Source organism: Rhopalosiphum maidis, chromosome 4 (assembly GCF_003676215.2).
Source record: "Rhopalosiphum maidis isolate BTI-1 chromosome 4, ASM367621v3, whole genome shotgun sequence".
NCBI lineage: Eukaryota > Metazoa > Arthropoda > Insecta > Hemiptera > Aphididae > Rhopalosiphum > Rhopalosiphum maidis.
The window spans coordinates 45704616-45828832 of NC_040880.1; the positions used below are offsets into that span (position 1 = coordinate 45704616).

A 124217-nucleotide genomic window follows, 5' to 3' on the forward strand; every position below is an offset into this window, starting at 1 on the left:
TAAAAAATGTTTTCAAAAACATGAATACTTTTTGAAATAATGAGTGTTTTATAATAAAAGAATCATTCTGTATATTGTATTTCCAAATTAATATAATTTTATATATTTTGTTTTATTCGACAGACGATAAAACAAATCACTGTATGACAGTGTTCCAATTTATAATTTTAATTTTCATATAAAATATTATACAAACAAATTTATATTATAAAAATTATTATGTGTTATATTTCTTGTTTTTTAAGAATATAATTTATGAAAATGAAACTATAAAATTTTTATGTTTGTAAGAATGTTTGAGGGGCTTGGTGGGCTTTCGGGGGGGGGGGCTAAGTCCCCTCAAGCCCCTCCCCCCGATTTCCGCCAATGAACATAAATGTGTGTAGTCAAAAAGATAATCTATTGTAATTTTATATATAAAGTAATAGTTATACAGTGAGATTAAAAGGCAAATCATTTAGATTTATAAGCTTGAAGTCAGAAAAAAAATAGCATTGTCATTTGTCAATATTCATTAGAATAAATTATAGCAGCACCGTGATCTATTTTTAATATATAATAAATGATTTCATACTATTAACATAAATAAAGAATTGTTCTTTTTACTAATAGATATTATTATATTATTTGTATATTTTGTTCAATGAACAGCGCTTTTGATACGCAATTTAGAGTTGTTGTTTTAATATCAATATATAAAAAAAAAATTCGGTTTATTAATGAGGTATAAAAAAAATTGTTGAAATACAATAAATGAAAAAATATGATTACTAACTATTAAAGAAGTAGGGAAATATGAAATATTCTACAAACCTATTACTTATCTATGATAAAATATATCATTCAACAATCAGTAGACAATATCTTTGGTCCAGCTTTACAGATTGTGGTATCTCGCCGCTAAATTAATTAACAGGAGATAAAAGCTGTTGCTAAGAAAACTTCCTAACTAGTCATTTAACTAACCTATAGAATAAAGAATACATAAATAATTTAAATATAATTCACGCCTTGATTATTATAATTAATAATTGATTAATTATTATTAATGTTATTTATATACTTATAAATTTTATCGTCTGGTTTTTATACTGTCTGGCTGAATAATTTCAAGTGAACTATTTCATTTAATTATATGTTAATATCACAAATAAATGAGATATTTAGCCAATGTATTCAAATCAATAGTAAATAGTTTAAAATAATAATTAAAATAACTAATTCATTTGATTAATAAACGAAGTGCAATTAACACTAATAATTTACTGGAGTCTAACTTTCATAGTTTTGTTATTTTTTTCTAAAATTGTTTAATTGCTTTGTTCTACTTTATATAATATATTCGCATATATATTTGCATGGGTTGATGTTGTATATTCTACATTTGTTTGCACTGTTTGTAGTAAATTTTGGTTTAATTTTTTAAGAACTTCGAATTCATAGTAATATTATCGTAATATGTCTGCCTTTGTTAGTTTTTCTTTAACTTAAAAGATATTAAGAGCTTTATAAACTTATTAAAATAATAATTATTGTACCATATACATTAATATATTATAAATTCATATGAATATATTATGTTATGATAATAAATCAAGCAGCTCTGTTATAATAGTTGTACCTAGTTATATTGCTTAAATAGATATTTGAGAGTGAATTTCATTCTCAATACATAATAATTAATAAGTTTTTATCACCGCGCCCCCTTTTTAAATACAATTTAATATTATATAATAATAATATGTACTTATGCCATATATTCTTGTTAGTACAGTAAAAGCTTGAAGTTTTGATTACATTAAAAAACGAAATTGATACAATTTTCGATAATTGTGATAAATTATAATTATAAATACATTTATTTAAATTTAATTATTATACATGAGATATTTAATATATAATTATATAGTGCGCTTTTTACTTATTTTGCGAATTGTATATGTTGCGTTTGCACTGGTTGTGTGTTATTTATGCATAGAGAGAATGTTTTCTACTGTTATAAATTTATAATACTGGTTACCGTACAGTTCCTAAATTAAAAAAGAAAACATGAAAATAGGTACCTGAGAAAGATGTAGAAACTATACTTACTTCTAGTTTTAGTGAGTTTGGTTTTCTTGTATATATTTTCTATTTAAATTTGAATTTTAACCTTTTGCATTCTATGGTATTTAGGTTTGATATCACAAACGTTTAACTTAGGGAGAATATGTTATAAACAAAAAAAATGGTTCAGTTAAACTCTAAATGTAAGTTTATTTACTCACCTAGGAAAGCATTACAAACTTAATTTAAAAAGATGAACTTCAACTATATACCATTCTACTAAAGTCAACATGGTTACACCAAGGTTAGTTACAATGAAGGTGCAATAAAGAAATCGAATACAATATAAATTACAAACTTTACAATCAATATCATTAGATATTATAATAAATGCGTCTATTTATGTCTCAAATATCATTCCTGCGTTTGGACTTTAAAATCTTTACGGTCTCAGAAATATCAACATATACTATATAGGTACTTATAAACTCTTTCGCTATCGCTTTATAATTCAATTAAATCTATTAATCCTTGCTCCTGACAATATCACAGATTTTTTCAGAGTTCTTATAATATTTTGATTTATAAATTTGTGATTGGACTTAATCGTACTCCAAGAATTGAGAATAACGATGTAAAAAGTTATATATGCATATAGGAAATTTGTAAAAATTCTCACGATGTCGTTGTCTTGTCACGCCTTACGTTTTACACAATAATGAAAGATTTAATTACTAATAATAGTTGTTATGTCTATAATAATAATAATAATAATATATAATATTTATGGAATAAATAAATAAATATTTCATAAAACTACCAATATTATGTTTAACTATGGGACACAAAACGCGATTGAATAACACTTTTTCCGTGTCTGTTTTTACTCGCTAAATATAAATAACGTGTACATGATATCATAATATATACTCATTATTATACAATATCTTAGCTTGTATATATTATTATAATAATATGGAACATAATATAATATCATCATACCGCTGCAGCGTGTTAATTTTACGATTACACAGTACGAAACCTTTTTTGTTCACCAACGACGGAGGTGGATAGGATGGTGTTTAATAATATTATGCAGTACCTTTAAAGTTTAAAGTATTATATCGTATTGCAGTATCTGCGGTACGTTTTGTAAGCAATAGTATTTATTTTAAATTGTTCGCATGCATATAATATAGTCATCCTATATTATGCAAATCGGTGGTACTTGGAAGAAAATTACGAGAGAAATTAGTCGTGGCGAGCAATACCTAATTGCGTTTATCTATTTATTATTATGGTCATTCTTATTTTAATTACAGACTAACGTCGGAACTGTCCTCCCTTATTTTACATTTTATATCACTCTGTAATTGTAATACCTATTGCAATTATAATGATAATTAGCAGAACAACGATGATGTGTGTATATTAGCCATACAACGTTCAATTGCGCGACAGTACGTAAATTGTTTATTACTCTGCGTCCCCGACTCGTGTCCGTTTACACCTCGAGGCATGTCTGCCCGATTACAAACGCGTATTATAATAATATAATATATATACGTATAAATTATACACATACGTCATACAACATCGTTCTCTGGATTTCCATCGTAAAACGCCCCGTGGTTTTATTACTATAGGTATAATATTCATAATTCATACATAGGTATTAGGTAGAGGTACCTATAATATCTATGATGTGAATATGTGATGATGTATCATGTATATATTGTGTTTGATTGTATATTTTGCATTAGGAGAACTTTACACAATGTTATTATTATGCTATTTTAATGATTCGAAAAAAATATAACGTGATAGCTACAACTGCTGCAGTATAAATGTGAAGCGTTTTAATGATATTATTAATAATTTATTTTTACTATTTTTTTTTACCAAAGATTTCAAAAATATTGCGTTCATGTGTAAATTATAAATATACATATATATTATATTAAGTCCGGTCGTTTTTAATCTGTATCAAGTCGTTTACAGTATAATCTATTAATTATTACTACGGTCGAAAAGTATTTCTAAGGTCATTTAAATTACGTCGTGTTATTATTCTATCGTTGTATACATTATACGTATATCTATTTAAAAAACATAATAAATATTTTATTAGGTCATCTACCATCTTAATATGGTCAACTAAAAATAATTCTATCATTCATAACACGTTTTAAAAAATGATTTTAAGTATCTTAACGGAATTTAATAGTATTGTACAGTAATGTGTACTATTAGAAAAAAATCCTTAACATATTTTAACATTAATTTTTAATTTAAATTATGTAACAATCACAATTGCCCGTATTAATTGCAGCTAATAAAATAAAGTGGAATTAATTATGTTTAATTAAAATAATATTATCTTTGTGTAATTAATTTCATTATGGTAACGAGACATTTTAGTATTATTTAATTAAGAAGACCTTTCAAGATAAATAATATGTAATTTTTTAAAACTCTTTAAACCGTGCCATAAAGATATTTTATTACATTTTATGATTAGTTTTCATTCCATTATAATTACACATTATAGTTGAAACATTTGTACATAATAAATTTACCAAAGCGAATAATTTATAAACAATTTTAAAAAATGAAAAAAAATATTCCAAAGCCATATCGTTTGTAAGTAATTTTGTATTCTTCAGAGTACTACATTAATAAGTTATTAGCTATTATAGCCCAAATTTAATGTATTTCACTTAAACAATTATATCTTAATGTAATTACATCACGGGTTAATTACGATAATTATACATTCATTGTATATTATTATTATTTATTATACAAATGAGCGGTAATTAAAATATTGCAAATAATTGACGGTTGAGTTGATTTTTAAATAGTTAGCAATTGTTACCGAAGAAGCATGTCTTTTCTTCAATAGATATTATCTACACACATAATATAGTTTATGGTTATTATTAGAGATGGGTCAGGACATAAATTCGTTACAAATAAATATATAATGTGCACGGCCCTTTTGAATATATTTTTATTAAAAAATAAAATTAACGATATTAACTCTGATCGGTTTAATAATATAAAATAATATTTTTTAATACAATATGGTCATTGTAATTTTTATTATTCTCACATCTTATAAATAATAATTATATATTTTACATATTTGCGCACATATTTCTTTCAGTAAAAGCTTTAGAATCTGTATTGAAAGTTCAACATACTAAATATAAAAGTAATTCTTTTATAATAATAAATAATGTAATAAGTTATGTAGCAAGCTATAGGATATTATCTATTCGACTATTATATGTAAATAATGTGTCTGATCATTTAACAGATGTACCCATTGCATGAGTTTTAAAAAATTCTGAAAATGTTTCAACATGTGGCTGATATAATATTAATAATTAAATGTGTATATACATAAGTAATTACTGTGGGTGTATCATTTCAAATTTTTGATTGTTGGTGTCAAAATGTCTGTTAGCCATTTTAAAATCATTATATCTTTACTAGTCCACAATATATTAGTAATGGTACATATTTGTATTGCATACGTGTTATAAAATCGAAAACGTTCCTGCAAATTTTTAAGTATAATTTTTTTTTAGGTATTTTGATGGAAAATAATTATTTGTTGTGAATTTTATTATTATCACTATAATTATAAAATGATGAGGATTTTTAGTACATGCCATGTGATTGTAATTTAAGAAAACAACAATGTTCTGTGCACTTTTTACACTTTACAAAGAAAACATCTTATCAATTTTCTATTGGTGGTTGATCAATTGTCGGACTACAGTAAAAATACACCTATTTAAAATACTGTCTAAGTTTAAAACACATTCTAGTGTTTTAATTTTATTTTTAGTGGTCCAAATACGGTGTTTTACATACGATATTATCGATATGCACTGGTGCGACACCTGTATTAATATCAGCATCATCATCATTATGATTATTAACGGTACATTATGTCCACCGGCGCCGTAAATATTTATATAATAAAATATAGAAGAAACGTTACTCCGTTTTCGATGTCATTAATAGTTTCGAAATGGATTCCAATTTAATATCGAATAAACACATTCGCATGTTATATATCGATCCTCTCACCGCCACCCAGGCCTTGAGATGGTTCATAACAAATATAATAAATGTATAACTGGATCGCGAAATCTTGCAATCGTAGGCAGATTAACGATCGCCGCCGCTGGAATTGTGTTTAAAATAATATTATTATTCGGTCATCGATATTATATTATGGCTCGCGGTGTATCGGTGGACTTTTTATACTGTCGTTTGTACCTATATTATTATTGTATATTTTATATTCGTATACAATATTATTATTTATTTATTTTCCGACGGCGTTTCTATAGAAAATGGATTATGGGGGAACGTGTATGCAATAAAATATAAATAAACTTATATCATCGGTGCACACTATATTACGCGTACAATATTATTATACATATATAGGTACACCTGCAATGGATAGGTCGCACGAGATGCAACTCGATTAATCATTTCAAACGGTTTGCGATCGTCGCTGCTGTTGTAGTATGATCGTATGACGAAACGTTGCACCGCGTTTGGAAAAGTAGAACGGCCGTGTGAGATGATCGATATACATAATGCATACATCGTATTGGACACTATATAAATACACATAGAATAATGTAATATAAATAATATATACCGTCAAAGGTGAGAATTAACTATAAGTAGTTGAAAAGTTAGAGCTATATAAGTTAAAAATGTAATTTTCTTAAACTTTTTAACCTGTTACATAACTGGTTTGTTAATTTTATAATTAACTATTATTATCTAACTTAAATAGCTAAAGTATTTGTTGTAATAACTAATATATATTAAATTTTTATTATTTTAATCTATGCATAAGCCTTTTTAGCTAGCAAGGAATAAAAAAAAATATTACCTATAGGATGCATTTTTAACAAAATGTTTAGATATTATTTAATACGATTGAAAGTTGCACAAGGGGTTTGCAGATTGTTGAGTTAACGGTCGCGTGTTTAAATAGTTGGTAAGTGCATACTTCACCGTTTTAAAACATCTTGCTCACTCGTGCAAATCACATAATAACGTATAGCTATGGATTTTATCAAAATAATCTGTTAACAGTAAATTTCTCTAACTTATTAGTGTTTCTATTATGTATGTATTGTTAGGTAATAGCTATTAATACAGCACACAAATGAGAAGTTGAAGTTTAAATAAAACCACAAAAATTAGAATTATTAAAAACGAAAATATTATTTTGATGTAGTTTTTTGGTCCATAACTAAAAACATAATATTAAAGGCAACGAAGTTGAATTGTTATATTTGTATAGTTAAAGCAATAAAGACTAAAGGTATCTACGCATCAAACACCTATTTCCCATACAAATTATTCATATGTAATATTAATTTAAGAAATTTCACGTGTTAACTAAGAAATTGTTGATTAAACGTATTATTAAACAATTTTTCTTTATTGTGAACATGTATAATAATAGATACCTACTTGGATTATTTTTTTTTTTTACATATTTTGTAAGTTTCTTTTGCCTTGGGCTATTCTACTAGATTTCTCAACCTTCGTTGGATTATATATTGTATTGTTTGTTATATTATAATAAAAATTTAATTAACTGATATGATTCGCACAATCTTTTTATTTTGCTCATGGCACACGTATCGTATTATTCGTATTGTGTAGATACATAGGTATTTTCTTTTTTCTTTTTTTACTAAGAAAATATTTAAAAATATAATATACATATGATTACATTTGGGTAGTAACGCAAATATATACAATTCGATTGTTACGAAAGCCAATCTATGTATTGTAAAGATTACGTATATTTACTTTCATAAATTCGTTTTTGCGTTGTGTGTATAATATATATATATATATTATAATATAGCACGCGTGTAATAGTAATTGTTATTTTTCATATTTTGTGTGCACGCGATATTAAGACTTGTAATCTCAGCGGTATAAACTGCTAGTATAATATATATTATTTATGTACTCTTATATCATTATTGAATGTTCATTTAATATACATTATTATTATAATTTAATTGCAAGGAAGAAATTGAGTTATCACTCAACAATAATAGTTATTAATTTATTATTATTACTATTTGTTTAGTCCTAGAAACAAGGTCATTGATTTTTGTAATTACAAATAATTTAAATTACATTAAATATCTAGATTACATGTATATGTATATATGTGCAGTGGTGTAGACAGGAATTTTCATTAGGGGGATATATATATCCCAAAAAACTAGTTAATTTTTGTAAAAAAAAATTGATAACATAAGATTATCATTTTTTCTATTATCGTTATAATGTATAAAGTATATATATATATATATATATTAAAAAGGTCATGAGGGGGATCCATTCCCCATATCTCCCCCTTGTATACTCCCATGTATATATGTATGGTTATACATGGTTTACAATTATTTATTTAATTTTGAGGTATTTAAGATTTAGAAATAAGATCAGCTGTTGTGTGTTGTTCGGATTGAGTGTTTTTTTTATAGAATACTGTGAATTCCTGTTTTTTATTGTCTCTCATTTTCATATTACGTATGAGTTATATGATATTCGGCTATAAGTTTATAACATATTTCATGGTAAGAGAGTTACCACGATTGGTACCGATACGAAATCTTTCTTTTTCATAATGTGTTGGTAGGTTCGTCAGGTGTGACCGATTCTCATTCTGTTGATACTTTGATAGTAGTTTTTTGTTTTTAATTTGGCTTAACATAGAAGTTCCTTGAATCTATTGTTATTGTCGTTTATTGCTAGAGATAACTTTGATATTTGCTTTGACGTCAAGTATTATAGTGATAACGGTTAAAATAATAAATCATTGATTTTATTCTTAAATAAAAAAAATGAAGAAGTTATAATTTTATGTGTGCGTTATTACTTATTAAACAAGTAATAACAATATGTATTGCTTAAAATCAGCATAATTTGTTATTATTATCAATCATAATAATTAAGTAGGTAGGCATGTTGCACTCATTATGCTTTTGAGTAGAACTTAAATTAATAAGTAACCGTAATTGGGACATAGGACGTCACAAATTATGAGTATGTTATTTTATCTCATAGGTATCGTTGGAAAAATTAATTTTCTTAACATTTATATTTGTTAAAATATAATTGTTGCCATTAAGCATTTAAAAAAATCTATAGAAGTCAATATAATGAATGTTTAAGATAAAAATATGTTTATAGCCAACGAAATTTTTAAATTAATTAAAACACTTGTGATTTTTATGATAAGTATGGACCATAAAGTAGTACCAATTTATGATATGGACAGTGGACACTTATATTCTATCGTTGTTGGTCTGGATACAATTATAAAACACGAATGTATTGTGTTTAGAAATGAGTGAGTATATGATTGCTTAACTTTACAGTTTTATTTTGCTATTATATGGATATGTTGGAAAAAAATTTAGTGGTATCATCTTAAAAGTGTAATCTGTGTCCAATATTTATTAAATTATGATTAATACTGTATAGTAATTATATTTAGTTTGTATCGCCTCTTAAAGTATATACAAAAAAAAGTGTGTAATATTATTTAAGAACCAATAATAATATTTGTTCCACTTAACATTTAAATCAAACATTCAAACACTTTAAAAGCTTATACAATTATTTTCATTTTAGATATAATATTTATTAAGTAACGTGTAAGTAATAGACATTTCTTTTTAAAATAATAATTATTTAGTGTTTGAAAAAAAGTAATTACATAAAATTACGTTTATTAAGCAATATTGGGATTTTAATAAAATTGAAATTCTAAAAAAGTGTAATAAAAATGTAATAAGTACATAGAAGATCATCTTTTATTATTAAAGTGGTACGTATAATTGGTACTTTTGCGGTCTATGCAATTTATAATTTATAGACTATTTTACTAATGACTGGTAACGGTAATTATTCATTACATCGGAGAAAGCTTGGAGAGTAACTTAATTATTATTCAACTACACGACTCATTCATTATTAAGTTATAAAATATAGTGTTAGGCTTTAAACTAATTTAAGCAGTTTTACACTATGAACAGCAGTAGTTTCCTACACAGCATAGATGTCTCATCGTGAACTCATAAGTGTGAACTAAACGTGTGGTTACAACTCTTATTCATCGCGTAGGTTATCAACCTACCTTACATTTAGACCTACATTCATCACAGACGCATTATTATATACAGTTACAAAATAATTAATTTGTATTTTTTCCATCCTGTTTTAAGTATACCAATTTATCACAAAACACGTGTTAGATCAAATTCATTGATTAGAACTGACTACAGAGTGATAGACTACATTGACTGTAACATGATGTATAATAATTAATTAGTACATACCACGTATTAAAATAATATGCTTAAAGGTATTTAGAAATTAGTTTTTAAAACCAACAAAAATTAATTCTAAAACTAACAACATGAACTACCTACGTACACATTTTTTTGCTTTGCCATTTCCACGAACAAACTAGGTTTCTAATTAAAAAAAAGAGTTATTTATAATATAATTAATGAATAAAATTAAAAATTCAATATCACTATATTATTTACACGAAGCTTTTTAGCAATATTTATGCTTATTTCTTTATTTACTTGATTGTAGTTTTAAATTTAACTATTTGCAAATTAAAATTATACGATTGAGTCAATTCATTCAATTATGACTGATGGTTATTGTAAAACGATCACTTATAATGGATACATTTATGAAATGTAATATTTATTTGTTATATAGTTAAGTTGGATATTAAAATATGATTACGTAATAGATAAATGGACAATGGCATATTAAATTTATTTTCATTGTATAATCTCTATTAGTTTTTGTTGTTGTAATAGTATAAAATCTTAAAAAGTTGAGCTTAAATGTAATGTCAAGTAGGCGAATGTTTAAAGTAATAGTATTATTATATTATCATTATTTAATTATAGTGACAGTTTCACTTATGTAAATTTAAATAAAAGATACATTTTCAAACATTTTATATCGTATTATTCATATTATTGTATAGTACCTATATATGAATCTCGACGTGTGAAATTTCGCCCGCAGATCCGGGCCATTTGATCAGTAATCCAAAATACCTACGTAGTACATAATAATATGTCGTAACTATATTTGGAATATTATTATTGTTTATAGGTTCGATATAGAAAGTCCTGCTTAAAGGAAATATAATATTGTAATTGTGATAATGATAGACCATGAGTTTCAAATTCGATCATGTATTCATAACCTTAGTATCTTTAATACCATTGCGGTGATCCTTACGCCGCTTTGCGATTTTATAACACATTTATTTTTTGCAATAATATAATAACGTGCACGCGCACCTGTACATTATGCGTTATAGAAATACGATATACAAATTACTTTAATTGATGGAGATTGACTTGACGATAGTGTCCTCCGGGCATCCACTTTCTTTTCACTCACCGAAAGAATATTTGACTCAATTTGATGTGTGATCTAGGAAATACTATTTTCACGATCTTTTTAAATCTATATATCCAGAAATTAATTTTTTTAATTAGCTTTACTTAGTATACGTATATATTATATATATTATATTATAGTTATTCAAGTTATTGAATTAAATGACTGTTCATTGAAAATCTACAATTAACAAATTTTAATTGTTTTTTTATCAATTAGTCCTATTAATAATTATCGTGTTTGAAAATTAAAATACGTTTGAGGAATTAGTATTTTAATTCGGTAGTGTATACCTACTTATGTTTTATAAGTTTTTGTACTATGCAATATTATCTATGATTTAACATCCAAAGTATAAGTTATAATAACATAGGAAATAATTGTTTTATTTGGTTAGTTAACTAAATAGTTGATATGAACGACAAAGCGATTTTGGTGGATTAAAATAACTATTTATCAATAATTTTTTTAATCATATATTTTAAAAATAAATTTGATAAGTGATATATTGTGCAGGAGTAAAAAACAAATATAGTATTTCAATTATAATTGATTTCACGATTGTAATATCATGCGTGTATTACACTATTATATTTTATTATTTGTTTGAAATTAACTTTTTAGGGTTTTAGACATATTATGTTTGTAAACTTAACGGATTAATTACTTGCAAATATTCACCAAAAAATTACGAACTTCAATATCTAGTTAACTTTCTATAACATTTAGTCTATACTCTATAGATGATCCAATTAAACGATACTATACAGATCAGTAATTTTTTTCACACGTTAGTAAGTGAATGTCGTTATGCATAGAAAATTATTATTGTTTCTATTATGAATTACCGGTATAATAAGCCTTATTGGCTTGAAAGGTTTGTTGTAGTGGTCTGACGTTCGAAGGTTTTGCAAATCCCCATATTTGGATCTTTGTATCTGTGAGCAGACAGACTTGATTACGGACTTTTATATTAGCGTTTTATTAGTTAAGCTAATTTTTGATTTCAGTATAAGACAAAGTAGGTTAAGGCAAATGTGAAATTTTTTAAATTGTATTTCTGTACATTGAAACATTTTTTATCGAGTGTTAAACTAAAGGTATAGTAAGCAGTTTGTTGAAAATTTAATTGAAATAGTGAGTTGACGATTAGGGGTGAAAATTGTGGATATAAGCTGTCAGGTTAAGTTTGAAATTGTATCACGTTCTTGGAATATGAATTTGCTGTTAATAAATCATTTTATTGACAAACTCATATTTATCTATTTTCAGTTTGTGCAATATGTGAGTTGTAAGTTGTTATATTAACTGAGTTTCTATATAAATAATTTGAATGTATCGAAACGTATAAGGAGCCAGAAGATAACATCTATAGTAGTTTGGGTTTTCAAAAAATTGACATAAATTTTGGAAGTCTTTCTAGAGAAAATATTTAATAATATTGATATTGTCATCACGAAACTGAAATATAATACCAACGTTTTTATCATGAAAAAAGTGCCAATTCCTTCGTTCCCATAGAGGTGGTTAAAATATAATGTTAATGTTATTATATTGTTATATATTGTTAAATTTTGTAATATTACTGACAATATTTAAGCTCATAAGACTTTTATTATTTTTCATTAAAATCTCGTTTTATTGTTATATCGTTGTATATTCCAATATAAGTTCGAGACATGTCTTATAAATGTACAAATAAATGTATTACGGTGTTTTATAAATATCTATTAGTTATATATCATTGCCCAAAATGTACAACATTTTTTTTTATTATTGTTATGGACTTGGAGTGTTCTGTGTAACGTAGGTACACACATTATTGTACATACGTGAACTATTTAATAGAACGGCGTTTTGAGTATGCAATTTTAATGTTGTTTATTATTACGTTTTTATATAGTATAACTTGTAATATAGGTAATTATTAATAATAAAATATATTTTGTGGATAGAAATAGGTATAGGGAAATAATTATTATTACAGCAATAAAATTGTAAAAATAACCGTAGTTGTAATTAATTAATACTAAAAAAAACATGGTTATAGAATTTTAATTCATTAAATAATATGTATAGCCTTTAATAATAATTTTAAATATTTATATTATTTGAGATACTAGAAAAATAAAATATCCACGGTGAAATTTATATCTCAGCTTTGTGGTACATAATTTAAGGAAAATGGTGAGAATCTTCAGCTATGTTTCATTGGTTATTGATATTATTATACTATGATTTTATATAATTTAATAGATAGTAAAATATAACCCTATTAAAAGACGTGGAAATATTGCACTCTCATACACGCGAATGAACGAAATTTAATTTGTTGTGATCATATTTATTTATTTTGTTATTAAAATATTTTTTATTAAAAATTAATAGTCTCTCGTTTTACATACTACATATTATATTGTCTATTTAATTTTGTGTTGACTGTTGAGTATAAATGTAACAAAATAACTAATAGATTCAATTAGTCAGATCTTAAACGTGTAATTGATAGATATATGAATATGCATATAAGACTATTTATTGAAATTCTTAAAATTTACAATCTTTATATATAAAATGAAGGACGTATTTTCGTATACAAATACATTATAAATTTATAGAGCATAATAATAATTTTTAAAAACGAAAACATTATCCATATCTCTCTTCTAGCATAGCCATCGACTTTTGAGGAGATCCATCAATTTTAAAATTAAGTTTATGTTAATATTACTTTATTGTATTGTCTATTGATGGAAATAAATTTATTATATTATTATATGTTTATATTTATATTTGTGCTCTTTAAATACTTTATTCATTCCATGGTATCCATTTTAGTGTTACTAATACATAATATTTTTTTTAATAACATTATTTATCAAATTTAACTATCAAATTCATAAACGTGCTTGGCTAGATTTTAAAAGCTCACTGATTATTTTTTAGTTACCCATCGACACTGTTATCAATCTTACGACGAATTACATATATTTTATCAGGAGTAAAAAAATAATAGTATTGTAATCGCAGACTGTATGAAAAGTTGAAAAATAATGTCTACCCTGCATTATAATATCCTTGGAAATTGTTACTTACATTATTATTGCGTATTTGCGCTTATATTTATACTTATAGCATACGATTCAAGCATACGTAATATAAAATACCTTTATGTAAGCTATCTTACCTATAATTAATGTTTCTGCAGGTAATGAGCGTCGAGGAGCGTACGGTGTATATATTATATATTGATTGATGTGGTTCAGCAGTGGAAGTGACGGTATATAGGTGGATGGTCGTGTCTTTTACAGTTTTTATGTGGAGATCCAGATATGTTTTTATGGTACTTATGTGATTTGTAACATAAAAAGTGACGTTTGAGATTAGAGGGTTTTGATTGAAATGTTTTAATTTTTCAAAGCACTTGAGTTCGGATACCATCATACGGGGGAATAAATATTTATATTTATTTTTATCTCAAGTTTTTAAACAGCCATATTTTTTGTGTAGGTTATTTGAATTGTATTCGTTATTCGTAGGTTAAAATTAAAATTAATTAAACGGAAATTAATATAGGGTAAATTCATAAGCATAAATTAATTTGTCATAGGTAATGCAGAGCAGGATTAGCTATAATTAAATTATGTAACATATACTATGTAAAATCAAAGACCTAAAACGGATAAATCTTATTAAAAATATAGAGAGTTTTCTACCAATTTTCAAAACATTGTTGACTGTTGTCAATAGATTGAGCAAGATCCATATAATAGTTTCATAGGCTACTTTTGATTACTTATCTACTTATTAGTAATAAGTGATTACTTTTCACCATATAAACGTTGATCATACAGATACATAGTTGAATCACGAAAACTATCCTTTAAATTTAAATGTATAATGTATATTTCTGCTATTGGTTAGAGAAATTAAAAGAGTTACCTAATATATGATTGAATATAATTTCGACCTGAATGTTTTATGTTTGTTCAAAAATATACTCAATAATAACTGTGTTAAAAATCCGTTCGGTTGACATTTAATGGCGTTTAAAAAGTGGCAAAATCCACATGAATTCAATTTAACGCCGTGCAGGATAAGCTATGAATATAGTTATATAAAATAAAATCGCAACGGACGATTATTATATGTAGGTATAAGTATATACAAAGTGCTCTTGTATTATATTATTTTATTGACAAAAAAATGCCAAACCCAACCGATATAATAATATAATATAATAACGTTATACGCGATCGGTTTATCTGTGCGTGCTCGACGGCGGAGGTGTACACACCACCATGATAATATTTGACGCACAGTGAAAGTAAAACCGTATCCACTGGCGGCGCGCTTATAGTCAGCGGCCCGGGCGCGTGTGTGCGTGCGGTCCGCGCGTGAGGGCACCCGTCAGTCGCGCGCCGGACAATCGTCATACACAATATATATCCACATGCACGCAAAAACACACACACGCACGTACACATCGCAAGTACACACACATACACACACACATTCATATACCAATAACACTGCACGCTCGCGAACAAACGCACACCGGCCACTTATCATCGATCCGCCGCCGCGTGTTATCGTGCGCCGATAACGTATATAGTGCTATATAAGATAATTTAACTGCGAATAAAATATTATTATAAACTATTATACATAGGCAGAGTACTAACAATAAATAAAATAAAAATTCGGTTTTTGGAATTTTTTGAGTTTCGTTCGTTTTTCGGGATTGTTGTTCGATTCTCGCGTCGTCGTCGTTTTCCTCGGTCAGCGGGAATTTGAGTTTTTTTCCGCCTGTATTTGGTTTTAAAATAAAATAATTTTCTCGTATTCTTCGCCCGGGAAATAATCGGTTTGCTTTTTTTCGTGTGGTTTTTTTTAACATGTATGCGTCAGGCGACGCATCCGCCTAGGACCCTCGGTGATCGCCACCAACAGTCCTTGCAACTCCATCACTACCATCACAAACACTACCGACGACAACGATGAACGCGATGACAACGGCACTGCTGTTGACAGTCGCATGTTCGTTGCTGACTGTCGTTCCGGCCGCGTCTGGTTACAGGGCGGTTCGCACTTCCGGTCCGCTACCGGTGACCGTGCACGTCCGATCCGGTGGTGTAGTTGCCGGCAGTTCAACTACCAATAGAACTTCAGCCGGCGGAATCGTCTTTCCGGCGTCGGTGGCGTCGTTGCCGACGATGACAACCACAACGACCACCACGTCCACGTCCACCGCGGCTGTGGCGTCGGCTGCCAACGCTGCAGCGGCTGCTGCCGCCGGGTTTACATCGTTCTCAACCAGCAGTTCGGCTTCCAACTACACCGCCTCCCGGAATCAAACGAGATCCGAACGACTTAGAGCCAGGTGAGTCAGACATGCTATTGTAATTATAGAGTGATTACTATGCGACAGCCGTCTGCTAAGTGGTGGTTGGAGACTTTAACGCGCGCAAAACGCACCCTCTCAAAAGTATGTGTGATTAAAAAAAAAAAATGTTGGAAGAATATTTAGGATAAGTCTATAAGAGTCCTGAATTATTATATTATACGAAAATATTCCCGAGCATAGACTAAATGTCATTCTTCTTGTGTTCTATAATATTGTTGTGCACTGTGGACAATATATGTATATACCTACTCGTATATTGTTACACTGGCGCAGCGCATGTAATAGAGGTGTAAAAGTTACAATATTCGAATAATGTCTTTAACTTCCTGTTTGAATACGTAGATTCTCAGATTATAAATATATTATTGTTGAATTTAGATATATTTTTTAAATAAACCACATAAAAATTAAGGTTTCTTCGATGTTCTTGTATACTAGTTTCACAATTACCAAAGACATTTTATTATACTATGGAGTTCATAGAATGAAAAAAAAATTAAAATAAAATCATTGTAGGTTATATTTTTTATATATGTATTATTGACGTTATAGGTTTAAAGTAGGTTCGTTTAACATATTATATTCATAAATCATAATTTGATAATTAACTAATAACTAATAAATCGTTGATAAATACGAGTACATAGATATATTTAAATTTTGTTGGAAAGTATTTATTACTATATCCATTTTTATAAATAACAAATAATAGGGATTTAGTATACTATTTTTATTTATAAAAATTGAATATAATGTTGTTTTTGTTATTTTATTATATACAATACAAATAATATCTATACAACATTTTTTTAATATTTTTTATTATTATGTTAAAAGTTATATTTTTAAGTAATTATTATGATCATTAGTAACATAATAAATATTTTATTTTTTATTATCAAAACAAAATTCATACTTATAAATTATAATACGATATATTATAATTCGTACATTACTTTTCAAAAATAAATAAAAGTACATGATATTTTTTTGGATTTAAAATTGTATTCTGTTTCGGGTTTTTATGTCTGACGTAGTGAATTCATTATTAATATTGAATCAATAAAGTTGAGCTAACTAAGCCAATAAGCTTATTAAAAATAGAAGTTTTTGTTGATGTTTTACAACTTTATACTCAAAACTACAAGTCTTAGTTTAAATATTTACTGACTAAACGTATAATGATGAAACACCCTGTTTATATATATATATATATATATTACCTAAGTATATTCATTTTATTAATTATTTTTTTTAAATTTTTTTTTGTATGTCATTTGTGTTTTTATTTTAACACTAGTACACTACGTTATAATAAATATTAAAATATTATTTACATGTTCTGACGATATATATACAAACCAAAAAAAGAAATATTACATGAGTAAATATTAACATTAAATACATTACTCGTTTTTTCATCTATAAAAGAATATTACAGTGATTATTAGTGTGTATCTATTAATGGTAACAATATAATGTAGAATTTATATTGTCGGCCGGAGTGTAGTCGTACATAAAGCGTTAATATAACATAATACGTTCATGGATATAAGAACCGAAAATCGATCTAACCTTTTAAACATAATACATATTTGTCTATAATCACAATGGTGTAGTGGCGTAATCCCTTAATTCAACTGGTTTCCGAAAACAGATATTTATGTGGCACGCGGTAATTGTGTGTTACTATTAAGTGACGTACTAATATAATAGCCGATCCATTCTATAGAATATTTTAATGAATCGCGCAAAGCCATATGGTCGCAAGTTTCATCGTTTTGTTGGGTAACGAGCCAGCGGTCATTTTAGAACCTTCAAGCAAAAGACGTAGGACATTCGTCGTCGGCGCGTAACCCATGATCTTTTATTTATTTCACCAGAATTGCCTAGGGATTTGTTTTTTTAAACATCCGATTAGTCTAAAAACTATTTCACTGTAGATTTAATAATTGTCTGGACCCAATAATCTGTAATAATAGTTCAGTAAATATCTTTTAAAGACGATTTTTGTTTGTTTGTTATTTTAGCGCAATGTGTAAGTATCAATAGATTAGGTATTTGGAATTTTAAATTTTGGATTAGTATAATACAATCATATGACTAGAATATAAATCAGAGTAAAAATATTATTTGAATAAACTATTCGAATCCGTGTATTTACAATACAATATATATACGCACGTGAATTTAAGTATCATAATCACCTATATACCAACATAATATGTACATATAAATTGTTTAATTTGTTATGAAATTATGGTAACCGCATGGTTATGTAGAAGCTATCAACAATTTGTCAAACCCAACAAATACGTTTATGATTTCGAAAATCTGTTTCAAAAACACTTTTAAAAATTAAATATATTTAACCTTTCACTATTAGCTTGTTGATCATTGTTCCCTTCTAGTTTTAAATGCCACCTGTGTTAATTAAAGTACGCCCACCGGGCATGAATCATTTCCTTAATTATCTAACGTCAACTGAACTTTTAAATCAACAGTTTGGCTCTCTTTTGTTATTCACATGGATGTATGAAAAATCATTATTGGCTCTATAAGAAATCCATTTATAGAGTTGTTAGGTATATTAAGGTTTTGTTTGATGAATTGTAGATATTTTCACAAATGTTATTTTTTTTAAATGTAATTCATAATATCCCGAGAAAATGTTTTTAATTTTAGATTTTAATTATTTACTGTGACTTTTGCCCAGAGAAGAAATGTCCGCTGTATTATTCTATTATTTCTCTTTTACTATAGTAGCAAGTATACATACAATTATTTCCGTATATGGAATGTAAAAAACGAACACCATACTCTTTGATTCTAAGTGTGGTATAATACACGATATATAACCAGTTATAGGTAACCAATAATAGTAATTAATAAATAGACATTATTAAATTATTTTAATTATTTGAACTATTGAACATACTTACCTATTTATAATAATATAGGCTGGAATCATTATCAAACTAAATATATTGTATTACAAATTTTATGTGTGGCTAACACGTAATACAATAAAATATTAATTTTCTCAAGTTCTAAAAAATATGAAATATGCATATTTATTATAAATTATAACAAAAAAAAAATTGTAATGATACAAATTTAATAAATTACGTCTCGTTTTGATACCTCAGCTGCGGGGTCATTAGTCATTTTTCCAAAATTTTTTTTTTTTAAATGTATCTAACCTCTCTCTACGACCAGTTTAACCGGTTGCCGTGTATTATATGGTGAATGAGAAAATGGTAAAACAAGATGATACACATGTAATACGTACATTTTAATTTTATTTTTATTACATTAGCCCGATTGTTGGTGAAAGCCAAGTGATAAATTAGAAAATTGTATTAACCAAATGCCGATTTCTAGATTAACTGGGCCTCCTCAAATATTAATTTAGTAATAAATAAAAACAAATGGATATCTTGTATCCTACACAAATTTTTACATTTGCTGAATTATTTATTGAATCTAAATATTTCTTTCGACTCTCCTCTTTAAACGGAGTGTCGACTAACATTTATTTATTGGTTTTTATATAATGAATTAAAAACTGTGAAAATCGTACCATTTATTGTAACTATAGTGTATAGGTGTAAAATTTCGTAGCAAATTTAAAACTAGCAAATTTTACTTTCTATGTAGAGCGTTTACAAGAGTACCTATTATAGATTATAATTATTAAATCGGGCAAATTAATTACGGGTTAGGTTACGTTTTTCGACCGGAATCTCGTTGGAATTCCGACCATTTGTTGCGGCGCTCGGTGCGTGCGTGTTGTGCAAGAGCAGACTATAGGTACCCGTATTACTATTTAAGAGCGCGGTTCTAAAACAAAGTAGCGAGCCAGCGTAAAGTCCCGACAGCGATACATACTATACTGTTATGATATTATATATTGAATAAAAAATATTATGGGGAAACCGGAAAAATGTATGTGACTGTTTATAAACGGTTATGACATCGTGAAATTAATACGATATCATATTATTATGTATATCGCAGTTCATCATGATACAAATATAATAATAATACGATGTAGGTATACCGGTAGACGATGACGACGACTGGGTACATGATATTGACGATCGAACAGTGCGCGGTGGCGGGAATCGTAACATTCGTAACGCGACGGCGGCGGCGTCGGCATTGCTGTTGGCGTCTACCTGTCTGTCCAGTTTTTGCAAAACACATGCTCTTCGACGGTACATATAACGCGCTACGCGCACACCGTTGGCACGGGTTCAACCGGGTCATCGGAGAACCGTGTTTTACGTCGGGTCGTTATTAAAACATAATAAATCACAACGGCGGCTTGAATCCACGCGCGACAGAGACGAAGCCTGTATTATAATATTATATAATAGTATAAATATAAATTACATTGAATGCGCTCGCGGTGTGCCCCCCATATACTGGCTAAGTATATATAATGATATTATGGCGTACGAAATACGTAAAATACGTTCCATTCCGGCCCTTTCGCCTTGATCCATATTGCTACGCGTTGCGCACGCTAAGTCTTTAATCGCAACTTGGCTGTGTTTGTGTGTTATTTATAATAACATTATACAATGCAGGAGTATGAGTATTATTAGTACTGGGTTGTAATGACGATAATATAGAGTAATATAATATTTTGTATAAATAACGATAATATATGTACGATCATCGAATACTGGCGTGTGTACCGGGCAGCGCGCGTCTAGTTTTAATCGACTGTGATATTGTAATATTTCTCGGTGTAGTTGTTTGACAAGTCACCTCAGCGATCAAAAGAGAGACCCGATGGCGCGCTAGGGAAGAGTGCCGATTAATAGCGCACAGGCGATAATAGATATCATTATACATATACTGACTGGCTTACATAATGTAATATCATTCACACCGTAATGCTGTGCGTATACCTTTATCGTGTAATATATTTATATTTTATACATATTATATAGATTTAGGTTTCGAAGTGTGTGGCATACATATATTATATATATTTATTATCGAAGTGTGTAACGGACTGTTGAATGCATAACATGTATATAATATAATATCATTATAATATGAGTATTCATAATAATATGTATAATATTATTATAACATTGGTACGATTGATGTGTAGAATAGTGCGATCGGACTTTTTTTTTTTTATCTTGTAATGATTTATAATAATTTATTGACCGATTCAGCTGCAAAACGACTAGAAATCGTATGAGGTATTAAAACAATTTTGAATAGGAAATTATTGATGTCATTAAGTAAAAACATAATCCATTGAACTTCGTATATTATAGAAATATAATTAGTGTCTAAACGGTATACCTGTCGCTCTGATAGATTGACGAAAAAATTATTTGAAAAATATTACCTATAATATATTTAATGCTTATTGCTTAATATATTATGTACCTTATTATTATATTTTGGTTTAATTTTGCAACAGAAATAAGATACAGTGCAGATACATCCTATATATTATGATATTTTACATTGATATAATAATTACGTGTATATTTCCTAATTTCGCTGTTGTTTTAATTTTATTTTATGCGATAATGTCAATATATATTTTTAAAGTTACATTTTGTTTAGGTAAGAAAAATAATATGTATGATTGGACATTGCAATTTCTCGAGTGATTGAAAAGGTTATAGTTATATAATATAGCTATCAAAACTAGATTTAGGTTCAATTATCAAAACGTATTTATTTACATCAATGACCCAGATCTAATAACTATAACTACCTATAAAAAAAAATAGTTTACATTACAACTTCTTATAATCAATCATTGGGGAAGTAAAATTATTTGTCGAGGACGATAAAAAGAGGAGAACCTTGGATTTTCGATAAAAAAATAAAACAAAATTGCAACGACACTACAGGTAACTGTTATTAGTTCTTATAGAAAATATACACAGTATCGTGTATGCATCTAATGCAATAATTGATTGACAAAATTGATTTCCAATTAAATAATATTAATTTTAGTTGGTATATAGTTGACAGTTGTGTATGATTGTTGATTATTATCTTAAAAATAACATTTTAAATAGATAATAACCTTACATAATTTGGTACTTACAGTTTTGTAACTACACTTTTTTAAAATATTTTTATGAATTGAATATAAAAAAAAAAATCTTATATCTAAATTTAAAAGTATTTTATATTTAACGAATGAATAAAAAAAAAACCACAAGGGCTCAAAAGTATTTTTAAATTTCAAATCAATTGATATTGTAATTTTGTTTTACTCATATTGTGAACTTTTTTATTTGCTTTTATAGGTAAATGATTACGTACGATATTCTTCGAAACTGACGTGTTAACCACTAATCATAGATGAGTTATGGGGGCGTTGCCACTTTTTTCGTTATGACACTCCTAGCACTTGTATCCTGCGACCTATTTGTATTTTATCTGCAATTACGTTACTTATTCTGTCGGGTCGGTTATACTTGAATAATTTTAAATACGAACCAATCTATTGGAGTGAGAGAATGGGAAATAAAAATCAAACCATTATGCGTCAGACACCCATTAGGTAGGTAATATTGTCCTATGCAGTCTGCAGAAGTAGTAATCAGATCTCAATCGTGAGTTTTTAAAGTACAATTAATCAAACTGAAATTTTTTTTCAGTAGAAGGGGTGGATGGTTGCTTTGTGTGTACACAACTGAATGTCGTTACCCATTAATACCTAATGGTGTGCAATACTCGCAGTTTTAGAAATGATAGAAGTGTTAGAAGAAAATAATATATGGTATTATATTATCTTCCTGTTCCTCGTCTTAATGACCTCACACATTATAATGACCGATATATTGAATTTAGCATACATCATCATGCAATACACATAATACTGAGTTATTATTATTTACGACAAACAAACACAATAAACATTAAGCCTACACAATAACTGATAACAGTGAAATGGAAAGTACATTTATCTATATTAAAAAAAAAAAAAAATATATCAAATCAAGCGATAATTTTTATTCCACAAAGTTTCGTCACCGGTCCAAGTAAAAAATCAATCAATTTAACAAATGAATTAAAATTTTTATAGACAAAATTATTTCGTAGCGTTCATCTAAAGAGTAAGGCTTTAGAAGTTAGGCATAAAATGAAACCATGTTAAAATAAAAATATATTTTATATTATTATATAAATAACGACTAAACACATAAGACTAGATAATAATATGTTAATCATGATTATATCATTATAATTCTGTGTACCTTTGTGTCTTTTAGTTTTCAAATAATTTTTTTTTTACACCTACTATACGTTTGTAAATTAGTGATATTTTTATGTTTTTGTAACGACCAAGTATACATTAAATGTTAGTATATTTACTTTTTGATTAGATAATTTAACAATAAACTATCGTAAAGTTTATTACAGCAAATGGTCGCTTTCTATATAATAGTATCCTGTATCCAAATAAAGTATACGATATTATATTGTACTCGTAAAATGCACTATTATAATATTGCGGGGACAGTATAAATGAAAAAATAGAGAGTGTCAATGTACGTGACCAAAGTATGAAATGGTTATATTAGGACGGTCACTGAGAAAAAAAGTATATATATATATATATATACATTCATATGTCATGTTTTGCATAGAATAACAATGCGAGAAAAGATGCACACAAATACTAAGGACGGACGAGATGAGTAAATAGTAATAATAATAATAATAATAATAATAATAATAATAAAAAAAAAAACTCGTTTGAATAATATTACACGATAGGATATTGTATTCGAATATTATACCAAGGTCAACAAAACAGAAAGGTGACGTGCTAATATGGTCACTGCCGCGAAGACAAATCATATTATTCTAAACGTACGGCCGTTGATATTTACTAATGTGTTTAGGTACCTAGTTGTGATATTTACTTTTGGCTGAGTAAATTGTAAACTGTACATATATCGTAATGTGAAGTTTGAGCTAACGTCATACACGAAACACGACGACGAAAATTCGTCGTATAAATCACTGTGATACAGGCACATTAATATTATGATAATGTTATCGTCGTGACGCAATGAACCTTCTTTAAAACAGGGGGAATGAAAAAAATACGAAAACAATTATAACATTTCCACTGTCCATTGCTGTAATGCTTGCGCCCGCGAAACTGTAAATTATTATTAACCTCGTTCAGCGGTAATAATGAGATTATTACGACGGGATCAGTGGTTTCGCAATGATTTCGTGACGTGCTCGTTGTGTCCGACGGTAGAAATGTATTAATGATTTATATTATATTCGTTTTATGAATTATCGCTTGTGTTATACCTATTAAACAATGAAAATCAGCGAAAATAAAAATAATAATAACAAATCATGATATTATTGGTCTATATGGCTATGTATAAAGCTATGGTGGGTCGTACAATACCTATACTATTAGATATATCCAATATACAGTATATTTAAGTCCACCGATAATAACAATACAGTCTATAGCCAAACACTTTCTAGGATAACTGATAAATATCTTTCTGACACGACCGTTTGTAGGTGAGTAGGTGACCGACAATTATTGTTATTATAAACTGAAGTCAGCTATTTTTTTTTTTTTTAATGTTATAATGTGTCTATAACCTATTATATAGTTATAATAATTTATTACATTCTACAACCATTAGGTCCACAGGTCCTCGAAGGTTGGATATTTTATAAAGCAAATAATTTACGGAAGTAAACATTTTTGTGAAAAACAGCTAATTCATGATTGATAAAAAAAAATGCTAAAATTATTAAGATAAGAAAATAAATATATTTTTATGGCGTATGTTTGTTTGTATATTATACTGTTGAAACAATATTATAATAATTTAACAGCCTTTTAAAATAAAAATAAAATTAACAAGTAATAAAAATCTGCTATTTTGTTTTTTAATATTAATACTATGTTGAATAACGCTGGATACGTTATAAATTTTAAGAAACTTTTCGTAATTTACGATGGTAGTGATGATGATGATTTAATTTGTTTTTAATATTGAAAACCTTTTTTTAAATCATGGCAAAATGTGTGTGACGTAATATTTCATTTAAATTTTTTGCAAGGTAATACTATTTTAGATGGAAGTTTTTTAATCAGCTTTAAAATGTTGAAGCCTCAGCGTTCTTAAATTCTGTTTATTTTGAAGACAATATACAATATTAACGGGATTCCAAGTTTATCATTAATCGATTGATTAAATTAAAGTTTATACACTTATTTTTAATCGAACATTATTTTTGATTAGATATAAGTATATTTGTATGTGTTTTTTTGCTATTACCATTTACATTTTACATCATTAATATTTTGAATAATATATTTAAATATTGAAGGAATCTTTGTACAATACAGTATACACACGTCTTGTGCGTCATATAGCTTTAAGGATATTAGAACCATGTGGAAAAGTTGATACAGCATGTTTAGAATTTGCATCGAATTTTTTAAATAAGGAAAAAATATGTTTATTATATGGTGTCGTGGTTGAGTAATACACCGGTAAAATTGCAATATTTTTAATATTAAAATAATTATTCACTTTGTAATAACTAGTAAGCTTATAAAAGTTTTACATAGGTATTGCTTTATATCAGTGAGTGTCTTAATTTATTCATACAGTTCTCATACACATTTTAATGTCTACACAGGAGATAAATTTATTATAAATTAGTTGCTAATGAAATAAATTATAGATTATGCTCATATGTTTATTGTAATTTTCATATTTTTCAAATTTATTTAATATAGTGTATGCGCGAAGTATCTAATTATTCCACCATGTTTTCAACCAAGAGTTATGATAAAAACATAGTAATACGAACAAACGTGTAAAATATCATCACTGACATTGCAGCTTATCGCATAAACAAATCAATATGGGTCATACACGTATGATTAATTATACCAGTTGTATCTCATAATAGTTTTATTTTTTTTCTCCTCGATAATAGTATATTATAACGATTATGTAGTTAACAAATTGGTGGTTAAAATAAATTCTCACCTGGCAGATAGAAATTACGCAGTGTGAAAAATTAGTTTTCTCGTATTTTTAACACCTCGCACTAGTTGTGACCTCTCGGTGAAATGGGCGTATACACAGCCGCAATGTCACTGTTCGAGATTTCCTTACGGTTACGATAAGATAAAACGGTTTTAATTCAAAGGTGCCGCAATACGATGTAATAACAATAATAATAATTATTATTTTAATCGATGCGATACGACCTGCCGCCGGTGATACGCGGCGCGTGTATACTAGCTATACACTGTACACATGATTAATATATCAGTGGTGCTGTTGATAATAAATTAATAACAATAATAAAATCGGTAGTTGATAGCGTTTTAGACGCATTCAGCTGAATTAGCCGTTCGTAGCCGTTGGTAGTCGAACAAATACCATCCGTATCATATTAGCGTACCTATGTATATGGGCATAGTTGGATAACACCTATATAATACAGTGTGATTTACATTTTAAAGGTAATACGAAATGCATATTTAATATTTGTTTTTGACGGCGATTGAGTAATGCCACCACCAATCCCTTATGTTTGTCATTGCTTATTGCTTATCGACCACAAGTCACGACCTGTTATTTTTAGTCAGTTATTAACAAATCTTAGACATTGATATTGCTCACGCCGTATTTTATCACATTAAGGTACGGTTTCCTTGTAGTGTCCAGACGTGGCATCTAGCGTCAACTACCGGTCTAGACATAGTAAGCGTCTAGACGCGGTGTCATGAAAAACCGTGCTGTTCCACTCTTTGACGCTACAGAGAAACAGTACAAAGGTACTGTTTGTAAAGACGCCACTGATTTTCGTGTTTTCATTTTATTTTGCATGTAGTCGTAGATATCTTAAACTATGTACATATATATAAAAATATAATCAATGGTACTATGCATTTTATTACGATATTAAAATGTTTAGTCCTTTTAATATACGTATCCACACTAAAAATTTCATTTTTTTTTTGTTTTTAGCAGCAGGTCAAGATTCGGATTGACCGATTTTTTAAAGTCGCTTTGAATTTTTAACCTAGTCTCTACAATTGAAGTTAATATTTTAATTTGAATTGTATAAATTTTCATGCGATTTCACAAAGTTTTTCTATGCGCTCCATGTTATAATACATTTGTGTACAGCGTGCAAAAGTTAACGGGAGACGATAATATACAATTTATATAATATGTATATACTTATATATTTGTATGTATACTTACATGTCTGCAAATGTTGTGGCGTTAAGTTACGTAACGTGGTCTTAAAAATTTGTAACTATTTTTACTATAATATAATATAGCATATTATTATACACTAAACAACATTAAAAAGATCGACGCGGGTCGAGATAAAGTTATTACGATATGCACATAGGCTGGTACAGACAAGTAGGTATATTATAATATGTGTAGCGTTGCGTGTGCCGATTCCATCAGACACGTAAACTCATAATTTATGTACTCACAAGAAGGGATAGTTCATATAATATACCGAGTGATCCATTTAATGAAGTATATTCATTATTTCTAAAACTATTAACGTTTTTGAAAATATTTTTTTACATAATTTGAACTTTTAACTGGTTATAAAACAACATTTTTCGTAAAACACGTATTTTTTATTGTTACATTTTTTATTTTTTTTTAACTACATGCATTTTTGATTCCTCATTTATGTTGGCCTATTACCCTGTTCATCTAATTTCTACCTAACTAATTAGCTACTTGTTCAAAATTTGATTTTAATATATCGAAACACTCCGAATAACATTCTACCTTGGCGATGAAATTTAAAATATCTGTCGTCATTCAAGAGTTAAATAATAACGATAAAAAATAGTAAAAATATAATTTTTTTTTTAAAAAAATGGTGTTTTCTAACGATATAAAATTATATCAAACAACAATTTTTAATAACGTTAGTGTTTTCTAAATCAACGAGTGTTTTACGTTAAATGGATCACTCCGTATATATACGCGTATGTGTATGTATTTATTATACTTATATGATTTACGATCGATCGCGTTTCGCGAAATCCTGCACCTGCGTCGATTGAATTGGCGTGGCGCGTGTTCCCGGCGGGGTTGTTCCGCCTCTTTTGCGCCAGGTTTTATAGTCGTACACGATTGTCGTGCAACGCGGCGCGCGCGTGGTAACCGCTCGCGTTTTATTGTTACATATTATTATTATTTCGTTTTTAAAATACAATCGATCGGTTAATAACAATGATAATTATTATTATTATACTGTTATTATCTGTACCGCCGTCGCAACCGTGTCAAGCGTCAGCAACGACGATCAGAAACTCGTAATAATTATAACAATTATTAATAGTATGATATCGCATAACGACCGCCGGTGTTGCTGTAATATATCTGTACAATATCATAATATTATATTGGCTGCGGTGGTGTTCACTTTGCCGGGTCCTGCGTAGAAAGGTTCGCCGCGGCGACATGCTTGCACGCTGACGACGACGACGATGGCGATAACGCCAAGGACGAGCGTAAAAAAAAGAAGAAAAATGAAATCCACTTTTCGTCCTTGCGCCACCCGAACACCCAGCTCCGTGAATATCGCCCACCCATCTAAGTATACATGTACGATGTACGACTTGATCATGATTTAACCGGAGGCGCGTGTAGACGGTCATCAGGGTTTGCGATAATGTTATTATGACCACATACAGGACGATTGTCAAGCATATCTACCCTCATGTTTTTTTTTATTCACAAATTTATTAAAATTTAGATTTTTGACTATATTTTTAATTAATACTTAGATTTATTTTTACTTTTAAGTAGGAGTGTTCTATGGCGATTCGCCAGCTTTTATTTTTGAAATAAGAATTGCCCTTTTTCCATCGTTAAGCAGATATAACTTTTTGAAAATTTGTATTACTTAATGTTGTGCACCTTCGGATCATATATTTGAGTGATGAATAAGTTTGTATAATATATGGGTCACGATGATAATCTGGCTAGAAATTACAGGTAGTTATTGTTAATACTAATTTTTTAAAAATTTTTATAAATACCTATTGTCTGAATCTAATTAGTACTAGATTAAATAAATATTATATGTATTGTATACATTTTTGTTTAATAATATTTTTTTAGGACTAGGTATTTTCCTTAATATATACATTTCAATAACTTAGAGATTATTCGTTTGAATTTTAATTTAGCCAATTAAACAATTAAAATAATAATAATTTGTTTAATAATATATAATACCAATGGTTGGTTTTCATTCGAAAGAAGAAGTTTGTATCTATAATTATCACAATGACATTATAGGAACTACTTAAATGGTATATAAGTCTCTATGTTAGAGTAGTGAGCATGCAAGATGAATCACTCTGTATAAACTTATTTGTGTAAGTAGTATAATATACCTATCACTGGGCATATTATATTATTACGTTCCAATCGCTCCATTATGAAGCGGCATGCGTGCTAAAGATTAATCGACCAGTTCATAAGTGATTATAATCATATTATAAAAATATTTGTATCATTGCGTATGTGCGCACCACTGAAATGTCCAAGGGGTGAGCAGATTGCAATAGTAAGATTTTTATCATGATCGAGGGAACTGCTAGAACGAAGTTGTTGCATTTTCGTTTGGTATTCGCATGTGGAAACCCATGCCTAGATTTATGTATTTTAATAACAGATTATTGTTATCGTTACACTGTATCTGCACAGTGCAAGTGTGATAATGATATTAAAATGTGCATTTCAGTCGGTTCACTCGGTGCAAATTTGTCGCAAATGTATTATAATATTATACATATTATTCTATTTCTATATATTTTAATAGTAAATATTCAGCATATTTATTATGAATAACATAACTCCGAGAAAATTATTCAGTTTCATTGTATACCATTATAGTATTATATTGGTAAATTAAATATATTTATTTCGATATTATTTTTATTGGGCTAATTTTTTTGCAACAGGAAATTTATAAATATTAAACTTTTAAGGCTATTGTAAAAATATAAAATAAAAAGACAAACTAAAAATCAAAACCTTTAATAAAATATTAGTATAGGTTATCTACATATTTTATTTTTAAATGATATAGAATAAGTGGGGTTTATTATTTCGTTGTAATGTAAGAATTCTTTAGAAAAATAATTTAAATTAATATTATCAATTTATCATTTTTTAATATTTCCAATCATGATGTAACACACAACATAATTATTAATGGCTTTTATGAACTTTTACTTAAAATTTTAGAAGGTAAACAGCAACAGTGATCCTACATGTAAATTTACTTTTCAAATACTATTGCATTTCTCAAAAACTAGTTTTGTAGATTCATATCAATAATTCATTACTTTATAGTGGTGTTTACTAACGTTTGGATTTTAAATTAATAACTTTATTTGATTTACCCATACGACTATACTTTTTTACTTGTATAAAATATTTACTGTTTTTGTGTAAGCATTGTTTACAAAAAAAATTATTTAAAATAAATCACTTAAATAGGCATTAAACATAATAATACTATACACTTTTAAGTTATAGTGTTTATATTAAATATTTATTATTAGTTTTTTATAATCAGTTAGAATAATATTTTGATTTCCTCATTCTATTTGGATTTACCTATTCATTTCGTGTTTATCAGTAATCAGTCCAAGTATATTGAAAAATCTATAAATGTAAATGATTATATTAATATATTATAAGAACTATGTTTTGTGTGCCTATAGATTTCAATGTTACTTTTCGGCACTCGTCAAATAAACATAATATAATTATTGTGATTTGTGGATAATCGTTGTGGACGATCGGTTAATTTCTAACATGAATTACGAAATTTTGGCAACAGCATAATATGGTGGTAGCTTGCGGGCTGAATATTGTTCCATAGTAATTGCCATCATATTGCATTAGCGTATGGTTATCGAGTTTTTTATTTTAATAAAATGTTATCGATTTTCAAGGATAACACTATGGGAAATGTAGATCAATTTTTAAACGAAAAAAACGTTATCGGACAAAATGTACCGTACGGCATTGTTGCGAAGTTTTCAGGTCAATAAACCCATGCATTTTTTTTATCACCTAGATTATTATATGGACCATACAATCATTCAAAACGAGATAACTTGGCCTTGTGCTGGATTGACAGCTTGCAGCCTTACGATAATTATCGTGTCCGCACATTGTCGAAAGTGTATTAACATTTAACAAACACACACACACACACACACACACACGAACCTATGTGTGTACGGTGAAGATTATTTTATTCACATTATTAGACATTCATAATATGTATAAGCCGGGCGCGTACGGTGTGGGCTTATTTGCTTCTTCTTTGGGTCCACGCGTGGCTGAGGTGTGAAACTTCTACAACTCCTCTTCTCCGTCACAATGAAGTGCTGTCATCCGAATTTCTCGGACGTCATAAGCACACTGCCGAATTTAATAACAATATACGACGTGTCGACATTATGATATTTATTTGACGAGTTAAATAGCTTACACAGGTCTTTTCGTCTGTTAGAAGTGTATCGTATTTAATGTCGTGGTAATAGTGATTATAGGAAAGATGCACATTGCACATGTATATAAATATTATAGCTATACGCATATAATATGGGAGCGGAGTTATTCGTATTGTTATATTTTTGAATGAACCAAAAATATGTTGTCAATACATTTTTTACAAATACATTTTACATGATAGGTGAATTAGTTTTGTTTTTTAAGTAATATATTAATATGTTTAATATTAATACAAATATATTATGATACAGAATTATATTGTGCATAATTTATAATCGTGAGATATCATGTGAACCGATATGATAACTGTTATATTATTTTGTTTCTATTATGACAACGAGACGTTGTGAGATTTACCATTTATACGAACTTTTACTTATAAGTTATAACAATACATGATATTGACCTCTCTTCGTTCAGTCATCATCGTTAATGTCGTTTTGCGTTGTTGACAATCGCACGTGGAGGCGTTATACAGCGAATAATATTGTCAAATTTCCTGGTATACTATTGAATAATTTATGAGACCCGCCTACCAAAGTATTGCAACGCGACTTAAGGATAATTAAAACAACCCTGAGTTTCTTGTATTGAATTTTCATTCACACATTGTAATATTCCCATCCGGAGCATACCTTTTTATCTACAATTAATGCAAACAAAAAAAAAAGATGTTAGATCTGCGGGTCCATAATTTACTGATCTGCATACTCATTAAAGTAATATTTCATACTATTACAAACACTGAATGTTTGTAAATCTTATGTATCAAGCGTTGTCCATGCTACATAGTTACCTTTTTTTTTTTTTTTAGCTATAATACTACAATATATAGTGATGAACTTCGCGAAGACTTAAACGATCGTTATGTTATTATCAATAATTATTATGTTAAGTTATTCGATCACAAAAAATCCTTACGTTGAATGCTGTTCAAGAGTGTTTACATTTTATTCTTGTTATATTTTAAAACTTTTGTTATATTTACTGTTACTATTTGTTATAAATTATTATTTTTAAATATTTATATTATATTAGGGATTATCTATATCACAAGATCAGTGTACCTTCGCCGTTCCCTTTAAAACCCACCACTAGATCACTGCAAGATGATTGACGAGTATGATAAAAATAAAACTTGTTTTAACTCAGGGAAAAATGTTTGATTTGTAATTAAGTGGTGTTCAATAATAATATTGTAGGTCAGTAATTAAAAGTTCACTAAATTAATTGTACGACATTAATAGTATGACATATCGGTTATCTAAGGGTTAATGGGAATTTATTTATATCTGTGCGTTATTAGATTAGAAGTGATAAATAATTATATAGCAATTTATCTAATGTTACTTGTTAGATGGGATATACGACCGAGTACCTACATATTATTTTGAAACCGGTCCAGATCAATGATTATAACACCTTGTACCTTTTACTTTGCAAAGACAGTATTAGATCACAATATATTAATTGCAATAAAAATGCAGCATTAAAAATATTTAATTATATATTACGTACCTATATATACATATGGATTATTTTCTTGTTAAGTCGTATATATGAGTGCATTGCATTTAATATAGAGCTTTTAGAGGTCATCGTGGAACCATTCATTAGTAGTAATATTATGTATATATGTATATTGTTGTATTATAGTTTCATTACAAATATCTCAAGTCATGTTGAAGACAAAATTTGTTTTCATTTACAATTTCAAGTTCTTATGAAAGTACACTGGGTGGCCTTAATATGGATGCATAGTATGAATGTATATTATAGTAAACATTTTTGGACCATACAAAAGTACAAAACGTTGATTAAAATAAGGTATGACGAGAATACACTGTGGATGGTCACAACTCACAACTCTAAATTTAATTTTCTTATGAAATAGATCGTATAGCTCACAAATAAAATATTAAAGCGTTTATAGCATAATAATAATAATAATATATAACCTATATAAATGGAAATATACGTTAAAATGATTGAAGTCTAAATTAGAACTATTTGAGGTAATTTTCAAGGCTCTATTTCACGTAAACCTTAAAAGTATACATACTGGTATACTTATGGTAATTACTAACATTTTAATAAATACGTTAGATTGTTAATATAAAAATACAAAACATACCTATGTCGTAAGGCATAAAAAAAAATATGAAATATCATTCAAATGGAACGATACAGTAAAGTTTCATAACTATTACCTATTATTAATTGTACTACAATCCATTATGTAGATGACGTGAAACAACGAAAAAAATACTTCAATCCACTTATTAGTAACTATCACTTCCATAAGCTAGGTTTAAATTTCCTTAAGAATGTTTCTGTGCCAAATTATAATTTTTGTTGAGAATCGTAATTTGTACGAAATAAAAATACGTGTGGCTATTGTTTCGAAATTCTCCACGAGCTGTCCAAAAATATGAAAATATTAACACGATTTCGTGTGGTATATTGTTCGGTCGGAGGTCGAAACAAAATAAATTACAACGGAACGAGTATCGTTTGTGGACAGTTTATTAGTTAAAATATACAGGGCCCGAGAAAATACTAATACGATATTAATTACGCGCGGTCTGTAGTTTTTCTAGTAAATCGACTGGAATGGACACGAAACGAGAAAATACCGTTTTACTTGAGCGATTTTGCTCGCGATCCACAATCTATTTTATATATATATATATATATATATATTATAGTGCGTGTGACACAAAATAAAAAAGACGAATGTTGTCATTGATATACACACCTAGGGGGCTGACACATTTGAAATTAAATCTATGTGTAATTATAATGACACAATTGTATATAAGCTAGCTAGGCGTCTGTAAAAGGAAATTGACCATTGTCCAATACATAATTTATCTTCCACTTTCTATCTGCGCATTTCGGATCGAAGGGTTGCGTAATCGTGGGTCCTTTATTATACGCATACGCGTATAATACATGTATAATATACACATATAGGTATGCAACAGTCCGAGCGGTTGTGCACACACTCCACACTACTTTATACACACACACACACACACACACTCACATAAATAATATATAATATGCACACTAGCCGAGCACCCGTCCGCCCGCCCGCCAGAGTGCACCGACCGCGGCGCTAAAAGGACATTACATGTCCTTTGGTTTTTTTTTCTATTCCTAGGCGATCCCGCGTGTGTGGTGTATATACGCGCTTAAAATGTGCCGCGAATATGTAAATTAGTCGGCTGCGATCACGAATTTGAATTATCAGCGTTCAAGTGCACTAGAAAATTATATAAATCATTTCGACATTCGCGTATAATAATATGTAGGTACTATTACTATAATACTACTATTACTGCTATACGGTGTATATTATTATATATATATATATATATATACACCACGCTGCCGCAACGAATGATACTCAGCCCCACTCGTCCTCTCCTGCACGCGACGCGAGCGGAGCGGCACGTTTATATGTGCGATGTCTCTATTGCCGACACAGCGGACTTCTGAAGGAGCTTGTTTCGGCTTTTCCCACGACACGTATAATATGTAATATATATAGTATGTACTCATGCGGTGTACACGTACTATATTAAACTGCACTGAAACCATTTAAATTATACAACATAGTCTATAGGTACCCATATCGTACATTGAATGATTATAATATGTGTTTAGATATAATACATAAAGACTTTATAGGTATAGGTATGATTTATAATATGTACCTGTATATATTCCGTTGCAATTGTTTCGTCATTCATTTTAGCATAATTCTTTGACAGTATAAAAGTATAATAAAAATAATAGTCGCGAATTGTTTAATTCTGCTGTAATGTCTATACCTGTATACAATAATAAATTCACAATTTAAAGTAATTGCTAATATTGTGTTTCATACCGGCATATGTATATGGAATATGGATAATCGTATAACTGTGTTCTAAAATTATCAAAAAACTTAATATAATATAATACTTTTATATTATATAATAATTATTTACACTATATTAAAAAATTTAATTTACGTAGACCATTAGCTTTATATGTCTTGAAGCTATTAGCAGTGAAGGGAATAAAATCAGTGGTGTTTAAATAAAACACGATGATAATAAATTGCCTTAAATACATATTAAATAAGTACATTTTTAAAAACTAGCATTTTTCTAGTCGAAAAGTCGAAGGTCAATCATAGGTATCTCGTATAGTTAAATTATGCGTATAAATATAATATGATATTATGTAGTGTGTGTGTACTGTGTGATCGTATAGCTTAGGAAAAAACTGCATTGTATGACTTTTACTCGAGAAAATATCGATGGCCCCGCTAGTCGTTCGGTGAGGCCGAACTACTTTCCAACGGTATAATATAGAGCGATTTTTGCAATTTTATTATTTTATCGACGCCTCAATGACCGGAATCCGCTCGCGTTTCGTAATTCGAAAAATAGGCATATAATATGACATCTAGATAGGGTAAAAACAGGTAGGTACCTATTTGTATATATGAGACTAGCCGCGGGAACCCATCATCGCGGTCGCTTCGTCAAACGTTTGCTTAACTCGTGCGTGATCGGAATAAAGATGTGAGCATTTTGTTTTTTTTTTTTTTTTTTACTTTACATGTAATATTATTATTACGATTTTATAACCGTCGTGCTACAAACGTTTACGAGCCGTTACGTAAACATTTGAGTAAATGAAAAAACACAGTATATTATTTTAATAAGTCGTTAAAATAAATTCCATTCATTTTATTTAAAAAAAAAAAAAAACACTTTATAATTATGTATAATGTATACATTATGATGTACATCATAATATTCTCATGATTTGCATTGTGATTGTCATATTAAAAATAAAATTATAATAAAATAACACAGTAGACCTATATAGTCTCACACGAATTCGTTCCGGATAAGATACTAAGACACGTGCAATAATTACGCGTAAGTGGTGCAGCAGTGTGTAAGGAGTATATATACCAAGCGGGGTATTTTCGAATGGTCAGAGCGGATTTCGCGTGCGTTAAATTCAACCGGCACGACCCCGTCGTAATACTTATAACGTATTTAAATTTCTTCTTATGCAAATACGTTCAAGTCGATCGCTATATAATCGCTGTTGGGTAACTTTAGGCTAAAAAGCGATACGATTCGCGACGTATTAAAAATGGTCGCGATATTTCGCTGTAGCAATATGCTTATATACATATAGCGGCGTGGCATTTCGACCGAACGTGACCGCGTTAAGCGTTAATAATATAATATTGCGTGTGAGTGTGTGTGTGTTAGTAGTATCTGTAGAAATAATTTTCGCGTATAAACGTGTTGAAATAATGCATCAATCATAAAACGACGGCTGCTATTATTAATCCGTTTTTCACGACCGTCGTTTCCGTCGCGCGCGACGTTTTCCCAACCGGTTAGGCGCCTCAGGCCGCCGCGCGCCGCGGTGGTTCGTTGAACCACAAAGCACAACAATGATCGTTCGGACTAGTCGCAATGTTATACTATTTATCGTTTACACCGTTAAATATCGTATACATATATAATCACTGAGTGATTTGCTAAACATGGTCATCCCCTTTTTATTCTTCAATACAATGTTTGGAATTTTTAAATATACTTTCAGATCATATTTTCAAATTGTTGAGCAAACTTCTGTTTTTCAAACATAAAGACCCATTTTCTACTGTAAATTATTTAGTAGATAATTTTTCTGAAAATGTTGACGTATCAAATTCAAAATTCGAGTAATTTTTTGAGTTATTTTAAGTTGTGTACTAAGCATAATAAGTCTATGGCAACGGGCTTGAAAGATATGAGGGCTATAGTGAAATGATAATTTTAATAATTCATATTAATCTATCAATACTCATAATATATAAAAATGGTAATTTCAATCACAGAAAAACTACTCGTTCGAATTTTGAATCAAAATAAAAATAAAAAGTCCTTAAGTATATTTTAACATTTCAAAAATCAGCGTTTAATAATTTCATTATTAAATGGAAATTGGGAGTGAGCGCATGCTTAGGGGAAATCACCCCTAAATGTGCGCGCGTGTGTGTGTCGTGGTATCGTAAGCTGTGTTATAATCCTCGTGTGGTTGTATGTCATTTACATAGGTATTATATATGTGTATGTAAACGAAAACGGATAGTGACACACACACACACACACATAAATATAGCCATATAAGTAATATAATAATATATCATGGTATAGTCGTATATACTATGATATATTACTATGTAGGTATTTACGCGAATGCACCACGCGTGACCTTTGACGATAAGATAAAAAAAAATTGGGATAAAATAATATTACAAGTACGAATGGCGTTGAGTTGTCGTTTATATACCATCGAGTATGTGTGTTCGACATATTATTATAATAATATTATGCTAATCCGGGCAAAACGCTCGCCCTTTGCCTGCGACGTCTATCGATAGCTCCATTATAATATCAACAGACTTGGTACAGCAAGCACACATTCGGTCGGGTGATGTGTCTTTCGTATTATTATATATATGTATATACTGTTATAAAACTCGTTGCGGTGGCGGTGACGCGACATTGTGAAAGTATATGTAACGTTATTATACCTGCAATACGGTTTTACGTTAATAATAATAAAAATAATAACAACAACGCGAATACAATGCACGTGCACCGCGTGTTTTTTCAGTCAGCTCAACGATATTATTATTATTATATTAAATATTACGCGTGTCCACATTATTGTTATTATCGTAAAAAAAAAAAAATAATAAAAAAATTGTGCGCCGAGCAAAGCCTCGCACCCCCTGAGGCGGTAGGAATTCGGTCGTCCTAATGTAAATATTGTTTTTGGATTTTTTTTTTTCAATTGATCGTGCTATCTAATCACATATAATGCCACCCGTGTAGTAAAACGCGTATTGTGTGTGTGTGTGTGTGTACACCTATAATATATATTTGGTATATATGTATGATATACATCTGCAGCAGTATATTATATATATAAGCGGCGATCGGTCTGGCTCGGTCAATCGGTTGTATATATATATATATATACCTACGCGTCCCAAACGCGCTCGCGGAACGAACGTGTTTACGATTGTTATTACAGATAAGAGCTAGCACTCTTGTGGGTGTATCCATTTATGACGGCCATTACACGTGCTAATCACACGCCGGTGCATATAAATACGTCCTGACGGCCACCGTCGAGATGTACCAGTATAATACGTAATGTAATATTATACATGTAATCCGGTAATCGCGGTATACCTATGGGGGACGCGCGATAGTCGTTCGCGTAAATCGTCACTAGTGTGGAGAGTGCGTACGCGACACTTCTGCAGTGGTGAGCATAAGTATAGACATATTCGTATAAATCCGACGGAATGATCCGGAAACGAAATCGAAAAGTTTTTGGCGACAAGAACGCACGAATAACCGAAAAAATATGTCGTAGGTCTTATTACTGTAGGGATCTTTCTGCTTCGCCCGCGCAAACTTGGCGGAGAGTCACGAAACGGTGGTGTACCGTTTTTCCGTAGACGATCGGATTGACATGCAGGTGAGCGCGCGTGTACACATCTATTGAATTCTTGTCGCCGGCAAAAAAGTAGAACAGGAAGTCTCGCTTCGTCTTACCATATAAACAATAACTTTGTGTTGAAATTGTCCGGACACCTGTATAGGGCAATATTCCTTAAAGCGACATTTCGGCGTTTTAAGAGCGAATGAGTCTCGTCACATTGTTACGACTTACGGTATATAATATATTATACGTATAATAACGGTTATGACTTGTAATTTTTAAACGGTTGCTGTTAACGCGTATAATAGATGTTGTAAACACGTGTTCTATACACAATTTAACCGAACTATAATTCTCGCATTATCATAATATAACTATATAAATATTAACTAAAGCTAAATTTTACAAGAATATATTTTATTTTATAGCCTATCAGAGCAGAGATTTATTACAGTAGTATACAATATTAATATGTAATATAATAAAATATAATACATTAAATTCATGTTTTAAGTATTATTTTCTTTAAATAGATAGGTATATTCATTACAATTTATACAATAAAATGTACAGTGGTCATTTATCCGATTTAGTATAATATTATATTTTATTAATTACGTACCATACTACCTTCATAGATGTAGGTACTAATCGTGAACGATTAACGTATTATATTAATCATAGTCTAATGTACTTAACTATAATATCACAATATAATAGCTAGTAATTGTTTAGATAAGTTGTATAACTATAGATATGTTTAATTTTAAAATACATTAAATATAATATTGATTTCTTTTTCAAGAAATTTAAATGTATAGGTACCTAATTTTTAGGTAATTTCAATTTCAATGAAATATCTAATAAACAAGTAACTTTTTTAATTTTTTCGTTGATTTTTTTAAAATTATTTTTAAAACCATTCCTATAAATTATGAATAATATAATTTTTTATCGAATTACAATTAAATTTAGACTTTAATTTAATGACTATATAATATAGTTCGTTACTACTTACGAACTGAGCATCTGAAAATTAATTTTGTATATAATTTAATTACTAGTTTGATTTACTACAAGTTTTCGGGCGTGGAGTTAATAAAATTGTTTTTATTTGTATAAAAAACCAAAGTAATAAATCATTAACTAAACTAGTCTACTGTATAAAAACAGTTCGAATTGATTGTGTACAGTTAAGTGTTGACATGTTTCTCTTTAAATGCTTAATATTTTTTTTAGAAGTTTTAAATGTATTAGCCCTATTTCGATTATAATTATAATATATGTACCTAACGTGGTTAAATAAATACAATGTTTAAAATGGACAGATGAGTTGCGTGTATTAATGAACCAGCATGTAGACCAATAGTTTGAGTTGTTATCTGAAAGGATATCATTCAACAAATAATATGTAGTTCATATGATCATATAATATATGAGATAAATCCGCTCTATGACAGTTTACAAATTAATTTCGACAGCGTGTAGGATCGATAACAAGTTTTTTAATGAATTGCCTAGTCGAAGATATTGTTGATCATTTATGAATTACGATAACTTATATAAAATAAAATGTAAAAATGTTATCAGATAATCGGTCCAATACTCTAATTAGCATTAAGTACTGACATAAAGACAAAGTTTTACAACTTTTAGTAATTGTGCGTTTTAATTTTAAAATACAAACACTAACAAACTCATTTATGATAAGTATCTATCTCCATAATATTATAGCAGTGCATTTACTTCCCTATTTAGAAAATCACAAAAATAGTTACAACTGATTATGTACTCCTTTAAGTTTAAATCGATATACTTACCTAATCACATTACGAAATTTACTTGTTTCCACATTTGAGAGTTATCATAAAAGAATCAGCTGAATATTTGAAATTAGAAAACATGTTTAATTTGTTCTGAGAGATCATGACCATAGATACAGATACAGATATACATACATTTTTGTTATTTTATTTTTATGAATAGTTGTTAAAAATAAATTAAATCATAACACAAAAATGTTTATACTGTTTATAGCAATTATGTCCAATTTCCTTATTATAATTTAAATAATTAACTTGTTTACGGAACAAATTTCAATAGAGTGAAATGTTTAAATCATTAGAATTATTATTATAATTTCCACTTAATTGATTGTGGTTTTGTGTATACATAATAAATACATAATAATGATATGATTTCAACGTATTTACGTATAAATTTAATGTGTTTGGTACTTATGATATGTATAAGTGCCGTTACCAATTTGAGCGGTAACCACAAATCTCATTCGCAGAACATGTAAGTAGGTTCAGATTTTTAAAATGCATGCAAAAATGCGGCACTTCATTGTTGGGTAATAAGTTGAATATCACATACATGATTTATTGGATCAAGTTGATCTCTATTTCCGTAAACGTCTGTTGGGCAATTATGATTTCTAAATCGGTTTATCGAAAATTAATTCCATTTACATATTATTAAAATATCCATTAACTATACTTTGTAGCGTTTAAATTGGCGTCAATTCAAAGGTGTCAGTATGTACACCTAAAATATTTAAATCAAATCGAGAAAACAGGATTAAGACGCCAAAATGTAGTTATAACATCGTAAAACCGCATTAAAGCGAAAAAATATAGTTTCTAGATGTTATTTATGGGGGAGGGAAAGGCGCGGTAAGAATTGTTAATGTGCATTTAAAATATCATAATGTAACAAACACCAGTTACCGATGAAAACCGTATCGTTTAAAAAACACGATGATAATAATATTATGGCGGTTGAAAACTATTTCGAACCATACTTCAAAATATTCAATTAAAAATCTAATAATAGATTTTAAATTAAAGTTTAACGTGTACAAATGTTTGTAATTAAAAAACAAATTATGTGTGTTTTTGGAATAGAATCAGTCACTCGGTGATGACGCCGAGCCTGACGTCTGGCTGTCAGATTTTGGTGTGAAATAAAATAAAAAAAATGTGTGCACGGATGTGTATGCTTTTTTAGATATTTATCATAGTTTATCGTGTACATGTTTTATACACGGACAGCTGGCGGCTCGTATAATAATAATTAATTTAAAGTATATTACGTGTGTCTTATAGACATGAATAGGTGTAGTCTGATTTTTTCGCGGTGACAGCGGCGGCTGTGATAAAGACCACTGTGGTATGCGTTTGTCGGAAAGATGCTTACCATTACTATAATATTCATGTATGTAATAAACGTATATAATGTAATATATACACGTATGCCTGTATGCGATGTGTACGCCGCCACTACCTGTGCCAACGGCGTGGCGGAGTGGTGTCGGTGACTAGAGGGGAATTATACGTCGTGATGTGACATGTCGAGTGACGTGTGAATAGAGTCGACCACCAATTTCCGCAGACCGATTACGATTTTATGGTTGTGGTGAAAGGGGAGGAGTAAAGAAGAAGAAGCAAGGAAGAAGAGATGGGGGAGTATGAGTTCTCGGGCTTATTGAAACTACAGAGGGTTACAGAGAACTACGTGTATAGGTTTACTATTTTTGGAAAATATGTTTAATAATATGATATAATTCTTTGGAATTGACACGTACGATTAAACAAGTTCTATAATACACTAGTGTAATTTTGTCTAAATTAATATTTTCTACTGATAACGTGATTGAGAAGTGTAACAAATATTGGTTGGATGTAGCAACACGATGGAATATTTTCGTTTTGAATAAGGTTATGTATAGTCATGCACAGTACACCTCCATTTTCGGGTCGGGCATGAAAACTTTGACCGTAAAGCGATTATGATTAGAGTTATTTTTCATTTTTCATTTTTAAACCGTAAATTAAAAATTTTTTGAGCTTAGAATACACGTTTTAAATACCTATAAACTATTGTATGGTTTTGATAGTATGAAAACAATGTATAGGTACGATTTATTATAAATCATTTGTGATAAGATAACAAATTTGAATTCAGAACTTTTTATTTTAAGTCCACAGAACTCTTACATCCATTTCTTATACACACGCAAATCGTTTAATGTGTGCGTGTACAATATAATGGTAATAATGTCTACGATACAAAACGCTTACATAACGTCAAAACTATAGGGTCGATTTTTACTGTAACGCGCGCACACGCGACGCGGCCACACCCGTCAGACGTCGTACAGCTCAGTGAGTACACCTATATAATATAATATACATTATTATATACACACATATTCATCGCGTATATACTATATATAGATATATATTATATGTGCGCGCACACACACACACATACATATATATATATACACACACTATAATATGTAACTAATACCTACCTACCTACCTACCTACCTACCTAATCGGCGGCGGTCTTGCGCACACGTCGGTTGCTGCTCGGAGCAACGCGAAATATCAAACGACCGCGATGCCGCCGCTACGCTTTCACTGCGGTCGAAGAGACCAAAGACGTCACTGCTGTCTGTGACGATGACGATTGCCGACTATCCCGAGAGTCTCATTTCCTGATCACCTGAGAACAATTTTTCCTTTTCCCGGGGATGGCATCTGCCGATGGCGGACGACTGCGTGAAAACCGCGTCTGGCTGATATAATACCACCGCGGTAGACCACGCAGACGTGGGTGGAAAATTTGCCATGACTCGGATTTCGGGCGAAAAATTATTCGTTTATTTTATCAAGCCAACAACATATTCTGTACCTATTTCTTTTACAAGTCATTAAAATCCGTATCAGCGCATGCAAATTTATGTGGTGGCGTACCGCATTTCACGGTTTTTACGTTTTTTCAGCCACGTTTTATTGTAATAGAATATATATTCCTACGCGTGTCGAACATTTTTATCAAGATTTATTTTTTTAATATCGAGGTAAAAATCTTTCAAGGATCCCGGCCGGCCAGTGCATTATTAGACCTATTCGCCTACGCTGTCACCACTGCCCGGGGCCTGACGAGAATACGATTTATTGAAAACGCTTTTTTAACCCGCCCCCCTCCCCCGGCGGCTGTCTGTTTTCCACGCACTGCAACTTCTATAGTTTACCGATTGCCGATGTTCTCCACACATATTCCTTTACCGCAAAGATTTCATATATTATTATTTTTATCATTAATTTCGCTGGTCCGGTGGAGGTAACGGTTTTTCACGTTTGTGTATCATTATTCAATCTTATTATAATCCTCTCATACACGAGGCCGGTAGCGGTCTATTATAGACTGCTACCGTATGTCAGAAGTGAGTTTGTATCGATATGTAAACCTATATATATATATATTTATGTGTGTAAAATATAACGTGTATATAATAATATATTATTGTATGTGTTTGTCGGAACTCGGTGTGCTCTGCGATAGGTGCAAATAATAATAATAATATATCGAGCGCGGTGCGGCTGTTGCGCGAAAACGTTTAACGAATAAATCCTGGAGAATATAAACGATTTCTCGAATATATACGCGGGTGTTTACCTCATAAATAATATCTAATTGATTACATATATGCATAATATAGTAGGTATGATACATATTATTAGGTTATATCTATCGCCGTACATTATTTAGATTGAATTATTTGTTGAAAATCTTATGTCGAATTATTCGTCATCACCTTTCTCTAAACACTTACTTAATTCGTGGTAATTTATAGGTATATCATGTAGTGGGCAGTGTTGATTTTCAGAACGGTTAAAAATAAATCGTATTTCTAAAAAAATGACAAAGTTAAAGTTTATTATCAATTATATATTGACGAATAATATGTTTACCTATATGCTTTATTGTTTGTATTAATCGTTTAAAGAGAAACTGACGTAGAATTTAAAAACATCGCTCGTAATCATGCATACCACGGGAATACGCGAAAAAAATAATTAATCAATGATGTTATCTAAGAGAAAACAATCACCGCGTGAACTATATAGATATTCAGGTAATTTCTGGTTTTTAAACAACGCTGATAATTCTTTTATTATAAAAAGTAAAAAAAAAAAAACAACAACAAATAAACAAATAGTCCTTATAAGTCAGCTAGCTTATTAGATTTTCCCTTTTAACATTTATTTCACGATTGGGAATTTCGTTTTGCAAATATTTCGATCGTCTATGCGTAATATTATCCATGTAGGTATAATGTTAATTTTTTTTATGAAAGGTTTTGTTGGATAACATCAATGAATAATATCATGTGATACGGTACACAGAAAACAAAACAATCTTGTACGTTAGTGCATTTTTAATTGAATTTAGTCCATCATAGTATAGAGGATAATATTATTCTATGATTATTATTTAAGGGGTTGCAAGATTTTTGAAATTTGCAATTTGAATCCTGAAAAGTAATTTTATCGATCGTCGTGTATGGACATCGAATCAAATGTATTTTGTATTAATTTGATATTTGATATTTCAGTTTGTAAAAAAAAACAAGTCTTTCCGGAATACGTTTTACGAGATATAATATTAATTGAAGTTATTCAAAAAGCAAAATATGTCACGACTTACGTTACAGTTGTACAGACATTTAACTTTAAAGTATTGACGGGACTCAATGTTGTATATTGAAAATAAAATGGAGTTTGCGTCTTACGACACATAATATTTTGTATACTTTCCTATGCTACAGACCATAACGACATGTCAGATTTAATGGAATAAAATATGTAAAAATAATCGAGCATTAGAATCATTATTAGTTAAAGTTTCGAGTGTCGAACGTCAATATTATTGAATAACCTTTCACGTTTCATACGTATATATTTTTTACGCATACGAAAGTCATTCGAAATAATATACGCTAATATAATACTATGGATTTTGATAAGTTCATTCTTCGCTATTCTCACGGATTTGTGTTTTGTACGGGATTTTTATTTAGCGTTATTATAATGTCAGCGCATTATATATTCATGTGTCAGATGTGAAAGTATATACCTTGTCGATGTTTAGGCTCGATTTACGTTTATGGATGAGTATGTAAAGCGTAAACATTGTTTTAGAAAATTATAATATTACTTATGTATACATGAATATGCGAGCAATAAAAGCATCGAAACACATAAAAGAAAACCAGAAAAATTACCTCGTGTGAAATGTTCCAATTGATATCTATTCTTAAAAAACACTGAATATAATACTGTATTATATTCATGTTCTTACCTACTTACCGTGATTTTCATTAATTGTACTATTCGTTATCGTGTACGGAATTGGTGTAAAATTACACGAATTACTGAGTTTCGTTTGCACGAAAACTATAAATTTTAATTATGACTATTATTTACATCCATTTTAACTGAGAGAAAAAAATACAACTACTTCGGCAAATGACGAGGTTGCAATAAAAGTTTGATTTTTTCCCTACTTTATCGGTGTATACTTTCTGTACGTACAATAATATTAGATCTAGTTTATATTATCGTAGATCATTGCGTGTGTCCTTCGTGGAGACGATAACCGTGTATTTTTTGAAACATTTGAAAGTGTCGTTGCGTAAAGTAGAGTTTGAATTTCGAACAGGAAAAAATGACGTTATCCTTGCCTGTGATACACATAATATTATACCTACACGTCGACCGCAGGTTTTTTTTTTTACAGAAACAAACGCGGTTTCAATAAGACGTTATAGGTTTTTCGCGGGACAATTACCATCTATACTATACACATTTCTATATAGGTATTACTTACCAGTGCACGCACTTTTCTGAATAAGTATAATATACATCATTTATGCACACACCCATATATATATTTTATATACATATTATTAGTCGCAGGTTTATAATATTATGACGATTTTTAATACAAATTATCCAACGCGTATATTTTTTACTTTTTTTCCTCTTCACTTCACTTTTTTCTCGTGAACTCGTTTGGCGTGCGCATTCACGCCGATATGCGCAAAACCATTCCATTTTTTTGTCTACCGTATTATTAATGCGGGGCAGCATCGTACAGGTGTGTTTTAGAGGGACGGGACGGCTCGAAAAATAAATTCTCGCAGAAAAGTCCGGGGCACAGCCAACAGCGTTTCGATCATTAATCGCAATTCGTTCGGTTTGCACTACATCGCATAATATTATAATATATAGTATGGCACATTAATAATATGACATAAAAACGCTCTCTGCGGGTTCGCCCCGGCGGGATCCGCTGTTGTCCGCACGCGGTTTTTGCACGCGACCGATAGCGCGCGTATTATATAGTTGCGTGCACCGGCGACGACGACGATGACGACGACGGGTTCGCCCTCAGGTTTCTACTCGTTTTTTTTCCTCTACTTTTAATATGCGCGCCGGACAAGGGTCTCCGAGGCACAGTGGCATTTGCATACACGGACAAAATATGCACGTATTCCAATGATACACGTCTATATATATTTATTATATTTCATTGGAATCGTCGTCGTAATGCTGTTTTACATTTCGCGCGCGTATATTACAACGCAAAACGTCTGGAAAACGTTTTTATTTACTCGTATTATATTTATTTATTTTTTTCCGCAATAGTGTGGGAAATAATACATAGGCGCGCACCTTTCACTCTGCCGCTGCTGCTCTGCACTGCGGCGGCGGCAGCGGCTGTAGTGGTGGTGGTGGTGGTGGTGGTGGTGTGCCCAGTGCCCACGTTTAGTTCTCATCATTTTGGCGGAAAAAAAATGTTCGTAATCGATTGCTGCAATCTGCGGGTCCATTAAACTCGAGTACGGTAGTCTCTGTATAAGGTAACCGCCGCGGGGACAACGGCACAACTCATTCGGCTTCGGGATACATAATATTATTATACACACGCTTGCACTGCAGCATTATGTATATAATATACACGAGTAGACGTTTATGTATAGTATGGTTTTAGTTCGAAATAATATTATAATAATATTATACGTGCGCGCATTCTCTGCACGCCGGGGCTCTTTGCGTCGAAAGTGCAGTGGAACAGCGATATTTACAGCCAAGTTCACGTATATAGAGAATTGTCTAATAATACCTGCAAGGATTTACCGTGTGTTACAATTTCAACCACATTTTTTGGAAAAATGTGTGAATTTACAGTATTTACCTACGTAATTTCGACTAAGAAAATTCTATAATTTTCTTAAAAATAATCTTTATGTTTGGACGTTATTCTCGTGTGTGGTCGATATTTTAATTTTTAACGTCGTTGCAACGATAATTCAATCACACGTATCCCAGATACACGTTGTAAATTTTTTCTCTCTTGAACCGTACGTATTTTTATTTAATTAAAATCCGTACGGAAATAATGATCACGTGTCTTTGACCGCAGTTTTTCAATTATATAATATTATGTTTTAATGGGTGTGTTACACTCTCCTATATTATTTCGGTATCGCGTTTTGACGTCGCGTCGTACTAACGGTCTGCGGATTACAATCAAAGAAAATAGAAATTCGTTTTTGGATTACACGCCATATCAACCGCATGCTTTTAATGCAATTTATGCACAATGTAATATAATATTATAATATAAATATAGTGTATAACAATAATAATTGTAGGTATTTTGGTGGATAATCATTGAAACTTTGTGGGTTTACAATGCGGTCACGTAAGGCAATGAGCTCGGAGAAGTGTTTGACTGTAAGCTATTTAGCTACCTATATGAATATGTGTTCGATGGTTGGTTGTAAAACGCTTGCGTATTACGCTATTGGCAGATTATTCGGTCTATATACTTATAAAAAAAAAAAAAAAAATAGCAACACATTCTAAAACCAGATAAAATGACATGTTATTAAATCTGTATAATTAGTGGTCTCGGGTTACATACGAATTTTGTAGAACATTTTCTTGACGATAAAAAGACGCGTTTTATTATTTCGGGATAGAGCAATTTAAATAGGTACTAAATGATCTCTTACGCTAACTATATTTTATTTCTTACATCACTAATTATTTTCAGTATAATATGATATCATATTGGTGATTAGTGGCTATACATAAGTGTATATAACTATAATAAAGGCAAGCGAACATAGACATGTGTCACCGTACTGTTTTAACAATGAGTTTGATAAATTTATGAATTTATCCAGAAAATGATTTAAAATAATTCGTTGATGGTTAAAGAATTACAAAAAATGTATTTGTCGTCCTAGTGGATCCGAGTTATAATAATATTATAGGATATTTTGTAACAGAATATGTTCCCAAAACGTAGAAAATGACATAGTTATTTAATTATATTTTTATTATTATAATATTTGTGTTAAATCTTTCTAATGTTATTTCGATGTAGCAAAACATTTAAAAAATAATTAATTTCTTATTTGATTTCTTGCGACATTATTTAACACGTTAATTACAAATGCGTCTTAGGGTCGTTTTTTTAAACATATTTTGTATTACATTTTATAATATAATTTATTACCTACTATGGGGAATAAATTTAAAAAAAAATCTAGTCAGATAACATTTTATTTTATATTTGATTTAACCATGATCATAAAATTTTAATTAATATTGTCACATATAGTTATATACATATTAGTCCTTAAAGATTGAACTGATTGATAATAATATAAACAGTATACATATTTATTATTTAATTAGTATAATTAGTATAATTGTAAATTAATAGTATAATAGTTGAACACCGATTTTATTTTTGCCAAGTGTACATAATATTATCGATGTTCTGATATGTATATTATTTAAACATAAGGTGTTGTGACTAATTATTTACATTTGAAAAAATACATGTATTGAATGTCTTATGTCTTGTAATATATAAAATATAATTTATTATTTAAAATAATTTCTTTGACCAAAATGCATAATTCCCGTTTCCTAGGAAGGTTATAAACTATGCAAGGTTTCTGAATAATTTCAGAGTAATTAGGTCTGTTTAAAATAACTAACTACTTAAATACAAATACAGTTTTTAGGCCAAAGAAAGTGAATGTATTTATTTTAATATATAAGACAATGTTTTTCATATAATTTTAGTAAAAATGTTGAGTATTTAATTTGAAGTAGGTATATATTATGATTAATAAGTAATAACATTACTCAATATTTCCTAGGAGCTTTCTGTACACAATTAGATGAATTAATCTACTTGAAAATTACTCATCAACTAAAAAAATTAATTGTATATTAAAAACATTCATTATTCTTTAGTTAGTATATATTATATAATCTATAAATATATGGTTGCTTATTAATTTATTAAGATTTGTAATCATATTAAATTTACCACCGTATAAAAATTATGATTTTTATTTATCTTATTGCATTATACATGAACTATTTATACATTATGTGTGTGTGTGTGTGTGTTTTGTGAACGTATTCTCTGACATAATATAATATTTAATTATATTTGACGGTTTCTTATGGATTCGCTGTGGGTGACTCATATTTATCTATGAAAATAAACATACCATATCATTAAGTTTCAATTAATTGGCCACTGTTGGAATAATGGGTATGTTATTTGCTCTTATACGACGGCTGCGTCGAGTCCATATAAATTATACGATTTCAGACACTTGTATAAAAAAAAAAAATTAATAATAATATATTATGATTGACGGTCTGACGCTTCGATCCCGTTTAGGAGGACCTCGAGTCCTGCGGGCTGAGTATAAAATATGTATATCAGTGTCGGCAAGCCGTTATGGGAAATGTTCTGATGTAAATACCGTAGAAGATAAATATCGATTCTTATTTTTTTTTTTTACATAGATATTTAATTGGTATTTTCCACTATAGAAAGTCGTATCTCGTACTGTTATCACAATGTTATTTTAATTGCTGCTGTTTTTCGACGGTTTTCGTTGCGATTTACATGCAAAGCACACGTTGTTATGTATCCATAATAATAATAAAAAAAAAACCAAATGAGGAAAAAAATTACTGTGATAGTTAGCCTATTACGATAGTCGAAATAAAAACGTTGTAGGAACCCTCAACTGCTTATATAAAATCGATTAAAATCTGAAGTAGGTAGTAAAAGAAATTCACTAGTTATACTATCACGAATTCACAGTTGTAGGTAGGTGAGCTACCTACTAAAATTATATGATGTAAAAACGATAAAGCTAGGTCATGTATTATACTACGAGGAAGTAATGGAAGTATACTATTATGACTTTAGTGTCCGACGCGATAAATCCGCTTATCCTCTTGTAATAGTATTATACAACTATAGCATAAAGGATATGCGGCGAGCACCTTATAACATTCTATGTATTATAATACAGCAAGTATATATACGAGTGCGTGCGTGTCTGCAAACAAGCCGTGACTGAGCTCTTATAATATATGTGGTATGTGCGTCGAACGCGTATCCATCATGAGTTCCATTTGATTTGGGACTATGTATAAATGACCAAGCACTTATATCCATATCGCGTTAGCCGTTACCGAATAATTTCGTGTTGAAAAAAAAAAATTCACAGGTACAGCTATGTATCCTATGTAACGACTACTTGTGGAATAACCACCGTCAAGAATTATACATGTTATGATGTATTATATTATTAAACGTACAATGGGTAGGCACTTATACTACCTATATAATAATATAACATAGTTCTAGGAGTCTCTGCAGAGGAATATAGTATTATTATTACTATATTTGTCTGCAGTTGCGACGTAATAGAGCGCCCGATCGAAATAACATATTGTTTACTATATTCGTATATGACTCGGAACTCCGCACAATATTACGATTAGAGGGGCTCATTTTATATATTTTATGGTTATTATTGTCTTGCCGCCGCGCTGTGGTCCTGATGGTAGTTATTAATCCCCTTTGGACTACTTATACGTATATAGACAATCCGTATGATATTTTCAATAGCATTATGCGTGCTGCAGCCACAATTACTCATATCGTCTACGATGCGATATATTTTTTTCATGTATTTATAATATTATATTATACGTCCGTTGCTTAATGCTCGATCGTTTGTACACACACACTTTTTTATCATTCAAAACACGTATTGTAAACCGTATATAGTCCGTTTTATTTGATAGAGATAGTCATCTCTCGAGACTATAATATAAACATATAGGTTTAGCGCCATATAAGTAGGTATACTCGTATTATAATATTGTATATGTTCTCTCAAAATTCGTACATAAATCAGAATAAGTATGCAAACACAGATGACCCACATTGTGCGTAATATTCTTCCTCGATGATGTAATGACGGGGGTTATTAGTGCGTATGGTGAAAAACAACGTGTGTGTATAATAAAGTCGCCGGGAAGTGTGCTATTAAAAGAATAGAGATTAATAATATTAACCACCGCTATAAATATGTAAATTATCGTAATTACTGTATATTTGTACTCGTGCGAAAAATCGTTTTTTCCTTCTCCTTATGATTAATGTATATACTATATAATCTATATAACAAAACAATATATATAGGAAACATTTAAAACCCGGTTCTACCGGTAAGTAAATTTGTTTTAATTTATTACGAGCGTGATAAAATCACATTTCGATATTAATATATACGAATAGTATACGCACTTGTAGATAATAATATGGATACGGATAAAACGGACTCGGGGGTCGAACGCTTATCAACTTGGTGGTAATGACTACTGCAGATGTAACGAAATTAATGAATTTGAACTATAAATTCGTAAAGTATCTGCTCTACGATTTCATTATTATTGCATATTATTATGTGCGCACATTATGATACAAAAAATGATTCGAATGGTGTTACGTAATACGTGCGTATAGTATTATAAAATATACTATATGTATATCGGTAGGTATTGAAAAATGTTTAAATCTACTTCTCCGAACGTCGCGTTTGACCTTTTGTAAATTTCGAAACAGATACACTTTTTTATTTTATTTTTAAATTACTATCCGCGTGTATATATTGTTCATATTATATTATACAAATATATATATACAAATTATTATGCACAATATTAAGTTTTCGCCATTCGTGCCAATGGGGAAATGTTAAAAAGTCATTACACGCCACGTTGAACCGTTTAGAATTTGTCGTATGACGTTTGAAATGTAATAATTTTAAACGGTACGGTGTAATGAACTTTTTAGAGTAAGTCACCTTATATATTATTATAAAATTATATTATGTATGTACGTGTATTCGGTTTGGGCGGCGACACGCATAATATAATACAACACGGCCGCGGGGGTCGACACGAGGACAACTGTGCGATATTTGAATAATAATATATAAAGTATATTATTGGCTGTGTGTGTGTGTATATATATATATATATATGCAAATATATCGATCGATCGAGTATAATTTAGTACGGGTCAGTGTTATTATTATTATTATTTTTTTTTTATGAATAATAATAATAATAATAAAAAAAAAAAAATGTTTGCAAAATAATAAATAGCCGTTATAATACAACAATGGGAGTTCGTTATGTCGTCGTTCGGAAGGACCAATAGAGTTGACTATATACATTTGCGTAGGTTAGTGTCACGATGTTATATATTATGTTATTTATATTTAATATATTGGATATAGATACAGGCATGCATATGCATCCGATTGCGAAGCAGTGGCTGTAACGTGACCGGTTAGCCGTTTTTTTTTTTTTTTTTAATACCGTTTTAAAATTCGACGCGACCGTATACACACTATAATACACTGGGTACATACATACATGTTTTTTTGTACGCGTCTCCCGGACTTGGGCACGATTTTTACTGTTTTTATTATTATTATTATTTTTTTTTATTGAATTTTTGAGTTTCGCAAAATAATTGAAAAAAAACTCACCGACGGTAATAATATATTAACTGCATCCGACGAGCATTACTTACCCGTTTGTTTTTGTTTCGTGCGCGTTCCCGCCGCCACGCTGCCATCATCGTGCCCATCGACACCAGCCGTTTAAAGGGTAAAACGTCTCATTCATAGCATGCATATTACAATCAAAATGAAACAATCATTGTAATTTGCTTTCTAAGCGGTGTGAATTTTCCGTTTTTACACATCACACCGGCCGAGTAGCCGCTATTATTGTTATTATTACCGTTGTGTTTCCATCTCATACATTCGCATGAATTATATATTATTTTAATTACATACGTGTGATGGAAAAAAAGAACAATAAAATAAAAAATTGTAATTAATCACACACATCGCCGACTATATTATATGTATATAATTATTATATCCTAACCTAGGCACCTATATAGGTACAATGGGACGACGTACACGCGAGAAGGTTGCTCAGCGCAAATCTGCTCATAAACCATTTGGGGCAATTAAAACGCCACGGAGAGCACATGGATTTTCATTCTTTCGAAACGAATTATCTTTTTATGTTTTCTCGAATAATTATTATGTCTTTTAAAACGATTCACATGATTCTATTTTTTTTTTTTGTATTTTTCGAAAATAAAAAACAACAACAAGCGTAAACGTTAGCAAAAACGCTAATTGAGCACGTTTCGCCTAAAAACCAGTTACGAAAAATTATGTGTACGGCGCCAAATCGTGTTTCAACGCGGTAAAATGTAAGATGTACTTCTTTTACCAAGAATTAGTATACAACCCGTCATATTTTAACATGATCGGCGATAAAATAATGAATATGGCACAGTAGAAAGGTATATATGATGTGTTTTACTGTAAAAAATAAAACTAGTTCACAGAGTTATGGAATGTTTAAATTTATAAACAATACTGTAAATAATATTATGTACTAATGTATTATATTATTATTATACTATATCGCAATGCAATGCTTGCTACATCGTTTTAATTTTCACATAATTTGGTTAGGGAAAAATCGAATATTTCAGGCACCTAGTCAAAATGTTCATGGGAATTTAACGTAGTACGTATGAGAGTGCCATTTGAAGTAATATAGTTATAGGCTGAGGTACTTACGTGGCTACGTAAGTCTGGAAGAACAATAAACATATCATTTTGCCACATCGTTATATTTAACGCAAACAAACTGTAACTACTTGTGAAACACCACTTATAAGAACATTATAATATTTTGAATAATAAATACATTAACATATAATTGTATTGTAATTGGGTTTGAGAATTGACCCGTATGATGGTAAAACAAATAAAATATGTCAGACGATGAAATATTTTAAAAATTTGATTATATAATAATGGATTTCTAGGATATTAAAGAACTTACAGCTGGTTTCAAAATAACAAATTATTTTGCTGAGAATTATGCAATATAAATTAAAGCATTAAATGTGCTTTATATATTATGTAAGGTATTAAAATTTATAGTTAGATATAAACATTTCTTTTTGGAATATTTATTTAGTAGAATTTAAAATTGTTAAAAAAAAGTCTATGTTGGTTTTATTTATAGATAATTATACAAAATAATATTAATTACGGGTAATTAATCATCGTAATTGATTATTAAAACTAATATATTATTATAGTTTCTTGTGTTTTGATTATTTCAACCCACATACATAAGCTTTCTCTACATGTTTACAGCATTTGGTCCATATTTTAAAATAGATAGATACGTTGACATTATTGCACATTAAACTTAATGCAAACATATTCTATGAAACTTTTAACAGAATAATAATTTATTTCACTATAAATCATTATCGAATACCACGCGATTGACTTTTAATAAATGCATTTCAGTTAATCATCTAATACGTTTACAGGTATATACATTCTTCGTGTATTGCTTTGTTTCATAGAAATAATCTGTTGTCCACAAACCCTTATTTGGAATATCAACTTTAGTTCAAAAGCATTTCAGTAAAATGTATCGAAATTGATTTAATAATATAAAAAAACTCAGTGAATTTGAATCAATATATTTTGTTGATTTAATTAGAGACTTTAGAAAATAATTTAAGCATTAGATTTGTAGAGAAATCGTCAGTTCCATTATTTACGTATGTATTACAAGTAGTTTTTAAATAGTTGTAAACAAGTAAACAAGAAAAGCACAATCCAGCTTTTATACTTATTTACGATCGTGTTCCGGATTTCTACATGTAATTTATATGGGTCTAAAATAAATACAATCAATGGTAACCTAACCAATGTCTAATAAAATTAAATATTTTAAATCAAGATGAATAAATTATTGAAAACTAAACAACATGTGATAAATTTTAGTAGGTAAGGCATGTAAAATGTGGTACGCATTCAAAGTAGTAGTAGTTATTTTTTAGGTACTGCCTACCGAGTAAAGATTAAATTAAAATAATGTTATAATAAATCAATACACAAAATATATTATGGTACATTGATATCCAAAATCTACAAAGCTAATAATATAGTAAAATTATTATGTTTATTATTTTGTGTTATATTTACTGATTTGATCTAATCAATGATCATATAGCAATGGAAATCACGACAGACGGGCATAGAAAGTATTCTATACATTATATTGAAATGTAAAATAGATAAACAATATTATTTTGTGATTACTGACTGGTTGTCTGGCTAGAGATAATAATTAATTCATGATGTAGAGATTATATAATATTAAAACTGCGTACTATAAAATATAGTCAATTATTAAAATCTTAATTAAAAATTATTATGACTTTCGGTCAGTCAATCCAAAAATGCTTTATAAAGAAACACCTGCTTATAATGTGTTCAGTATTTCAAACGCCGTCGGAAATAGCGTTGCAGTATTGAATCTGTGGTCCATGGTACATATGGTATGTATCAATCACTGCACGTTGAACTTTCTTACTGTCTAAAAGAAATGTTTTCCAAAACAATTCATCAGACAACACAACGTTTACACTATATTTTATAGTATAGGTAATCTTTTGATTGGTGCGTGCTTTACCAAAGGTATACCGCAAGGGATCAGAATCTAAAGGAAAATATGAAAATATTAAATGTCCAGCGTGAGAAAATAAAATTGTTTAGCGTATTATTGATCCGTTGTGGAAACCGGTTGTTTCATGACGTACTGTCCAAAATAAATGGTTTTGTTCGGTCGATGGGTTACGTGCTTTCAGCCCACCGGCGACGCAGTTAACATATTGACCATATGTCCATATTGTGCGTTTATAATAATAGTCCATAACTACAATGCACATTATAAGTGCAATAAGGAAGGTAAGTTTGTTCGTGACTTCGTTTAAAGTTCAACCATGGGTTAACAGTGGTCAGCGAAAAATAAATGTTACATTTTTTCCCATCTGGGCCGTCATATCACATAAATGGCCATATTATATTATTATTATTACCTATATCGTTGTTATTATCATTATTGTAAACCTATAACACTGGTAAACTACGTACCTACAACCTTGACCTAGTGAATACACCTCTCACCGTACGTCTGCGCGCGCGTATTATATTGGTACGTATTTTTTTTTCACGACGTATCATATTTTATTTCTCGTTCTATCACACACTCTCTCGTAATATACTTTTTGGTCTGTGAATAATGTACACAGTACGCACTACGCACATGCACACACTCTCTTTCTCTCTCTCTTTCTCTCTCTCTCTCACACACACACACACACACACACATACAATATACACGCACATAAATATAAGTTGTATAACAACCGAATCGTGATCGTATAATAACGGGTTGCCTCTTTCTGGCGCCCTGCTGTACGGGATCACCCGAACGACAAAAAAAAAAAAGAATCGAAAATATCGATCAGCCATCATTTCGTTCACGTGTAGTCCGTGGCCAATATACCACACGCTACCAATATTGCATTGCAAAATTTAACCGGGTTATTTAAGTGCACATTCATTACCCCTCCGCCTACCCCCTTGGCCGCGGCGAGCACCGCGCGGACAACGGTTTTAGAGGAGCGTCGCGTGTAATGTTATACCGTACTGCACTGCATACGCTGACGCCGCCGACGCCGTGTACAAGTATATAATGTATTATTATTATTATTACACACTATTATAGACGCGGATCGTACGCGTTTTCGACGACCGGTAACCCATTTTCCTTTTGTTCGGTTTTTTTTTTCTTTTTTATTCTCAGGGCTGCATACGGTCACGTTCGTCGCGTTTTTCACGTGCTCAATATGTACGTACGCTCTATGCGCGCGTATAATATAGCGGCAAATGGCAATAACGGACGCGGAGACAATAATATTATGTACTTGTACCGTCTATATGTATATACGTATCAAATTATTTGGTTTACATTATTGTTGACGTCTAGCCAAAATCAGAATCGACAGAGTTCAAGATGGCGCCTAAAAATATCATCGGCTCATAATAACAAAGCCGGGCGACAAATATTGGCATATTGTGTATTTTATTCACATCATATACCCATCATAGTCTCTATTGATCATTAAAAATTCAATTCGTTTGGTATTCGCGGCCCGGCGTGTTGTGTTCAACAATTTGATCGTAAACATATCTCGACACTAAAATACAAAATGTGTGCACACTGTACTCACAATATAAATACAACAAGCGTCATACTTATAAATTATAATAAATAAATATACATATTATATATTATATTATTAATATATAGTTATGAATACACGAATATTTAATTATTGTAATTGTTTAACAGATTTAGATGTTATTTCAATATTTAAATTCACACGTTGATTGACCATTTGACTTAATATAATTATAAAGACTGGACAGTGGTTGTGATACAAAAACAAAAAAAATAATCGAATTACATATTTTTAATGATTTGTGTATAGAAGTAAAAAATATCAAAATACACTGAACGAGTTTGAAATTCGATCACACACATTTCTTTGCCATTAAAATATAATATAGTTCTCACAATAATTATATTAAAAAGCACCGACATTTTTAAATTAACATAAAAAATATTAACATACCCCCATGAATGAATCATTGAATGTGTCAGTGTGAATAAATATCAAATAGATATTTTAATTTATATTCAGAAGTGAGCGTTACAAGGTATACGCGATAAACATAAAATAAATAGTTCACGCATAAATTACATCGTATCTTATTATTTATTTTTACGATTGAATTTAAACGTAATGACTAATGATAACTGTTGATTATTAGTTATGAATAGACAATTTATTAATCAAAATTTATTTTATTAACTGCAACGAAAAAATTATTATTAAAATTATAAATCACCGATTTTAGAACTATTACGAAACTCGTACCCACTAAATGCACCCAACTTGACTGCCAAGTCGTTTAAAAATATGCTAACTCACTACTTTAAGAGTATAATCAATTAATTCCTAGTATGGGATTGTCGAGACGTATATTGTATGAAAAAAATCATTGGAACTTTAATTTACATCTCTATAATTCATATAATTTTCTTTAAATCACGATAACCTATGTAGGGCTGGGTTTATTTATTTTATGTTGCACGTTTTATTTTTGATTATAAACACACGGAAAGACCATGGGCAATTGATTTAATGTCCATGGTCATAGCACATCCTGAATCTTCCCATATTTCAATTATCGAATAAGCATTGATGATTGTCATCTCGACATAAACATGAATGATAAATATTTTAATTTAATTCTATATTAGTATAATAATAATTTTAAAATCTACATTTCAATAAATATGAGTAGCATTGTTATTTAAATATTATGTTTAGCATTGTTCTAATGGTTATTAAAATGATTTAAAACGTAGGTCGTATGTAAACTGCAATGTTTAAGACCTGTCAATTCGTCAACAAGTTAATTATTATATTCTTGTTTATTTCTTTGTATAAATACTTTTATACATTATACTTACACATTTGTTTTTATTTTGTTTCAGGTGAGTTCAAATCCGTTTAAATCGATAATACTCTGAAATCGATTAACAATGTATAGCTAGTACAACGGTAAGACAACAACCTTTAGATTTAATATGTATAAGAGCGAAAATAGAATCGAACATACCTTATGATGCTAAATTATAAAGTGTATGTATATAGAAAAATGGTTATACACTCCACATATTTTCTTACATTTTAATAACATATTATTATATACAATAAAATAAAAAATATAGGTACGATTATATAGGTTATATGAATATTTTGTTATTTGAAAAAAATCCATCTATTGTTTTAACTTATATATATAAGAAAATTAATTATTTTTCAACAACTAATTCGTATTCGTATAGTTATTTCGTTCATGATCAAATAATAATAGAATAAACTAATTTTTTTTTAATTACAATTTTTTCTCATGCCTTACATTGTTATGGTAGTAGTAATTTAGCGGTACCTACTGTTTACTGGTGTTAAATTTCGGTGAACATCCACCTAATTGCACTAATGAATATGGATCACCTATAATAACCCAACCTATAACAGTGAATGGATATAACTGTTAAGTTTCTATAAGAAACCCGCTAGGTAACGAAGAAGAGTTAAAATGCTAACGATAACAATAGAATAGTGGTTAAAATAACTACGTATTTCCTAAACATTTTTAGGCAACGGAGTTTTAATAATATAATGAACTATAAAATATAATAAATTTTAGACAACGGATTCTGCAAAACGCTTGCAATAATACCATATAGCAATATAGGCTATCACATTGAGCAATCGTTATTGAAAAAGTTGATCACTTATAGGTACAGAACAACATAATATCGATCACGCGTCTTAGTCATGAGATGCACATTATAATTATATTATGCTGATAGACTACAGTCATATTATTATGTATAGAGACGTTATTATGTTATATTATTATACACGTCTGGTTCTTCAAAAGAATTTAACGCTGATTACCACTCTCGTCGGAGACTCGCGATAATTTTCACGTAATACCATCACAATTAGCCACATTTAAAACAACTCGATTGCACACATCATAATGCATACGTATATGTATGTACAATATACCTATCGTATAGGTAGTAAGTACACGCGACGCAAGTGTATACGCGTACTCGTGTTACTCCGTTACTCGCGGGCCTCTCGTTGTTTGTTTAGTGGTCGCAATAATATACGTTTTCCTCCTCTGCAGCCGGCCAGGTCTCCTCAGCCCCGGAGATGACGTAGGTACCGGTATAATAATGACGATAGTAGTGTTACAGCGAGTTGGCTGCTGTAAGCCACGGTGGTGTAGTTTACTAGGAGTCTTCGGTCACGACGACGGCGGACACTTTCATAACGTATGGGTCACGATTTGCGGTCGAGAGGGGGGAAAAAAAAAAGAAACGAGAAAAACACATATAAAACGTCAATCATACAGCGACCGTTGTGAACTACATAGTGGTGATATAATACAAGACGTATAGGAATACGCGCGGTGCTGGTGGCTTGGTCGTGTTTTTCGTAGGGTCACACTCGCGTTGTATTAATACGGACCGATGATTAACCTGTCCGACGAATTTGATAACGGTGCACGGCCGCCACGCCACCTCTATTATCGCACGAAAAAATCGTACGAAACAAAAAATACCGACCGACCGACCGACCCGACCCATTGGTTTTAGCTGCTAGCCCACACATTGTTATTGGTCCATTACATATTATTATGTATTTTTGTTATAATATATTATATACGTGCACTGCCGTAATTAACCTCTCGAGATCGTTTCACGCACATCGGTTCCTATATATATATATATCAATATATTACGCGTCGTGCGTTATACGTCTTTAATATATAATATTATAATATTATTATTATCATATGTACATGATTGTTTATAAGTTATTAACGTGTTATATTATTATTATTATTATTTTCTTAAGATCGTATTATAGGCATAATATAATATGATATATCACTGTGTGTGTGTATAATAATATATAGTTTGTATTTACGCGTGCGGTGTGTATTACATTATATTACGCGCGTTATGGGCTTTCTCTCTCAGCTCGGTCGGACAAGAAGACGCGTAACGCCTATACGTTTTTATTATTGTTGTGCGAATAACGTACTATTTCGATTGCGAACGTTTTTTGCGAAATATTTTCACGATTAATATCTTTACGGGTACCCATGCGGTCAACGGTGTACAAAAACTGTAGTTGATCGACGACTCGTCTATGATTATTATACACCAACAGGCACAGAAATCAATATAGTATATCATTTTTCGTCTCATTTGCATACCATATAATATATCCTATCGTGATGAACTGATCAAAACGAACTAATAATAAAGACGATTGGAAATCGGCAAGCCCTTAGCAACACACGCTTTATATTTATAAGAATCAATTATCTTTTTTTTTTTTTTTTGATTGAGTCTGCTGCAGTAGTTAGTAATCTGTACAACTGCTGTTATGCACAACATACTACGATCGTTTATAAAATATTAACATGTACATTATAATATATATATGTATTGTAATCAATGGAGACGTGCCGCATACATCTGCATAGTGATTAATGTCGAAAGACACACCATCAACAGTTGTATATACACTTGTTGCGTGGACTGGAGATGAGAATATATTATTATCCTTCCTGATAATCGGTATGATCGATGATGTCTTGTAAAAGTTTCAATCATGATTAATGAACATTTGTTTGTATTTTGTACACTGTTTATTCCGTCATCGATTTTGAGTTTTAAGTAAATTATAGTAAATATTATTTTTCACGATTTTGGAAAGAAAACGAACCGTTTTTTGTTTTTAATCGATGTGACGATTGTTTTCGATTTTTAGTTTTGACGAATATTCGCCGAGTTCTTCGACCTTCTATTTCACGCAATTTCGCGACGCATATCGCATTATGTATATATGTAAGGATACACGAAAAAAATGTGCTCTGGTGTCAGAGGAATTGCGTAATGAAATTGCGATTACAAAACCAGTAGATCCGGATGCTTTCTCACCACCAAGTTTCTTTGCAAGCACGCCGGAGCGGAAACGCTCGGATGCCTGCGACTGACTGCATTCTTTTATTGCGCTCGGTGCACGCACCTCCTTCGTATATTGGTATTACGAACCGATTACTAATTGATACATAATGTTTATGAAGACAACGGGTCAACGTGTCCGTTATTGGCTACGCGCGCACAATGTAATATCGTTAAACCCGAGTGAAAGCATCGTATAATAATATACATTTATATAGCCCTCCAATTTCGGCAATATTGTTACAGATATTATATGTGAGCGATTTTAACGAAATTTGTCAAAACCGATTTTATGTTACACACCTTGTAATGTTATAAATACTTATAAAAGCAAACTCGAATTCATAATATTTCAAAGTTAAAAAAAAAATGTGATATTTAAAATTTAAAATACGATTCTATACAATTCTACACGTGCGCATACCTACAAAATGTTTCGATTGTATAGAAAGGTTAATCTAAGTCCTAACTGAAGTCTAACATAAGTTCATAACCACTCAGTTGACACGGTCACAAAATATTGATAATTTTTATTTTATTATTTTTCAGATAGTAAATTAAATTGTAGGATTTTGTTGGAATATTTTGTTAGAGTACCTCTTACTTACGCTTTTATAATTCTTGAAGATGCGCATACTGGAAAGTAAAATAAATATGACATCACTTGCTTAATTTGATCACTTTCGATGAAGTTCTAACGGTTTATAATACCATATTTATCAAGACAAGGATAACAAAGAAATCTTGAAGTAACAATTATTGTAGTTTATCACCGATCTATGATACAATAATATGTTAAAAATAGAAATTTAATGTCATATTTATTGCATCATAAAGATATACATGTATTCATTTTATAATTTTACGAGAGTTTTATGTGTTTAATGAAAACGGTATAACTATAAAATTCTAATAAAGTAATAAACATAAATTATTTTTTTATTTATTTAAGACACTACTTTTTATTTTTAAAGAAATTTGATTGTTATAAATAGAAGTAGAATATACATAATATATAGCTATTCGAAGCTAATCATAACATGCTAGTATGTATAGTTGTAGACAAATCATATATTTAATAGATGATTATAGCATGTAGGTATAGGACAAAAATTAAAATAGTTGAAAGTGTTGCTTAAAAAGAACAGTGCTTTTTCCAATTTCGTATGTTTGATACTGCAAGTAATTAAATAATGTTAAACATTAAACCATATTTCTTACACTTATACATAGGTACAACATATAGGTAGAACGGTTTTATGATTATTGTTTATAATTAAAACAATCATAAAACACAATACCTAGTCAGTTAACCATTTTCATGATTATTAAAATTATACTTAAACGATTAATTATATTTTAGTATAATATAAGCCTATTGTATTTTTTGTATGGATTGTTTATTTCGGAAAAAAAATTAATATTTTAATTTACCTAAAAATTTCTAATCCACCTACCTGACAATACTTATATATATATATTTTTTAATGATAACATCTTATTATCTATTTAAATAAAAATATAATTAAGTGTAATTTTTAGTATATTTTAAAATGTTCTCATTAATTGTTATTATTAAATTATTGCAGGTTTATACTGTAACATATTGTCGATAATGTAATAGGTATAATAGCACTGTCCATTATTATTATTTTTAATATAAAATTATAAGTTATACCGAATAAGTGCTTTACTCTTATAGTCTTACACATTTATTACAATCTTACAACGCCTAATTAAAAAAAAAAAACCAGTTATAATAGTCTGCTAATCTTGTCAGTAAAATATAATTTACACATTTCAAAAAACTTGCTTTACCTTACAGGATTGAACATTATTACAAAATTATGCTTATTCATAACATTTATTGATGTGGGAAAAGTCGTATTTGAACCACATTGAACGAATTTCACAGTATATTTCGTTAACAAGTAGAGTACACTCCTTTAAAACGCCGACAGACGAAAGCCGAAGGGACTTAAACGTGCATAATTATAATATACTATAAATTTAAAACTAGATTTGCCCAAAGAAATGTAATAGCGTAATAGTACGTAATATTTTTAAACCGTAGGTACAAAATAATGTCGATTGAACAATTTACTACTACACTCGAGCTTAATTTATTTGATCAAAAATACTTTAATCTTCTATAATTTTGTATTCTATTTAAATTATGTATAGTACCTATAAATACTTTCTCTTGTTGAATATCACACGTACAATACTTTGAAAACAATAATAATAATAATAATTATAATTATAATGAATTATAAAATCAAAACACAAGAAACAACTTGTTTTACACCTAGTACGTGTGGCATAATGGAGTATAAAATCGTCTACACCGTATAGAAACATTTTAGGGAGGGACCGAGAGTCGAAAACTGTACGTAAAAGGTGTACGGCTTATCCTACGTTTGAATATAGTATACAATATATAATATTTTGAGGGATTGGAGTTTATCACAACTTAAGCATAATATAAAACGTAATTCGTACATCGTTTAAATGATTAGGAGGTGTTAATTAATGGAATAGTGGAATTCGTGGTAACTTTTATTAGGAAAAAATCTCCAAGAGCCTTTAAAATGTCTATGGCGTAAGCGCTTATCTCACAGTAACAGAAGTAGTGAAGTTGGGTGTCATGTCACTTTGATAGTAGATAGGTAATAGGTATACAATTTCTTATAATTTTGAATTTCTACAGAATTTTAAATTTTTAAAGTTTGAAAATACATTATTACTCATCTTATGGCTTAATTTTATCTATAATTCAATAACCTAACTTTTATTTTTTATCATTATTGTTAATTATTTATAATGAGCTGTTTTCATTTTATATATATTTATTCAGTGGTTATTTAATATATTATGCGATTTAAATTCACAGTCCATTAACATTTTTGGACTAGTATATTTCTTTCGTATATATTATTTTAATTAATTTTAGAATTTCGTTGATTGTATTTGTTTGACATTTATCGGATAAATAATAATATAATATCACTAAAATCACTTAATATATATTTCATTTTGACGTTCGTTTTGTTTAATTACGAGTATAAGATGTAATTTTATTTATACATTTTTTTTTTGACGTTCTGATATTTTGGTAATATGTGTAATATGACTAATATGTAATATGATACTCATATAAATCTATGGATATATATATATACATATAATCGTGCTGCTGTTTTATTTATTTTATGATGATGATGTTATATATATATATATACCTAGTAAATTTGACTAAGAATGATGGAGTATTGGAATTACTGTCAAATATCCACTTAAATATTTTTTTAGGAGGTATTATCAAAAGAACGAGTTTAAGAATGTTTACAAAATTAAATGTAAATATTACGCTACATTATATATAGTATAATAAACTGAAAAAAAATACTCTGAAACAGATATAATTTTCTCATAATTGACAATCTGGTTATTTTTAACAGTCACCAATTACTGCTGCAGTAGTTGCGTTTTCCATCAGAATAATTAGTAGTTTTAAATACGAGAAAAAAGTATAAATATCGAGTAATCAATTACTAACAAAAGGAATGCTTTTTAACCTAAAAACCTAAAGTTGTTTTATTTTATAAACCAGTTTGATACTATTATTGACGTATGGAATATATCGCCACGACCGCCTGGCGTTGTAGTAAAAATACTTTGTCTCTTGATGACACATTAGCGAAACGATGTAATCGTAATATTTATACAGCTCACTTGATTCATTGAATACTACGTCTGGCCACGTGTACATACTTAAATTTCAGCAATAAAGTTATAGGTAAGTAGGTACAGTAGACTACTGCACGTGTCCCGATGGTTTTCAAAGTACAAGTCATGTTTTAAGTTTTCAATCACTGTAATAAAACGAAGGAATGTTATTTTAAATTTTGTTCCACTATCGAAATGTTTGTGTGGAAACTTGTACTTTTATTACTTTATTTTACCATTATAATAATATGTTATTGTTTATACAGCGTGTTATTGTGTACCTATTATATAACATTATGCCGTTTACCGTAATAAATTAGTTAATGATTTGAATTTTCGTTCAACATTTCGAAGAAGTCATCGTAGATAAAAAAAAAATGCTATTGTGAATAATTGTATATAGGTTTACCACGCTCGAACAACTAACTACGTTTCTAACCATAATTTTATGATTAATGTTGACATACACATTTTCACAAAATCTTTTGAAGTAATATTTTTGTATTAATATTTTATGTCTTCGTTTATTCTAAGACTTGAACTTCAGAAACGATTTTTAACCCGGTAATTGTGTATATTATAAAATATGCAACTAGCGCGAATGCGATCGATTTGAAAAAAAAATCATCACTGGTAAATCATTATGGTTTAGAATTAATTAAAGAGTTTTGTTATTCGATGCTTGAAATTCACACACATACATATAATGTACACACCTACATACACGTATATATGGATAAAATAAATTATAATAAATAATTACTTATACGCATACTCAGCATAAGGTACTCGATGGTTGCTATTTCGTGGTTCGTGACCGAAACGTGCGCAATGTCCGCCATCAGAATGTTAATAATAATGCGAAAACAACTGCAGCACGGGGCATAAAAATATACAGGATGATTCATTAAGCCTGCTCGCTTCCTTTTTTTTCTTTAATTTATTAAGATTTTGGGAAATTTTAAAGAAAATATTTTCAAATTTCTGTTTATTTAGGTGATAATTTTTTTGAAAATGTTGATGCATCTGATTTTTGATTCAAATAAGTAGTTTTTCAGTTATCAAAATGTTTATTTTTAGGATAAAAGCTCTTAAAAATAGTTATACAAAATGTAAAATCGATATAATATTGTATTTTGTATTTATTATATTTAAACCATTTTTATAACATAAAATATTGATAGATTGATATTCAAATATTACTAAAGCACGAATATCTTTCAAACCCACTAAGATGAACCTATACTATCCTTAACACATTATATTAAATGACTCAAAAATTATACTTATTGCAATTTTGATTTTGACGCGTAAAAGTTTTCAGAACAATTATCCGTTAAAAATATATATATATAGTAGAAAGGAACTTTTATCATTTGAAAAGCGAATCGTCCTGTATATGATATGCGAAACACCGGACGACGACGTCGACGAAGAGCGCGTGGTCGTACCACCTATGATAATAAGACTTGTGTATAGATTCGTATATAGTGGATATAATAATAATAATAATATTATAAACGAACCGCGAACAATATGGTATTATATCGATGATGGAAATATAAAATACATCCTTTTCGCGTGATGTGCGCGGTATACAATATATGTATAATTGGAATATAAGCTTCTCACGTAATACTACGCGTATGTCGCCGACGGAAATATCGGCGAACCGGCGGCGGCGGCGTGCGGTTAATTTGCAGATTCATCGTGTATAATACTGCGCCCACGCCAAGTCACGACCAGACCTTGAACCTGCCGCCGCCGATGCCGATCGTGTGCGGAGTCTGCGGCCGGTCCGATCGGCGGAAACTTGCGCGTCCAGATCGGCGGGAGACGTCACGAGAAGACCGCGGGAGGAACATCTTCCCCGCAGAAGCAGCGGACGACGATTGTATTGTTTTCGCGGTCGGCGGTTCCCGCGGGCCCCGGAAGTGGACGCGCGCGGAGCGAGTAAAATATACGATTATTGTAGTCACGTTGAACACGAATCTGCACACAGTCGATCGTGTCTATTTACACCTGATATTATATTTATACACTATACACACGGGAGATTCGCCGATCGCATTATTTATTCAAATAATAATAATATTTTTTTTTTTTTACATACCTATCTGTACTTAAATACGGTATTTCCAAGTACACGTCATTTAACGAGTAGGTTTTATCTTCTGAGTACTATGCCCTATACGCAACGGTAATAATAGTACTTATTAAAAATAATTTAAAAACTACTGTATAGCGATAAATATACATATTAATCTAAAAATAATTTTATAGTTTGACAGTTTGTAAAAATTTCAGTATGTAATAAAGTATCTTCTATAATCATATACATATTAGTAATACAGGCATTTTATATTTAATCGTACAGCTCTCATGTAGCCCAAATCTAAATTGATTTCTGTTCTTAGTTCATCAATAGTATATATTAATTCAGAAATTATTCTCTTCCGAAACTTGATTTAAAAACATAAGCGTTTCCAAAGAAATCATCTGCTTAATAGTTTACAGTAAAAAATTAGGTTCTCAATTGAAAAAACTAAATGGAATCGGCACAGAAAATTTCTTAAATGGGATAAAAAATTGAAAAAAGTATTAAGAAATATAGTTCTTACCTACTTTAAATAGATATAACTAATTATTAATTAACTATACCTGTTTGAAATTGGATTTGATGTATATAAATTCTCTGAAATATATTATCATACTTTGTAATATCAAATTAAAGACGTATGCTGTCATTAAAAAATAGAATAAACTTAAAAACAATAATGATAAAATGTAAAACACTAACATAAATATATGTATACATATTATATTACTTAAATGTTGTCTTACTATATGACTTTAAAATATGTAAAAATAATATTTCCTTTAACCTTTAATACTTTTTGAGAAAATGAGGTTTAATGAATTCACATTTTGTATTTTATACTAAATTTAACTGTTTTATGCTGTAATCCGTACTTGTATACTGATAATTCACGGAGTACAACAGATTTTAACGTTCTCAAGGATAATTAATACCAAACAATCAATGATCAAAATGATTTACACATAATAATATTTATGCTTAGTGTAAAATTATAATAAAATCAAAATTGATTAAAATTGACCTGTCTCCTTTTTACAGTTAGCGATGTTATTGTTCAATAACATTGTATTGCCGTGTTATTATTATTATATATAACATTTTAGTATTACGTCGGTATAAATAATGAACACGGGTACTTGATTAAATCATACGATTACCGACAACTTTCCGAAACTACGCGCAATGATGTTTTCAAAAAACATTAAATTACAAATTTGAAACTTATGATCATCACGTGCGCTGTGCAGTGACGATCGTACGAGCTCTAAAAATTGTGTCAACTTTTCGATAGTATTAAGCTTTTCGTGTTTTGTTTACACAATAATAACACAATAACATAGACGTCTGCGTAATGATAACTGACGCCTTGCCACGTAATATGTATAACTGCATTATATTACACACCACCTATACATAATATTATTATATTATTACATATACATTATAGGCCGCGTCTGTTTGGCAGTGCAGTTTGAACGCGAAAGCTCGTATATTATATTATCATTATATAGACGAGACAACTGGCAATGTTGCGGCTGCGGGTAAATTAAAAATGTGTGTAAAAAAAAAAAAAAAATCGTGTGCTCCGTCGCGGGTGATTTAGTGGATTTCGTTTATTTGAACAAGCCGCGACCCGAAGCGTGTTTGCGGTATCCTTCGGGGCGCGCGCACGGCTCTCTAATTAACGTGGTATAAATCGTGATGCCAAACCCATTAGTGATTTATCGGCATTGCGACGGCATGCATGTCCGTATATTACAGCGAATCTCCGGAAATCGGCGTGGCGGGCTACGCACATATTGGCCGTCGCCGTTTCGGTATTGTCGAGAAAATCGTTATTAACCCGACCGCTGCGGTCCGGCTGAACGATTGTCGACTGTATATATTATAATATTATATATACTATCATATTAGTATAGATTTGTTTTTACGGATTCGCTAAGTAATAACGATATATATCATTATTTTATTTGTGTTGCGCTCGGTCATAAATCTAAAACGAGCACCGAGGCTGGACTAGAGCTGTTACTATATAATAATAATAATAATAATAATAATAATAATAATATATTGTTCTCATACTATAAATCATCACGACTAATAATACGTTTTTTTTTTTAAATCTGATTTCTGAACATTTGATCTGATCGCGGTCGTATAAACGATTGCAACTCCTATGTGAACTCCGCTGTAGACAGCCAGCGGTAAATTATATTTGCGTATATAATGATATATATGTACCTATTATTTTTGTCAAGTGCAAAAAAAAAATAATTAAATAAACAAGAACGCGCGGAAATGTTCCATCGGATTGTTCCGTACATTATTATATTATTCAATATAAGACTTCAGATATGACGTTGCGCGTGAATTTATGAAATGGGAACAAAATGATGACATGTCATAAACTCATATCATATTGACCTACTTATTGTAAGCATATTTCATTATTTCATATAAAATCAGCCTAAAAACGAATCGAATAACGACCCTCTACCACGCGACCACATTAAACCGCGATATTGTCATCGCGGGTTTAATGATGGTTATTTTATCGCCGTGAAAGCTTTTACGGATTTCCAGTGTTTTGTGTGGGTATAAATTTGGCAAACAAACGCGTACCTTATTTATATTATCATAATTTATATAAATATTATTGCCTCGCTATAATGGCGATAATAAAACGTTTATCGACCTGATAATATTATGCACTGTGTAGAAGAAAACGATCTGGACTTGCTCGCCAAATGGAAATAAAACCGGCTGCTGTTTAGTACTGGAAACAAAATAACACGCAAGCACGCATAACTATATGTATACTATTCGATAGATGGAGCGCTTTCGAACACAAAAAGAGGAATGCGATTTAGGTATATTAATGGCTAAATTATTATATTATTGTTATTATCATCATCATCATCATCCTCGCTGTCAACGGACGCTGCAGTAAGTTGTTGTTGTTGCCTGTTATACTGACCGCAATCGCCACAGACGATATACTTTTAACACCATATAAGACCATTAAAATACAATCTGTTTGGAAATTATAATAATATATTTATTGAGTACATACTATATATAATATTATACATACACCATAGCTATATTCCTAATAGTTTGTGTTTATAACATTAAACAATATTAACCTATGCAATGATAATAACCTTACAAAATCTACAAACGTGGTGGCAATGGTATTACTACGGAAGTGCTGGTATCACAATAACATCGTAGTTGTAAGACACACTTACTGTTGTGGACGATCTGAAGACACTCGTTTTTGGAATAAGGGTGCGCGCCTACAAGTATAATAATATAAAGGTGATAGTATCTGCACAACAATAATCTGGGCAGAGAATCACTGTAGAAAAAAATTTAGTAATTATATTTCATTATGACGAGTTACACGTCCAGTGGTCGTCTCACATAGTTAACGATTTATTATTATTATTTTCCGAGGTCGCCCGTAATCACAATAATAATATTATATTAACGACACTGTTGCAGTGTCCTTCCGTTTGCTGCAGAGCGGATAGTTCTCACGGACGACACAAACGTTTACGAAATCTCCCTAAACGATGACAACAATATATACTTCATATAGGTACCTACATACATAGCATTATAATTATAATTGTAATAAAAATATATGTCATTGCGTGGGCGGGCGATGTAAGACATTATGTCAACACGACGTAAAACCTACTCAACACTCCTCGTGTTTATTTTAAAATTAAAACGTACGCTCTATCAAAACGTATACGATTATGTTGCACCGAGTTGTCGTTATCGTTTAGTCTGTTTATAATAATATATGATTATATCCTGATGTTACGTCAAACCCACGTTCTATACTCATATACACGTCTCATTAGTTAATGTAGCAGAGTTGGGGAACCGATTAGTATATACTCATTGCGGTAAAATTATTTTTCGTTTGCGCCCAATTCGTAATACGAATTAAAGACTGTAATGAAATAAACTGCGCTAACTTATCATTAAATTGTAGAAAGTGCATACATAAATGAAAAAAATAAAGACTAGTATAGAAAAAGGTCGAATTTGAATTAAAAATCGATTTACAACACGTATATCGGTTATTATATTATCGGATATTGGCGATTTACGCAGATATATCGGATCCATTTCTACTCGGCTAACCGGAAACCATTTACCAAAATATTGAGTCATTCCTATAGCTATATTTCTTTCAGAAACTAATCATGAGGGTTATATTACTGATATTCACAAACACTACTTTAAATAATAATATCATCTTCGATTTTGAAAAATAGCCAGTTCCGATCATTTGACGTGGACGTAAGAATCATCACAATCGTCTTTTCCGTAAAACCAATAAATGGTTAATGGACATCGGTCACACATAAAATTCCATTAGTTGTAAATTTTCTTTTAACACCATTTTACACCTTGTTTGAGTATTATATGAAATCATAATGTTTGTATTTCGTATAATACATTTATTCTATAAAATAATTTGATTTTACTCGTTTATAATGTTTGGATTTTAGATTTGATTAATGTGTATATTTAAATTTCCTTTATTTAACCAGTTTTATATGAATAAAATAAATGTATTTGGTAGCTGGTACATTATAATTCATATTATAGTTTTATTTTATTTATATATAGAAGTGTGTTATAACACATATTTAATATTATTTTGTAGCTTACTATATACCGTTATGAACGATTAAGATATTCACTTTTTTTTTTTAAATCGTGTTGTTTTTCATTCAAACCCATCATTCATTGACTTATACTAATAAAATATACTTTCTAGTAGTTAAATTAAATAAATTTAATTAAGAATGATAGTCAGAAATATTTCAAAACTTCATTCTTTACATATTCAATTATAATGAGATAAACATTACTAAGTAGTTTTACTTGTTTACTATTAAATACAATATACATATATATATAAACATATTATTCAAGTCATAAAGTAGTCAATTATATCTATCCTATTTTAATATTATTTTTACTTTTTAAAATTTAAAGATTGTACTTTTTTATTTTATAGTTTATTAGAGTTCGATTAAAACTAATTGGAAACCATTTACTTTAACTTTTATGAAATTACCATAATATTACATTATGCACGATAAAACGTTTTTTTTTTTAATCTGTTATATATTATTGCAACTGGTTTCTATTGTTCATGAGTACCTGAATATCTGGTGAAACATCACGTGAAATTTATTGTATGTCTTATACATTATAACTTATAAGTTATAAGACATAATATGTTACGTATATAAACTTATAATATTCTTTAGTATTATTTTATTTTTCTTTAATAAATAATTGTATATTTGTATATACACATTAACTCGTAGATATATTTAAATAAAAATTATTTTAAGTAGATATTTGTAAAATTACAAAGAATGTTTCAGTGCAAATCATTGTTTAGAAAATACCGTGTGAATATTCCGGTCTCCAGAATTTGCCTCGTATTTTATTTGCAAGGCCTTTATTATGTTATTAGTTGTTACTTACGTATAATTTGAGTGATTAATAGACTGCATGCTGAAGAAGTCGTGTATATATTATTTAAGATCATTTGAGACATGTATGTGAGAATTTAATTTATAGACATTTTTAATGAAATAAAATGATAGTTAGGTATTACACACTCATATAATATTTATTTTTATAGCCCAAGTCACGGACGCCCTTAAACTTTATACACTACATCATAATAAAAACAGACACGAATCTACTTGAAAAATAAAAAGAAGATATTTTGTAGAAAATCAATGATTGAGATTACATTGTCCTAAGGTCATTCTAATGGACGCGGTGACGCGATGATAATATACGCGATGACGCGATAACGAGCAAGAGAGAGATGCTTCCGGCATCCTACCCCCCCTTCCACCGTGGATATGAGAATAATGTTTTTATTTACGTTTAAACGCGGACTTCAAAATTCAATTATACCCAAAAGTCGAGACTTCACAATTTATTGCCCTGCATTTTTTTCACCTCGTTCATAGCAATATTCCACTTTCTTCGTTATTTTCAAAAAAAAAAAAAAAATATTTATTATATATATAAATAAATAAACCGTAAACCCGAGAAGTACAACGCCTAGCGTGGTGTGGCGTACCTACATAGTTATGCGGTCGATTCCTCGGGCCATTCACGGTGATCGAGATCAAAATGATATATATATTATCACGGGAAAATGGAAACAAGCAATAGTAACAATATCGTATAATAAAATGTTTGTCCGCATATCCGCGCGCGTATACGTTTATGCACATAACTATAATATAACATCTATAACCTATACAAGCATTTCTAGTAGACGTATGTTCGTATTATATTATTATTACATTATGTATACCCGTGGTTTGCGCATTTGCCTACACTTTTTCTTCTCGAATCCCCTTGCCGCGACCAGCTCCAATAATTGTAACGCTATTCTTGCAAGTTTCTACTTTCGTTCGTCTCGCTTTCGTTTTCGTTCCTGCAATTTTATCGCCTCGTACGTTATATTTTGTTTGATTATATATGGGCGCAAGCAATACTGAATTATACTTTAGTTGACAACTCGAAGGTTTTATTATTGGCACATTTTAGTGTATCTACAACCGCAATACATACATTCGAGAAAATAGCTTTATTATGGTATTCTGTTTGCCATCGATTTGCATTACGTTACAAAAACAATAACTATAACAATAAGCGCTTTACGCGAACAGTCATTTTATTGTCACTCTATGCACAGCGCGCATGTCACATGTATACATATTATTATATTTATAATTTTCCTGTATCGCGTTACACAGTCGGTAATGCTGAGTACTGGACGTACAGTGTAATGTGTATACGTATATGGTACAAACAAACGATCTATAATAAAAGCAAAACCTAACCGGATTTCATTTTGGATTAATAAAATCTGTAGTTTAAATCACAATAGTATATAAAAAATCTAATCCGTTTATTTGTGATAAACTATCAGAGGGTGCGAGATCTGTTTTACGATAGGGTGGAGAAAGTTGTCCGAAGAATTCGAAGGACAATGGTTTTGATTAAAGACGTCTTACGTGCGGGTTATGAAATAAAGATAATATATTTTATATTTTATAATAATATTATATGTAGAATTTATTTATAAATTATAATGTAAACATTATTGTTATTATTATTATTTTCAAACATTTATTTTAAATTTACTACAATCTGTAAATCTATAAAAAATAATCGTTGGAACCTATGTGAGTAGGTCATTTATACACGGACTTGAAAGAATGTTTACTGTAAGAATTATTTAACAAAACACTTTAGACGTGATTTTTATTTTATGATAAATATTTACGACATTTTCTCTTTAGATATTGTTTGAGTAAAAACAAAGATCAGTGGAATACTGGAATTCAATGATTTCCAAGGCAGGAGAGGAAGAATTTGTAGTTACTTCTGAGAACTTTTATAAGTCCGAGTGAAGTGTATGGTTCGAAACATAAAATGGCTCAAACTGTTATTATAAAATATATATACACAGATGTCTGCCATCGATAAATAAGTATCTAAGGTTTTTCATCCCAAGGTTGCGTTAAATAATAATACCATAAAGTCTACGGTTGTACCAAATAACATTTTGTTTCTATATTATTTTTATTTTTCTATTCTATCCAGTGTAACCATTATCCATGTATAATAACATATTTACTACTATTGCTACTCGTGTATACAATATTGTAATCATCCAACTACTTTAATTTGTCAAAATAAATAGCATGATTCCCGAGTGCTGATATTTCAATAATAAAAAAAAATGTATATGTATATAATTTATTATGTTTTATGTTTATATCTAAATAGCAACAATTAAACATGGTAAACACTGTTCCCAACATTTATTTTTGATCTAACTTAATTAATTAACCCTTTTTTATCACTCTTTATCGCGGTGTTACATAATAATATAATATATACCCATAATGCATTATTATTAGTTATTACTATTTTAGTTCCTTAATTATTAGCATAACGTATCGTAAGATCGTGTTATTAGTTATTACCAAGATTTAAGATACAACACTAGTTATTTACTGGCTTCTGTTAAATGGACATATGAAACAACCAGCCAAAAATAATGAGTGTGCTCCCTCCAAATGGAAATATTATAACGAACCGTTAGCTCGCGATTATAGATTTATATAGGTATAAAATAGTATAAAATTAGATTTAAATTACTTAAATCTAATTTAAATTGTTACTTCGTTATTCAATTTTGAAGCATTATATCATAAGGTTATAGGTAACCAATATAATATCTTAAATTGTGTTTATTACTGCAATAGTTCATTATCGGCCTTAAATTGTTGTATTTATTTTAATATCACATAGTTTATTATTTTATTATTAAAATATTTTATCTCATTATTATATTATAATATTATCTAAATATTTATGTTATTATCAATTGTGAATTGTATTTTTTAAGCTAATTTCTAGTTAAAAGCTTATAAAAAAAAAAATAAAAATATGTTTAACCCGTGTTTCTGTTATTTTTGATTTGAAGTAAACAATAGTTACATAAAAGTATTTATTATTATTATTATTATTATATTTTTTTATTTAAATAAATCTACAACAGTAGCAGTGGCCATAGGGAAATTTTGACAATATTAAATTATATAACTATAGATAATGTAGAAGTATAACAATTCACAAATGATTATAATAAAAATAAGACTACTTAAATACAAAATGATTTGTTGGGTTATATATTATTGAATAGATTACTGAAGGTTAGGTTTGGTGATGATGAATTTGATTGAGCCGGAAATGAAGTTAGGGTCCTGGTTGAGTGATGAAGCAAATGATTCCGAAAGCATAATATTTTCTTTGTCCCAACTTCCGGGCGTGTAAACAGTATTCAATAAAAATATGAATCATGTCGATAGGACCTCTATACATAATATATAAAAGTAAAAGTATATATTATAATTATTTTTAGTTTTATTTTTATATACCACGAAATTCAACCACATTTTATATTTACAAAATAATTAGAAAATATTTTTATGCATTTTTAATATTTGAAATGTGTACACATATTCTGTACAAATTGTTCGATTCTTGAAAAATAAATAATAAGTCAACTATGTTTTTTATATCCATTTATTATTTACTATTTATATCATTCATCGGCTATGGCTAAAATATTTTATTTTTATTGTATACGTGATCAGTGAACATTTTTCATAACCTTGATAATTAATATTTTATTTATAATATTCATTGATAATTTCTTAATTTATGAGCTGTTTATTAATGATAATAATTTAAATACACGATATATATCACATATTTAAAAAACAAGTTCAGTCCCACGGTTATTGAAATTAACATTAATTTTCACAATTGCCCTATATTTTAAAATTATTATTCTCATAAATAAAGTGTACTAAGGTCATTTATGATTGATTTGTATACAACTCGAGTATCGTACAATTAATTTTTTGAAATGCTTTAAAAACTTTGTTTTGAAATACATTAATGTAACATTAATTAACATTAATTTTGAAATACGTACTATATAAATATTAATAATAAATATACTAAATAATTTCGAATAATTGATAAAATAAAAGTAAAATTTACAAAAAATAATCAATTTTTTATTTATTTTGTTTAATGATTATAGTGTTACGCATACACAGGCAATTTTCTCTTAAAGAAATTAAGGTTAACATGTTGTAGTAGTTAAATTTAATGCAAAGGATTAATTTTTATTAAACCGACGGTAGTTTAATTGCATAATTAAATATATACATTTAAGTATTTTTATTTTAAAAATGTATAAATTTGTTTATATTATGTACTTAATTTGGCGTGATTGGTATATACATTTTGTATAGACTGTCTTTTTTATATGATTACAAATTTTTTAAATGTATTTAAGTATTTAATGTGTTTTCAACAATAAATATATTCTATGTTCTATTTATAATTTAAATTACTATCTAATACTCTTATACATTATATATTAACAAAAAACATTGTTTTTATTCTTTTCGTTAAAATTAATCTGGCTTAATTCAACTCAAGTTATTAATATCTAAAATTTACGAGTAACATTAAAAATCCTGGTAATCTGAACATTCAAATCATGTTCAAATTATGATAATGTGTGATGATTATACATTTGGATTTCGTAAAATATTACTGGTAAAATTTAAATAAAATATCCTAGATTATTTTACACAATGTTATAATATGTTTAATAATCAAACACGTATAATATGTGTCTTGAAATTATATATAATATCTTATACACAATACGATCATTTGCACATATTTTAAAAATATAGTCATCTAATTGTTTATGCCTTTGTCGTAGGTACTCACAAAGCCACAACGATATTATAATATATTTAAAATATACAGAAAACAATAGCATCATATATCATAATATAATAATAATAATATTTTAAATTATAGTACCTACGTGATAATTTATATAAACTATAAAATAATAAAACAAGACTGATAAAATGTAAATATCATCCTAGCTGATACCTATAATAATTTTCGTAAAATTAAAACGTTCAATCTACGTTCGAAATAGATGGTTTCGTGTCATAATAATATAAATTAATAATAATGCGCGAGGTATTAATTAAAACTAAGATAAAAGTTAAAAAAAAAAAAATGTTTCAAATGATAGTTGAACGAAAGTAGGCTCGTTATTCGCATGAATAAATCTCATTATGATTTCTTGAGAAAATACTATGGAGTATCACAATACGTCAATATGCACACGTAACCACACTCGTTAAGGAATGTTTATGATGCACGGTAGCACGGTTAGTAGAGGTTAAGCACTTAAATGAATATATTAATTTAATAATTTAATATTTCATCACCCTGTGTTTATTGGCATTATTAAATTGAAAAATATATAAATTATAAATCCTCTGAAAATGCTACAGCATTGAGCTGCATTACCACAGCACTACCATTCAAATAGATACCAGTTATTCAGTATCTAATAATTTTTTCTTGTTCAATTTTGTATAATTAGAAAATATTTTGTATGTCCCTTTTAAAAACACGTCAAAAAATAACGATTATTCCATATATGCGTGTACTCGCTAAAGTGCGATCGCATCTCTCGGGTCCTGTGTCCTACAGACCCCAGATAACTCCACATAACTCAAATATAAATTATAGATGTGTAATGTGCATAATATATATATATATACCTATATGTATATTTATAAAGCCGATACTATACATTGGTTATTAAAGAATCATTATAATAAAATTATTAAAAATATATTTATATAGACATATTAAAAAGTGATAATTACGCAGCATCTATATTCGATTTAAATAATCGTAAAATAAATGTAAAATTTATGTAGCAATATAATTTCGTACTAAAATGGTCCTTTGCATAATATACTATCATTATTATTACTATTTAACGACTACGCTACGCGCACACTGTATTGTAAAATAATATAATAATAAAACATACAAATAAGTGACGATACTGTACGGTAGTATTCATATATAGGTAATAACGGCTACTTCCCGAGCACAGCAGCACGCGCGACTTTATCTGCTCCTATTATATTATATTGCGAGCAATATTATCATTTATCACAATGTAAACACGGATTAATTGCATCAGATATATTGTAATAACACACGCGATCCGAGTATACCTATAGAGTGGATAATGGAACAAGTTCGGGTGGAGTCGCGGTCGGATTTCGTATTTACGATCGTTTTATTATTATTAGTATTTTATTATTATTATATTTCCTCAGTGTTATATATTATGCACCTAAATATAAATATATAATATATACCTACACCTATATATAATGTATATATAATATACCTATTACCTATCCGTTACGATATTCAGTGTGTGCCGCAGCACGCAAAGTATCTCGCGCGGCTTATCGCTGTCCGACCATCGGGCTGCGTATTAATATTATTATTGCCATACACGGGTGGCGGTATGCATTATTATTACTATACCGTACGACTGCGCGCCCCGGGGAGAGACCAGTTTCGCGCACTATTATGCCATCCGGTCCGAACTGTTTCGCCGAAATCCACCTCACACGCGTGCGCGTCCGCCGGGAGACTTAAACGCGCTGCTGCGGATCACATGCCGCGCGCGACTGTGACGCCACAGCGCCACGTGCTATAATTGCGGTGGACTCACGTGCGTATATTATTATTACTATTATTATCATCATCATCATCGATGGATAATTAGCTAGGTGACTTCGCCTGCGTTTCTGGTGAGTTTTCGATGTTCGTCGACGACAATATAATATGTATAACGTACAACATGCATATAGACTAATGCATGCCGTATAATATACTTATATAGGTACCTATACGTGTATAATAATTATAGTAGTAAAATGCGTGCCAGATGCGAATTCAGATAAACTACTTATGTTAGGTATATTATACACGTTTGTCTTGTAACATCTATATATACGTGAATATACCGCATTTCCGGTAATCGGATTATTCGGGATTGGCCGGACGGTACTGTTGCTGTATAATAGACGGAATAAATGACGGTCGCGGGCAGCAAAGAAAGTCGACGGATGAACGATGATAATGTGTATTATATATTATGATTTGTATTACTATGCAGGATGGCGTTCTGGAAATTCAAATTTAACCAAATACCACGAGTAATTTTTAAATTACACACATTTTTACAATGTATACATTTATCACGTATATGAGTACAACATGATGGCGATTTCTGAAAAATTAAATTAGAAATAGTTTGAAAATTGTCGACGTAAAATATAATAAATTATATGTACCAAACATTCATCTACCAGTAGGTACAATTTACACTATTATTCGAAGACGTCCGAATAATATAATATTATTCTCTACCTTCGTGTGGGGCGCGAAAAACTTAAACTATGTGCGTATTATTTTGTTTCGAAAATTCAAAATCTTGTTACCGATATTAGAAACGTAATAATATATTACACACAATAATAACAATAATGAGCATTTAGTCGAACAAGTGTTGCTGATACCGTTAGGAATAGAAATACATTATACCAAACATGAACCACAAACATATGGGTAATATTATTTGTTATTAAATTATGTTTTAGTTAATTGCCATATGTTGTAATAATATAAAATATATATTGTATTTGAAAACAATAAAACTTAATCGGACGAATATTATAGTCTCAATAACTGGTAGAATATTATTCGAGTTCTTATGAAATATTCAGGCACAAAATACTTGTATATTATTTTATTGGTTAACCGTTAGGTACATAAAAAATAATTGAAGTAATGCAATTCTGCATAATAAAAATAAATGTCAATATGTCCAATAAATACGTCAAGGAACCTGTTAATGAATTTGAATCACTAGTTTTTAAAAGTATAAAAATGTTCCTCAGATCGTAATAGAACAATGACCAGTACTAAAAAAAAATAATATATATATATATAAACCATTTCATAGTAATAATTTTCTCTTTTGTTACTCGGTAAGCTTTCTTTTTAAGCTATAGTGACAATTTATACTCCAGAAATTACATTAGTTGTATATTGTAATATAATACTTTTAATCAAATTATTTCAATCTAGAGTTTATAGTTTACAATGCATACATTTCGTATGTTATTATATTATTTTCGCTTGTGTTCGTAAATGTAGAAAACAAATTTTCTGATGAATGATAGATGTAATTTAGTTCATTAATTATGGTTTTAATCAAATTTATCGTTACATCATGGAAAAAAATATATATTTTAAATCACAATGTATTAATTATTTTAGTTATAATCAATTGAAATTATAAACAATGCGTGTAAAAATGATTGCAATTCACATGTACATATTATCGTCAGAATTCTGTTTTAATCTTTTAACGTCAATAAAACGATTAAAAAAGTTCTATATATTTTAGACTGATTACATTTTTCGGTTCAATGAAATGCTTCGCACTCTACATATTATATAGGCTTACGATTCCGAAGACGACGTAAATCGTATTATATCACAGCAGGTCGTAAAAAGTGCACGAGTGCAATCGACGTCGTGTTATCTAACTCATGGAATATACTGTAACGAATTAAAAACTGGTTTACCGTATGTATACATATACCGCTACCATGCTCGTCCATTCATAACACTGTGCGCGCACCGAAGACGGGCCGATCGATATACAATACTAATACTAATATTTCAGAGTGTTTGTGTAATGTGAATAAATATATGAATTGGACATGTCAGCGTGTGTGTGTATCGCGATTGTATCAAAGGGTACGTCGTACGCATTATAGTAGGCTTTAAAAATTGGGTTATTCCTCAAATAGAAACCACACGCGAAAACGGTTTTGGTATCACAATGTATTTGTGTTGTGTAATTGTCAAACGTACGTGTCAGTACTACGGTGTCGATAGGTCTCGGCATACAATGACCCTTTTTTTTATTCTAGAACCATTGGGTGTCAAGGAGATTTTCTCTTTTAAAATTATATTAAAGCCTATTGCACATACTAATTCTTATAATTCGAAATAGTTTATTTATTACCATTATGTCGCGAATGTTTAGTATTTTTATTTGACAGAATCTTCGAAAAATAAATAAGAGTTTTCGATTAATGAATTTATAACCTGTATTATTTCGATAATTGTTTTAATAAACTATGACATGTAGGTATACACAATATACGTAATAATTTACGTTTAAAAATATACCAAAAATGTTTTAAGCTTAATATAATAATGACATTTTTATAGTTAATTTTACAGTGAGGGTAGTAAACTTAAGTTTGAATTTGTATATACAATTTAACTAAATATTTAATTGCAATAGATCAAATTTCCTATGCACATTTAATAACGTTCACGCGTTTGTTATTATTTTGTTTCAGAGAACAATACTTATTCAACGTATTCGAAGTGATCGTTTCTACACTGGAGACGAAACTCCAGAGAATAGAAAACCTAGATAAAGCCGTCGAGCACCTCATGCGTCGAGTAGAAGCACTGGATTCGCGAGTGACCAACAACATCGACAAGACGGAAGCGGTGATCGGAAAGTTGCGATCGTTGGACACCAAGCTATTCCAGAAGGAACCCGGCACCCTTGGTCACCATCTTGAGACTAAGCTAACGACATTGGACCGCAAGGTTGGCGACATTGACACTAAGTTGGCCGGGCTGAAGAGTCAGCTGGATAACAACTTTCTGGGACCCGCCGATGACATCAACGCTGAAGCGAGTGAAAAAAAACCCGTGAACGTCCACCACCTGGACGTGTCCAAGCTGCTAAACACTCAGATGGACAACATTCGAAGCAATACGGCCAATATCGACAGGAAGCTACAGTTCCACATAAACATGGTGTCGGACGGCCTGACCAAGATCATAAGTATGGTGACGGACGTACACGGCGCCATCGTTGAACAGGACAACCACCACGGTGGCGGTCGGTCCGGCGGCGGTAACACCGGCAACAAGACGACCACCACCACACCGGCGTCAGCACCGGAGCGGAGTAACAAGATCGATCAGCTGGTCAGACAGATGCATCCGATACTGAGCGTAAGCGAGAAAATGGACGAGGTGTGGAACGTGGTGGTCGGCACCAAGAGCTCGGTGGACGACCTGGTGCCCAAGTCCGACGAGCTACTGACTCAGACGCAGCGCCAGGAACGGGCCATTAGCGATATACACGACGACCTGCGCATGAACACCAACAAGATCATCGCCAATCTGGACGTAGTGGAGCGCCGGCTGAAGAAACAGGAAGACGACGTGGTCACGTTGGCCCAGCGACCTGTGCCCGCCGAGATGCTGCGCCTGGACCCGACCATCGACGATTACTCCCGATACGACGAACAGCTGCAGTCCGAGTCCACGCCGCTTTCCGCCCCCGTGTCATTCACCACTCCTACAAGTGTCGGCGGTATCGGCGGTATTGGCAGTCCTACGCCCGGTACGCCGCCGGATGTCCAACTGACGTTTCAGACGTCCAGGAACGCACCCCAGAAGAACAGAGGAGTGGTGTTCCCAAGTGTCAAGAATAAACCGCCACCGGCTAACATCAGTTTCTTGACCGACCAATTCAACCGCGAAGTCAAAGTGAGTTTATTTTTTCGTTTCAACATTACGGTAGGCGACTGAGGTTTGACACAACTGCAGTATAATGTTTATCTAACTCGAATATGCCGGCTGAATGTTCGTGGTAACTGATTAATAATAATACAAACACGTGGTAATCAAATAATCATTGAACTCGCAAATCATAATTAAATAATTCAATTTTATTTTGAAATCTTTCTTTTTTTTTAAATATTTTACATTTGTTTAAGATATGAGTTTACAAATATCTCATTTATAATACTCTGATCTTCGACGTTAAAAAGTTCTTTTTAAAACTGGATATAAATGTAAAAATCTACTTCCAGATTATTTCAAATAGAATAATATACTAGTTCACATTATTAATAAGAACTCAGAAGGTAGTGTAATATTTAACTACTATTACTTATCTTCATAACGAAATATATTACACTTTAATTGTTAAATATTAACAATTAACTTATTTTTTTTTTTTAATTTTCACCTATTACATTTTAACTGTATATCTATATTATGATATCATACTATCATATAATATCTGATAATATCCATTATAGATAGTGTAAATGGAAAGGAACCTTTTATTAATATCAACTCGGTTTTATGTATAATGTTGCATAAATAAATATTTAGTCAATATGATTATACGGAACAGAGTTAAAAATATAGAGAAATTATCAGATAAGTATGCTTGTGTAGCAGTCACTACAATTTTATTGAACTACGTAATGCACGTAATTTTATTGTAATATGATACGAATTACACTTAGGTAATGAATCAATCGAGAAAACGATATTTTAATCCGTTTTTAACATAGCTCATTAAAAATGCGCGTGTCGCACGTTGCATGAAAGATTTCCTGAGAGATTAAAATATGTAATAATCGTTACTTGAAATTTACACTGTTGCGTAAAATATTTTTTAAACTTTAACTGGAGTTTAAATTATAGGTTACTGACTATTGTATCTTAGATCTGATTTTAGCCGACGTGTAGTTTTTAAACGTCGTTTAATTTAACAGGACATATTAAATAATGTATTTCACAAGCTTGACAGTCGGTAATATTTTCCACAGTTCACTACTCACAAGTTACCATTCGACTTTTTATTATGTATCTCTTTATTTGTAAACGACTCAAATTAAGGCGTACATTAATTACATAGATTAATTGATAATGATTTTGACAAGCCACACACATTAAATAAAAATACGCTTAGAACGGTTTTGAATATATTATTATCTTGTAGGCGTTTTATTTGATTGAAATTACAGCTAAAAATACAATATATATCTAATAGACATATTTTAGTAGATACTATTATACTTCAAGTAGATACTTTCTCGGAAATACGAATAATTACAAAAAATGAACGATTTCTGTGATACGTAAAATCATTAATTACTAAGATATTAAGATATTCAATCTTGAAGAGGGTTTTTTTTTTTTATGTAATATTTTTCAATTCATAAATGTATATAAGCTAGTGATCATTAATGACACCATTTCGTGTGAACCTTTACCCGTTCTAACTTATAATTTACACGGTTTCCGCAAAATAGGTTTCTCGCCGAGAAGTAACTGAAATCTATATTCATTAAATTTTACTTATTAAACAGGTTTCTCTATGTACATAAAGCAATCATAATTGTATTAAATTTATAATTATATCGATTTAACGTCATGATCGCATGTGGAACTCTAAAAGTTATACGGACCATTTTACTTGGTATAAATCAGAAATATCAAATATATAGGAATCAGTAGCAAATTATGATTTAAAATAAGCTTATGATAATAATATATCATAAAAATAACGCAATGGGTGTGTTTATAAATCGACAGAATTTGAATCGCATGTTCATGCAAGTAACCGTGTTATATTAATACTATTTTTAATATATTTTTAGCAGTCTAAGCTTTCGAAATTTAACCTAGAAAACGTGAGTAATATTATATCTAACAGGCAAATGTTATCAATGAGATTTATTAGATAGTGAAAATGACTATATACGGTGGTTCAATATGAATAGATAAACGATTGTTATTATTCTTACCTCGGAGTTTGAAATTTGAATTACCTATCAAATATTATAGGAACACTACGATACGGTTTTGTAGGTATATATAAGTGAACGCATAATTCGGGGTAACGAATATTCATAAAAAAATTCAGTACATAGTATTATTATCATTTCTATATTTATTAGAGGAAACGGAAATAAATTAATATTATAAATAATAAGACAACGATAAAACTAGATCAATGTTGTTGTTGTTATTGTTGTTTTTTTTTAACAGTAAAAAATACAATCACATATAATAATAGTAATAAGTACAGGGACAGCGATATACGATACGCGCCGTTTTAAATTTTGTATTGTATTTTAATTTTTATAAACGATCCTTGAAAAAATAATTTACTAATAATCTGATTGTAGTAACAAATCTATAGTCCTAACTTTCTAAGTTCTCACTCCTATAAAATTGAAACCATATTTTCTGGGGTCCTGCCTAATATAAGTATTATAATAATATAAATATATTATTTTTATTATTTTTATATTTTTTTTTCTAATACAAATGAATTATAATAAGTAAGTTTATTTGATTTTCTATTATAAAATGTTTTCACTCCTACTAAATATAACATTTACCTACAACTAGATAAAAATTAAAAAGTAGCTCAACATACATGAACATTTTAGGGCATGATTATTGACATGAAAATTCATAAAATATGTGACATAGATGCATGATAAGTCATTCACTTCTTTATTTAAAATAATTAAATTTATTTTGAACAAAATTGAGACAAAAAATTTTAAAATTCTTAATTCTGGTCAAAATAATGAGTTTATTATCGTTACTTATAATGTCTTAATTAAAAAAATAACGATAAAATAATATCTTTCGAGTAAATTATATATTCATATTAATCAATAAGAACTTACAAAAAAAGTTGAATGAAAGTCGTGATATTTAAATCAAATGTGAAATGAACCAAGGCGGATTGCATAAAAATATTTTTTAACCATCAAGAATGGCACAAAATATATAAAAAAAAAAACAATAACGTTGTGGTACGGCAAAATAATACTTTTATCTTGACCTATTCAATAGATACGTTCAAGGAAAAACAACAAGCTGCTTTCCGTTTCCTATAACACATGTAGGTAAGCTCTATATTTTATTATAATACCTACATATTATCAACGATATTTTCAATAATCGGCGTTCGTTAGATTTTCTATATCAAAGTCCCTGGCCTCCATACTATCATACGCGTAGATGTTATTTGGAGGTTAAACGTACGAATGGATACCTATCCTATGTATAGATCGTGTTAGACCGTTTAGATAAACATTATATATTATTATTAATAACGACAAAGACAATTGAAATGTTGAAAACTGCAGTCACCACACTACTAAATTCGTTTTGTCCCTGATTTTACCACCGATAAACCAATTTATTTTACTTGAAGGAAATAAAAAAAAACAAAACTCTGCCGCCTGTGAGAAACTCACAGTTATTATACACCTACCCGCGTGTACCACATACACACAAATATTATACCTATATTATTTATATATCATTAGTGTATAATTTCCAATATCACGCGTGTGCATAATTGAAAACGGGCGCCGTGGGAACGCGTATGAAATCATCGAAGGCCAGAATTAGAATTTGCTCTGATTCCCATTATATGCATATTTTGTAGATAATTTATATACAGAGTGATTCGCCAAGCATTGAAGCATGCTCATCTCATTTTTTTTTCATTTAATAATGAATTTATTCAAATTTTTAAATAATATATTTTATGGAGACCACATTTTCGTATTTCTGAGATTTTTTGAATTACCTACTCAAGGAGTGTTCTGTGGTAATGCATTTTTTTTTTTTTAATGAAGACTCTTTATCCTTTTATAAATTAAATATCGTAGTGCTTAATTTTTCTGAAAATATTCGTTGACGTATTAAATATAACGGATCATTTTTTTTTTTTAGTTATTTAACTTTGAAATTCCAACTATCATAATTTGAATAAATTTGTTATTTAATTGAAAAAAGGGGTGCGCAAACTTGGTGAATCGCTCTGTATATAATTTATACGATGTCATATAATATGCAACTAAAAGAGGGACGGGTCATCTAAAGTTATGTAATATGGCGACAATATTGTGCGTATTAGAACACACGATTCATAGGATAATATATAGTATAGGTAAGCGCGCTGAAAATGACACGGTACAACCAAGACAACAAAAGGCACAATATAGTGATATATATTATATTATCGCACGTATGTAGATGACAATCGGCAAGCGGGGTTTTAGATCGCTGTAGATATTATAGCAACTCATTCCGCAACGCGAATCGCCGTATTCGCCGTTTTATTGTACACCTATAAATTATACTATTTTTTTTATACAATATACATAATATTATTCTATTTTTGCCGACGGTTTTCCCTGCAGTTGACCGATCCGACGCCGCGGGTAGGTATAAAAATCGTGGTTCTCGCAGGGCTCTCGTATAGTTGATAAAAAAAATAAACGCTTACTACCTATACTACTATAGAGTATACACTACATAGACACACGATAAATACGTACATTGAAAACCGGCACAGCGATTGCATGAAAAAAAAAAAAATAATATATTATTGTTTATATTAACGAGAAAACGATCAAAAGTCAATAGTGAAAGAATATGATATATAAATATTATGGACGTAATAATATTATTATATTATTACACAGCTGGCCGGCGCGTATATTTTATAACCGTAACATAATACGTATACATAATAGCGTAACGACGAATAATATTTTCGATTATCTACCAGGCATAGGTTAATTGATCGATGTAATGGATTATGTTAATTTGACAGGTAAACTCTCTCGGAAAATAAAACGTTGACTTATATTATATTAAACGGATACATTATATGTATAAGGTCGAGCGGACGACGTTTGAGCTGGTATACATATTATAATATGTATAGTTGTATCTCAATTCTTAAAATAATGAACCGTTTTCTCCTTGAACACGCTACTACGAATTGTCAAGAAATAATTATGTTTTTATATTCATCATGCGAGTCCAAGTGCATTTTAAGGATTATAATTTAAAAAAAAAAAAAATCTGCGTGCTATTAACACAATTTCAAACGATGTTTTAACATTTTATTTACTTATTCATTTTTTTCTGAATTCGTATTGTAAAAATAAGAGATAATATTATATAAGTCGTGTTACACAATTTTGTGTATATAAATTATAGTAATTAAATTTGTTATTTCATAAAATATCTGTAATTATTGTATTTGTTTTGTAATTAGCATATAGATATAATACATGATACACACGTATGCTGCACGCTATAATATTAACATATGCGTATAATCTATGATCTAAATTCAATAGGATTTTATCGTTACAATAATCATAAGCTATACATGCGACTTCCGCAGTAATAATCACAAAATATACAATTTAATATTATTATCGTTCATTAACGTCTATCTCTGTTTTAATTTTTCCAGGGATTTTCGTGTTTAGACCTGTTGAACGCGGGCATGAAGCAATCCGGCGTGTATTATTTGCAAATCCGAGGTACGGCCTACTGGTACCTGAAGGTGTACTGCGAACAGGAGATTGCCGACGGAGGTTGGACGGTAAGTTTTGACACGCGCCCGCCGTGAACTCGGTCGCCGCAAAGGGCGCGCGTACCACATAATACACACGCCGTATTGTGCCGTATATATATAAGACATGTTTAACGAAACGAAACACGCGTACTATACGTAAACAAAAACAATAATACCATATAATAGTGCACGAGCGTGCTGCGTGCATCATTGTTGCGCACATTGTGGCGGCGCGGTGATAACGATAGAGTAGGTATATAATAGTAATAATAGTAATAATAGCATCAGTCGTTGGTACGTCTGCGGACGACACACGCACACACACAATCGCGTATAATAGTATTTTCTGGTTGTAATTTTTCGGACAACCTCGACGGTTTCCGACGAAATGATGTAACGCCGGCCACGAGCGCAAGTCCGTTTGGGGACTTTTGATACAACGCGAACACGATTGTTGTGTACACCCGTCGTAGCGCAGTCGTGGTCGTCCAAGGCCTCCTCGGTCAACGCGTATAAAGCGTTCGACGGCGGCGTGAAAGTTACGCGCACAAGCGTAGAGGTAAAAAATAAAAATGAAAAATGAAATAAAATAAATTCAGATCGACGTGACATAGCACTAGAACGTCTAGAACAGTAGGTACATGTATACCTACATGATATACGTAATATTACGCTTTTCATATATTATTATTATACAGAGTGATTTACCATAAGCACGTGCTCACCCCCATTTTTTCATCAATAATGAATTTATTAAAATTCTGATTGAGACCATATTTTCGAATTCGTGACATTTTTTGTATTGTACCTATTATACTTAAGGGGCGTCTTGTGCAGATACTAACTTCTGTTTGTTAAATTACAATCCCCCTATTCTAATGTACATTATTTAGTGAAATATTTTTGAAAATGTGAAAATGTTGACGTACCCAAATCAATACTTTGTCGGAGATGTTAGGAGAAATTTTAGCCAGATACTATTTTTTTCTCGACGATTATGGTTAGGAAAGAAATGGCGTAGCGTAGCTAAAATTCCCAAGTGGTCCATCAGCCGGGAATTAGAAACTAGCACAGTGGCGTCATTTGTGGGATGTAAGGGTACGCAAATGCATCCCATGAACAAAATTATTGTTATTTTATTTTATACTATAATTTCTATAAAATGATCTACATTTACACAAAAGTGTGTTGAAAACAATTTGTGGGATGACTCGACCATGCGAGTGACTGGTATAACTTTAGATTTTCAATATCAGTTTTGTATCCCATGAAAAAATGTGAAATGACGCCCCTGAACTAGCAAAAAAAAAAAAAAAATCAATATTAAAACGAGTAGTATTTTTTATTAGTTATTTAACTTTGTGTACTAAGGATAATACTTTAACTTAACGGGTTTGGAAGATGTGAGGACTGTAATGATTTGGACATTTTAGTAATTTATACTAATCTATCAACGTTTTTAATGTATAGATATCATCAAAATGTTATAAATATACTAAATCTGATATAAAAAACAAGGGTTCTTTTTTGAAAAATAGAAGTTTGTACCACCACAAGACACTCCTTAAGTAGTACTTCCAAAAAAATTTCAAGGATTTGAAAATATGATCTCTATGTAAATTTAAAAATTCGAAACATCGGAATTTGAATAACTCCTTTATAATATGAAAAAAATGGGGTTTAGCATGCTTGGCGATTCATCCTGTACACTTGTACACCGGAGACCTTGCCGTTGCTGGTAGATAGGTAGGTACTCGTATATTTTAAACGACTCGTTATGCGAAAATAAATAATAGGTGTTACCTACTATACTCACAGTTGCTCATTTCGTATTTTTTTTCTTATTATTTAATTGCTCTGTAATTATCCCTAATCTACGACGACGTGAGACAATAACTGGCGCTCGATATTGCCTGTACGCCGTATGCTTAATCCACCAAGCGGCAGACAAAAGACAACCTTCGTCTCGTCGTCATCGTAGTAGTCGTATCGCCATTTGCGGTAAGAGATCGCGACGTCTTGGCTGCGGCGCGGCGGTCACGGACGCGAAGTTTAACAACTCTCCGTGTGTTGTTATTGTTTTTATTATTATTTAAGCTCAAACGACGACATATCTCGACCAACAGTTTGTTAACGACCAGTTGGTCTTTGTCACAGTAGTCCTGTGTACTGTACAAGGTGATTCCATTAAAGAACATCCTTTTTATCGGTAAACTTAGCGTTAGTTTCTTTTTTTTGAAATATTAGTTTTGATTTCAAAACAACAACAGACATTAAAAATTTAATATTTTGAAACAAGATGTTTTCTAAAGATTTCTATCGCTAAAAATTGAACCTAAAACCAGTATAATACCTATAGTTTATTAATGCTATGACTTATGGGGTGAATGTTCGTGACCTTTACTGCATTTTTTTGCATTTTTAAGTATTATTTAGTTACGATTTTTTGGCTTTAAATGTAATTTTTTATGAAGTGTATGTATATATTGTTAACCATAGGTAAATATATAATATCATATCATTAAAATTTATAAGTTATTATCAAAATATAATCATAGTTAATTTCAAATAAATAATAGGTTCAATGTATCTCTATTTAATAATTATGTCGGACTTCATTGTTTTAAAGACGTACTCTGCAAGTGTTTTTGGGCATATTTAATTTAAATGTATTTTTTTTAAATATTTTAAGGTCATAAACATTTTTACCCTAGTTATCATTTAAAGATTCATAAGAATTGTACAGCTGAGATTAACGGAGTTTAATCGTATAATATTATATAGCATATAAAATAGATAAATATTTTACGTGATATCCTAATTGTATCAGTGTTATATTCCACTTCGCTAATTTATAGTTAAAATTTTTATAACTAATTATATTCAATATATTTTTTCTTCAAAGATATTATATGGTATTATGACTTAAAATTATGTAAGAAAAATATTTTCAAAAACACATAAATTTACCGAGAATAACGACAGTTTAGTGAAAAAATAATCACCTGCATTGAGCACAAAATATAGTGCAATACGTGTTCACGATATAATATTAATCATTATAAATTATAATATTAATGATATTGGCAACAGGGCGCGATATAATATTATATATATATTTATATTATTCATGATATGTACGCGTAATTATACATATTTTATTTATTGGAATAATTTATTTAGTAAGTAATAATACATCGTAAATCTGATTACATTATAATATTATTATTATAGTTTCACGATATTACCATGTTCGACAAATTACATCTAATTGAATTTCGCGTACCTGTATAATATTATAATTATTACAATATGCACTACACGACCACCTTAGATATTTCACTTATTTTCGTTTACTACGCGTATATAATATTTTATGAATTATAATATGTTGGATAAAATGACAGTTCAAAAATTTGCAAATTCTACGAGAAATAAAAGTTACAGTCTACGTGCTATCAATTTTAAATTATTAAATGAGTTCATTATTGTTTATATAAATATCTTCAGAATAAGAATAGTAGAGTAAATTGTTTTTTCTTATAATGCACGAATTTAGTATACACACTGTAATACCTATGTACAGTGTAATAAATCAAAATTTGTATTTAAACATTTTATTTTTTTCTTCAAAGTATGTATAAAATATAAATAATACATAATCGAGAAAGTATAATAAATCAGTTCACGCGTCAAATGCTTACAACCAATGAACGCTCATCTAGTCTGCATTATTGGCCGTATACAATTTATGTTATTGCGTAGTGATAGCGCATTCGTGTGAATGCTCGAGTTCTAGTGCACGCTTAAAACGACCAATTATAATATAAACGTCAACAAAATCTGACACATTAAAATAATAATTCTACAAAATTATAAATTATAAGATCAATAGCTATGCATTTTGCAAGAATTTCAAAATGTTCCAAATTATATGGCATAGTGTTAATCAACTAACCATAACATATGTTTGAGACATGTACAAAATTTAAAAATATTCAATTTTTTCATTATAAATATTTTAACAAATTAAGTAAATATTATTATATTGGTGCTTTCAAGTCTTAATGATTCTTTAACAAATAATCTTTTTTAATAACTTGTAAAAATATTGTCTGAATTTGATTTTTATTTATTTATCAAGAGACAATATAAACAAGCAGCTCGACAAATATTAACTTTTTATAAACTATAAATAACATTAAAATTAATTAATTTAGAACATTATAATATATGGCTATATTATAATTTATAGGGTTCAAAATAACTTTAGCACCTATATACAAAATGTGCAGAAATTATGAATAATGAATTTATGGTTTTAATAAAGATAATTTACAGTATTATAATATTATTTATAATAAAATAATTAGGTATTATTAACCTTTATTTTTTTTTATCACAATATATTTTGATTTTTTTTAATATTGAAAATTCTATAATACATTTTTAGTTATTAACTAATATTAATTTATTAAAAATTGCATTATTTATATAAATGTACTTAACTATAATTATATTGTATAGGTCATACAAAGAAGGGACGATATTAGCGATCCGATACGTGAAAATTTCAACAGGGACTGGACCGATTATAAAAATGGATTCGGTGACCCTACTAAAGAATTTTGGATGGGAAACGAAAATATTTACATGCTGACCAGTAACGATGAATATATGTTAAGAATTGAGTTGGAAGATTTTGAAGGAAACAGAAGGTAATATTTTATTTTCTTACTTTCTTAGACTTAGACATAAGAATATTGCAATAGAATTTGTCGAATTTGAACATAATTGCGTAAAATTATTAATCATGAAGTATGAACTAGTATGAAACATTATTCAACAAAACTGTTTAATATATTATTCAGATAATCGAATGCTAATAGTTCGTAATTTAATCAGACGTGTTTCGATTTAAATTATGTCATTTTGAGTCATATTGTAATTAATAAATATAAATACCAATCTGTTTGTTACATCGTTTGTTAACTTAATTTTTTCCATTTTTATTTTTATAGGTACGCTCAATATTCACATTTCAAAATTTACTCGGAATCTGAATATTACAAGTTAGAGATTGATGGATATGAGGGCAATGCTGGAGATTCATTGAATGACCCGTGGTATGGAAGCAATAACAGTCCATTCTCTACGTACAACAGGTTTGTGACTGCATAATATCGTTGTATAATTTATTATTAATCATCCGATCCCATTACCAAAATCCAAATTTTATTTAATTATTTTATTTCCTTACAGAGACAACGATAGATCAAGCTTAAACTGTGCATCTATGTTGAAAGGAGGCTGGTGGTGGAAGTCTTGCGGCAGAGGACTCAACGGATTGTATTTAAATGATCCACAAGATTTAACGGCCAGACAAGGTAAAAAAGGGGAATATGTAGGCAGCTTAATAACCACGAATCGACGTTGTTAAAATACCTAACATTCTATTGATTTAAAAATATATCTTTAAATCAAAACTATTTTATAATCTTTATTATTTGAAACCAAATAGGTATAACCCATTACACACATATACATCGTTATAATCGTTAGTAATCGATTTATTATTAAATGAGCTCCAAATAAATATATAATTAAAAATGTTATTTTTTAACCACATGTACACATCATACTACGCATCCGATTCGGTGTTCTGTGACAAGCGAATAGATATTCATTCAAATTAAACGGTCCGAATGAATAAATGAAATGAAAATATTGCGAAAAATTGTACACGGATTTTGAACTGCGCGGGGTGATAATTGTTATAGATTTGTTAGGAAAAATATAAAAACGGCATGTTTAAAAATATAATTATATTTAAAGTAACCTGTCGAAAAATCGTAACAGTTTATTTTTTCCGTTGTATAATGCTTTAGATTATAGTTACAGTGATTTACGCTCAACCGAGCCACAAAGCATCTTTTCGGTATTTCTCTATAATATTATAGGCACACACAGTATACAGACGTAATGAATAATAATGGAGTAGTTTTAATACTTTTACGTTATCTAAAGTGTTTTCGATTATGTATTCGGGTAATTATGCATGATATTTAAAACAATAAAAAAAACAAAAGGTCTAATAAATTGCCTTTCCCGTTATAATATGATTTTGTTTACTTTGGTAGTCGAGTTTTCAAGCGTGAAAATTTGATTAATTAAAAGCATTTTTTACGGTTAAAACCATCTAGGTACGATAATAACAATTTATAATATTCATCAATTAAGTAAGCATAATATTTACGACGAAAGTATCTAGCTAAGTATACACAAACTGCCTATAATAGACGTATGCGGACAATCTAACGCGTAATCACTGGTCTGGAATATTATTAATCATAACCGTTATGGTCAGATAAAAAAAATTGCGTGTACATCAATAAAAATAATATAATGAGTATAAGAATTTGGGTGCTTCCTAGTTGTAAATAAAATACTTATCGTGTAATATTATAATATTGTCGACGGCGTGTCCGTTTTATCCTATGCACGCGTAGAGCTCCGTATATACATAATAATATATTATGCATACGGGCGAGTGTGACCATTGCGTTATGTACGGAGCTTTAATTAACACATTTAGAAAAAAAATTAATAATATTCACTTCCTAAACCGAGGTGCGTGAAATATTATCATAATGTTATTTATCTTGTACTCTTAGGTATCGTGTGGTTCCGCTGGAGAGGATGGGATTACACGCTGAAGAAAGCGCAAATGTTAATCAAACCAAAGGTCACCGTCATTCCACCATTACCCGTTGTCAACGCTGTTTGAGGCGAAAAGGGGATCGTCGCATGTCATATATTATATTATAACGAATAAAATTGTATTAAACATTTGTGTTAAAAAAAAAAAAAAAACGATATAAGAATTTTCGACGAAATATTGTTGTGTTGCAATTAGGCTCAAATTCACTACTATTTTATGTTTTTCTATTAACCTTAAGACGCATCTTAGTACGTACTTACGATGGCCTGATTATGTTTGGTAAAATAAGAAAGCATGAAGATAAAAATGTAAAAATGTATTTATTTTGTAAATATATTTAAAAAAATGTGCCGTATATAATAATATACATGATATTTAGTATGATAATATTATATAAATATTATTTAGTATTTTTAGTTAAACTCTGTGTAGTCGTTTATTTTATTATTATTATTATTTTTATTTTATGGATTATTTTATTATACATTTTGAAATATTATTTAAATGTTTAGATACATTATATTATTCAAAATCCAAATTCATACATTTCATTTCTGTAGGTAATTATTATTGTTTTATTTCTATCATTACATAATATCTACGTTCCTCTTTATCCGTCCCGTTAACCTTCATTTATACAAAAATCATCTAATAAAATTGTTTAATATTATTATAATTAAAGTGCGTTGTTCGTTTTATAATCGGTTCCACAGTAATTATAATCCTTTTACATTTCGTATGATTTGTATGGGTTAGGTGAACAATGTTGTTGTAATTTTTACTGAAAACAGTCAGGATTAGTTTATATGCGAACTATTTAGTATTTAATGATGTGTTTTTAAAAATAAATGGTCGTATATGGAAATAGAATAATATTTTATTATCTAAAAACGACGACATTAATCATTATTGCGAAATAATAATAAAATATTTAAATATAATTCGCCAATACATTAATAGTGTAAGTACATAACAGAAAATGATATAACGTGGATTATTCCCTTATCGGTTCTAAATGGTAGTTGATGGTCGATTTTCGTATTTTGTCGCACAGAATATTATAACTTATGTATCTATTATTATACTTGAACAATTTTTCTGTACTTACGTATTTTCAGCGACTAGGTATATAGTTTATACACAGTCTAAAATGTACTACAGTGACATTGCTATAACACATTTTATAATAGTGTTAAAAAAATGGGCACAGTTCACAGTTGGCCGGACGTTTAATTTTCCACGTCGGAGACAGCTAGTACATAATATTATTATAATAACAGAATACGCAATATTGTATTAGGTTTTGAACAGTATAAATAACACAAGAGTGTAATTCGGCTTCATAATATTATGTACATGCTATACTTTTATCGATTTACATAATGACGACCATATTATAATAATATTATGTCAACACACATCTTAATATAATAAACTGAACTATATCATATTATTATATATTATATACCTATCGTATTATAATAACCAACTACTTATTACTTGTCCATAACATACGGCATAATTATAATATATTATTTTTAAATTAGCGTCCGATATTTCGTTATAATGGTGGATGTAATATGTGTGCTCACTGCTGAGTGCATATCGTAATATCAGAGTAACTACCGATACCAATAACATTATAGCATACATAGTAGGCAGGACACCGATATTGAGGTAGGTATACGTGTAATTTATTGACCCACATCGCGGCCTGTGCGAAAAACAGTGGATCGGATATTAAAAAAATAATTTATCTACGAGAGAGAGAGAGAGAGAGAGAGACGGTTGTGGCGAATAATGAGTAATAACACGTTATAATAATTGCTAATGGGTTTATCTAGACATGATATGCTTTATTATTTGTAGACCGATGGCGAAGCCACCGATACTGTATAATAACAATAATAATAATGACAACAATAATATTATGCCGACAATATCCGAGTTTGTTATACCATGATTTCATATAATATGATATACCTTATTATATACCTACATGACGTGTACTCTGTGTACAGTGCATTAATTATTTAATAACTGTAATATCAGTATGCGGTAGGTAAGTAACGAGGTTTTTTATGCCCATACTATAATAATCAATTGCTCAACAACGATGCGGGATTAAAACAATATTATGAAATTATAAACTAATACTATATAGGTTGAGAGTAGACTTTTATTATGTATACTTTTTAAAATTGTTACTCTGAAAATATATCAATGTAAAAATATGAGTAATTTTACTAGAAGTCTACAAAATAGTACCTCTGTGTTTAAAATGCATAGACAATGTATAAAAGTACACTTCTATTTCGATTATCTGATAAACATAATTAATTCGAACTTATAGACGAATTTGACATTCGATTGGTAGATCATATAAAATAATATATAAGTATACGGTTGAGGTCCTTATTTTTAAAGATTAATCAAGTCTTACTCCAAAATATAATTACAACTAAGATCTAAAAGCAGGAACTTTTACTACCAAATATTTTTATACATGGTAAATAATTTATTAAATACTATTATTTGTATAGAATGCTAAGTATACAAATGACAGAGTAAGTTAAAAGCATCTTGAGATATTTTAATTTTTTTATCAAGATACTTTACGTATGTCTTAATTTATAAGTTTTTAAATATTTTCCATATTGTATTTTTCAGTCGATTTCGTATCAGCATAAAACTTAATTAAATTATTATAATTTTTTTCTTTAAAGTTACAACAATTTTATTTCTTACTTAGTAAAGATATATACCCTCAGTATTTTAGTAGACGTTAAATTACTTAATCTCGTGATCTCGGTAGTTGGTCATTAGCAATTTTTTATGATATTTATTTATCTTTTAAAAGTGCATAATTTAATATTAAAATATTTATAAGGGCTAAGTAAATTATTAATTGAAGTTTATTTTGAATATAATAATGGTTTATTATAGTTACTGTACTAAAAACATTTTTTAATGTAAAATTGAATAATAATAAGTTTTTTGTCTTTTTTGTTTATATTATAAATTTTTGTTTTTTTATAATTTATAATAAACTTTAAAAATACATGAGTATTATTATTGAATTTATAAGTGTTAATAATATTGTCTATTATGATTACTTTGATGTATTTTGCTACTTAATTGATTTCCAAACATTAGTTAGAAGAACTATTCGTACGATCTTCAGCACCATGTCAAACAGATATTGTTTTTAGTATTTAATATTCTATATTAAATATATATTTTATTATATTGTATACTACAGACACCAAACTTTGAAATGATGATCAGATAAGGTGACGAGCGTAATTGAAAAAATCTTCATTCGAGTCCGCCAAATATCTATAGCGACGAAGGTACTAGGGAAATAATCATTAATAAATACTCTCTTTGATGCAAATTGCAAACAATATTTTTGACTTTTTGCGATGGCACGAATTACATACCCTTATTTTGGTGTATGTTATTACGAACTTCCGTATTGATATGTAAATTGGTGGTACCCAAGTGGTCGCCATTCATTGTTTGTTGGTTTTCGAACGGCTCGCGACGAAAAAGGTTTCATAATGAATACGCCACTTTCGAGACAGTCATAATTAAGTCTTTATGAAATGGAAAGGAATTATTTGTGATTTAAAAATGGGAATCGATTGAAAATTGATTTTGTTGAAAAATTAATGCCGTTTTGTAAAAACGGAAGATAGATAGGTTATAGGCCTATAAGCAATACAAAATGGAAACCAATTCGATTTAAAAATTAAAATGTCAGGCTAAATAAGTACTGGAGATACGGCTCCAGGTGGATCTCTTATGATTCTGGGTAGAAATTTTTTTAAGCGTGGATTTTGATTCACCTATAAATTTATCGTATTTGTATTTATGTGCATGAAAAAATGTTTGTAAACAAGCAAACATAATTTTTGAGTGTTTTTATTATTGGTTATAAAAGTACTGGGATATTTAAAAAACAATACTTTAAATAAAAAATGAATTGCTTTTGATTATTATATAGAATTTATTGTTTAAGGTTTAAGCCCTTAAGCCCTGTAGTTTTTTCTTTTTTTAAAACAATATTCAGAAATAAGTCTCATATATATATACATATTAATATCTTTGTCTTAAATAATCCATCGAGATCGAAGTAATTGTTATGTGTGGTATTATGGAATAGGTAATCTTGTTCGATCAATGACGGTAATGCTTTTTAATTATATGATTGACGACTTATAAATTATCTAACCATATGCATTATTATGTGTAATATTATACTTTCTTTCTGTGAAATATTTTGCCCAGGAAAATTAATTTGCAATCTTGAACAAACAAATTGAAATATGACGTGTACATAATAAATTCAAATTGAAATAATATGATAATATAATATGATCAGTATTCAGGTTGTATAGTGTATATTCATTATTCGCCGCTGCAATGTACCTACTTGCTATTAAAAATTATGATAATCCAATTATTTTATAGTTTCTAAATAACATAGTAGCCGCGGCGCACTAATTTAATATCAGTTAAAGCCATAATATAGATTATGAAAATTAATGATATAATTTAGGAAATACGTATTATTATCACGACCGACGGGTTTGAATGTGTAAATATTACGTACGCGATAAGGCCACACACGCAAAAAAATAAACCGCAATGATTTGATTTCGTCAATGTTGATAAATTTAATTAAATTACGTTATACATGAATAGGATATTAAATTAAAGCAAACCTGTATTAAAATGGTTTTTAATATCATATAAAAGTCGTCGTGTTTAGTAGTTGCCGAAGAATGAAGAGCTGTTACATATTATGTTTGCTTATTATTATTATTATTTTCTTAATGTCCTTAAATAATTAATACATGTTTTTACATTGGTAAAATTGTACATTGTAATACAAACGTTATTTACTGTTATTTAAAATTCAATGGATTTATATATAATATTATATTATATCTAATATAATAACGATAGAATACATTTTCCAGTTTGGTTATCTTGACTGATATTCTATTTACTGATTAAAATAGTGCTTCTGTGTATAGTACCTACAGTGATTTTCCTCGATTTGAATTTTTTTAATTTTAAATAGTATGTCGTTAGGATATTATTATTATTATTTTATATATATTACAGAAAAGAAATGTTATATTTCTTAAAAAAACATTTAGTTTATATTTTTTTTTATTTTTATGGACATTTTTAAATTTATGTTATTACATTATGTATGTGCCAGAATACACAAGCAACAACTAACAAGGCATGACCATAAATATTTTTTATTACAAAATGCAACTTTGAGTTTGAGTTTTGTAATTAATAAACTCAATTGATCGATGTTTACTGATAATTTTTACTTTTTTATTTTCGTTAAAGCGTTTATTGAGTACCTACATTTGTAATCTATAAAATTGATAAGAATAATAAGTAAATTTAGGAAAAATTAAAAAATGAAATTACTTGATGGAATACTCTGTAGCAGTCTTCTTTACATGATTAAGTAATTTACATTTGAATCCTACGTATACTTCTAGTAGTTCTAGTCTTATACCAGTTATGTTATAGTCGTCCACTCGTCTATATTCAAATTGTCTGATAGTGTTTTGGATGTTATCAAATGATTTGTATGATTTGTAAATTTGTAATGAAATCTTTTGTTAATAGCAATAATAGCTGTTTTTATGATATTGTTTTAATTTGGAGATGTTCTTAAATTAGTTAATTCGTTACCTATCTACGAAAGCGCTTTGGCGATAATATGATAAATATTTTATTGAAAATTTTGAAATTGGCTTGTTTAATTGGGTCCATCGATTGGAGATGCCATATAATATTATGACATTATGTCTACATAATATGACGAAAAAGACTTTGTTTTATGATGAGAATTCTATTTGAGATGTGGATATTTAAATTTAATTTTCATAAACAGGTATGGAATATGAAGTGTTGATTATATTATATTTTATTATCTATGGTGTATTGCTTTGTTTGATTTAAGTCAATCGTTTTGTCTATAAAAACTAAGTAGGTACTTATACAGTATAAAATATTAAAATGTAAATATAAAATATAACACAGTTAGTTAAAAGGTTTTTATGAGTAAATAAAACTTTTTTTCATTATTATTACCTATTACTTAACATTACGTTATATAAACAACTATAATAAATTCAGAGAATAAAATATGCAATCAGCGTAATAATAGCTGTTGTTATTTAAAATGGTAATTAACTATATATAATATACAGATGGCAATTATCTTCAAAATAATGTTTACTTTAGAAATAAATAGGATAGAACCCTCGAGGCACACAGCCTGTAAGATTACATTTTTTGAAGTGGAAATCCCTCAACATTTCGATTCTCGGAAGCTTATATCATAACAAGAAAAAAAGTAAATTATTATTGGTTAGATCACACAGTCGTGGCGGCTGTTAGTCCAGGTGGCGGAGAGGGTCCACAGCCTTCCATTTTGTGAGTTTACGCTATTTAACTCTATACCAAACGTTTGTACATAATAATATGTCCCATTGTTCTATGAATAAAATATATAAATTGTCTTTGACTATGAATGATTATTATTCATATGAAAAGTATATGTTATAACAATATTATTATTACAGTGTTAGCTTATTGATTGATATATATATATATTAGACCTTTACCAAGTCGTTACCTTTAATATTCTTAATCATAATTCATAGTTCATTGAGTTTTAGATTTTTGCATTAAAGTTGAAATCATTTAAAAACCGTATTGCGATAACGGTATCTGCAGCGTTTGTATCCACTGAGAAGACCGTATCGCCTCCTCCGTGGACCGTAACACCGCCGAGTCTGATCCCGAGATAGTGAGACGTTGTGGTTATATAACTATAGTCTGTCATTCGTTGTCCTCATCGTTCGATATACGTATTCTTCAACTGGTGCGGTCGCTTGGCGGAAGACGTAAAATTATCCAATTTTTTTTTATCTAATCAAGTCTTAATGACGTGTATCGTATTATAAAAATAAACCAATTGGTTAAACACTGATTATTTATTTGTGTAATTATATGTACCTACGAGAAAAGTAATATTTTAAGTATACAAATTCAATTTAAATGTTTAAAATATTAAGTTGATTTATTATTTTCTATATGTATATTATAATGAAATTGTCTAAATATACAATTTTGAAGTTAATTTTTTTTTTATATAGTATCCTGTGAGCATTTACCCATTGTGATATCTCCTAAAATAATGGAGATATCATAATTCTGGATTTTTAATAAGATTCACAGGGACAAGAACTACAAATATTTTATGTTTTAATTTATTTTAATGTTTTGGTAAGAAAGTTAAAATATACATTTTCGTATTTAATTATTTTCAAAAAAAATTAAGATTTTTGTCATTTTGTAGCGTTTATTTTTCTGAAAATATTGATGTTTCAACATTTTAATTACATTAATCTCCTGATTTTTAATATTTTTTCGAACATTGTATATCTCATAATTTTTCACGGTTGATCAGTTTAATTATTGTTGAATTTAAATTTAATACATCCGTTAGTTATTATTACAATATTCAGTCTCAATAACATGATACACTCCAAACCTTTTATACAGCAGAGCTGTATTTAGTTGATTAAAAAAAATCATTTTTGATATACAATACTTATAAGTACACATTTAAAGCTTGATTTTTAGACCATATATTTAAGATAACATTGTAATGTCTATACACCTATAGTTATTTTTTATCTGTACTAAACAAATTATATATATTTTTACTGAAGACTTAAATAATTTACGTTTAGACTGTATAGGGCGTTAAGATCTACATCATATTACGCATATATGCATATTAATTTGCATACATAATTTTGTTCTCATGTATATTATTATAAATTATAATATTATACTTGAAAGGAGTTTTAAAAGGAAATTTTTAAATTCAAAGTAAAACTTAGCTTATATCACATGGTATAGTTTTTCAAGTATTTCTATAGAAGGTTAAATTTTTAATACATTTTGATTCTTATACGCTATTTATAGGCATTTTAAATTTTTTATGTTTATGTATAGTATTTTTCCGATTGGACAAAAAGATTGAAAATTTAATATAAGGTTCTTCATAAGATTTCATTACAGCCATTTAAAAACATTTTAGTTGCATAGGTAGCCATGATTTTTTATAAGAATTTGAAGTTCAAATTTTTATAAGATAAGTAAAAATCGTGAAAATTTGCAAATTATCTTGTACTTAGTTAAAAATGTATAAGATATTCAATTTTTATAGCTAAAACTTGAAAATTGAATACAATATTTATATCTGTGATGTAATCATTTGAAAATTATAATATTGTATTAGTTTTTATTGTTAAAATTTAATAATTTATAAAACCTTTCGGAGTTAATAAGTAAGTATTAAATCTATTAAACTTTATTATTATTATAATTACTATGTATTACATAAAAATTTAATAATTCAAAAACTTCTCGTTGGAATTTTGTTTTAGAAATAATGTATTAAAAAAATAAAAAGGCTGTTTAATCGATATCGTATGAGAAAAAAATCAATATTTCTATCGAACTTTAATAACATATAATTATGTATGATTCTGATGGTAATATAATACACATATATTTAATAGAAAAATAGATAAAGTTTATAATTATAATTGTCATGAAAATCTTTAGTGAGTGATTTCCAATAGACGGTCACCTAAACTCGGCCTCTTTCGATGCCCCCCTCCTATTGACCGTAACTATAATTACATATCACCAAAATAATTATACAAGCGTTTATCTTAATGAAAAAATATAATAACTAGATATAATTTCCGCAATGATCCTGCAGTCACTCATTTTGTTGCAAATACTTGATGACCTGAACCACTTATTAACGACCAGTCGTATGTAGTCACTCTGATTATCGGCGAGAGGACATTGACATTTTGGAACCGGGATATTTGAACCCCGAAAGTTCACGTCCGGAGCGAGGGAATCTGGGAGATTAAACTTTGAAAACTGCGAGGTAAATGTGAGAGGTGTGAGCGAAGGTGCAGGGTATCTGGCGTTTGAATGTTAATTATAACATAATTGTTAGATTTTATCGATGTTTTTTTAGTTGTTTATCAGATAGGTGTGGACGTCAAAACAACCAGAGTTTTGTTTTCATTTGCGAAAATAAATTTATTCGAAAATCAAGATTTTGAAAAACTACATATTCACGATAAACGCACGCTTCCTAAAGAATAAATGTTTTGTTTAGTAATCGCATTCAAAAGAGCATCCTATTCTATACATTATATAACATTTTAGTGCCAATCATAAAATGCATTTTATACTTATACTGATATTTATGTTTACCACATATACATAATATATTAAGTAGGACACAAGTACACAATAATAATAAAAAATATATAAAAACGGGTTTCAGGTGACAAGGTATTTAGTATTTGCAAAATATAATATTATTTTATTAGTGATCATTCTACAACCTTGATCTCACAATCACTGCATGATCCTTGAATAATTTTTCGAGTTAGTTCTAATTCAAAACTAACGTACCTACTATAGAAAATTGTGTACATTATAAATATTATTACAACGTAGGTATAAGTTCTATGATTATTTAAAATGGATGTTTTTTCGAAAAACGCTTTTCTAAGTAGGAATAAAAAAAATAAAAAATTTTGCCTTCAAAATCAAATTCTGATATGTCAAATTGTGTAAACTTTCACAATTATTTAAAAAAAAACTGTTATAATAGTAAACAGTTTGCACTAAATCCTTTTAAAAAAAAACTTGATATTTTTATATGTACTCTGTACCCACTACCCACATATCTATGCATTTAATTAATTTTTTATTGAACCTATTTATGTCAGTATATTATACTAAATTATTTCAAATTAAAAGCAAAGCTCATACGCGCTTATGTGCTGTACTAAAATATACATGACATGAAAAGTTACCAAAAATAGGCCCTAATCTAATCCGCTAGATTAAATGTATTTATGATTGTAATAAACTTTTGCCTTTTTTCAGCTGCACTCATTCATTCGTTCTATTATTTACGTAAATAATCGACTTAAAGCCACTTAAAAATATAACCGTTGTTGATAACTTTTGACCCCCAAAATTATAAATAAAAATTATTTATCACGATGACCAACAATGTACCGCACAATATCAATGGACTATTGCTTATATAGATTTTCGATGAATGCTATGGTCAGTTATTTAAAAATAAATAATTATATAACAGTATAACACTGAATTGTACAAAGACAAATAAAACAATATTAGTGCCTACCCAACACTTGACCTACACCAATGCTTGTATTTAATTTTTAACTTTAAGATTTTGAACAAAACTCTGGTTTATACAGAACTGGCTATTGTGGTTAAGATGTATGTTTCACATACATCTAGGTAATGTAATGATGTTGATTGTTTAGATTAATTCAATGTAGTTTTTTCGTGGTTTTTAAGGTTTGTTTTATTTAAAAAAATGATCCGTTCAATGTATTTTCCGAGTATATAAAATAAAATATTATTTTTTTTATTGTATATTAATACTAGCCGAATAACCCGGCTTCGCTCGTGTGTTAAATATTCGATTCGTATACACATTGTTTTTTATTATAGTTAAATTATTTAAAGCCTAGCTATGTAGGTAATACATAATAATGTTTATAATTTATTTTAATTTACGATATTTATAACTGAAATGACAAATAAAATGCGATTAGAAATAATAAGACTGATTTACTGTAGAAATATTTGGAACAACATTGTGAAAAAAAAATCGTTTAATTAATTAAATGATTCGCTTAAAACCTGTAATATTTAAATACAACCTACTACCCCAGAAAAAAAAAAATCAAAAAAATCTAGCGATGTGGTGATGAGAGATATTTGGAACAACTCTGTGGAAAAAAATCGGAAAAGGTCTGTTCAACTTTATGTAACATACGTATATAATATTGTATATAAAAATTAATCGAACATGTTTGATTTTATTTTGAAAAATTTCTTTTATCAAATATACAATTTAATATTGATAATAGTACTAGTGTGAAAAGAACGATACATCATGATTTATTACCGAATTAGTAAAATTTACTTGTGAAAATCCATCTATGGTGGCGAGGGGCATTGGAGCATCCACGAATTGATATGGAAACTGTTGACTAATCGAGGCATTTGATAGTGTTACACCAATGTTCATATTAAAATATTTAAAAAATGAATAATTCTCACGGTTCGCATAACAATCAAATACTCGTGGTCGTAGTCTTGTAGGTATAACAATCAGCCCTTACACATTCCTAACAATTACGGTATTGGGTATATATGGTTATACAGATTCTGGATAATCATGTACTTATTATATGTATAACAAATTACAATATCAGTATATATATATATATATATATTAATAGTACAATATATTTATATGAAAATAGTATATTACTTTAATCGCCAACAGCTATTTGATCATTCACGATGTTATTAATAACATTGAAACACGCGATATTATTGCTTTACAATATTAACGCTTTGCTATTAGTCTATTACACTTCAGTCTTCACCGGTGATCTATGGAGCTTTGTCAGAATGCCAAAAATAAACACGTTTGGTCGTTCTGCGCCCTAGGCAAGCATTTCCAAATCACGGGTCGCGACCCAAGATAAGTGGGTCGTGTACCGTGGTGTAAGCTCATAGTTTTTGTTAACTTATTGATTTATTGATAAATGATCTTGGGCGTTTGTTTCGCAGCTATGAATAATTAGTGTTCAGCTTATTAGTGTGAAAAGGTTACGATAATAGTATCTAATAAAACAATTAAAATTAAACTTTTATCCGTATCTATTGTTTATTGTTTATTGATGGAATACAAGTGATATTCAAATTGTGTTCTGTACTTAAAGTGTTGATTATTGTGCGATCAATCTGGTCAATCTGGGATACATTACAATAAATGTATAAACTATTATACATTTCGACAATGTTTATATTTTGTTTTAAAATCTATTTACAGCGTACAATGTGTACACAGGTAATATATTCAATATGGTGATACATATTAAATACCTACTATAGTCTAAGAATGATATACAATCGTATTAAAATACGATATTATTATTTTTTATTAATATAACCATTTTTTCTTATCATTTTTACCAAATTTATATGGAACTGATGGTTTTGGATGAAAAAGAATTGGACTTAGTTATCTTATTGTGATATTTAAACACTCCAATTAAACAAACAGATTGTAAAAATCAGAAGCACAATCTTTATAAAGCTTAGGTAATTAAACCATAACAATTAGTAAGTTATTGGAGTTTAGTTATTTACAAATACATTTTTGTTTTTTTTTTTTTATGTGGGTAGTTGTTGTTGAATCAACTTAAACCGTGGGTTTCAATGTCATAAATTTGGGAACCATTGCACTGTAAGTATAAAAATATGATAACCAGTTATTCTACTTTGTTCTTGCACAGCACACGTGAACCTCAATAATACTACTCTACTTGTAAGTACATTCGTTTATAATTTTTATGAGAAGTAGAAACTATATTTCATACTATCTAATGTACAATAACCAATGAATGTTCAACGACGACATTATTAACACCGCACAATACAGTTCTACGACAATCCATTTGGAATGGACGTCATTTTAGTCCAAAACAATGTTTGGAGGAAAATAGACCCGATCATTTTACTATTTTAGGTAATCGAAATTTTCTATTTTCTTTACTATACTCAGCTATATTATAATATAACAATATTATACGTAAATTATATTTTAAATGTACTACATGACGTATAAGATAATAAAATTCATTGCTTATTTTAACTAATACTATTTGTGAAATGTGTCTTAAAAAAATAATAGAATATCTTTTCGACATAGTATTAAAACGGACAAATCTGCATTCATAAAGTGATATTTAAACTTGAAATATTGTTTATAAATTTTTAAAGGGTACAGTGGCTGTTTTTTCGCTGCTTGTGGTTAAATCTAAACACACAAACAGTATAATATACGTACAAATAATAAATAGGAGTATGTATATTTTACAAAACTGGAGAGTAATCGTTGTCTTTAATGTGCACATTAAAAGTACAATGTATATTATATAACGATGTACAAATGATGAGACATTTTTATTAAGTAATCAAACGAGTAGAGAGGGTTACGAGATCGAGCACCACAGAATTTAGATTATAATAAATACCCATTAGTTAATCAAGGTATTGCAGTACTATAGCAATAAAAAGGTAATTTCTGCGTTTGCCGTCTTCTCTCCATCGTTTCTTGTGTGGCTACACCTGAGCTGGGCCCCAAAATTAACATTTTATACTAGTAGTATTGGATTCCAAATTATTTTAGGTACCTACTAAGCTGGTTGAGCTCTGGAATTTTTTCGATAATAAACTAGTTGGTCACGGATTATTGATACTCAAAATATTATATACTTACCACGGACAGGCAATCAATTTACTCAGTGGTGTTTGTTTGAATTACAATCGATATTATTGTCTTACGTTACATTCTAGAATGCTACCCAGTCTAGATTATTTCAACGCATGACAATGTTTTAACTTATGATATTTAACTTATTACAAGACAAACTGTTATTTCGTTGTACATTTGTGTTTTAATAATAATTGCGTCAAAAATCTAACACTAGTGAAAACCTTTTCGACTAGTGATAATATAACTAGATATATATTGGAACTTTTAAATAGATTATCCTAATGAGCCGCACTTTGGCTGAAAGTGTTTAGTGATGTAATTAATTATCCACTATGAATAAAGTTTGAAATATTACTGTATATGTGTTTGTGTGTGTACGTAACTATTCGCTTAAGTTACTGAAATAATCATCCCCTAATCCTACTACAGTGTTAAAGTCAAAGGGACCGTTGCACTTAAATCTAATGAATGATTTGGGTAATGATTCTGATACTTCTCATACATATTAATTTGTGGGAATAAGTTTTAGTCAAGTCGTAAAAGACGTTCTATGTATATATATATACAAATTTTGATAAATAACATAATTACATGCCTCTGAATTCTATTATATTTTATTGTGGATACTTTTTTAAAAGTAAAGGAAATAAATGATATTATGTTGAACAGATTGTTATTTTTTTAATTTTCTTATTACTAGATATTTTCAAATAATTTATTTAGTCATTGGCGTATTGAAGAACAGGCAACTAAAAGAATGGTTTGACACTATATGGATAGTAATTTATGTACATTCTGTGTATGGCTATGATGCTCTATTTTAGTAACTTAAAATAATTTATATAGTTGCTGTATAAATCGGAAGACGTTGAATTTGTTTTTGTTAATTTTTAACTTTAAAAATATAAATGTGTTCAGATTAAGTTTAATTTACTACACATTTAAAACTATTACATAATTGGAAATTTAAATACTTGACAAACATTATACTTTGAAACAAATTTTTGTTAAAATCAATAATAATTATGTTACTATTTGTGTTGTATAGTATTAAATAGTTAGCAGTACCAAAACTCAGTATATATTTTATTTGGGTCAACGTTTATAATAATAAAATATGAACAAATATTTTAGCGTCATTAAAAAATGGATATCTTTTTAATATGTGTCATATTTATTTTTTTGTATTCTTTTTATCGTTAATCAAATCAGCCACATTTACATACTAAAATAATATATCAAAATTTGATAATCGTGATTCTTCATCAATCTTTCACTGTAAATATACTCACACAACAAAAATAGTTTATGGAAAAAATGTAATTTTTAAGTACAAAATTCTTTCTTTAGTTTTCATTAGTAATTAAATACTATTCTAATTAAAAATATTTCTCAACAAATTTAAAGTTTGTACTTTATGAGTTAAGAGTATTATAGCCATATTCTAGGTTTTGAAGTGTCTAATATTTATAAAATACTGTTTGGTGCTAATATAATGTGAGCTATAAAAGACTAAACGGGAAGGGGTATAAATGAGCTTCAGTTCAAGGTTTCCTACATTTTTATATATTATTGATGAGGTAATTACCTATTTTTTGGTTTTACGCATCTTCAAACTATAAGTGTTTAAAGATTGGTTAGGTTTTTGACCAAAACAAATCTATGATTAATTGACGTTTAAAGCTTATACGAATTAAATCTATAATTTAAAATTGCCGACTATTAAAGTATTAGGTAACATATTTATTGAATTTGCGTAAGATAGTAATAATATAATGTATCAATACATTTTTATTGTGCATATAGGTACTATAGTTAGTGAAACTAATAATACGCCTTAATTAAAATAGCAATAATCTTAGCTTTATTTTATTAGTTATAAAATAATGCATCATATTTATTTATTATTATATTGTAAAGTTTTATATTACAATTTATAATTATGCAAGTTAAATTAATATGTATTTATTACATTTTATAATTTTTATATTATAAATATCATCTTTATAAACTTAAACTATATTTTTCACTCGACACAGGGGCCATATATCATGAATTTGTCACATGTGTTGTATTATGTGTTATTACCAATGGGAGCACATTGCTAGTTTATATGAATTATACATGTCGTATCCCACGCATTTTAATGCGTAATATAATGTTTGTACATGTTTTGGGTATTTTTTTTGTAAATAACGGTAACTAAATGGAGATAAAAAAAAAAAGTCATCTATGTGTCTTTGTACGTTTTATTATGAAATAATAAATTATACGATGAAATTACTGTTATTCTTAGTTGTAGTATACTCCTGTTTAAGATAATGTTTAAAATGTTGATATGTATATTAATGTATATATTAAGAAATTAACATTGAAGATAATGTTATTTTTATTTCTTACCTGAAATATTTTTATTGTGATATCACTTTTTTATGTTTTTATACACAGCACAGAATACCTTAATATATTCCTATTGTGTCCGTGATCGCTAAATACACTATAAACGAAAGGCGTTCACCTCCATATGAATAAATTGCTGGTCTGTTTTTAAAAGATGGCCAATATTAACCCACAAGTTTACCTCCTACGTCCTCATAATTATGTTGAATATGTTTTCATTATTTGGTAAACATTGAAAATTTAAATATAAAGTTCTTATAATTTATAAGTCAATTCAATTATAATTTTGTTAGATTAAGTAAAATTACACTGGATACATATACATATTGATCATTGCTTAAGTAGAGATACCACTTGTCATACATTGTATTTTTCATTTTACTTAGCTTTGAATGTGATGATCTAAATCTAAATAAAATAAATTGGACCACAGTAAATATTTTTTAAGTGTCACGAGTTTTACGATTTTTGGACTTTTGAGTTATAATGTTTCAAAGCATGGACACTAATAATATCGCCTTTTATTTTATTTTTTTAAAGCTATTCAATTAACTAGATATATACATATATTACCGCTCATTAACGAGTTATATAGTTAAAGTTTATCAAATTTTGTTGATCAGTTGTTATAGGTATATAATAGATAACTTTTAAAAATTTATCATTAAGTTATTTTGAACTATTAAGCTTGCAGTGCAACTTTATTCGTTATACATTTATTTAAGTATAAACATAAAGCAAGTTTTTTTTTTATTTGCTGGATATTATTAAAAAAATTCATAATTTGTTAGTCCCAACGAAAATTTTCACTGTCAACGTGAACTTGGTAGAACAAAAGTTTAAATTGACTTCCTAATATAAATACATTTTTTTATTTTAAGTTTTAAAATTACACAATTATTTTACGATGAAGAAACCTGAAAATTTAATATGTGTGTCCTATCAAATATATGGTCTTATTTGCCAGTTATTGTAAGTGGAATAAGAAACAATAACTACCGGTGAAGTGAAAAGTTCCTTTTAATAGGAAGACAATTTGCAACAGCTAAAATTATGGAAAATGAAAAATGGCTATATTACCTATAACTGCCTATTCTAAGGAAATTAATATTTATTTAAACAAAATGATATAACTATAGCGATTAATTTTATACTTCAATATATTGTAATTAAAAATTCAAAAATTACGTGAAACTTTAATAAATAATCATACTATTATATTTATACAGTGTTAAGAGTTTATCTTTGAATAAATTGATCATATAAATAATAATAATAAAGTTATAAATTATATCGTTTGGGGTCCATTATTTTATATTGCTACCATATGAATTTTTATCTATTATCTACTAATGTCCAGGATATAACAAAATGTATTATAGTACGTTTCATTTATTTATACTATTTTCTCAATAATTTCTAATTTATACTACGAGGTTATGTTTCGAAGTAAAACGGCGTATATACTCAGAGCCTGGGGGTGGTTTATAATACTATATATGTCAAGATTTTACAACATTACGATTTTTTATTCAATTTTACTTGTTGGTCACAATTTTAAACGTTTTTCTAATTAGGGGGAAATTTTTTATAGGGGGACTGGATTGTTTGTAGCAATTTTCAAAAAATTATTTTTATAAATAATTGATTAGATTTTTAATTAGAGAAGTTACTTATTATTTTTATTAATATAATAATATTAAGTTTTAACTTCCACTGATGGTAGTGTAAATATGAATTTAAAAAAAATATATTATAATTGTTTTTAATATGGAGGTAAATGTAACATATAGATTTTTTTTTAATTTCAATACAATTTATTATCTTAATAATATTGATGATAACGTTTAATTAACAATTAGATTAACACAAATGCAACAATTAAATATAAATAACAAAATTATAAGCAATAAATAATTTTTAATTTTTAACAAATTAATAAAATTCGTTATATGAATAAATATATTTGTAGTACGTGGGTACGATATTTTTGCATTAACATACCTGAAAATTTGTTCATAAGCTAATTGTATATTTTTTATTGTAAATTTTTGTATTTTTAAGATATAACTATGATTTAAAAATTAAATACAATTTCAATTTGAATTCATGTTAATGTTTGTTTATATTGTAAACTTATCCTTAATCAACTTCTACTTTAACCGCTGTAAGTCTAATTTATTTGGATATTATACAATGCTTTTACATTTCAATAGATTGTAAAAAATATTAATTTATATCAATTCAAAATGAATAATACTTAAATATTATTGTTATGAAAATAAATTTAAGTGTTTTTATGTAGAAATAATGGTAAATTGTGTAATGTTATTCATTAGTACAATTGTATATTAGTCATAAATCATAATGATTTAAAATCGAAGGTAAAAATTTTATGAGTAGTGACAAATATCTTGAAGTATTTATTTTTGTTGGTTTATTATTTAGTTCCTACTTATTTAATTTGTTTTGAAAAAAAAAAAAACAATAATTCAGTATAGCCATTAAGGCGGATAATCAGTTGTTTAATATTAACACGAAAAATAATTTTCTGATTTATGCTGTACAGTTTCATGTTTGTTGTTAATATTGAAAATTGTTAACGATTCATTAATGTATTATTGTTATTGTTATAAGTGGCAGAAACAAAAAAATAAAAATATTATAAGTCCTTTAGTATTATAATATTCTTAAAATTTTTTATTTTTATAACAAATTTAACGATATAATAATTATTAGAAGTAAGTTTAATATAATAAATTGTTTCAGGTAAGAAAATAATGTATTATCTTACCAATACATAAATACAAATTTTTTTTATACTGATATGTTTGTTCATAAAATAAATATAGATAATATTATAAAATGGTTCTATATATTTTAAAGAAATCATTGTATATAGTTATATATAGTAAATTCATTATACATGTAAAAGTTTTGATTTCCAACGAATAATGTATTTGAAATTTTAATTACAACAAAATAATTAAAATCGTAATCTTGTCCAAATTTAAACTTTAAATATATATAAAAAAAAAATTGTGGTTGTATATTTTTAGTTTTAGTATAAACTACTTAATAGAAATCCTGAATTCAATTTCTAAGCCTTAGCTTTAAAAATCGAAGATTTAATACATTTTTAAATGTTTTGCTACAAAATATTTGTTTGCAAATGCATTTGTTTTTGTAAAAATTTGAACTTAAAACGCATGTAAAAAAATTGTATCTTTAATATTTTCATAATATTTATACAGAATATAAGAATAAATTATGTTAAATATTTTAGACTAAATATCCGTCTTAATTCCAACGTGGTCATCTATACGACGTTTTAAATTAGCTAATTTAACTCTTCTAGTATTTTAAATTGAATTTATTTTGTATGATTACTTGTTAAAAATAATTGAACAACGTAAAATTTGCGTTATATCTAACGATGGTATACAAATTTCTAAAACTATATATCTATGTACTTAAGTTTAAATGATTAATTAAAAAATTAATATAGTCTTTGCTCAGAATTTAAAATATGTATTTATTTTCACTTATTAATAGCACCATAAACTTAATTTTTAACAAATATGAATAAAAAGTATATAGTACTTAGTATAAAGTAATTAAGTACTTTAATTAAAATATCTACGTAAAGTTTTGAAATAATGAGTATTAGTATTAATTAATTTCTAATATAAGTTATTGTTATTTTAAAACGTATTTAATATACTAAAATTATTTTATTTTTTCACATAAAACTTAAATTTAATTCTGTTTTAATATTATTGCACATATTTTATGAAAATGTATATTTTGACATAAATCATTAAAATGACGTTTAGTGTTTATACTTATTTGTTTTATATTAAGAAACAATGATGTTTTGTATTATTACTATTAATTCATATTTCGTATATAAAATGGTAGGTAGATATGACGTACGTTAAAAAATCATATGTTAATGCAATTTTTTTGTAGTTAAGACAGTATAGTCTCTCAAATTACATGCAAACATAAAAATTCACATATACCTTTATGATGTTTAAAGAGTAAAGACCATACAACAATATAGGCTAAATACAAGTGAAAATATAAATTTAATATATAAGTTATTCAAAACAACTAAATTCTGTAGTTGGGAAAATATGAGGTAAGTGGTATCTTAGCCAGTATAAGTAGGATTAATTGTAAACCAGCAACCGTATAAGTTATACCGCAGGGTATTTCCACTTTCCAGTATGCTTGTCGGCGCTTGTGGTGCTGGGGAGACATCATCAAATTGACATGAGATCAATAACAGCGTCCTAAAAGTCGACTTTGCACCATCTATCAGTCATGAATCTTTTTGGCTCCTGATTTGGTCAATAATCTAACAGAAGCTCTATGGTTGTAGGCAAGGCTGGGAATTAACGAATTGAAAGTTAAAATTAAGTTAAAACGTTAAGTTAATTTTAACTAAGTTAGTTAACTCGTTACTTTTTTTGTCAAATTAACTTTAAGATCAATGTGTTAACTTCAAGTTAATTTTATTCAAAAGTATCTAAATTAAGTTAATTCTTGTCTAAAGAATAATGCAAGAATAATTCAAAATTTTAGGATTTATTTTAGAAAATCAGATTTTCCGATAACCAGTTGGTACTTTGATGTATCATTTTAAATTTCCCTAGTAATTTTCTTGAGTGTAAAGAAAAACTACCTAATAAACAATATTATGTTAAAAAGTTAACTTTTAACTTAAGGAGTTAAAAAAATATCGTTAACTTGTCCAGCCTTGGTTGTAGGTGCAAGTCACTTAAGTGATACTTATACATATATCGTTATAATATTATTTTTTATTATAGTATATCATCAAATAAATTGTAGAATTCATTTTTGTTTTTATAATTTCAGATTTAAAGACGAAATAAGGTTTTTATAAATAAAAAATATAAACTTTTGATTTTTGTTTGCAAAATTCGTACAAAATCAAGAAAAATGATTTAATACTCGTATATTACGAGTTTGTCAATTGTCATTTATGTATTCTAAAAATATCAAACAAGGTAAATCATATAATATATTTATAACTTAAAATATACTTTTTATAAATGACCGTATTATATGCTCTTCATAAACATCATGGTTGAGGAACCGCCACACCAACATTTTTTCTCTGTCTGTCTCCCACATAATATATAGGAACAAAAATATTCCGTATTATGACTCTCTGGTTTAGTCTAGGGCAAAGGTATCTATTATATGTTTTATAAAGAAAAATATTTCTTGTGCTTTGATCTGAAGTTGAACTGTATCTACTATTATGTTGTTTATGAACAAGCTTACAAATAATAATAATTATAAAAATTATTATTAATACTCAATTAATTATTACAAATTATTAATAATTTACACGTGCACCGTGAAAAAAATACACGCAAACAATGCGCCGCTAACTATGGATGCCAGTCTTCGACTTAAAAGCAACAATTTGTCGAAATAGAGGGAGAGCAGTCCACGTGTCGTTCTCGCCCATGACCCGTGATATGCTCCAGCTAGAATTTCTGTAATCGTCATCGTTCAACCTCTTGATATTATTTCTGTCGACTTGGTATTCGTTTTTCTGATTAGTTTTTACATATACATGGACTCAATTCCAACCGTTTTTAATGAATTAAATTTAGGAAATTTTATAAATATGTAAGTGCGTATCGTGTACATTTTTATATTGTACTTAAGTTATTTGTGACTGTAGAGTAAAACAATAGCGTACGTGCGCAAGCACGTGCACACATGTCAATAAAGTGCTACAGGAATATTATATATTTTGATAAATCTAAAAGTATCGATTGTCCACCAATATTGTAGTATTAACTAACATAGTTATTTGATAACATTTCTGAATTCATATTCAAATTCATCATGGAGTTATTTTAAATCGATTTGATTATATTTTTAAATTAATAAAGTTAAATAAAATTAAAAATTAAACTTTGAAGCGATTTAGAGTTCAATTTCAAAAATATGGAAAAATCATCTTCAAGTAAACTTAACGAATTAAAATATATTTATAGTAGTTTTATTCGTAAGATAATCCGTACAATTTGCATAAGATAGATCTATTATGCTAAAGAATTCCGCCAGGTGACGTGGTCCAAAATGAAAAAAATAATATAGGTAGAAAACAAATCCAAGATTGAATCTCCTAGATTATTAGTTTATAGGTATTTAAATACTATTTATTTTATTTGAGAAGAGAAAAAATAATTTACTAAAATAACAATATGATATATTATTGAAATGATCAAACTTATAAGGAAAGACATGTTCAAATTCATGATTTCTGGTTTCTCCAAGACCATGCCTAAAATATACTTACTTAATGGCTACGTTAGTCAATTATTTTCATCTCCTTCCTAACTCCTCAAATAATAATCTTGCGAATAAGCGACTAAAAAAAAAAAAAAACCAAAACAAAAAAAGTGTACTTACCTACTACATTAGTTATGATAAGAACGAAAATAAGGATGACCTTGATCTGTAGTCAATTCAGCCTCTCCGCTGACTTGTTTATATTTTCATCTAATAAAATTGAACATCGAATAATAACGAATTATACACTTTGAATTAAAATGTTTTATTATATAAAAATACTTACTAATGAATAATGATTAGGATTATGGTTATGATTTTAACTATTGTGTTTTATTAAAATTTATAGTTTTAATATACTTTCCAAGAATAAGGTATTGGGAAAATTATATACAACCAAATAATAAATTTGATTCGATATTTTGATAATTTAATACACTTATACAATTTATAGATACAGAGAACATTTTTGTAAAACAAAAAAATAATACAATAATGATACAGATGAAACCATATTATTGGTGTTGATAAGTAAGTAACAGTAATATGAAAATATTTTACGTTTTATATGATATTATTAATATATACATTACATACACGTAAATAAAACTTCACTGTTGTAAAAAATGGGTAAATACATTTTGCTGAATACACCAAAGCGAATATAATTTATCAAATTCTTCATCATGTTTAATTAATTTTCATTTATTAACCTATTATAAATACCTTTAGATTTTATTTTCTTACAAACATTATTATTTATTTATAAAATAATAACAATAATAATATTTTCAAAATAAGTATACACAATTATTATTGCCAATCAAGGTCGTGGAAAAGAAACCACCTTGTTCATATTTTTAGTTTATTTAGAACCTACGTAATAATTAAAGTATAAAACAATAAAACAGAAAATATTATCCAATATAATGTATAAGTTATAATTATAAAAATTTTCTGGAGTCACCATAAAATTTAACGTCAAATCACTTATTGTCATCTATCGGTGAATGTTTAACTAGGTACCTATACTATTTACATGTTCACCTTATTCTCATACATTTTGGTATTAATAAACAAGTCACGTATATGACGAATGAATTTCTTACTTGAACAATTTTTTTTGTAAGAAACCTATAAAGCTAATAATTGTTTTTTACACAGGTATTTATGGTTGTACAGGTAAAATAACTTATCCATTAAAAATATTAATATTTATATACTTAACATGATTTCTAAAATATTATGTTTAATATTCAAATGCATTAATAATTATTGACTAATTTTTATAGACATACATTTTATACATAAAAATAAGTATAAGTTACTGGTATTACCTTAAAAAGATTTTTTTCAAATTTTTAAAATGTAATTATTTATAAATAACTATTTGAAAAATAAATGTAAGGAATAATAATTGTATGGTAGAAACGTTTTATGGACAAAATAATATGTTCAGAATTTAATATGAATGATGAATATTACAAATGAATAAAGTATTATTAAATTATCGTTGAAAGTCTGACAGTCGTATTTGCAATGAGCACGTTGTACCTAAAAACAATACATAATATTATTTAAAAGTCGACGTGAAAGAACGAATGTCACATAAATTTAATCCCAAACGAAATTAATTAACTAATAATTCTATTTTTTTTTTCTAAGCTAAATGAAAACCTTTCTATTCTAAATGTATTTTAAACTCGTAAGAAAGCGTAATTAGGTACTTTACTTATTACATTTTATATAAATTTTATTATCAACCTATTTTATGTCTAGGATTAGATGCATACTGTGAAGTCAAATATTTGTAAGATATGGAAATCCAAATTGAGGTTTCTAATTAAAATAAGTCTAATATATTGCACAAGTATTTAATACTTTGGCAAGATAAAGTAATGTAGGCCACATAATTTCATGTATGCCAACCCACAACCATTTTACTAAAAATTGTATAGTTTGACTAAATTATAATACCCCTTAAGTGTCTTGGAATAATATTAAAGCTAATTTGTATTTTATACTTACTTAAATCATATTTTTGATAAATGATGCAAAATGATGATTTTTCAATTTTTTTTATTATTATATTATATTTTGTTATATTTTATTTTTTTTATTATATTATATTTTTATTATATATATATATATATATAGTTATATCACCTTGTCACATACATTTTCTGTTAACAAACGTGTAACATAACAAATCTGTGTACCGGATTATTATTATTTATTAATTTATTATGTATATATTATTATTATAGTACATTATTTATATATAATAATTATTAATATTAGATCAAATTCGCTTATCATAGAATTTGTCGAGACAAAGATATTTTGTCTGTATTTTAATTTTAATATGAGTTGTAAGTACTTAAAGAATTTATTTTTCCAAATAAATATAACTAGTGATAAAACTTTTTTTACAAATTCTTTTATAAGTAAATATATTTATTAATTCGTAAATTCGTTTTAAATTCAGTTTTGGCAAACTGTAAATAAACTGTAATAAGAATCTAGTATGTTGAAATATTTAATTATAATTATTTATCGTTCCCATTAAATATATAAATATTAAAAAAATTATAAACAAATTTGAATTAATTGCCATATCCACTATTTTATTCAATAATTTTTAGGTACTTAAACATAAAATACAGAACATTTGTCAACTCATCAGTCATAACTCGTGATTATTGCATTATATATAATATCTACCTATGCACATGACTCATGCACTCTGAATTTATTTATTTATTAGTTTATTGCACTAATTATGGATATTTACAAATTAAATAGCGTATTTTAAAATCAATCAGTTATTACAGTTATCCTTTTTTAGGTTTGTATTGTTAATATATTTCTATACATATACGTAAACCAGATTTTGGACACATGGCATAGTACTTTAGGGGACTGGTGATATTCAAGACACGTCAAATTATAACAAATTCCATAGTTTGTAAAAAATTATTATGAATTTATAAGACTGTAATAATTTATATAATTTAAATTCGCTATATTTTTTTCCATTTACAGAATTTTTATAAATTGTATTCTGTATAATTTAAATATTTTTTGCAAGCTCAAACAAATATATTTCCTGAATAAAATTATAAACATTATTGAACATTTGTATGTTTTATTTTACTTTTTAAGTACTTATTTCGAGTAAAAAATATAATTAAATAAATTATCTTCATTAATAGATAATAATTGGTAATTTATTATTTGTTAAGCAAATAGTCGTGTACTTAATTAAAATTATACATTTTAGCAGCCACGATTATAAGTGAAAGAATTAAAAGTAATTTTATCGAACGTTTGTGCTTTAAAATTATGAATTTCGTAACTTTCTAATAAGAAAGTAACAAACTAGTAATAACTTTCTCTATAAAAACTGCCAACCACTATTCATAAATAACTAATCTCGACAAGTTTATGAAAATTGTTTTTTAAGGGATGATTTTGCTTATTGAAATACTTATTTCGTTCTTTGATATAATTATTTTAATAATAAATAGCTGTACATTTGTCTGGTAAATAAAAATGATAAAATATTTATAATTTTGTATTTGAAATACAAATTTACCTGTTTAGTATTACCTACCAAAATTTTAAGTTAGTCAAAATATTTTTGAAAACCATGATAAAAACACATTTCTGTTGAATAGTAAATATTTATAATATTGTGTTAATGTTCTTGAACTTTT

The 124217-nt window shown here is 28.8% G+C and overlaps 1 protein-coding gene across 1 annotated transcript; it reads left to right on the top strand.

Moving 5' to 3' along the window:
* The first annotated feature begins 15989 nt into the window (after nucleotides 1-15989).
* LOC113557638 lies at nucleotides 15990-98427 on the top strand. The gene is made up of 7 exons (XM_026963204.1): nucleotides 15990-16945; nucleotides 84675-85887; nucleotides 91442-91573; nucleotides 96074-96264; nucleotides 96568-96711; nucleotides 96809-96933; nucleotides 98221-98427. The coding sequence occupies exons 1-7, from the start codon at nucleotides 16563-16565 to the stop codon at nucleotides 98331-98333; spliced, it is 2301 nt and encodes a 766-aa protein (XP_026819005.1). The 5' UTR covers nucleotides 15990-16562; the 3' UTR covers nucleotides 98334-98427.
* The last annotated feature ends 25790 nt before the right edge of the window (nucleotides 98428-124217 follow it).

Coding starts and splice junctions, on each gene's coding strand:
- LOC113557638 (XM_026963204.1), top strand. CDS start 16,563: ATGAACGCGATGACAACGGCACTGCTGTTGACAGTCGCATGTTCGTTG. Junction 85,888..91,441: donor AATTCAACCGCGAAGTCAAA/GTGAGTTTATTT, acceptor TAATTTTTCCAG/GGATTTTCGTGTTTAGACCT. Junction 96,934..98,220: donor AGATTTAACGGCCAGACAAG/GTAAAAAAGGGG, acceptor TTGTACTCTTAG/GTATCGTGTGGTTCCGCTGG.